This window comes from Carassius auratus, chromosome 13, assembly GCF_003368295.1.
Source record: "Carassius auratus strain Wakin chromosome 13, ASM336829v1, whole genome shotgun sequence".
In the NCBI taxonomy this organism is placed as follows: Eukaryota; Metazoa; Chordata; class Actinopteri; order Cypriniformes; family Cyprinidae; genus Carassius; species Carassius auratus.
The window spans coordinates 7,028,095-7,148,246 of record NC_039255.1 but is presented as its reverse complement, the minus strand read 5'-3'; the positions used below and the strand labels follow the sequence as shown (position 1 = coordinate 7,148,246).

At 36.5% G+C, this 120,152-nt stretch overlaps 7 protein-coding genes and 1 pseudogene across 15 annotated transcripts in view; 2 read left to right on the top strand and 6 right to left on the bottom strand.

Moving 5' to 3' along the window:
* Positions 1-6,431: 6,431 nt before the first annotated feature.
* Positions 6,432-40,636, bottom strand: LOC113112474 (mitogen-activated protein kinase kinase kinase kinase 5-like). 3 transcript variants are annotated; one of them, XM_026278078.1, is made up of 33 exons: positions 40,460-40,636; positions 39,599-39,780; positions 32,595-32,652; positions 21,081-21,171; positions 20,797-20,861; positions 20,651-20,706; positions 20,491-20,538; positions 20,340-20,382; positions 20,184-20,256; positions 18,742-18,873; positions 18,438-18,500; positions 18,221-18,302; positions 17,898-18,017; positions 17,602-17,680; positions 16,407-16,465; positions 16,132-16,199; positions 15,546-15,590; positions 15,291-15,333; positions 14,992-15,208; positions 14,472-14,557; positions 14,338-14,379; positions 14,114-14,198; positions 13,653-13,732; positions 13,500-13,560; positions 12,956-13,073; positions 12,404-12,462; positions 12,220-12,323; positions 11,906-12,083; positions 11,717-11,785; positions 11,530-11,622; positions 11,356-11,426; positions 8,901-8,956; positions 6,432-7,375 (listed from the first exon to the last, which is right to left on the bottom strand). In XM_026278078.1, exons 2-33 carry the CDS (start codon positions 39,704-39,706, stop codon positions 7,288-7,290), a joined length of 2,640 nt encoding a protein of 879 aa, XP_026133863.1. In that variant the 5' UTR covers positions 39,707-39,780; positions 40,460-40,636; the 3' UTR covers positions 6,432-7,287. The 3 variants fall into 3 exon arrangements, with proteins under 3 accessions (XP_026133863.1, XP_026133864.1, XP_026133865.1); XM_026278079.1 differs by having other exon boundaries at positions 12,956-13,070; XM_026278080.1 differs by lacking the exon at positions 15,546-15,590.
* Positions 40,637-42,616: 1,980 nt separating this feature from the next.
* Positions 42,617-51,181, top strand: LOC113112472 (atlastin-1-like). The gene is made up of 14 exons (XM_026278076.1): positions 42,617-42,801; positions 44,617-44,867; positions 44,979-45,113; positions 45,394-45,498; positions 45,577-45,627; positions 46,072-46,128; positions 46,266-46,358; positions 46,450-46,588; positions 46,704-46,831; positions 47,777-47,833; positions 47,955-48,026; positions 48,107-48,538; positions 49,657-49,671; positions 49,805-51,181. Exons 1-14 carry the CDS (start codon positions 42,768-42,770, stop codon positions 49,913-49,915), a joined length of 1,680 nt encoding a protein of 559 aa, XP_026133861.1. The 5' UTR covers positions 42,617-42,767; the 3' UTR covers positions 49,916-51,181.
* LOC113112473 (protein salvador homolog 1-like) lies at positions 51,024-59,139 on the bottom strand (annotated as a pseudogene).
* Positions 59,140-59,791: 652 nt separating this feature from the next.
* On the bottom strand, positions 59,792-83,675 carry LOC113112469 (ninein-like). Of its 6 annotated transcripts, none has more exons than XM_026278067.1 (26): positions 83,594-83,675; positions 79,306-79,497; positions 78,916-79,003; positions 77,461-77,633; positions 75,989-76,034; positions 75,744-75,916; positions 75,104-75,247; positions 74,866-75,024; positions 74,635-74,771; positions 73,479-73,619; positions 73,000-73,174; positions 72,723-72,833; positions 72,267-72,356; positions 72,062-72,188; positions 71,825-71,916; positions 70,471-71,549; positions 67,073-67,171; positions 66,944-66,995; positions 65,575-65,712; positions 65,385-65,462; positions 65,036-65,182; positions 64,659-64,829; positions 64,460-64,585; positions 63,151-63,246; positions 61,281-61,397; positions 59,792-61,195 (listed from the first exon to the last, which is right to left on the bottom strand). In XM_026278067.1, exons 1-26 carry the CDS (start codon positions 83,609-83,611, stop codon positions 60,980-60,982), a joined length of 4,185 nt encoding a protein of 1,394 aa, XP_026133852.1. In that variant the 5' UTR covers positions 83,612-83,675; the 3' UTR covers positions 59,792-60,979. The 6 variants fall into 6 exon arrangements, with proteins under 6 accessions (XP_026133852.1, XP_026133853.1, XP_026133854.1 ...); XM_026278068.1 differs by having other exon boundaries at positions 61,281-61,394; XM_026278069.1 differs by having other exon boundaries at positions 64,659-64,826.
* On the bottom strand, positions 67,195-69,966 carry LOC113112471 (ninein-like). Its single transcript, XM_026278075.1, has one exon. The coding sequence runs from the start codon at positions 69,657-69,659 to the stop codon at positions 67,431-67,433; it is 2,229 nt and encodes a 742-aa protein (XP_026133860.1). The 5' UTR covers positions 69,660-69,966; the 3' UTR covers positions 67,195-67,430.
* On the bottom strand, positions 83,475-93,056 carry LOC113112470 (glycogen phosphorylase, liver form-like). The gene is made up of 20 exons (XM_026278074.1): positions 92,767-93,056; positions 92,178-92,279; positions 92,028-92,106; positions 91,802-91,905; positions 89,824-89,958; positions 89,631-89,742; positions 89,124-89,206; positions 88,750-88,887; positions 88,481-88,573; positions 87,284-87,430; positions 86,899-87,062; positions 86,702-86,816; positions 86,508-86,609; positions 86,242-86,389; positions 85,997-86,055; positions 84,676-84,817; positions 84,384-84,591; positions 84,138-84,272; positions 83,998-84,064; positions 83,475-83,826 (listed from the first exon to the last, which is right to left on the bottom strand). Exons 1-20 carry the CDS (start codon positions 93,007-93,009, stop codon positions 83,638-83,640), a joined length of 2,565 nt encoding a protein of 854 aa, XP_026133859.1. The 5' UTR covers positions 93,010-93,056; the 3' UTR covers positions 83,475-83,637.
* Positions 93,057-94,488: 1,432 nt separating this feature from the next.
* On the bottom strand, positions 94,489-112,066 carry LOC113112468 (E3 ubiquitin-protein ligase TRIM9-like). 2 transcript variants are annotated; one of them, XM_026278065.1, is made up of 11 exons: positions 110,950-112,066; positions 107,075-107,170; positions 106,851-106,973; positions 104,324-104,434; positions 102,928-103,081; positions 102,643-102,788; positions 99,019-99,157; positions 98,263-98,301; positions 97,741-98,044; positions 96,060-96,222; positions 94,489-95,842 (listed from the first exon to the last, which is right to left on the bottom strand). In XM_026278065.1, the coding sequence occupies exons 1-11, from the start codon at positions 111,778-111,780 to the stop codon at positions 95,765-95,767; spliced, it is 2,184 nt and encodes a 727-aa protein (XP_026133850.1). In that variant the 5' UTR covers positions 111,781-112,066; the 3' UTR covers positions 94,489-95,764. The 2 variants fall into 2 exon arrangements, with proteins under 2 accessions (XP_026133850.1, XP_026133851.1); XM_026278066.1 differs by lacking the exon at positions 98,263-98,301 and having other exon boundaries at positions 110,950-112,065.
* A 6,285-nt stretch (positions 112,067-118,351) lies between these two features.
* Positions 118,352-120,152, top strand: part of LOC113112467 (thioredoxin-related transmembrane protein 1-like) — a 4,474-nt gene continuing 2,673 nt past the window's right edge. The window contains exons 1-5 of the mRNA XM_026278064.1: positions 118,352-118,571; positions 119,177-119,292; positions 119,376-119,421; positions 119,720-119,848; positions 120,075-120,120. Of these exons, the coding sequence (XP_026133849.1) occupies positions 118,399-118,571; positions 119,177-119,292; positions 119,376-119,421; positions 119,720-119,848; positions 120,075-120,120 (510 nt within the window). The 5' untranslated portion in view covers positions 118,352-118,398. The remainder of the gene's footprint in view (positions 118,572-119,176; positions 119,293-119,375; positions 119,422-119,719; positions 119,849-120,074; positions 120,121-120,152) is intronic.

Below are 120,152 nucleotides of genomic sequence, written 5' to 3'. Positions count from 1 at the left end.
TGAATCTGATCATGGGATGAGTTCACTTATCCCATTAGTTATCACACATAATTTACTCATCCTCCACTTGTTCCAAACCTGTATGAGTTTCTTTCTTCTTTTGAACACAAAAGATGCTATATATATAGTATTTTTTCTCTAGTATGGAAGTGAATGGTGCCTGCCAACTGTTGGCATACTAACATTTTTCAAAATATATTATTTTGTGTTTAACAGAAGAAAGAAACACATTCAGGTTTGGAACAAGTGGAAAGTGAGTAAATGATGCCAGAATTTTCATTCTGAAAGAGAAATGATCCTTTAATCAAATTATGCTCAAGAAAATGGTTGAGAACCAGGTGGCCAGGGCAAACCTTTTAAATAAGACAAAACAAGCATTAAAATAGGTTAAAACAACAAAAAATCTATTAATCTAAAAAAATATGGATATATGAAGTGGGTGATTACCAGACAAATATTCAAACATTGTTACAGACAAAGGAAGGCCTTGGAGTCAAAAAAAGATGAGAATCCTAATTCTACAATGAACAAATCAGAAGAGTTTTTTTTTTTTTTTATTACCCAATATCTTTCTTCAGACATGAGAGATTAGTGATCATTTAAAGACCCATCAGCAAACAAAATTTGTCATGCTTTATTTTTTAGACAGTTCTTTTCCCTCATAAATCATCAGATTTACAAATATTAACATAATAAACCTCCTAAAATCTGAATCATTTACAAAAGATACATTAGAAAAGAGCACCACAAATGTCCTTTCATTATTACACTTGCACACTACTATGAAAGTAACACTTATTCTAGTTAAGTTCTTTATACTCTAATTGGTTATGACAACATCATTTGAGTTATGTCTACGGTTGAAATATTTTCTCCAGCTCATCTGCGATCATCTCAGTGATGGCCAAGGAAAAGCTTGCAGCTAAAACCATATTAACACACATTGTAGGACCACAAAACCAGTCTTAATTATATATAATTATATTATTAATTATATTATTTATTATTATTATTGAGAAATAAAGCTGAATAAATCAGCTTTCCATTGATGTATCGTTTATTAGGATTTAAGAATATTTTGGCAGAGACACAACTATTTGGAAATCTGGAATCTGAGGGTGCAAAAGTCCTCTTTAAATTGTCCAAATGAATTCTTAGCAATGCATATTACTAATCAAAAATTAAGTTTTAATATATTTAGGGTAGAAAATTTAATTTTCCAATGATTTTTGCATAAAAGAAAAATCGATAATTTTGACCCATACAATGATTTTTGGCTATTGCTACAAATATACCCATGCAACTTAAAACTGGTTTTGTGGTCCTGGGTCACATTTAGTCAGGTGGCTATACTATTGAGTACAAGGAGTATTTTAGCATTTGATGATTGACCTCATTCACTTCCACAGTAAGTATCTCACTGTAAACTTCTCAATATTTTTTTTTTAAAGAAAACTAGGCCAAATTATTTTTTTTTAGTAGGCTAATCAACATTAAGCCAGGTGCTGTCTACTGAGATGAACTAAACCCTGAATATTTCTTTAGTGCACTCGATTCATGAGAATGTGTTAATATAAGTATACACTACCATTAAAAAGTAAGATCTGTAAGATTTTTTCATATCATTTTTTTAGCCTTGTGCATTTCTTTGAGCAAAAACACAGTTAAAATAGTAATATTGTCAAATAATAATGCACTTTAAAACAATTATTTTCTATTTTAATACATTTTCAAATAAAATTTATTCCTGTGATAGCAAAGGTGAAGTCTTCAGCATCCAATGATCTTTCAGAAATATCATGATCTGTTCAAGAAACTAAAAAAAAAAAAAAAAAAAAATCATTATCAATGTTGAAAACAGTTCTTTGATGAATGGAAAGTTTAAAAGAACAGCATTTATTTGACACATAAATCTTTTGCAAGTATTTTTACTATCACTTCTGATCAATATAATTTGTCCTTGATGAATAAAATAGCTAATTTCTTTTAAAAACATTTACTGACCCCAAACTTTTCGAACTATATATGTATAGATAGTATTTCATTGTACCTGTAGGAGACCATACTGAAAGTCACACTATAGTCGGTTGTAGTATTACATATATAACAAAATATTATCTTTAAACAAAACAAACAGTGATTAGTTGCATGTTATGATGTTCAGATGATCTCTTCCTGTCTAAATGGGCTTTTTTAAAAACAAATAATAGAAGGATTCATTAAGCAAGGATTCATTAAATTGATCAAAAATTACACTAAAGATATTATAACATTACAAAAAGTTTCTATATCTAATAAATTCTGTTCTTTTGAACTTTGTATTCATCAAAGAGTGAAAAAACTTAGCATTGATGATTAGAAGAAATGTTTGTTGAGCACCGAATCATCATATTAAAATGATTTCTGAAGGATCATGTGACACTGAAGACTGGAGTAATAATGCTGAAAAGTTAACTTTGCCATCACAGGAATATATTACATTTTAAAACATTTTATTTTATATTAAAATAGAAAACCATTGTTTTAAATTCTAAAAATATTTCACAATATTAAAATGTTTCGTGTATTTTTAATAAAATATACGCAGCATTTTGACATTATCTTCTTTTAAAACATCTTTAAAATCCTGTAGTGTATGTGAGGGCCAGTTTAACATAAACCGACATAACCAGTGAGGTTAAAACACGTTATACAAAATACAAATACATACATGATAGTCAAAATTAGGTTAATGGGTCTGTGTTTGAAACAGTAGTCAATTCACCTGAATCAGGTAAAAGCCTGATGACAGCACTTCTGCAATCTCCAAATAAATCTAACTTATGGATGGTACATGAGTGGAAAATATGAACCCTATTTTTCATTAACACACAAACAGATGTCACTCACCCTGCAGTACAGCTCTGTCTCTCGGATGGCCTTGGCGTCAATCAGATGAAGATCTTGTACATCATTCATCTGACCGTGCTCATATAGAGCTTTCATTCAGGGAATGTCCTTTCTCTCCACTGTTATTAGCTGAAGTCACACACATACACACTGGGTACTATAGAGTGGGAAGGAATACACAAAATAAATGAATAAGAAATTAAGGCGGATATGAAAAAGTATCTAGAACGCACACACACTTAACAAGTTGCTTTTCTTTCTCCAGCAGGGTAAAGGTGATGTTTGGGTGCCTGAGGATCAGGCCAGTCCAACAATCCCTCCACAATCCCTTACCCTCCACAAGTTACACATTATTGAGGTATAAAATCAGCTGATATTGGATATTCAACTCGGCACAATCATATCTCCGATTTATACATTTAGAGTACAACTGCCTTCATCTAACACTCTCTTAAAGTCACACCTAATATAACATCTCATTTAATTTTTTAATCACAAATAACGTCATATCATTGCTAAATGAAAACTTTAAAAAACTGCATAATTCATATCCCTTTTAAATACTATTCATTATAATGCTGGGATGCCTAAATTCACATTTAAAATGTCTGATTTTAGTTTAAAGTGTTTTATTTTTCATTTGGTGCCATTTTAAACTTGTTTGACTTTCCATTCTCTGTGGAACCCAGATTAAGACATTTTGATAAATGTCTCTGCCTTTTTTCTCAATACAGTAGAAATCAACATTGTTCATAATATGTCATGTCAGTGTAAGCACTCTGAATTGCATTTCTGCCCATTGCATACTTTGATGCCTGTGACAGTAAGCGTGTGCACACATATCCTGTACCTTAAGTTCCTATCATTATTCCACAAATTACGTTTTCACTTTTCCTAATATACTTACTCGTTGTAGAACTGGGGCCTGTACCATGATGGTAGCTGAACAAATTCAGAGTTACAGGATTAGTTTTGAGTTGACAAAACCAAACCTCTCCAATCTGGCTTTGTTGGTACCATGATGCTGTTCATCAACTTTTTTTGTCAACTCAGGCTTTGATCCTGAGTTTGTGGAGCGCGTGCACATGAATGTGGGACATCACCGGCGAACAGCCAATAATGAGCCTTGCAACACAAAGCAAGTTTGATTTACTTCTTGCGAGAGACCATGCGAGGTTCAAAACTAAAGGTTAAAGGTTTTGCTAAAGGTTAAGAGATTGAAAAATATGACAAAGTCATAAGAAAAATGAAGGAGGACAAATAAGATAAATAATCTTGCTCCATCAGCACATTGAAAAAGTGAAACTTGTTAACTTAGTTAAATTGCTTTGTGAAACTTTTTAACTAAGTTAAATTGCTTGTGTGTAAAACATTAATAATAATAATAATAATATGAATCACAATAATTATATAAATCATAAAATGACTCAGTAATTATCATTAAAGCCAGAGTTCTTCTATTTTTTTTATTTTTTTATTTTTAAATTAGTGACCTTTAATTTGGAGCAAGATAAACTGGAGCGACCTTGTGTCAGACATATGTCACTTCTCTAACATTTGATTGGTCCAACTTCAGTTTGCGCTCTCTAACCCAAAACATAAACTGCCAAGCCACTTACGTGAGACCCAAAACCCAGGATTGGTGTAAACTAACCTGAAATTTACCTGACCAGCCAGCTAATCTAGCTTCATGGTACAGGCCCCAGATATGGTTTAGGTTTAATCTCAGTCAGGTGAATGACTCTTCAGAATCTGTCCTTCGTAACCCCGCCACCGACGTACACTCACTGACCAATGAGAGCGAGACGTTGGGGCGTAATGCGCGCATGGATGACGCAGGATGTATTTATTTTTTATTTTTTTCTGTTGAACTCTTTTTTTTTTCTTTTTTTTTTATTGAAGTGCTAAGAGCATACAAAATCAATGCCAGGGGTAAATACAATTGCGAATACAGCTACAGGAAACATCTTTTTTAGGTAAAGCTTCACAGGATAGAAAAGATGAAGTAATTTGTAAGACACATCCTTAACCTTATTGGTTATTAAGAATTTAGATGACAAAGTCCACACTTTCTTCCATGGAATATCGACAAATTGGCCATTCCAGTACGACACAATGAGAGAGGCAATCATGACGCAGGATGTAAATAATAGACACTCCGCATATACACAACAGGACAGACCCAACCGCAGCGACAGGCTTGCAAATTTTACATTATATTATTATATAGGTTCTAGTTATGGTATGAACCGATTCTCTCGCAGCTCCACGACATTTAGAGGTTTGATAATGTACGTTGTCCTCTATATTCCATGATACGGTCACCGCGTACACGGATTATTCCGTTACTAGAAAGTGTCATTGATCTATGCTTTTTCATGCTTTGACATTTTCTTTTTCTATGTTTATCTCAGCCATAGACATTGTTCACCTGGATTTTATCCTAACATAAGCAGCCGTCAGGGGGCAGTTGTGAGTTCTGGGGGTGGAGTTTAATATTATTCTAATGTCATAATTTATTTACTTTACAAAATAGACTGTAAAGCACATAAGGCCGATTTCAATAACAAAAATGTTAGAGCCATACATATCAAGGGACTAATGTTTATAATGATTAGTCTGTTCCAGTGAGGAATCCCTACAGAGACTAAAATATGTCTGCTGATTCACAGCAACAGCTCTTATTTAGAGTCTGACCTTGAAAATAATAGCATCTAGTGTGTTGAATGTGCTTTTACTGGATATTGTTTCTTTTTAATTTCTGCAGTTCACTTGAACAGTCCTGAAGTGTGACAAATACATTTTCAAATTTCCACGTAGAACACTGCTGAAAAAAAAGTGAATAGCGGTCAACAAATATGTTTTTCATTCATCAAATACCGATGCCAAAAACACAAACGTGTTGCTACTGGCTGCTATAATATGTAAAAATACATTTAGTGCAGTTCAGTCACAACCGATAAGACCTACAGTGCCATTCAAATGTTTGAGTTTTTATTTATATTTATTTCAAAAACAAAAATACTAGTATTAAGCAATATGATGAAAAATGACAGTAAAGACATTCATACATTTTTTTTATCTTAAACTTTAATAATTTTCTGCAATATTTCTGTTTTATTTGTATTTTTGATTTAAATAATGCATCCCTGTTAAGAATAAGAAACTTAAAAAAAAAAACGCATAAAAAAAACTTCTGAATGGTAGTTTATACAAACTGAAAATGTTTACGATCCATTAAAAAAGGCAAAAAAGCAGAAATTGAATTGGTCTATCACTGATTTTAGATGGCTGCGCACCAGCCATTTCAAACCCAGCCTCCAGTATTTGGGCCACGCCTCCTAATTTGCATACAGTCCTAAATCCCCAAATGGCTAAATTACCAAATGCACAACCCTAAATACAAAATGCCTTTTGATATGCCTTTAAAATGCCTAAAATACAACCCCACTCCAATATTTGGTATATGTATGTGATTTTCATTATAATTCAGTGTATTTTTTTTTAATAGTTATGAAATAACTTCCATAAACATCCCAAAATATTAACAATTGCCTTTATTACAAATGCTGCATACATTAAACCTAAAGCAACGGAAACACTCGAGATATCACAGTAACCTCACAGTAAATCTTCCATTTTTAGTCAATTTTAAATACAAAAAAGGAACATGTACAAAAGTGCTTACATGGTGCAACTATTGAATTAAAGTTACTTTTAAAAAGAGATAACTGAAATTTTAAAAATTTTACTCAGCCGGAGAAAATAAAAGAGCTACAACAAACAAGGAGAAAATGACCTGCAGCAGAAAATATTCACTCAGTAACATGAGATGCTGTACTCGCATGACTCCGCTGAATAAATAACACTCACTCATTCTCCCAAAACTCTCCCATTTGGCTGGCATAAAAACCCAACATTTTAAATCCATATTAATACAAAACATCAGAAAGTTAGTTATGTTTAATAAAACCGTTCCCTCATATGGCACTTTTTGAGCAGCAATGCATTTTGCTCAATGTTACATCTTAACAGCTTTAATGTTGGTTTAATGTTTAGAATGATTACATTTAATAGGGTTTTAAAAAATAAGTATTTAACACAGAGCACTATTGCTTGCAATTTCTGGCGACTGCTTGCTTGATTTTCAAAAATCGTATTGGCTGCTGTAGGACTGCATGATGTTTGATTCTGAATGCCTGAAGTGCCGAGAAGTCTGGGGGTCTCTGGCGGTGGGCAGCGTTTGGCATAAAGCTGCACTGAGATTTAGCACTAAACACAGTCTGCTCAGCAGCTCAGCTGTGGTTGTCATGCGTTGGTGCCGTTCCGAAAGTAATGCATCATGTGTACTGCAATGGCTCCAGGTTCAGCTTGCCTGAACGGCTGAAGGAGGTGGAGCTAATAACTGTTCTCATGTCCAGCCAGGATGTAGAGGTTACTGAGAGCAGTAGGGTTATCTGTAGGCCGGCTCTCCAAAACAACAACCCTAGAACACACAGATGCCAACAAATATTAACACACAAATACTCTTATCAGAATCAACATGTGGAGATGAGTGTAAAAGTGTAAAAGGGTGGAAGGAAAGCCATGATTATGCAAATATATAGGGGTTGCGTGAGGCTGGTGCAAACGGGAGGCTGGTCGTGTCCCCAATAGCAGGCGACAGATGAACTTACAGCACTATGACACAAGCCTGGCACTGTCAGTGTAAATCAAATATGGAGATCTCAGAGGGAGAGTGAAAAAGAGACAGTATGTCCTAAAGAGGGTCTTGGGGTGGTGCGGGCCCAGGGGCGTCGCACCCGTGGGGGATGTGGGGGTTTTAACACCCACACTTTTCCCGGTGAGAGGGTTCGACACCCGCACATTTTCTGCAGTTTTTCCGCAGTTTTGCACAAACGCCTTACTACAGTCGTTCCTCCGTTTCTCTGACCGCTCTGTGTCTGCGCTCGCCGCGGCTGCCTCCTCCCCCCTCCCTCTCAAACATGACACCGGCTTTGAGTGTGATCGGCTGATGATTGGCTGTTCTGACTTAAGTCCCGCCTCTCTTGGAGTGTTATCGGTCAGCTCGTGCTGAGGAGGCGGGAACTTATGGTTATTTACATCTCCCTTTTCCAGGTACTTTGAATGAGTGTTTATGCTTTAGAGGTTTTTAAATAAGCTTGTTTGGGAATATGTTCTGTTAATCGTTTTGTTGACATGTTGAGTGTTTTCGGTATTATATTTCGTTTTTTAGACTAATGCTAATTGCTATTATTGGGATATTGTTTGCATACCTGTTGAAGAACTATGAAATTAAAGTGTATATTATTTTAATGTTTAAAAACAGTAAATTGTTACATTATTTATACCACCAGAGAAAAAGCTTTGTGTGGGCGTTTTTTTTCCTCCCCTTTTCTGATTTTGCGTTTTTTTCTCCCCTTTTCTGATTTTTTTTTTTTTTTAATGTAGGATTATTTTTTTTTCCCAGCCAAAAAATGCAAGCCGGAAATCCCGCACAGTGCCAGAGAATTTTAAGCCCTGCATTTTGTACCCCTCTGTCAATGTGTTCATCATTTTTATTGTTTATAAACAAACCACATCCATCCCCCACACTTTTGAAAAGCTTGCTACGCCCCTGTGCGGGCCCATTGTGTATGTGGCAATGTATGGTAACACAAATACTTTTTTGTGTTGGCAGGAAACAGTCTGAGCCAGCAGAACAAAACCCTCATCATTTAGCTTTGGTGTTAATCTGACAGACCTAATTTAACCCCGTAAATCATATAAAGCTCAGGTCCCCCCATAAACCTAACCCAGGGCTTCCTTCACTACAGAAACAAAACCAGTAGAGAAACTGTTTTCTCCCTGTTGGCTTTTTTTCCTCCTCATGTCTCTATTTCAGTCCATTGCATGTGCGACAGTAAGAAGGCTACATGCAGAGTTTCTGGGAAGACATGGAGGCAGAGAATATTGTTTCCAGGACACAAAAGAAAGAAAGAGAGACAGAAATGATTCGATCCAGTTCTAACCTGTCTGATCCCAGGAGTCTGAACACTCTGCTTGGATCCGAAATCTCCTGTGTCACCTGCAGACAAGTGGAAAAAAAATTATTTGATAAACAACTATTATTTAAATAAACTAGTTGATTTGTGAGGCTTAGGCCATACAAGGCATAGATGAGTTTCTTCATCAGAACAGATCTGGAAATATTTAGCATTACATAATTTGATCACCAATGGATCCTCTGCAGCGGATTTTGATGAGAGAGAACAACAGGGGATGGGCTTTTTATCAGAGGAAGCATTATTATGAATTAAGAACACTATGGGCTCCAGTATGTTGACAGTTTGAAGTTAAAAATGTCAACGTAGGATTTGTGTGGATTACTAGTAGATTATTGTGATGTTTTTATCAGCTGTTTGGACTCTTATTCTGACGGCACCCATTCACTGCAGAGGATCCATTGGTGAGCAAGTTATGTAATATTAAAATCTCTTTTGAGGGGTGTAGGTGCCGACTCCTTTTCATTGGAGTCAAGAGAGGAGAAAAAACAGCTGAATAATTTAATTCATTACTCATTACTGCCAGCTGGAGCTTTCATCCATCACACCCTGTCATCTATGTCTCACACACACACTCACTATCATATTTCATAAACACTGTGCTTCACCTCCAGAAGACCTTTGGCCCATTAATTGTTACACACTACCAGAGGTGCAGTGGTAAAAAAAGAGGTGGGTAAACTATAAATTCTGGGTGACCACATTGTGGTCACGGTAAGGTGGGCCACTGCCTACCGGTGTACATCTATCCTGATGACATCACTATAGGCTATCATTTGATCTTACTACCAAGGTTATCACTGGTTGATCCCTCATATAGGTCACACAATTACTATTCAATTCCTGCATTAATCTAAGTTCTTGTTAAAGAGACTCAAGAAGGAATAATAAGGTTGAAATCTATAAAGTTTACTAAATGACAAAACAGAGAGAACAATTTGTTTTAAAGAGGAATAGAGAGGGAGGCTTATATCCAGGGGTTCCAATGCGATGCACTTGTATGTAATGATTAGGGATTTTGGATTCTTTTCATAGTCGATTAATCTGTTGAATATTTTCTCAGTTAATTGGTTAGTTATTTGGTCTATAATATGTCAGAAAAATGTGGATCAGTATTTCCCCAAATGCCAAGGAATGGTCCTCAAATGGTCCTCTCGTTTTGTCCACAACTCAAAGATATTCAGTTGACTGTCACAGAGGAGAGAAGACACTATATTCACATTTAACAAGCTGGAATGAAATATTTTTTTTTACTTTTGTCTTTCATATATTTTATCAATGACACAGACAGCTTCATTGCAGAAGGACATCCTTTTGGTCACGTGGTTCACGTGAGATGATTGACAGCTTTACAACCTAATGATATCGCACTGATGTCATAGCTGACGCGAATCAATAAGAGGAGAGTAATCGCTAGCTCTGATAGCTGTTTTAGTTCTTCAGATCGCATAAATCAGTGTAAAATGAATAGAAATGTTATTCTGTATGAAGAAATATTTTACAAACATGTCAAAATTATTATCTCTTCAAATGTGCGCACCATTGGACTATAGCCCTGGCGGATGGTGGATATTGTATGTATAGAACACAAATAAAACGGAGATGAGATGAATGGCTGCTGTATGAGTGATTTCTATTCAAAATAACGAACGTTATTATTATTATTATTATTATTATTATTAATTGCCTGATATCCATTTTTGAATTTTGATGCAGTCTGTTGCGTGTCGTTCATTTTGAATGAATCTTTAATATGACTCAGGACTACCGAGTTGTCTCAGAGAATGATTCATTCATTTTGTCGGATTACACAGCATATGGGTTCTGAATCGACAGGTGAGGTCAGAGTCTTTTATTCTTCATGTCAGTTCAGAGACGGGAAGAGAAAAGATTAGTTTATTTTGCTGAACGAGACTCAAAGATCCGAGTCAGTAAAATGACCCGAACTTCCCACTACTACTGGCAACACCGCAAGCAATTGGTCAACACTGACAAGTTGCAGCGCAATATGAAAGACTTCGTCTTTAACAACAAACAACCTATGAAACTAATAATGAACAATATGGAACTAAAACGACATAAGCTTAATTTAAAATGTCATAGGAACTGTACGCTATTTAGAGGTGGATAAACTCAATTTAGAGGTGGATAAACGCACTTTGGAGGTGGGTAAACGCTATTTCCGAATTTTGGGAGGTGCGTAAACGGCGTTTACGTGTGTTTAGCCTCCACTACATCCCTGCACACTACAAAGCCAAGGAATGTGAAACAAAATCTCACACACATTATACAAATACATACCACCTCTGTCCAAACAAGATGCTTTACCAGTGTTTGTGCTAGCATCACAGGTTTGAATGCATCCACAGATAAATATATATAAATCTATACTAATAATGCAATTATGACAATCTGCGTTTACCTCATTTGATTTGAAATTTTTTCCTTGCATCCCGTGTTTCCAGAAGGCCAGAACACTGTCCTGGAGACACACTGACACACACACATATATATAAGGTTACACACACCCATCAAACACTATACAACAGAACAAAAGCATATCACAGCTGTACGAGTGCAGAAGTCAATCTCTCACCTACGGAGTCGACACAGAAATCGAAGCTCAGTTCAGACGCCAGTTTCTTATTAGACTTAAGCTTTCCCTGCAAGTTCACTATTTTTACGTTCTCTAAACACACACATGAAAAAAGAGAACATTAGAAATTTTTTATATTTTTTGTTTGTAAAATAATGATTATCAGTTTGAATGTTGTTTCACTCACTGTCCAGGCACACGAGTACAGTGTCTCTCTCTAGCTGCGTCACGTGGATGGCATCGACCTGGTTACCTCCTACACCAAGATAAACATTCACACTAACACTTTTAGGTCCATTTGACAGTAATGAAATGCATGGTACAGGATAGTATGAAAGAGCTGAATAAAGTGTGTGTGTTTGAGAGAGCGAGATACCTGAGCCAATCTCAGTGAACCAGGACGAGCAGGAATTGAGGTTGATGGTCTGGAAGCGAACCACCTGTCCCGGCTCTGTGCCCTGACTGACCGCCACACACACCAGAGGATACTCCTGCTCAGGGACCACCAGCATCTCAAACACACGCAGCGGACTGGGCAATGGGAAATCAAAGTGCTGTGAGAGAGAGAGAGAGAGAGAGAAAGAAAGATTTAAAAGCTTCATCATCTAATATGCCATTATGTTTTATTCCGTTGGGATTTCATTCCATTTCCCTTTCTGATTTGCAAATATTGCTTTCTGCATGTCTAACCTTTATAAGCATGAATCTCTGCATAGGTTCGTACCACTGCAGCAAAACAATCCCAGACTGCAAAGCACCGCAGAGATACTTGTAACCGGTGTACGGATTCCGCACTGAAAGAGAGAAAGTGAGCAGATCAAACTCAATCCAAGTGTGTGTGTTTGTATTTGCACAAAAGCGTTTAAAGCTTTACCGATGCAACACTTGTGGCATCCCTTTGTGTCGGGGATCTTGGTGGTGAGAGCAAATCTCCTGTGAAGCACACAACAGTATTGTTATTAACTAAAACAATTAAATATAACTTTCAAAAAAAATAAAATAAATTTGAAATACATTTAAATATTAATACAAGATGAAAAACTTATATTTTAATGGAAATATTAATTAATTTATGTTAAACTGAAAAGTAAAATAGAACTATAAAAAATAATAATAAAAATGACAAGTATATAACCATTGATTAAACTAAAACTAAAAATATAAAAATAAATAAAAACTACTTGAAAATACAAACAAATACTAAGTACATAGATAATACTAAAAGGTTTAACTACTAAGTCAACTAAAACCAAAGTTTTATACTATTAAATGATTTGCTCCAAGCGTAAGGACACTTTTTTTTTTTTAGAAATGGCTAACAACAATTTTTAAAGTCTTTCTTAACTTTATGTTGCTAATACAAGCATGCCAAATATACTGTGAAATGGCAAGAATGGTGTGTGTGTGTGTGTGTGTGTGTGTGTACCTGGGCAGTATCCTGTCAGGGAATCTGTGGGTGTGGAATTGCGTGGCCAGTCCAGGTTTCCTGAGCTGTTCAAACAGCCCAATCAGATTATGGGAATACAACTGAAACGTCTTCCCTTTAAACCAGAGATAACACACATCACACAGGGTATGACTACACACAGAAATTCCAATAAATGACAATTCATATCATTTGTGCTGTTGAGAATGGAAAATGATGCCCCACAGAAATGACTAGTCATTACTCCCTGCACAAAGAAAAGCTCAGTTGTGTAGTTATGCAAGTTGAATCAAAATCAGATTAAGAATGAGGCCAGAAATATGATGTGATATTAGCTGTGTGCATGTGTGCTGTAGAGGACAGAGGTTTAACAGTTTACCTTCTGATTATGGTGATTTAGGCATTAGAAGAGCCAGCAAGCAGTGAAATCAGCCGTGAACGCAGGGGGAAACGGACAGAAAGACAGACAGGGATCATACAGGTACTGCAGAGAATCTCAGAAACAGAAAGACAGAAAAGCCGCTCCCACATCACTCTCACTCACCTGATAATGACATCAGATTATTATTGATTATGTACAGCCATGTGCATCGCCGTGGAAACAACTGAAACATCAAAACGGCAGGTTATGAGTTCGTGGACCTGTCATCTATGCAAGGTCAAGGGTAAAGGTGGAAGGTCAGAGGTTGGGCTGTACCTGCTCCATGGTGGCTTCATGTAGCTCATTCAGGTTCAGAGTGTAGATACCGTCTTCAGTGCCAAATATCAGATACTGGTCTAAAAAACAAACAAACACATATTCCAATACTAAGCAGCAAAACTGCTTTCAAAACGAATTATATCAAGAATCAGCATAGGAGCAGCATATGAGCATTTTAGAAGGATTTCTGAAGGATCACGTGACTCTGAAGACTGGAGTAATAATGCTGAAAATTCAGCTTTGCATCACAGGAATAAATTAGATAATAAAACACATTAAAACACAAAATAGTTATTTTACATTTTAGTGAGATTTTGAAAGCCTTGGTGAGGATTTGAGACTTACACTATACATAGAGAAGCCCCCAAAAATGCTATACATTTTTTATTTTATTTACTTAAACAAAATAGTCTAAAATGTTATATCAGACAGACATTTATCGGTTATTGGCACTTTACCTTTAGTATCCGGGTGAATCCATGAAGTGGCACAGTTAATTTTAAGAGGACAACCATCAAAAACCTTTGAGAAACAAGCTCCCATCTGCAGACATGCAGAGAGGTAATATGTGAGCTTATGACTGTTATAAAATACAGAATTAAAATAAATGACTGAGCAAATAGCCATTGAATAGTGAGATATTAGCATTTAATCAGCATAAGTGATGCGTGATGTCACTCACCAGGACTTTGGGAGTGGGCGGCAGGCCGTTAATAGCAGATTTCTATAAAAACAGAACAGAAATATTAGTAGAGACCAACGTTCTTTTCCTGCATCACACTCGTCTCAGCAAGACATATATCCACACACACTTACAGGAAAATCTTTTCTCTCTTTCCTCTGTGGACGACCGGGAGGTGATTTTGAAACATCTCCATTTAAACTTCCGTCTGAATCTTCCTCTACGACGAGAGAAATTTGATCCAATTTGATAATTAATTAAGACTCTCTGGAAATGTGTCATTCTGATCAAGTCGGGTTAAAATTCAGTGGTCAAACATTGTTCAATATTTGCACCACATCAGAATAATAGAATGATTTCTGAAGGATCATATGACACTGAAGACTGGAGTAATGATGCTGAAAATGAAGCTTTGCCATCACAGGAATAAATCACATTTTAAAATTATATTGTAAGTGTATTATATTTAAATCCATTATTTAAACTGTATTATTTCACAATATTATGGTTTTTATTGTATTTTTAAGAGACTTTTGAACAGTAGCATCATTTACTTATTCAATATACTCTCCAAGACATCTACATGAGAGTGATACATGGACAGTAGGGGTGTATAAACATGATTTGGAGAATGAGAGTGTGTGTGTGTATTACCATGGTCTGCGGTGTGTGTGAGCAGTCCCGGGCTGCTGACGCTCACAGACATGTATTCTGAGTGGGATTGATCGGTGTTACTTCCTCTCTCAGGTGTGCTCTGTCTCCGAGCCACTGGTACAGGTCCGTTATCAGAGCCCGGGAGCCTCCGCACCGTCTGACAGCCATCGCTCAAAGCAAACTCTTCCGATTCACTGCTCAACCGAGGCTGAGAAGGCTGAGAAGAATAAGAGTTTCAAAAAACACACCGATAAAAATGTATTATAGAGATGTACACTTACACACAAACTGACAGTTACCTTAGGAGGAAGCGGTGGAGGTCTTCCCTGTTTAAGAGTTGAACTGAGAAGGAGGGAGATGAAACGGAGAGAAAAAATAGATCAAATGACTTAATTGGTCTTTGCTTGCGATTCATTTAGCAGTTTTCTCAGCACATCTTTTTTCAGTCCTGTATCATTTACAGAATATGATACTTTACAGCCCCAACTGAGCAAGACCAAGAAGAATATAAAGTCTTTAAGATAATACTTAATGTGTAAGAGTGCCACACTTACAGATCAACATCCTCAAAAGCATCTTCTAATGGAGCCAAATGCCCTCTTTCAGAGACAGAGAGGGAGAAATGGACAGAGAGAGAAAATATTCATGAACTTATTAGTTCACAGTTAAAGGAATGGATGAGTATCACATTTCTTTTACCAAACGTGATATTGTGTTCATTTTACCAGTTATAAAGCAATTATTTAGTACTAAAAGCCATTTTTGGCTCTAGGTGAGAGTTCATTTTAAACCCTGTGTTGAAGTCTCCATGGATCTGTTAAATAACAGCTACACAAACCAGTTCTTTACCGTATAAACAACTCCTCCTCAACGCTCTTCAGAAGACTCCTTCAGTGGAGGAGTGCACAAAAGGAAACAAGTAAAGGAAAATGGGGAAAAGAAAGAACACAGAACAGTCAAAGTGGAGGGAATGCAGGCAGGTCTCATGTGAGAAAGAAGGAAGTGCGTAGAATTGTGGGGACGTCAGAAAAATGTTGCAGACAGAACTGGGAAATGACTGCTTGTGGCGTTTTTTCATGCGGGTTGGCAGTAGCGGGAATGAAATCATTCACAGTCACAATGAAATCTTTTAATGATTACCTGGAGGTGATGGGGCTCTCTGTAAACGGGCTCCAGGGGGATGAGAAAACATTGTCTTTCGTCACATCCTGCAAAGAAAGAACCATATATACACACACTCTCATTGCATACCTGATCTGGGCAAACAGACAATATACCCATGCAGATATTTGCATGGAAAATGTTTGGTTTTAAGCTTATCAAACAATGAACTGCAAGTTTATTCTGTAGTGTGTGTGTGTGTGTTTAATATTAGTTATGTATTGACTATCTGGACTATGTAATGCTTCTCTCACCATCTCAGCACTTGCTTCAGTCTCCTTCGTCATCGGCTTCTTAAACTGAATCTGATCAACTGAAAAACAGTGACGAAAGTAGACTTATTACTGCACTTATTAACCTAGCATGCCACTGACAAGACAAAAACATTTCACCATCAATTATGTGCACGCAATATTTTTGACATTTGGTTCAACAATACTGGAATTATTTGCTTGTAAAAAAAAAAAAAAATGGCTTCAAAGTTCAAGCTGAAATCTAAACATGTAATACCACATCTCCAACCCCAGGGGGCTCTATCTGAACTAATGGTAACACTTCACAACAAGTTATTAACTAACATGAACTAACAATGACCAATACATATTTTACAGTATTTGTTAATCTTTGTTAATGTTAGGTAATAAAAGTACAGTTTTTCATTGTTCATGTCAGTTCACAGTGCATCAACCAATCTTAACAAATACAACTTTCATCTTTAATAATGAATTTGTAAATGTTGGAACTAACATTAAAATCAATAAATGCTGCAGAAGTGTTGTTTATGCTTAGTTCATGTTAACTAATACATTTAACTACTATTAACTAATGAACCTTATTGTAAAGTGTTACTGAATTAATAATAAAAGCTAAAACTCTTCAAGAGAAGAGTAAGACCAAGAGATTTCACTTATAATGAATATGGTCTGGTGTTTGTGGTGGTACATTACTTTCATAAATAAAGGTCAAACACATGTTCACTTAGCTATCTAAACAAGGACATATGATAGACTTCTGTAAGCCTCTAACCATAAAAGAAACATTTCAATTTTTGAAATAACAAACAAACACATTTTTTAAAATGAGGACATCCCTGAATGTCCCCAGTGTAAGGTTGTTTCAAATTTAACTCACTTTTAGGGTAGCTATCTATACAAATTATAGAAGAGCATGTATTCTATCTTAAATCTTAAACTATCACAAATTCGGTTACACAAGAGCTGTGACCAGAGACACCAGACTCCTCAGGCTACTCTGTTTTGGATTCCAAGGAGTAGCTTTTAATAAAGATAATAAGATGACCAGTATTATATATTGAAATATAAGATTTTTCCAGCCAAGAACTAATTAGAGCACACAAAATAAGTGCTGTCAACCAGTGGAACTGTTTTGGGCTTCAGTGGGGATAGGAAAGACAGTACATAATCATGCTCAGGCCTGTGATTGACGTACAGTTGATCTGTGACTTGGTTTTTTCAGCACGAGAGCTCCTGCTGTGGGTTGAGCGGATGGTGTGACGCTCAGCAAGTGGCTGCAACCAGAGAAAGAATCATAGTAAAAATGTGTTGTACAAAACACAATCGTTTGCACACGTTTACCATTTCAAAAGTCAAGTGCACTCACACTCATACACTAAAACTGAAACACACCAATACACAGAGTAGGCTCACAGACATACATACTAACTTGCCATCTCTCTTGTACATGCGCACATGCACACACATACACACAAAAGACACATGGGTTACCTCAAGGTCATCTTCATCTCCCTGGCTGAAGTGAGACTGATGATTATCTGGGTTGTTCATCTTATCGAGTAGCTCTAAAGCTAACCGTCGAGTCAAACCTGTCTGAGCCACAAATAAGTACTGCATGCAAACACAGAGACAAGTACAAGTGGCTGCTTGTGAAGTGGCCCATGTAACATTCAGACAAAAATAACAGAATAGAGGAACGTAAATCAAGTAAATAATTAATATTGACTGAATGAACACAGGTGCATTTTTCATTAAAGAACTGTACTGTGTGGAATCAGAAACATAAACATGGAGACTGAGAAGGAAATGTTTACCGAGAGCAGCTTCTCAGCTGATGGTCTCCTCTTAGGGTTTTTTGTGAGGGAAATTTTTACAAAATTGTGGAAGGCTGTAGACCTGCAGAAAAGCAAGACCATTAAGACAGAACGGGAGAGAGACAGGGATTGAAGATTGTATCTGTTAAATACTCATTCGGAGCACATAGTATAATTCTCTATAACTAAATTATACAAACAGCCCAGAGAGACTCACCATCTGGTCTTGTCTTTTAACTTGGGTGGCTGGAAGTTGCTTTTAGACATCAGAAATAAAGCCCTGCACATACACCAAAAAAAAAAGTAAGAAAGGAGGAGCTCACATAAAGATACAAATCAGAGTAAACATGTGAGGATTTGGTGGTAGTCCAGTGGTTAATTATAATTGCTTCAAACATTTTTGCACATAATTAAGTTATTAGGATTCATAACCACTTTGGGCCTGGAGCACATTTCTTGGTTAAAAACATGTCTGCTCATTGATAACAAGTGTGTATGTGTGTGTGTGTGTGTGTGTGTACCTCATGGGATGAAGGTCAAACATGGGAGGTTGTAGTTCTGCCAGTTCTATGGATGTGATTCCAACAGCCCAGATATCACACAGATGGTTATAACCTCCATTCTTCTCCACTGCCGCCACCTCTGGAGCCATCCTATAAACACAAACACAGAGCAGACGAGACTTTAAAATCCACAAACACTACTGTTCAAATGGTTTTTCTTTTTAAAAGAAATCAGTGCCTTTATTCAGCAAGGACAGGTTACAATCTGGATAATAATCAGAAATGTTTCTTGAGCACCTAATTAGCATCTTAGAATGATCACGTGACACCGTCAATCACAGGAAAAACTAGAAAACAGGATTTTAATTGCAATAATATTTCACAATATTTCTGTTTTTAACTTTAGTTTTGATGCCAACCCCTCAGAGGATCTCAGATAATGTTAACCCTGAAGCAACACACAGAACTACCAAATATTACTACTAAGTGTGATTACATCATATATACATAATATATCATATATACATAATATTTTGTATACATTTAGCAGACGCTTTTATCCAAAGTGACTTAGTTTATTCAGGCTAAAATTTTTTACCCAAAATGCATTCCCTGGGAATTGAACCCACAACTGCAATGCTCTACCACTGAGCCACAGGAACACTGTTTTTCAAGAACGCATAATTGCTGTTAATAGTATTCATCGTCTGTTTGACTACGTCTTTTATTAAATTTTCTGAAAATTTCTGCCATATGCACATAAACTGACAGTCACCACTGATAAGCTACAACTAAATATTGTAGAAACTTAATTTTCTGTAAAGTTGCTTGCAATGATTTGTATTGTAAAAAGCGCTATACAAATAAACATGAATTGAACTGAATCCAATAAATGCAGCCTTGGTGAGCCTAAGACGCTTCTTTCGATCACAACTTCAGGTCTGATAATTTGCTCAATTTTTACAGAATTTTATTGAGTTGGGGAAAACGTTTCTAGAATAATAGCAAAGCGACTGGTTCTGCCCATGTGCTCAGTTATCAAAGCTCATCATGAACAGAAATACACACAAAGTCTGATTAAGTCACAAAATGCTATTAAACTCTCCTGTTTATTGAAAGTTGTAAAGCTGCATTCTTGTCTCGTGAGCTGAACTTCACATGCACTTTGCATGTCTAGCCTCGTCTAGCCGACAGTAGGTCATAGTTCACAGAAATCTACTGACATGTTTCTTTGTTATTTTGGAAGTCATTCAGCGTTTGGTCATTTTACTGTTTGAACTGCACGTCTGCTGTTCTTATGGTAGACTTCTATTTTATAATGTGGATTATTAGATTCTACAGACGTTCACAGAGTCTTAGACATTTTATTATGATGTTTTTCCATTTTTTTCCCCTGTTGTAATACCTTTTCAGACTTTTCAAATGTACATAGAGCTCAATCATCACAGAACAGGTCTTACCAGTAGGGCGTCCCAATGAAGGATTTCCTTTTTGCCATGGTGGCCGTTATTTTAGCAGCGACTCCAAAGTCAGCTGTAAAACAGGAAGATTTTTTTAACATTCAAATTCAATGGCACACAAACACACACCCTGCAATTATTGTGTGACCATCTCACCTAATTTGACATCTCCATTGTCAGTGAGCAGAATATTCGCCCCCTATTGCACAATGAGTTGAAAGTTATTAACTAGAAGTTAGAAAGATAGTTTGAAACAGGTAGAACACCAATATAATGAATAGATATAATTATTATGAAGCAGTATTACCTTGATATCTCTGTGCATCTTCCCTTTTGAGTGCAGATAAGCCAGACCCTACACACACACAAATCATCTCAAGATGTTTAAAGGTTTAATATAATAATACATAAAGTCTCTACAGCATTAGACCATGTGGAGGATCTGAACCATGTTTGAAGGACCTTACCTGTAATGTCTCTCTGCACACATAGGCGATCTGAAGTTCAGAGAGTGGACCTGTAACTGCACGTCAACAAACACACACATATTTAGCAGTGTCATACGGGATAAAAAAAATGGAGGGTGTATATTTTCAAAACACAACCAGTTTACCATGGTAAATGTCTTGTAAGGATCCTCCACCGCAGTATTCCATACAAATCCACAATTTCTCACGGCTAGAGAGAGACAGAGAGAAATATATATATATAAATATATAAATATATATATATATATATATATATATATATATATATATATATATATATATATATATATATATATATATATATATATATATTTAAGCTTAAATGTGTTGTATTTAAATACATCTTTAATCTTTTAAATATCTGAAATCTGATAAAATGTAGAGATCTAAAATTCCAGTTATTTGTTACCAGAGGTAGCTGCCAAAGTAAGCCACAATGTTGTGATGGGCGCATTCCTTCACCATAAAAATCTCCTGCTGGATGATTGAGAAATCATCACCTAAAAGATAGAGGAATTAATATATGAGAGCTGTATAAATTAAACAGTGAAAATAAAGTGCTTGAATTAGATATAGACAGCATATCGGAACTCATGTCAGTTTCATTTACTTCTTCTGAGTGGATTTTTACTCCTAAGCTGGCACTCATTCACTCTTTGATCTCTTTACCCTCCTCATCTCTAATGCTAAATAAAGCCTGTAAGTGTGATGGGTTTCCCCGTTTCTTCCAGTAATACAGATAATTAGCTTAGCTTCCTGCTGAATCTGTGTTAATACCAACACACGTAATGACAACACTAAGGTGGTCTCTTCAAGAATGAAGGCATCTAAAAATGTGTCTTTTGAAGGCATCTTAAGTGTAATATTTATGAACGACATATTTGCCTGATGTGTTATTATTCTCATTATTATTGCTGGTTTCAGATGGAGTGTGAATATCTGACGATGCTCAATGCTTTTAAATAATTCCTGAGAAACAGTGAAATGATACAATGGAGGCGGCAGATATAGGGCCCTGTGAAATCAGTTTTCACAATTATTTTTTTTTTTTAGAAATTCTGTTTTTTTTTCAATTTCTTTCTTTTTTTTTAATGGATTCCATTTCCTTTTTCTTCTTTTTCTGGACTATTTTTAAAGCTTAAATTACTTTTATCAATCAAAAAAAAAAAAAAAAAGTGTCTAATGTCTAATTAATTAAAATCATGAAACTTACAATTTAAACATCAATTAAACAATTTAACATCAATTTATTAAAAGTTTAACAAAAACGACATGTCTAAGGCCATATGAATTTTTTTTCACCTTCTGTTTTATTGTTACCAAATTCTATTTATGCATGTCTAATTATTTTAATGCATAAAAACAATTTAATTTATTACAATTTATTTTTACAATTGCCTATTAAATATTTTATTTTCCCCTCTCAAATTCTGTTTTGCATTTAATTATTTTTCTGGTTATCAAATGAAGGCATAAAACATAAAAAAACAAAAACAAAATAGTATTAACATTAAACCATGAAAGAAATATTGTTTAATCATTAGTATTTATATAAAATAAAGTTTTAATAATTTTAGTAATAGTAGTAGTAGTAGTATTTACATTCTACTGAAGAACAACAGTAATATATTTCAGGCACAATAATTTCTTCAAGTTAAACCAAACTTTTATTTTGATAGGTTGCCATGAACAAATCACAAATTAAAAAAAAAACTAGCATCACTCTCTATGACCGATGTATGTTTATACTGTATGACACACACACACACACACACACACACACACACATACATACATACATACATATATATATACAGTGTTGGGTATAGTTACTTTGGAAAGTAGTTAGTTAGGTTACAACGTTACTAGGGCTGCAACTAACGATTATTTTGATAATCGATTAATCTGTCGATTATTTTTACGATTAATCGATTAATCGGTTTATGTACTTATATTTTAGTTTTTTCCATTTTTCCCCCAAGTAAATTATTAATAAAGGGTCTTTATCATTCAGCATAGATTTTTAAGAGATTTTAACCATTTTGCATTGTCATATCCTCATCAAAAATATACCTGGAGTTGTTTTATTATGTTAGTAATCATTTGTCGAACTCTTCTGCAATCAAAACACTGATCCATACTCTAGCAAAATTCACAAGGAGATTTCAAATATTGTTTTCACCATGGCAGTCCTTAGAGCTCCTAAAGTAGTTTAACATCCCAAACAAAGCTTAAGGAATCTTTGAGAACCTATTTTCACGAAGTATAAGGATAAAACAGAATAAAATTGCAGTGCATTGTATTTTATTATTTACTGGGAAAAAGCTTTATAGCTTATGCTGTGAAATTGTAAACAATCCTTCGAAAAAAAGTGCCAATGGCATGAAACCTGAATGGAACTCAGAATTTAAAATAAAATCCATCAGAAGGTTGTCCAGAAAAAAAAAAGGGACACACACAAAAAACCTGCTGTGTGAAAAAGAGCATTGAATACTTAGTAAAGAAGTGCATTTTAAATATACTCAAACATTTACCTCTCTCATTCAGTCATAATTAGGCTGCAAGTCTGAATTATGAACTGGTAAACGACAAACTGATCACATGACATGTTTGTAAAGCTTTAAATGTTAACTGTTAAAAAGCAATGTAATCAGCTTTTACGACTAAACATTTGCAAACAACCTTGTACTGGAGAATCTGCACAAATAAAATTCTTAGGGGCCGTTCACATATCGCACCTAAAAACGCGTGGAAAACGCTAGTCGCGCCGCTTTCTCCTTCTTTCCAAAGCGCTCGGGCAGAAGCGCCCCTGAGGCGTCTGCCTTTGCTAAGCAACCATGACGTGCTCTCTCCATGACATGCCCTCTCCATGAAGACCCGGAAATTTCAGCAAAGGATAAATGGATGCGGTGTGGACGCGCCTGGAAAAACGGGCGCATCGCACCGCGTGCGTGTCGCGACCGCGTCGCTTCCATTATGAGAGTGCATACTGCGCGCCTACATAGGAAATAACGAACTTGAGCACGCAAAAGACACGATTATGTGAACGGCCCCTTAAACAGTTCAGTAGTGCAGAGTTTACAGGTTACTCTTCATTTTAAAGGCTCAAAGTAAAGTACTCCCACTTCCCGCTGAATGCTGCAGAGACGCTGTTCGGGAAGCACGTGACATAAAACGAGGCCAGCTATTGGCTATTCGCTTCTTCACCTGCTGTACTGGCTGAGTAAAACCTCCGGTGGCTCATTACTGCCACACTTTGGTCACCGCAGATTTGAAGTATGCACGAAATGAGCCGCTTATGGCAAATAAAATTTATTTAGCGACGAATCGATTACTAAATTAGTTGACAACTATTTTAATAATCGATTTTAATCGATTAAATCGATTCGTTGTTTCAGCTCTAAACGTTACCATCAATTAAAAGTAATCAGTTATGATACAGCGTTACCTATTCATAAAAGTAACGCGTTAGAGTACTCATGCGTTACCAAAAATTAAAAGCCGTTTGCAGCGGCTCACACATGACAGACACAGCCCCCGGCCCCTTTAAATGCACCTAGAAGTCGTGACTCCCGACAATGAATAACGTCAGTCATCCGACTAAATTAACACTGCAGGATAACAATAACAGGAAAGACAGTCAGCAATCGGCTATTCCACATGGCGTTTTATTTATTTATTTATTATCACAGAACATATTATTAATCAAAATTCGCACCTAACGTTACCCAGCCGAGTAGCCTAGGCTACTGTATATTATGAGCACCACAAGATAACTCCTGATTTTTCTTTAACTTTAAATAATGCAGTTATCAAAGTACAAGTATGCTTACTTGTAAACACAACCTTAAACAGGCTTGCAGATTTAAATCCATTTAGAAATGATGAACAACCAGCCAGCCAACGATCTAACAGAAATTAACAGCTGCCTGTCAAACAAAAATGATAACAAACCGAATTAAATCCTTCACTGCCACACAGGCAAATGACAAATCGCTTAATAGCCGAACTAACTATTATTAAAGTGTCACTCACAGTCACAAGCCTAAATTCGCTTTAACACAGTCCTCTTACATTTACTCTTCAAAGTAGTGATTAAAACGTAGCGTTAAATTTGAGGTAGAATTTTTGGCGGTCGACAGAAGCTTTTCACCAAAGCAGAGTGTGCATTTTACCGTTATGTTCTTTTCTTTTTCGTTGACAAATTGAAAATAATGTGCATACTTCCATAAACCAAACGCTGTCCTCTCTGCTATCTTGCCGGGAGTTCGAAAAAAAAAAAAAAAAAAAACCCCACACACACACAGGGTCAGGCGCAGGGCACAGACACATCACAGCCATTGACTTTACGATCACAGAGCTTCGGCTCCGCTGATACATCCGCAGGTGGCACAGTAGACCTAGGACTACTGTCTGACAAAAAGCAGGCTGCAGTCGGGATTTTCCTTTCCTTAAAATAACGGATTACTTTTTTTTAAAAAATAACGAAGTTACTGATTACTTACGCACGGAACTAACGCGTTAAGTTACAAATTTCAGGAAAAAAGTAATTAGAGTACTCTAACACACAACATTGTATATATATACATATATATATAAGGACACATGAAAAATTTAAGTATTTGACTTAAGATTATATATTACAGATCATGTGAATGCATATGGATCTTCTACATTTTAGATGCTGTTGGTCACCAGGATTTTAATTATAATTTTAAAGAATATATAAAGATGCAATAAGCCAAAATGTCACACCTCAAGCTTTACAACCTGCTCTGTTAAAGGAGTGACACACACACAGTGTGCGTCAGAAAAGAGGCATCTTCACACAAGCACATGATCTGTTTATGACTTTAATGGCTGTGGTACAGTAAATACTGCATTGTTTTCTGCAGGTGGTGCTGTTTCCTATACACAGAAAGGCTCATCCTGATGCTCAGAGAATCTCTTGATCGGTTCAAGACAGCTGAAAATCTCATTACTCATGAAACTCACACAAAAATGATACAGACAAGAAAATACAACTACGATGGAGAAACGTGTCCTCCCTTAAAATACAAAAGGTGAATCATGAGTAACTAGATTTTAAAGATCACAACATTGTAAAAACTGCTTTTTAAAATGATGACAGAGGTAGTGCAGTTTCTTAAAACAGCCTTTTGATATGTTCTATAACCTCAACCCTGAAAAAGTGTAATAGATGTAAACCAGCTATAGCCACTTCTCTATTCTTCTGCCGACCTTTAACTTAGAAACTCACACACAAAACACAACCACCTCTTGTTTCACACAGACTCCATGCTAAGATATAAAAAAATAACATCGTGGTCAGAACAGTGGCAATGACTAGGAGGAACAATCAGTCCCACTTTTGCATTTTAAAACCTCATCCATGGGACATCTGCAGCATCACAGTGTATGTTTGTGTGATGAACAAGAATCAGCACAGCAATGAAGTCAAGCCTCCTAGCTCTGACCACTTCCTCTCCACTCAAGAAAAACAGGCCATGGCCAAGAGTGTGTGTCTATGAGATAATGAGAGCCTGTGTGTCAGAAACAGCAGCAGGGCCTGAGGGTTTGTCTGCTGAAAGCTGAACTCCGGCAGCTTCCTCTGAGCTTGATGCACTTCTCAGAAAACAAGCTGTTAGTATTTAGTAGTGTCAACTATAATAAATCAAGCTAGCCATAGCTAAACCCGCCCCTTTGGCTACAATCCCCCAGCTGCTCGATCGATCGGATTGGAATTCCCACACAGACTAAACTAATTACAATTTGGGAGAAGGATACATCACTCTGAGATTTTTACTGTAATTCAAAATCATTATAAAGCCATTTATATTGTACTGATGGACACTTTACAAAAATCACAAACTATGTACTGAATTCACACAGCAATGCAGATGTTTTTTTGACTCATACTTTATTATACTTTTCTAGCGAACACAGTTACCAGCAATGACAATACTAATTTCCATCGACTTAAACATCTTTACTAACGCAATTCTCCATTGCAATGTCAATTTCAAAGATGACCATCATTGTTAATCTGACAGTATTTTATTCTGAAGTGTAATATAATTCTCAGAGCTGGCATTTGAAAAACAGGGAGGAATACATAAACCAAGGTAAGTAAATTTTGAAGGATGCCACTGAAGAGGTAAACTGTTGAAAACGGAAAAACAGAAGTTTCTTCACTGCGTCATTTAATGGAACTAATAGGGATTTCTCCCAATTTATTTTATATCATGAGAAGGAACTAAATCTGGAAAAAAAGATTCATAATCGGAGGAAGTGATTGTGAGTATTGCATTTTACTCATTACCGCAGGTTTTGTGCTTATAATGCGTAAATTTACTACATACACAACAGGAAGCTCAGGACACTTGATGGAATTTATCATTTGTGCATTTTTAAGTCTTGCCAATTTAAAAATTCTTTTGATTTTAAACCATACGGTAAAAATACAGTAATATTGTAAAATATTATTACCACTTAAAATAACAGTTTTCGATCTTTTAAAATGTATAAATATATATTTTAAAAAGTAACTTACTAAATTAATAGGTAAAAAAATGAAATACTTTTAAACAAGTATCTTAAACTATAATTACAGCCTAATGTGTGGTTTGTTTTGAAAGGAGACAATTCCATTTGTTTTTCATGAAATTGTTTTTTAATCATCTTTTACACCAAAGCTGACAGACCGAGAAGAAATGTATTATTTATATGTAAATTCTACATTTTGATGTAACAATGTGAAACATTTTGATGCAACACACAATTTGGGAGAGGATACATCACTCTGTGAGATTTTTACTGTAATTCAACGTCATTATACAGTCATTTATATTGAACTGATGGACACTTTACAAACATCACAAATGTACTGAAGTCATACAGCAATGCATATTTTTTTTGACTAATACTTTGTGTAAGTTTAGCCTCCTACTTCAGTAATGAGATCATCCTACCACAGGTAAGGGAGATTGGTGTTTGTGGTCATGTTCAGCTGTGTTAATAATACTGCACTGTTATATCTAAACCTTGAAAAACTGCTGGTGGTTGCGAGACCTGAGCCTAGTGGCTAGTTCCAGGCTGATATGAGGCTACAGAGAAGGCAGCAGCAGGGTGAAATGGCAATCTACAAGTATATGTGTGGTTCTGTCTCCCATTTAAACAGAGATCAGTCTATTTTTACTAATATTTCTTATATTATATTTCTTATAATATTTCTTATATCTCCATTAATGGTTTATGCAACACACAGACAATAACAAAAAGTGGCATCAAAGCTGGCAGGAAATGGTGTTGCAGCCACTAAACTTAAAGTAATGGATGCAACAATCAAATCCACATCTGAAAACCAGATTCAGTAGCCTCCTAGTCACCTGTCTTATAAACACATGTGGATGAGAAATATTGTTAATCATTTACTAAAACGTATTTGTTCGTACAACAGGGGAGAGTGCTTCTGACACAACCAAGGCTGTCAAATGCTTCAACATTTTCAATCATGATAGCTGGCCAGAGAACCAAGAGGATTTAGTGGACCATGGTGCTGATGACCTTGTTAAATGCAATACGGTTGAAAATTTGGGTGCACCTATGAAAAAAAGTTGTGCAACTAGTGCAAAAATTTAGTCTAGAGCCCTGAAACGTTTTCTGATATTTGACCAGATTCAAGATTTTTATTCATCACATACATGATTATATAGAGCATATATAACCAGCAGTGAAATGTGAGTCAGGTTCGCTCCATGGACAGTGCAATTATTAAAGAACACAACACAGATGAAAATATATATAAATATAGCTATGAAAGAATGAAATAAAAGTAAACGATAAAAAAAGAAGAATAAAATATACAAAAGATGTATACTGTAGAATTAAATATAGAATAGAAAATAATATGCATGAACGTATACTGTAGTCTTAAATTTTGAGATCAAGTAAATATTAAAAGGAGACGTGAAGATGTAAAGAGGCTGGTTTTGAGATTAGGAGCCTGATGGCCTGGGGGAAGAAACTCTGGATCCCAAATTAAAAGTGCACCAGAGGGAAAAACATTATTTCATCTTACTCACAATTAATGACTCTATTATAATTAGTCATGCTCTGCATATTTTACAATCGGGAATCATATTTAACATTTCCACAAACAAAACTATGACCAAAAGCACCCATCTGCTCTCAGCAGTGAAATGATAGCCCAGACCTCTACAGTAAAGAAACACTCTTGACAGATGTCCCACTGGTTAGAAACAGTTGCAATGCTCTGACTGGATCATTTCTAGCTGGTGGAGTGTAAAAAAAGCCAACAAACAACAAAGAAATCTGTCCTCGACTCGCCATCAACAAGAGTGTCTCAGCGCAGTCAAAGTGTTTCGTTTTTTTTTTTTAAATCCTCCCATGCAGCAAGGTAAGAGTAAGTGCAACAAAAGTTATAGTCAGCCTTTCAGTTCTCCATGCGATACCGCTGGTGGTCATGCAAAACTCTATACAAATACACACAGATACACACAGATAGTGCAGCTGACGGGCTTCTTTTATAGGCAAACATAAAAGAACAAGTCGGCTTTCTAAAAAGGCAAACACACACAAAAGCTCACACCTGCTTTCCAGGTGGATATCCGATCAGACACTTTGTCCAGATGTTCCTCTGGTGCCTCCCTTCTCAACCTCAGATGTTTGATTTCCCATGACATTAACAAAAACAGCAAATGACACAACCAACGGAAGGAATCTGATAACAATCAGCAGGATCACGTGATCTGACACTTTCTGACAAAAACGCGCACACATCATTCAGTTCACCCTCAGAATTATAAAAGGGCAATCAGCCTCTATTGGGACCAGAGAATGTGAGTGGAGCGGCGTGATTTTGCCTGGAGCTAGGAGCAGATTTTTTGAAAGTCAGAGCAGTTTTCACTTGCTCCGAGAACCCTCTATTACTGCTCCGTCACTAGCACAATTTATGCCAACTCATGCATTAAACATAATTAGTTAGCTTGACTGATATGTGGATCACATACGAAGGTTAAAATGGTGATGGATGAGAGCAATAAGTTAAAGCATGTTGTAAGCTGTAGTTTGTTCATCTCTGCTATTAAACTAATGTGCTGCTACACTGCTACACATGGACAGGGCACACAACCTCACACCTAACGTATAGATCGAGTGCATACATTCAAAAATGAAGAAAAAAAACTGAAAAGTTACAGCACAGTCTTTCCGTTTCTGAAGTAACTTCCCATTAGCTTCGCCATAGCAGAGAGAGATGCTGTACAGCCATGTAAGCTAACCGAGTTAAGCAGTCATTTAATATGGACTTGGGCTAACTGTAGTGTTCCAATAAACAAAGATAAAACTATTCTTCTAGTATTATACATTTACTTTTCATTTAATATAATTTCTGAACAGAACTTTAATTTTTCAAGCACAGTGAAATAATTCCTAGTCAGTGGAGTGGGAAATGGTGATTTATTAGTTTAGTGGTAAGGGATGCCAAAGATTAAACTTTTTTTAGCAACTGCCCAAGCAAGTTTTAAGGGATTGAGGCAATATATGCTTGTCTTCATATCACATTTTATGGTTTTATACAAGAAGCAAAACACTTCAAAAGTCTCAAACAGGGTTGTCCAAACCTGTTCCTGGAGGGCCTGCCCTCCAGTGTTTAGCTCCAACCCTAATTAAACACACCTGAACCAGATATTCAAGGTCTATAGACTGACTAGAAACTTCCAGGCAAGTGAGCTGAAGTTGAATGAAGCTAAACTCTGTGGGAGGCTGGCACTCCAGGAGCAGGATTGGAACCCTCTGGTCTCAAAAATGTGACCCAACTGAACCATACGGTCCACCAGTCCCTTCAATAGGGGGACAAACAGGCATTCAACTGTAAAACTGGTAAAAATGAGATGAGTGATTTAAAATAGTAAATAAATAGGGATGCACAATTTGCCTATAATAATAATAAATTATTATTATCAAATATGTAAACAAAACGAATAAAATTACTATTGTACCAAATAAAAAATATTAAACAAAACAATAATAATTACATCTGTAATACTTCACTGTGAAATAAAAAGTATTCAAGATAACGATATAATAAAAACACAAATAATAATCAATTGTATACAACAGTGTCTGTTAAATTTTGTCAGAAACCATTCCCAAAATGTATGTTACAATTATCCAAATATAACATGAAGGGATGAATTTGTGTGGTCCAGCAATTACAATAAATCCAATTGGTCTGAGACAATGAAAATACCAGATTATGAGCTGCTCAAGTGAAAATTAACATAGTGCCGAACTTCACTCTGAAACATACAGCGCATATATTTATATAGAACTTATAGCCTTACTGCACTTTACATCCCTATAGCTGATCATCCTTTATTAATAAATACATTTTAACATAACAAGCACCCATTATCAATAAGGGACTGAATTAAAATATTTTGACTTTACTAGGGCTGGGACAACGCGTCGAGGTCATCGATGACATCGACGCAAAAAATATGTTGTCGCAAAATATGCGCATCGATTCATCGACCTGTTTCTATTTCTCTAAAAAACTTTTGCAAAACGTTTACCTTACGTGCACTGAATATACGCGATTGTCAGATCAACATTCTGTCAAACGTTATATAACCAATCCAGGGGTTTTTCTGCATTGCTCTTTTTTTTTTTGGCGGCTGTCAAAGCCTTATTTGATTGGTGAGTGATGTAGAATGACAGGGCGTGTACGAGAGAGGCGCGCACACTCACAGTCTTCAAACAACAGGAGTGCTTCTTGCTCTCTCTCTCTCCCTTGTGCATATTAATCAAAATCATTAAACACGATAGAAAAAGGGCGGAATGCCAAAGTTTCACGTGGAGCATTCGGAGAGGTTTTTTTTTTCTCCATGACAGGCTGCTGGCTCCCACTGTTAATTTTTTTTTATTTTTTTTTTTTTTTGAAAAGCACTCTCTGTATTAGCTTAAAGCCCTCAAGTTTACATTGGTTACTGTATTCTTTCAAACTCTAAACAAGACATTTTTTTTAATGCTAGACATCAAGTTGTTGTTATTTTCATCTGAAAGAATAGCTTTTTTTCAGTAAGCTAGGCCCTATGTGTTCAGTAAGCTTGTTTCAGTAAGCTATGTGTTTTCAAGGCTTCAATGTTTTATTGAATGCTATCTCCATACAAGTGCCAAGTAATGCATTCTTAGTCAGTCTTTTATTTAGTAATTTTAAGAGCAATAAACATATATTGCAATGTTAAGGAATTCATGTTTTTTTCATTCAGATATGTAAATCAACATGTATAAATTGTTAGTAGTCAATTAATGGGGAGATAATCGAATCGATCTGCAAAAATTTATTGTTAGATTAATCGACGCATCGCAAAAAATAATCGCTAGATTAATTGTTTAAAAAATAATCGTTTATCCCAGCCCTAGACTTTACCCATGGTGAGACCACTTTACTAAGTACTTCCAATGACAATGTTTGTTTCTCTTGATCTAGCTCTTAATGATTTTAGTCATCTCTTGGGATATTTTAAGTCAAACAAAGCCTGACAGCATGAAAACTGAACAGATTTTACACAAGAGGGAAAACTGGCAGTTTGGTCCATAATTCAGTGCTATAACTTGCATATACATTATGTTAAATATGAATGAACTGCAATCGGACATGTGCTTGAGCTATCACCAAAGACCATTTCCAAGCAAGTATATACCCTGCATAACTCTTTAAACTCGTTTAAAATTGTGGGACAGGACTCTGCTGAGAGGTGCCAGCAGAGCCTGAACAATCTTAATTTCTCCTTTCATTTTCCATTGGTAAAAACAAAACAGGATGTGTCATATGAGCTACAACACAGACTTCACATACCACACCTCCTCAAGCACAAGAGAATGGCGTCATACTCACCGGGCTCAAGTTTGATGATCTTCACTGCTGCAAGTTCTCCAGTGGAGATGTTACGAGCCTGCAGAATACAAACACAAGTAGGGAAGAGTGATTCAAAAGGGAGAGAGCGAGAAAAGTTTCCGATCAAAACAATGGAATGTGAGCGTGTAAGTGAGAGCCGTGTCTCTGATGGAAACAGTCATCTTTTCCAAATGGAAGTAGGTCGACAGCCATCAAAACACACAAGCACAGAAAAGAGACTTTCGGGCTGTCCTGGGTGAAATTACTATTTATTATCTCTATTTTAGACAACTAGTTTTTAGCCAGTGATTTTTCTTACCATTTCTATGTATGTTTTATGATTACTGGATATAGATTTTTGTGAATTTTATTAGGGATGTAACGATTCACTCAACTCACGATTCGATTCACGATTTTGATTTCACTATTCGATTACTTTTCTTTTTTTACAAAATGAGATTTAAGACAAATTATAAATTGTGTCCTTTTATTATTGCTTGGACAAAATGCTGCACGTTTCTTTGTGTAAATGAAATATAATACACCAATAATATAGCACTTGCATATTATTGCTCTTTTGTTGGTTTTGATTGTTTCCTTTGTCCTTCATTTGTAAGATGTTTTGGATAAAAACATCTGCTAAATAACCAAATTTAAATATCATGTAAATGTAAATAACAAAACCAAATTGAAATTTGAAAACAAACCCCAAATCAAATAAATAACAAAAATAAATCTCTTCATATAAACAAAATATGCTCCAAACAAATATACTGCATACATGCAACATGAGCAGTTTTGGATCTAAATTAGATTGTATTATTTCGAAATTTGAAGCAAAAACAGAATAGTTTGACTACAGCTTTGTAAAACTATACACAAAATATATCTGAATGAGAGACAGTCACTCTCTGCCAGCAGGTGGTGGTTAAAGCGTTTCCTTGGTTTCTGCAGTAAACGAAGCAGCACTGCACTTATGAACTTTAATATGCATTATACAGAGGCAAGATGAAAAGAAAAAATACCATCTAAACTTTTCTAAAGACAGCAAGTTCCCCTTAGAAATACAAACTCTTACCCCTGATTGAATCGCGATTTGTTTTGCATCTCAACTGATTTGAATCGATTTTCAACCGGCTCGCAGTTAATCGTTACATCCCTAAACTTTATAGAGACCCACAATGAGAAACTGACCACACAGATATCTATGACATCTATATGATTTTATGTATTCAAAGCATTCTCTCCAGATCTCGAAATCACCATTTTCTTAATTCCCAGACAGGATTTGTTTAATTCTCTAGCTTGCCATATAACCTGCAGGTGAGATTTAGTAGTTCATAAAAAGAGTTTATCTTAGGAAACAGGAAAAATATGATTGTGTGTAGGGATGCACGATAATATCGGCACAATATCGGTATCGGCCGATAAAAGCTTAAAATGACCATTATCGGTATCGGCCGATATGAATATTTCTGCCGATGAGCCAAACCGATATTGTCCAAGTGAAATAATTGACCTGTTTTTCAGATGTGAATGTCTGTCTACATTTGTAAAATAATAAATTTATGGTAGAATCAGTACAGAAGAGATACATGGATTTCTCTTCAGTAAAATTAAAGTTTAAATATATCAGTATATATTTGTATATATATCGATATCGGTATCGGCATCGGACAAAATTATTTTGAAAATATCGGCATATCGAATATCGGCCAAAATCCAATATCGTGCATCCCTAATTGTGTGTGTGTGTTTGTGTGAGACAACAAGAGTAACAAGACACATTCACATCTGAGGGAGAAAAGCGAGTGTCAGGGAGGAAGTTAGATGTGGCCTGAGCCTCAGTAAGAAAAACACAGCCCACCACACATAACACCAATTCCTGTCTATGCCGTCTAAAAGTGTATCAGTAGGACTGCTTTGTACTATCTTTATTGTAAACACACAGTAGCACCATGGAGGATATCAGTTATCTGGATCTTGTAACTACATTATTATTACATGCCAGATGAGATTAAAGTAACCATAGCATGAATACAGTTAACTAAAGTTAAAAGGGACATGACATATAGCAAAGTATGGTGACCCATACTCAGAATTTGTGCTCTGCGTTTAACCCATCAAAAGTGCACACACACAAACCGTGAACAAACACCCAGAGCAGTGGGCAGCCATTTATCCAGTTGGGGGTTCAGTGCCTTACTCAAGGGCACCTAAGTCGTGGTATTGCCGGACCGAGACTCAAACCCACAACCCTAGGGTTAGGAGTCAAACTCTCTTACCACTAGGCCATGATTTCCCTTGTCTTCCCTAATCTTAATACCATTTAAACTACATACTGTAATTCATTATGATTCAGAATACAATTCCTTAACTATTTTGTGAGCAGTAAACCAGCCCATTCTGATATGTAAATTAAGGCTGAACAATACATTAAATAATCACAATATATTTGCAATGGTTTTGCTGTTGAAAATAAATTAAGCAACTGTGAAAAAAGTGAATATTTTAAATAAAACTTTTATTTTGATAAATCAATTCAAGACATAAATTTTCATTTTATATATAAAAAAAAATTACTGGTGTTTTTTAGTATGTATTGTTCTATTTAGGGCTCTTTGAAATCTGTTTTATTGTTCTCTAAATTATGTTTATTTTCCCCCAAATTAAATTTTTATAATGATGTCTCTGCAGTTAAAAATAAACGAATAAGTAAATAAAATAAGCTGTTTAAAAACAAACACATAATGAGTTAATAAATATAATTAGAACAAATCATGTGAAAAGGAAACAAATATATACATTTATAATTGAGAATATAGTTTTAGGTGTATCATCCAGCCTTAAAATAAACCGTAACCTTATGACCCTAATGTAATCGGGCGGATCAATAGTGTTGAACTCTCAGATCACCCACACACCCAGCCAGGAAGTGTGTCCAGCGAACAATAACAGAAGCAGTGCATGTAATATGCAGACAGTCCTGCATCTGCTGAATGAATGGAAACTACAACATTCACCAGATTTCTAAGCACTTCCAGACCGCTGGCTACATCCAAATTCCTGGGGGACAAAATGTGTGTGTGTATGTGTTTAGTCTTCAAATAAACAAATTAAACACTCATGTTGCACTCAGACTCAAGCCAAATTGAATGTAATAAGTCTCTGATCAAACTTTCCATGAGATCAAGCAAAACATTTTTTATTGAATCTCATTCAGAACAAAAACTCACGGATGCCAAATGCCCTTTTCATTTTCTAATATTTATTTCTACTTCATTTATTAGCACAAATGGATGTACAAAACTCAAAAAGATGAATTCAGTTTTTAGCCAGAATAAACCAAGAAATAGATATGAACATTTTCTGAAGAGTTATGTTTGCATGTGTAAAAACAAATTAGACAGGTTATATGCTGAAGTTCAATATTAAGGATTATTGGTTTGTTTAAATCTATAACTTAAGTATGAGCAGAAATAATAATAATAATAATAATATTGCTGCATCACCTAAATATTTCATTTCCTAATGGTTTCTATCAGCTTTTTGCCTTTTAACTAAGACATTATTTGCTAGGTCTACTGATTTAATAAAGTTCAAACCAAACTGTTCTTTTTTTACGGAAACAACAAACCACATATGTCATTAATACACTGAAATGTTATTCTTCTCACATGAGCTGCTACTGAGACATTTTCTGACCTTATATGGCCTTTTTTTCTTGATGGATTTGGAAAGGCAGTAAATGAACTCATGCTGAGATAAGGCCCTTTCAGGAATGAGTGTCTTTACATTCAAAGCTTTAAATCTGTGCAGGACATATTCCACGTGTAGTATGACAATGCAAAAGTCAAACATTTCATGAATGTGACTTGCCACTCTTTAAAAGTTTTAGGGTTCCTAAACAGCTCAAATATAACAATATTAATAACTGAATAAATACATTATTAATTTCTCTTGCTACTGCTCATATAGATAGCCCTCTGTATGCAAATGGTGACCAAAGTGCCTAAGGCTGATGGCTCCTAGTAATATCACATAGACATATTACAACCACATAATCATATTAACAAATTGTTACTGGCTTAAATTGAAGCCTAATATTAACTATATAACATACTCCTGAAAAAAGTTTGAGATCAGTAAAATGTTTTAAAGAAGTCGTCTTCTGCTCATCAAGGCTGCATTTATTTGAAAAAAAAAAAAAAAAAAAAAACTGAAATATTGTAAAATATAATTTGAAATTACGGTTTTCTATTTTTTTTTATTTATAATTATTTGTATTTTCATCAGCCATTACTAGTGTCTTCAGCATCTCATGATCCTTCAGAAATCATTCTCATATAGCGTTGGAAACAGTTGTTTAATATTTTTTGGAATCTGTGAAACCTGTCTTTTAGGATTCTTTGATGAATAAAGTTAAAAAAGAATTTATTTAAAATGGAAATATTTTCTAACAATACTTTTTATCAATTTAACACATCCATGCAGAATAAAAGCAATAATGTCTGTAAAAAAAATTAAAAAAAAATGAGTGACCCCAAACTCCTGAACGATGTATATTGTAACAAAAGATTTATATTTTGTATAAAGGCTATTCTTTTTATTTATCAAAGAATCCTGAAAAAATTTTCACAGGTTCCAATAAAATATTAAGCAGCAAAACAGTTTACAATATTGGAATATTAGAAGGATTTCTGAAGAATCATGTGACAGTGAAGACTGAACTAATGATGCTGATGAAAATTTAACCTTGTGTTATGTTATAAATATATTTTAAAGTACATACAAATTTTAATTGCAATAATATTTTACAATATTACAGTTTTTCTGTATTTTTTATCAAATAAATGTAACATACATGAACAGAAGAGACTTCTTTAAAAAAACATTACATTACAGCAGCTTATATACACTCAGTGGTCACTTTATTAGGTTCACCTTGCTAGAACTGAGTTGGACCCCCTTTTGTCTTCAGAACTGCCTTAATACTTCATGGCATAGATTCAACAAGGTGTTGGAAACATTCCTCAGAAATTTTGATTCATATTGACATGATAGCGTCATACAGTTGCTGCAGATTTGTTGGCTGGACATCCATGATGCGAACCTCCCGTTCCATCACATCCCAAAGCTGCTCTATTAGATTGAGAGCTGGTGACTGTGGAGGCCATTTGAGTAAAGTAAACTAATTTTCATGTTCATGGAACCAGTCTGAGATGATTTGAGCTTTGTGACATGGTGCATTATCCTGCTGGAAGTAGCCATCAGAAGATGGGTATAATGTAGTCATAAAGGGATGGACATGGTCAGCAACAATACTCAGGTAGGCTGTGGTTTTTAAATGATGCTCAATTGGTACTAAGGGGCCCAAAGTGTGCCAAGAAAATATCCCCCACACCATTACACCACCACCACTAGCCTGAACCATTGAGAAAAGAAGGTTGGTTTTATGCTTTCATGTTCTTCACACCAAATTCTGACCCTACCATCTGAATGTTGCAGCAGAAATAGAGACTCATCAGACCAGGCAACATTTTCCCAGCCTTCTATTTCTCAATTTTGGTGAGCCTGTGTGAATTGTAGCCTCTTTTTCCTGTTGTTATCTGAAAGGAGCAGCACCCGGTGTGTTCTTCTGCTGCTGTAGCACATCTACATCCGGGTTCAACGTGTAGTGCATTCAGAGATGGTATTCTGCATACCTTGGTTGTAATGAGTGGTTATTTGACTTTAGCCTTTCTATCATCTTTAACTAATCTGCCCATTCTCTTCTGACATCAACAAGGCATTTTCATCCACAAAACTGATTCTCACTGAATGTTTTCTCTTTTTGGACCATTCTCTGTAAACCTTAGAGATGGTTGTGTGTGAAAATCCCCATAGATCAGCAGTTTTTGAAATACTCAGACCAGCCCGTCTGGCACCAACAACCATTCCACGTTCAAAGTCACTTAGAGCCCCTTTCTTGCCCATTCTGATGCTTGGTTTGAACTTCAAGTCTTCCAATATATATATAGTTGGACTATTGCAATGCCCTCTTGGCAGGTCTTCCAGCCAGTTCTATCAAACCTTTACAATTAATGCAGAATGCGGCAAGATTAATTTTTAATAAGCAAAAAAGAATACACGTCACACCTCTGTTTATCAATTTGCACTGGCTTCCAATAGCTGCTCGCATAAAATTCAAGGCATTGATGTTTGCCTACAAAACTACCACTGGCTCTGCACCCATTTACCTAAATGTGTTACTTCAGACTTATGTGCCCTCTAGAAGCTTGCATTCTGCAAGTGAACGTCGCTTGATTGTGCCATCCCAAAGAAGCACAAAGTCTCTTTTACAGACATTTAAATGAAATTCCCTCCTGGTGGAATGACCTCCCCAACTCAATCCGGGCAGCTGAGTCCTTAGCCATCTTCAAAAATTGGCTAAAACACATCTCTTCCATCTTTATTTGACCCTTTAACTTTAACACTCATTATTCTAATTCTATTCTTTAAAAAAAATCTAACTACCTTTCTAATCTTTTTGTATTCTATTTTCTTTTCAATTATTATGCAATTGTGTGTGTGTGTGTAAAGACCTCTAACACTAGCTTGCTCTATTCTTTTTTTATTATATCCGTTTTATTTTTATTTATCATATTATTTAAAAGCCTATGCTATGTGTACTGTGTTAACCTAACTCAGACTTTTTATAACATTTATATATCATTGCTCTTTTTGTTGTTTTTGATTGCTTCCACTGTCCTCATTTGTAAGTCGCTTTGGATAAAAGTGTCAGTTAAATGAATAAATGTAATGTAAATGTATATGTATATATATATATATATATATATATATATATATATATATATATATATATATATATATATATATATATATATATATATATATACACACACACACATACACATATATCTCCATTACCATGTTACTGTCTGCACTAAAGGAGATATATAATAGAGTTGTCTCATGACTCTATTGTATAATGGGACCAGTACCTTGTACACATCTCCATAGGTCCCGCTGCCAACTCTCTGGATCAGCTCAAAGTCATGCTGTGGGTTTCTGCGCTGAATCTCCCCTCCGGACCGGCCCAGGGGATCCATTCTGTCGGACTGGAGGATTTATAACTTTAATGACCCAGATTCAGTTTTACAACAGACCTGCAATCCACATCCCCCTGAAAAATAACAGAAACCAGAGCATAATGTGATTAATAACAAGAAACCTCAGCTTAAACTGACAGACACACAGTTAGAGAGACAGACAGACAAACAGACAGATAGACTTTTTATAAAGACTTTTTCAACAAATACATCTGTTAGCAAACTATACCTGCTTTTAATAGTGTAGTTGGTGCAGATGTTTCTACATTTTAAAAATATATATTTTTAAATACAATATTGGAGATTTTAAGCTGTAACGTTACATTCATTTGTATCACATGTTATTTGGACACGTCAAAATTATTGACGGGTGTCAGGAAGTGTTAACTGTCAAAAACAGGTGGTTTGTTTTTAAAAGTTTCGCCCTCACTGTAAGAAAGATAGTTATTTTTATGTTTTAATAATTAAAGTTCATTTTCTGTCTGAATCTCCGTGTGTAGAGCTAACTCAGCTAATTTCTGCTAACTAATCTCACATAATCACTTCAGTTAAACTTCATTTTTAAAGACAACATATAAACACACAACGATGTTCATAAAGGCATAATCCAGTTTTTACAGATATAGTAACATTTATCTGGTGATTGTTTTGAGATCCTTTGGCTCCTGTAACGTTAGATCAGCCGAAGCTAATGCTAATGCTATCGACAGCGTCAAAATCCAACACAAAATAACTTCAATTCAGAAACTTTACCATTTGTGCGATTAATCTTAGTCCTCGGAGCTCGTGAAGATTAAATTTTTTCCTAAATGCCGACGTTCATTTTGCGTCGAAATAACCATCCAAACAGGAACAGAGAGAAGCGCAAACTAACTTCAACTGAAGACAGTTGACCAGACCACACTCACTCACTCACTCACTCACGCACGCACACCCGCGCGCGCGCACACACACACAGGGAGAAGCAGAAAAGCAAACATAATATATAAAAGCAAACATAATATATAAAAGCAAACACAGTGTTAAAGGATTGCACAATATCTCTTTCACTTTAATTCACTCACTGAATTTCACTGTGCATTATGTGAGCAATAATGGCACCATTGTAGAGACAAAGTAGTATCTGGTTGGACAAAAGTTACAGTCAATAGTTAAAGTGAAAAATACATAATTAAAACAATAACTGGTGTTTGGATTTTTCATGTGTAAGCGTATGAATATTACTATTTGTAAAATAAAATATGAAACCAAACCGTTTACAGTTACTTGCAAATTCGCCGTCCGAGTGAATACAGATATTAAATAAACATAAAATCAGTATTATAAATCTTTGTATGTATTTTGGAGACATTTGTACGATTAAAAACAAATATTCTATTATCAATCTATTATTATGAATTTATCTTACATGTATATATAATTATGTTTAACTTCAGCAGAGGTCTGGATGATGATTTAATCTAAAATAATGCCACTGAGAACAATAAAAACACTGAATTGAAGTAATTCAATATAAAGTAAAAATATGACTATATTACCTGACAAATTAGAAACAAGAACGGTCTCTAAGCCACGCCCATTACAGTTGAAGGGATACTCCACCCCAAAATGAAAACTTTGTCATTAATCACTTACCCCCATGTCAAAATGTTCTCAAAAATGGCGCTATGGTGATGCGAGAGACACAGAGGAGACAAATTGATTAATAAAGTCGTAAAAAAAATTCTTCACATACATACAGACGTTTGGTCTGGGTACACCCCCGGGAACACCCGGTCACATGATGTGAATTTAGCTCGTGGGGGAAAACATTTCCTTGGCGACAATTGAAATACACGGGACAATAATGCCGAAGAGTTGCTGTGTCGTTTTCTGTACCTCCAATAAACTAACAAATTATGAATTGAAGTTCTACATCCTTCCTAATAAACATACAGAACCGTAAAGGAGGACAAAATGGCTACAAGCAATAAGTTGTGAGGATGATCAGGTGGAAGTTATGGAATCCCAAGACTAAGCATGTGTATGTGTGCAGTCAGCATTCATCACAGGCAGGCTACGTTAACATTGTGTTCATTATTAACGTTATCAAAACTGTGTAAGGTTGCTTCAGAAAGTGGCATGCATATATAATTTGCCTTATCATTCTACCTTAAGCAAAACTATGTAGCCTAGTGTCGAACCTAAACTCGCATGAAACGCGTCTGCTAAGAGGTGTAATCTATGTGATTCGCCGTTACCCACTAGAAAAGGCCAAGGATGTCCATATACCCACTTAAAAAATGTGATGATACATAACAACTTCGTTTTGTGTCAGAACTTTCACACTTTCATTCATAAATTCACCCCGTCTGTGTTTGCGAAGCGATTGAATCGTGGAATCCAAAATGGAACTGGCTACATAAAGCAGAACGTCATGGAATTTGGCTATTTTTTTATGAATACATCTACAGTAGAGCTGTACAATGAATCAAATATCGATATGGACTAGTGTATATGAATATTAAAGTTAAAAGAGACTGCAATTGTTCTACGTGTCTCTGGGAATGAGTACTCAATACGTGCATTTTTGCCATTCAAAAACACATGATGTTCGCTGTCTTTTCCCCCACGCCGACTCCACCCTCGCCACGCCCCCAGCTATAATGTTACGGAGCTATAAAGTTACGGTTGAACCACTGACTGCAGATGGACTATTCTGCTTTTCATACTTTTCTGGACCTTGACAGTGTAATTTACTTGGCATTTAATGGGACAGTCACAGGCCTTCCGGTTTCCATCCAAAAAATCTTAAATTGTGTTCCGAAGCTTTTACGAGTTTGGCGTTTAATGACAAAAATTTTCATTTTGTGGTGGAGTATCCTTTTAAGTCATTACATTATAGATGTCTACACCCGAGCGTCCCACAGCGCCACTGCGCGATCTAATGATGCGCTACACAGTCGTTTCAGATGAGAATGAGCCTCCATCGCTGGCTGCTGATTTCCAGGATCGCATTCGTCTAATGATCGCTGTTTAGAACCGAGTCGACCCGAATACAGAACGAAACACCCAGTGCGACATGGCACGAGACAAAAAGGACAGAGACAGCTGGGGTAAGTCCATATTTAATATAATAAACCATCCGGACGTGTGACAGAATACGAGACGGGTTATTGTGCGATTCTGTAAATCATGAGGATGCTGTTACATAGACACTCTTGTCTGAATCTTAAGAAACACACACAAATAAACACAAACAAAACAGTGCTTTTCCCCTGCCCAAATCAGCTGTTTTGCTCCGGACCACAGCCCTGTTCCGCCCTGTATCTGTGTGTGTGTCTGTGATGACAGCTATTTTACATTTTACTGCAGTAATAGGCTGGCTATATTTAAAAGCAGTGTAACATTTGCGCTATTGTAGGCCTAATGTCTGTGGAAACACAAATTGGTGCTCGTTTGTAAAATGCACCCACCCAAACATATATGTTTTATTGAGACTGATGTTTCAGTTGAATTTATTAGATCACACGTCACAGTTTTTCTTCATTGCAGTGGTTCAAATAAGAAGTGATCTGACTGTGTGTGAAGTGGTGTGCATTGATGCCAGTCAGTGACCCACATAAGCAGAGCTCTCTACATCTGCTACAGGCCTGCATGGAGATGCTGGTTTATATAATATACATGGTAGCCATATGAATGTTTGCTGCTCTTAACAACCCTGACCAGGTGAATATGACCTGGTAGATAGCAAGAGGGAGAGAACAGGAGAGATAGAGAGCTCTACAAGGTAATTTGAATGTAAATAATTTACAGTGTTGGGACAGTATTGGTGTTGCTTTGGTGCTAGCCAATGGCAGAAGTGTAAATGCAATGCTGTGAACAGCTTCATAACATCCTTATAAGTTGAATTAGCCCTGGCTGAAAATATCTAACGTTAGAAATGTTGTAATTCCCGTCAATATCCATTACTGTTCAGTTGCATTTAAGAAATGCTTGACAAATGCATCCGTTTGAGGGCAGATCCACCAGAGCAACCTGGTGTTTCACTAGTTCACATACTCATATCATGCTTAAAGACACATTAACCATTAGGTTACTAGCTGGTATATTGTTTGACCACCAGTTTTGTTTTAAAATTAGATCTGAGATGTACTTCATCTCTATGAGCCACATCACACTAGCCTTGATGACAGATGTTATAAGATCCTTACTAAAGCTCCATTAGGATTGTCTGCTGCATTAAGCCTTACTAAAACATGACTCCACAGTTTCTCCCAGGAGAATGCTAGATGGAGAAAAGAGAGATTTGATCTAGAATCTTTGCAACTAAAATATTTTTCCATAACATTTGTCTTATGATCACTTGTCTCTGATGTGGATTTAACCCTCATTTGATGTCAAATAGATGATTATCTTAATCATAATGTGGCATTAATGCTCCATTAATTCACACAAAAAAAATTGTTTCCCCCACACACACCCAACCAGAGTTATTATTGTTAACTGAATCTAACTATTAAAAACATTTGTGTTAGTTAAAATGTTATATTTATATTTATATATATATATTTATATTTATATTTATATTTATATATATATATATATATACACACAAAAATAAAGAATTATAAAAATGGAAATAAGTTAAAACTATTGACTGAAATCAAAATGTATGAATAATAATAAAATGTCAAAGACATATCAAAATGACCAAAAATGATATTAAAATGTAAAGCAAATTCAAAATATTAATATAAAATATTCTATAAATAATACTAAAATAACACTGGATGACAGTTGGTCATTTGATAGTGAGGTATCAGTACAACTCATACATTATGATCCATATAGAGCACTGCATTTAAAACCAGCAGATTTAAAAACATTAACAGGCCTTTACAGTACCTTTCAAATGTGGTTGTGTTCAGGGTCTTTCGTGGATAAAAACGTGTATGACTGGAGCTCAGAGGAGGAGGAGACAGACGGACGGGCACGTCCCGTGCAGGTGTTGGTGGTGAAAGACGACCACACGTTTGAGCTGGACGAGGCTGCGCTCAGTAAGATCCTGCTGGCTGAAGAGGTCAGAGACAGAGAGGTAGTGGCCATCTCTGTGGCAGGAGCCTTCCGCAAGGGCAAATCCTTCCTCATGGACTTCATGCTGCGTTACATGTACAGCCAGGTGAGATTAGCTATAATTCATAGTTGTATTATTACTCTCAAACTAGTTCCAAATCACAATCAGTTTCGTGTTTAAGTTTGTGTAATCTGTAATATGTGTGTTTGCGTTCAGGCCAGTGATGAGTGGCTGGGAGACCCGGACGAGCCACTGACGGGATTCTCATGGAGAGGAGGGTCAGAGCGGGAGACCACTGGCATTCAGATCTGGAGTGAAGTCTTCCTGGTGGACAAACCAGATGGTAGCAAGGTAACATAAAGCAGTCTCACTAAGGAAAGATGCTTATCAAGGCTGCATTGATTTAATCAAAAATATGGTAAAACAGAAATACTGTGAAATATTATTACAATTAAAAAATAACTTTCCTATTTCATATATTTTCTAATGTGATAGAAGCTTATATTCATTCTTGTTACTTGAGTGAAACTATAATCTATTTGTGTGAGACAGAGACTGTAACGCAGCCCTGAATGTGAAAATGAAACAAAGCGCCACTAAACACGAGTGTGGTTTGCCGTTTTTCCTTTAGGCGGCAGTGCTGCTGATGGATACTCAGGGGACCTTTGACAGCCAGTCCACTCTCCGTGACTCAGCTACTGTATTTGCCCTCAGTACCATGATCAGCTCTATGCAGGTAGCACACGTAAGAAAACAGTGACCATGTTTTCAGTGATATTGAATGGGAGCTTGATGTCATCTTTTCTTTTTTAAGGTGTACAACATATCTCAGAATGTTCAGGAAGATGATCTTCAGCATCTGCAGGTAAAGAGGCACTCATTTTACCACCCGCAATGCTGTTATACTGTAGTAGTTATCTTATCAGACTTTTAAATGAGTTTTATGAGATTCAATACTATTAAAATGTATTCATAAAGCACTATAAAAGTGCTTTGAGTGTACCAAAAAGTGCTGTGTAATTACAAAAAGATAATATAAACAAATAAAAGATATATTAATAAAATATGAAAGGCAATTCCAGGTTTATTCTTGTAATTAAATAAAATTGAAAAGCTTGTACGCTACGATTTTTTGAATGTTAAACAGAAAGGCAGCAGGTATGAAATTTATAAATATTTTGAAAGGACATTTATATAGAGTGCAGTTTTTTTTGTTTTTGTACTGTGAAACAGCAAAAATGGATGACTATAATAAAATGTGTTTGCGTAAAAAAACAATCTGTGCTTTTGTTTTTGTTGACCGTTATAGCTTTTCACTGAATACGGCAGACTGGCCATGGAAGAAACATTCCTCAAACCATTTCAGGTGTTAAAAAAAATTAATAAATCATTTTGCTTTTTGTAGTTTCATTCTGAAACAGACTGTTCTTCACTAAAAGTGCTCTGTCATTACATTAGTATAAATGACCATCACTACTCATGTGGTATGTGTTATTTCACTAGTCGATGATCTTTCTGGTGCGGGACTGGAGCTTTCCATATGAGTTTCCCTATGGACAGGAAGGAGGAATGAAATTTCTGGAGAAAAGATTGAAGGTCAGTAGGTTAATATAAGGAAATTTGGAAAGGCTAACATGAAAATCCTTAAGTCATTCAAATAGAACCACCTCAATGTGTTTCTGTGTAGATCTCAGAGAATCAACACGAGGAGCTGCAGAACGTGAGGAAACACATCCATTCCTGCTTCACCAACGTCTCCTGCTTCCTCATGCCACACCCGGGACTCAAGGTGGCCACAAACCCACACTTTGACGGCAGATTGAAGGGTATGTCTACAGATGTAGCTGAGCTTAAATATGTGGAAGCTCTATGTTGGTGTCCTTAGACTGTGAAGTACAAATAAAGTGTACAAAGACACCTGTTTCTGATCATGTGTTTCAGAGATTGATCAAGAGTTTATCAATAATCTACAAGTGCTTGTTCTGTGGTTACTAAGCCCCAAAAATCTGGATGTAAAGGAGATAAACGGAAGCAAAATCACCTGCCGTGGACTTCTGGAGTACTTCAAGGTATTAGTTTGTTTGTGGTAAAATCACCACTACTAGGAATAAAAAATGAATTAACCAACAAACTTATTTATTGAGAATGCACCAGCATTAAAATCTGTCTGAAAACTTTCAATTTTTTTTTATATTAATAACAGGCCTATAGTAATATTTTATATGTTTTGTATCACAACAGTGTTCATTAATTTTTTTTATTTTATAACTTATACAAGCTAACCTGTTATTACTTATGCATTAAAATTACATGGTGCATGCATAATACTAAGCTAACAACAATTAAACTGCTACCAAAAGTGAGTCGTCCAAAACTCAGAAAAGTAAGCTTTTATATCTAGTCCTGAAATGTTCTGGAATTCAGTAAGCCCTAAAATATTCCAGAATGTAAAGAAAACATGTAAAATAGTACAAAAACATATCTGTGCTAAACCAGTGTTTCATAATTAATGCAAGAGGTTCTTAAATTGACCTGACCTAAATATTTACCAAAATATAGATGCTATGTGGAAAATGAATAGGATAGAATAATTAGCATCACAGAATTACAGAAGAACCATAAAAAATTAAGGGAAGTCAATTTTTGTTACACTGTGTAATAAAAATAAAACACTAAAAACTCAAATTAATTATTTAATTATTAATTAAAACAGTATCCCTTTACTGTATAAGTATAGTACAGTTTGAAAAACTGATATTTTAAGATTTGATAAACATTATATTTAACAGTGTTAAATGAGGCAGTGGTAATCTAATTGTAAAAACTGAGGAAATATCAGATGAGATCAGTAAATCAAAAATCTTCAACCAACAACCAATATGGTAACAATATATCCAATAATAAAAATGAAAAATAAAAAAAATAAAAATCATTTAATGTAGTTTATTATTGTAACAGTACAATTTGATATTTGGAATTCTTGAAGTGAACTGAGCAGCCGTTTATGATTTTAGGCATATATCAAGATTTACCAGGGAGAGGAGCTGCCACATCCGAAATCCATGTTACAGGTATGACCTCTTGACCTTTCGCCCGCACGTTGCACATCCTTAGCCTGACTTACAGTAAATACACCCAAGAGCTAATAGCTTCATACAGTATGACCGGGTTAGGGTGTGTTTGTGTGCACAGGCCACAGCGGAAGCAAATAATCTGGCCGCAGTGGCTGCAGCTAAAGATCTTTACAACAAGAAGATGGAGGAGGTGAGTGTGACTACTATAAACAGCTGATTTCACATGGTGTAAGTGCGACTCGTCTTCGTCAATTTTGTTTTACGGCCCAGGTGAGTGGAGGAGATCGGCCTTTCCTTGCACCGAGCGAGCTACAGGCGCGTCACTTGAACATCCGTGATGAGGCGTTGACGTTGTTTCGTAGCGTGAAGAAAATGGGTGGGGAGGAGTTCAGCCGGCGTTACCTGCAGCAGCTGGAGGCGGAGATCGATGAGCTGTTTGTGCAGTACATCAAACACAATGACTCCAAGAACATCTTCCACGCGGCACGAACACCCGCGACGCTGTTCGTGGTGATCTTTGTGATGTACGTGGCCGCAGGGATCACGGGGTTCGTGGGTGTTGACATCATCGCAAGCATCTGCAACATGGTGTTGGGCTTCGCTCTCATCACTCTGTGCACCTGGGCGTACATCCGCTACTCAGGAGAATACAGAGAACTGGGCGCCGTCATTGACCAGGTGGCCGGAGCGCTGTGGGACCAGGTAAAACACAACATTTCACAATCAGAATCAGAAAGAGCTTGATTGCTAGCTAGGCATGTTTCTGGTGACAGAAGCTTCCACAGCACATACAGAATGACGGCAACAGACAATAAAAACAGAATAAATAAGAGGAAATAGCAATATACAACACATTTTTGTAGAAAAGCGTAATATACAAAATAGATAATAGATGGTATTTGTACAGGTGCAAGAAAATGTAAATAAGGAGCATGGTGTGTTAAATAAATAAATGTATACACGTTTTTTGCAAAGTTAACTGTTCTTGAGATGGATTGTCTGAGGGAAGAAACTGTTCTCATGCCTGGCCGTTGTGGTGCTCAGTGCTCTGTAGTGCTGACCAGACGGCAACAGTTCAAAGACGAAGTAAGAGGAAATAAAAACGTACTGAACTTTAAAAACAAATACGCATTAAGATGTTATGAATCACACGATCCTTCAGAAATCATTTTATAATATGCTGAATTGGTGATTAAGAGATGCTTTATATTATTATCAATATTGAAGTTGTGCTGCTTAATAGTTTTGTGTAAACCGTAAATAATATTTTTCAGGATTCTTTGAGGAATGTAAAGTTAAAACAACAATAAAAAATAGCATCTGTTTGAAATAAAATTTTGTATTTACTGTATTTAAATATTTACTGTAACTTTTCCCGCAATTTAAATGATTCATTTCTAAATAAAAGTATTAATCTCTTTAGTAAAAAATCTTACTGACCCCAAATCTTTGAATGGTAGTGTATATACATGGCATATATAATAATAATAATTTATAAAATAAATAAATTTATAAAATTATAATTTATAAAATGTATAATGGTGTGTGTGTGTGTATATATATATATATATATATATATATAAACAACTTTTTCATTTACATAAGTGTTTTAAGTGTATATTTTGATCACCATGTTTTTGTGGATTAAAATGTTTTTAGTTAAATGATGCATGAACAAACCCCTCAATACTCTGAAACTCCTCAAAATATAGATAAGAAATAAAACTGTAAAATCTTTTAAGAATTAAAAGTTCATACATACATTAGGTCACATTTTTACCACAAATCTGTTAACTGTATCCCTCATTTCTTTGTTTCAGGGAAGCACTAATGAGGTAAGATGGGCTTTACTGCACCCTGCACACACCTGAACTTGCTATTTAGACATAAACACAATTTCACAACATGTAACAAATATCAAGAGAGATCTCACGTTAACATGTCGTATCTTTCTGTTGGCTCCCTCAGGCTCTGTATAAGCTGTACAGTGTAGCGGCAAACCACAGGCAGTTGTGTAATCACGCCTTCCCTGGACACCAGACTGACCAACAGCCTGAGCAGGACAAGAAACAAAACTGACCCCCCATGGCTTCACACAGACGCACCGTGGACAGAGACAGTGGAGCGTCCAGTCAGAGCGAGAAAGAGACGAGAGACTGTTCGGCACTACAGCAGAAACATATCACTACAATCACACATCACATCAACATCCTGCACCTACAGTTCAGGCCCAGGGTCAGACAGAGAAGACGCTGGTGTGGAGACTGTGTCGCTTGCGCCTGCATTAGAAAATCACAGTATTAGTTCTGTCAGTTCACCATTTTGCCATCTTCTCACTGTAAATACTGATACTCTCTCTGACACTCACATGAAAGCAGTCTGTTCTTATTTTGTAATGGATGTTGTATGTTGAGTTCAGTGCTATTTATAAGGGAATAAAACACTAAATGTTTAAAAACACAAGTATTAGTCATTATCATAGGCCGAACCATGTGTTGCAGTGATTTCACCTTCCATCCCATCATATTTGGGTCGGTATCATTGTCCATTGTTTGTTTCAGAGGCATAAAAACTGAAACAAACTCATTGGTAATCACAGTAGAGCTCATGGGCTACTATTTGCATTTGCCAAGTGTTTCCATAACAGAAAATCACCATGAAAAAAATTTATCCAGCTAATGCTCATGATGCGGTCACATTTATAAAGACTTCTTTTGAACAATAAAGGGATATTTGTGGCGGTTCTGTTGATGGAGTTGAATCCATCGAAGACAAACTGTTATTGATGTATTTAGGAAAAAAATGTGTGCTTCTAGACAATTTATAAATCATAGCAACTTTCCAGAAACTATTGTATATTCACATTAAGAATCAATCTACATACATCTTTATAAATGAGGACCTCTGTCTTTATGGAAACCCATAGTCTATCACAATCATTAACCAAACACATTTTAGAGCTAATAAAACAAAGTTACTGGCATGAGGGCAAAAGTTAGCATGCTACAATTCATCATGGCAGTTTTTGCTTTTATGAATCTCACATTTCCCCCCTCACTTTTAATGTAGGAAGAAATCCATGGATTTTAAGAATTGAGGCCCTAGAGGATTCCTTTCGATGCTACTAAGGATTGGCTTTTTCGAACAGTAACATTTTGATAATGTCTCTCTCTCTCTCTCACACACACACAATACAAAGTCCTGGTTTATTTAGTGTTGATGCTCAAAATAGATTTTACAGTCATTATAACTGAAAAATACAGGCAAAACTAAAAACAAATGCCGTAGGCTCAAACACTTCATACAAAGGGAAATATTAACTTTTAAATATAAGCAGCAAATTCCCCCCCAAAAAAACAAGGAATCCACCTAAACCTTAAAGGATGAACCTCAAAGAAATGCCCAAGTCATATTTCACCATGCCAGAAATCACAAGAAACAAAAACATATTTTACTTGAAGAAAATAAACCACCATGTACTGTAGATTGTTGCATTACTTTCATTATAAATATAAATAATGCAAAAAAAAAACCTTTGATTTTTGCTTTTTGTTTATAATTGTCAAGTATACATCATGATTGTATTTGATGTAAAACCATCAATTTCTTTATGCAAACTACAGTATAAATTCTCTCTATATTTTTTTTTTGAAGTGAAATGTGATCTGTATAATTATTATTTATTTTTTAGATGAAATTCACCCAAAAAGCAAAACTATAATTGAAAATATGAGTCTGATTAAACATGAAAACATTGATATCTGATATTTGTGATTGTCCAAAAAAACACAATGCAGAATGAATGAATCCTGACAGTCTTGACATGCACAAAGAAACACTTTCAACATGGGCAAACACATTCATAACAGTCAAACCAAGAACAGACTCGTATTATGGCTGATCAGCTATATAGGAGTAATAATGGAAAGTTCCCAACAGGCTTTATGTGGTGTATCTCTTTGGGCTTATATTTGGAGCCGTTTGAGGAAATAAATGAGAGTCTGCAACAGCAGATAAGGCACTGATAACGATGGACTTTGGGTATGTCTTATACAAGTCACATGTTAGGAGGGAAGTTTTTGGCGGGTTGTTGGGCATACCACTGCTGCCGCTGTTTGCAAGTGTCGAGTTCGCCGAGCAGCGCTTGTCGATATGCTTCATAGGATTTAACGATGCACTCCAGCTCCTTCATGAAGAGCAGCTTCAGCATCCCCTGATACGTGTCCAGATCTATTAACTGGAAGAGTTCCCACTTCAGGATGTGGTCATACCTGAGACAAAGCACAAACACACACTAATATGACTGAAGGTTAATGACATTGGCCTTTACCAGACTCTATCATTATAGCCAGTTTACAGCCTTTGATGGCTTCCAGGAACCAGCCAATGAAAAAAAAAAACTTTCAATCAAGAAATCTTCTGGCTGATGTCCCCTCTGAAAAAAACATAGCCTAAACTGGGTGGCTAGTGTCAAAGCACTGGTCTCTTGTCCAAGGGTTTAGGGTAATTTTCAGATGTTCAGACTGGAAAAGCATCTAAACCAAGACCAAGACCAAGACCTACAATCTTAGAAGAATCTACATAATTTCATGAAAACTATCTATAAACAAAATGGATAAAATCAATTTAACAATCAAGGATACTTCACAGAGACAAAAAAACAAAAACAAAAAAAGGTAACGAATGTAAATGAAGTTTTTTTATAAATAAAAGCTAAATAGAAATGAGAAAAAATACAAAATATAAAAATAAAAGGCCATTCAAAATACTAACACTTACTATAATAATAAAAAGTATAGTAATAATACTAAAATAACACTGTATATTATGTAACTTTTCATTTATATATATAAAACTCAAAATACTAATACATAAATACATAATTAGAAGAGTTGTGTATTAAGTCCCCCCAAAATAGCTCATATACATAGCTGCACACCTGTGACTGCACATCAGCTAAATTCTATATTAATGCAAATAGTAAACTACAGTTACAACATGCCAACACTGGACACATGCAGTGTAAGTTGATGCATCAAAATGAAAGCACTCCTATTACAATCAATGAAGCTGCCTAGACTGAAGCACCCATCTGTGATGCAGACTGGAGTGTAGGTGAGAGTTTTAGAGCCTGACAGTGTGTGAAACTTACTTTAGCGGGGCTCTGGCATACACCTGCAGCCAGTCTGGGATCTCGGCTGTGTGATATGGGTTAGCTGGTACCAGTACGGGCTGGTTGCGTTCTGGTGGGCGGGGCTGGTAGGTGACTGGCGGGGGAGGGGGCTGGTCATAACGTGGAACACTGAGCAAAAGCAGAGTTGGAATGTGTATTTTAGATACAAAATGGCACCAAAAAGTCTCAGAGTGTACTGGAACGTCTCGCCACTCACCTGGGTGCGCAGGGGTGTCTGTACTGGGCACATTTGTTGATGTGGTCAACATAATACACTCCACACTCAGCTGACTCCACCCTCTCCCAGCCCGGTGGAAGCCCCTCCCTCTCCAGCGGGTGGCTCCAATGAGTGGTGTTTGTGTTGTGATCGATGAAATACTTTCTGCCTCGAATCGTCCAATCAACAGTCCAGCCAGGAGGAAGAGCCGCTTCCTCCCCACTCATGGTCGTCAGATTACGAAACCGACTTTGCTGGAACACGGCCGATTGCTAGAATATCAAAGACAGAGGGAAGCATTATAGGATCTGTATGCAGGAAATGTTTCTGTGTGTATTAGAATGAGATTTTGTATTTATTTTCAATCTGAACACATAGGACGTGGAGTGAAATGAAACAGAGAGGGGGGGAGAAAACAAGTCACAGCTGCATGGTGAACCCCAGAAGAAACACATCAGTGTAGGGTGAGGAAAAGGGCAACCAAGAAAAATCCACATTTCTTTCATTCTCACACACAATGAGAAATACTACATGAGCGTGACAGCCTAGAAAGTGTATTCGTATTGAGCAAAAGCATACATGAGAAAACAATGTACTGAGTAAGGCTGGCAAAAAAAAAACCCAAACAGAGTAACACTGTAAATATCTCATCTCTCGCTTATATTTTAAAGGGTTAGTTTACCCAAAAATTAAAATTAGCCCATAAATTGCTTGCCTTCAATGCATCCTGTGTGTATATGACTTTCTTCTTTCAGATGAAGTTATGTTAAAAATGATCTTTTATCTTTCAAGCTCTATCATTGCGTCAGTGGGTGTTGCATTCCTTCAGTCCAAAAGAAGTGAAATAAAAAGCGCCCATCCATAAAAAAAAAGTGTCTCACACAGCTCTAGGGGGTGAACAAAGGTCTTCTGTAGCGAATCGATGCATTTTTGTAAGAAAAATTTCCATATTCTAAACTTAATAATTTTTTTTTTTTTTTTGATGGGTGCCTTTTATTTCACTTCTCTTGAACTGAAGCACTGCAACACCCACTGACTGGCATTAAACAGCTTGAAATATCAAAGATAATATTTTATATAACTCATATATAGTATCTATAATATCATCTGAAAGAAGAAAGTCATATACATCTAGGATGCATTGAAGGCAATTAATTTATGGACTAATTTTCATTTTGGGATGAACTTACCCTTCAATAGCAAAATTATGTTATAGTTTGTTAGATTCATTTTACAAATCTGTTCTAATGCCTTGTTTGCATCACTCAAAAACACTTAATGAAAAAGTTGTATCATATTTAACCTTTAATATAAAAGTTTTATGCTGTTTATTATAAAAGTAGGAAGGAAAACATATCACAAATAATTTATATATATATATATATATATATATATATATATATATATATATATATATATATATATATATATATATATATATATATATAAAAAACACTGAACAGTCCTGTAGTGAGATATATATAAAGCACCACAAGTGTTTTAACATTAATAATACTGAGAAATGTTTTTGGCACCAAGCAGCTAGAAAGGCAAAGAGCGAAATTCTTCTCTGATATTATCAGTAAATATTCTCATACCACAAAAATCTTGTTCAGTACTATAAATTCAATAATTAATCCCCATAACTTCCAATAAAGCAGAACCATTTGTAAGACATAAGAGAGATTTTTGAAGATTTCATTGAAAAGATTGATTGCATTCGATGCATTAATGCTGATGTAAAATGTCTGAATAATTATCGTCCTCTCAAAATTGCATTTTCTTTAAAAAGATATGAAAAAATTTGTCCAATCAGTTACTTCCTTTTGTAAATTCGACTCTGGTATTTCAAACTTTTCAATCAGATTTTGCAACCTATCATTGCACTGAAACGGCTTTGCTAAAAGTGATGAATGATTTGCTACTTGCTGTGGACTGTGGTGAAAATGCAGTTTTGATTTTATTGGATTCGAGTGCTGCTTTAGACACAGTAGATCACGACATCCTTTTATCACGCCTTGAACATTGGGTAGTTATCAAGGATACAGCATTATCGTGGTTTAAGCATATCTTAAATCCAGGACAATTTCAGGTGCTATCGGACAGTTTTCCTCATCATCAGTTTATCTGCCTTGTGTGGTTACCTCAAGGGTCTATTCTGGGGCCATTACTTTTTAATCTGTACATGCTTCCACTTGGTAATATAATTAGGAATCTAGACATTCTTTGCAGCCTCTTATGCACTGTCTGAAGGACATTAAAATCGTGATGGTGAATAATTTCCTTCAGCTAAATAATTTAAAAACGGAGGTAATTATTTTTGATCCCTCTAAACCCAGAAACTCTATAGTTAATAATAAGTCTCAATCAAAATGTTAAGTCACATGCAAAAAAATTTTGGTATTATTTTTTACTCTGAGCTTTGCCTTAAAAAGCTAATTAGCTCAGTTGTTAAAAACAGCTATTATCAATAGAGAATCATTTCTAGACTTAAATCAACATTTTCCTTTCAAGACTTCCTTTCACATCACGATTGGACTACTGTAATTTCTTATGCCTTGGTCTTCCCCAATATTCACTGGCTCGATTATACTTTGGTCAGTGTAAGCTGAATTTAAATGTGCTCTATAAATACAATTTACTTACCAAATTAGAGCATATTAGAATGACCTCTGAAATATCACATGACACTGAAGACTGGCAATTCCCCTTTTGCTGTATTTTTGATAATAAATGCATAAGAGACTTCTCTGAAAAACAAAAAAAATTAACAGTAGTGTATAAAGATATTTATCAATACATAATTTAAGCTGTATCACTCAGCTCTAATAATGAGCATATGTTTGTGAGGGAACTGTGTCTGTTTGTGTGAGAGAGAGAGAGAGAGTCAGAGCTGGAATGTGTGATGACGTCAGTGTACAGTTTCACATCTGTTATCCTGCTCAATAGCATTAGAGATTCACCTCACTCATACACCCATTAATATACACTGGCCCCAAAAAGTATTTGAATACTTATGCTAGAATTAAAAATGTGTGAATTTTGTACATTCAAACCTTTTAAGTCTAGCTTAGTTGTGCAAATATATTGAGACCTCTGTATCTGATTAATTTAATCAGAGAACATCACGTCATATATAATCACCCATTAATATACAATTCTGTCATTCATTCCACCCAACCACATTACTGCAAAGCTGTTCATCAAACAAATGTTTAGTATACATTTATTATGCAATGAAGGATTTGGGACCAAATAAATTTCAGGGTAGGCATGATGACACTACAAAAATAGAAACCAGCAAAATGTCATGTCACTCATCATGGCTGGTTAAGCTGTTTTCAAGGCAAATGATTTCATAAAGTGTCTGTTTAAATATTTTGTGAAAAAAGGGTCTTCAATGTGAATATTTCAGGTTTGTTGTCACTTTGCTCCAGCAGTTCTGTGTTGTTTAGACACAATTCTTCTTAGTGTTTGACTGTTCCAATCATTGACATTCACTTTCGGTTTTTGGCCCACTATTCTTCTTCACCGATGAAGTCATGACAGGCAATGTGTATGCAGTCATAATCATAAAGTCTATTGATCTTAAGATTACAGACATTTCTGTTAAGTTTGCACTTTTTGGGAGCCTAACAAATCACTAGTTTTCACTCAAGGCTTGTACTAAACACTGCCGAACACAACTTATACCACACTGATATCAAACATGCAGAATACAGACAACAAAAAGATCATTAAAAAATAACTGCAATAACTGTAGCCTTCACAAATGATATTGACCTCTATAATAACGGGTGTTCATATTGTTTTGTTTCAACCCCTTTACAACTTTCAAAGCATACTATTACCTGTACTGTACAATCGAAACCAGAATTTCCCAAACTGTGGTTTGAGAAGGAAATGCAGGGCCATCACGCATTTATAGAAAGCCAATATAAATAATAATCATTTTAAAATAAAATAAAAAAATGTAATACAAAAAAAAAAAAACTAAGTTAAAAGTTTAACTCTTTCCCCACCATTGACGACTTATCTCGTCTTTTAGAAGACAATGCTTCCCCGCCAAAGACAAGTTTTTATGGCTTATATAGACCGCATATAAATGAAAACTGCATAATTTTACGGAGTAATATTTTGATCCAGGAAGTGGTATATGTCTGTGCAAGCTTTGGAGGTGTTGACGGAAGCAATTTACTTGATTTATGTTTTGATAATCGTACTGAATATTATTCAGTTTTAGTTTTTGATAAAAATTGGATTTATCTCACCTTTTTGCACAAAACTATACATTTTTATGAAACATACCTATATTGAAGTGTAAAAAAAAATGCTTTAAGCTAGAATAAAACTGTTTTTGGTTTATTGCATATTCAAATATTCATACAGCAAAATATACTGGAGGCCATCAAATTTAACTAAAAATCATCAAAATCGCTGGCGGTTGCTGGCAAATTTAAAAAACAAAATGCTGGCAGGGAGAGTTAACTGAATGTCAGGTGACCATTAACTGACATCATCCAAGAAGCATGAACATTCAAATGTGCTGTTAAATTATTTTAATCTCAGGAGGTACTTCAAAACTAAGTATTTAAGGTCAAAAGGGTTGTGTGTGAATGCACACGGGCTGATGTGTTACTCACCTGTTGGTGGGCGACTGTGTGGCTGGGGAGTCTGGGGCTGTCCTGGGTTTCGTGGGTAGTTCAGCTCATTTTGCTCATAGTACCTGTAGCTCTCATTAAAGTGGTCTGGTCTGCATGCTCGTCTGGGTTGGTTATTGTAGAATGGCTCTGGAGGGTAGAAATACGGGCCACCGTCTCCATTCTCCGTTACTGAACCAGCATCGCTCATGTAAGATGGTGAGGAAGGGGAGTAATCACGATGAAGGTGTGGTGGGGCAGACAGCCGATGACTCTCCCTGCGTGACACCTCGAGGGGGGTCCGTGGCGGTGCATTGCGCAGGAAACTCTTGGGGCCGCTCACATCCCCAACAGAGCTAGAAGAATACGGACCTGCACCAGACACCTCGGCTGGAACTGGCTCCACTAACGGGGGCTCACGCCGAAGAAATGTTGGATGCCGGATAAATGAAGGCATCAAATCTGGAACAAAACATGGGGGAGGCATTAAATATATGTACAACTTTTTATTCATGTAACTACATAATACCTTTTAAATACGTACTCTGTAATGACTGTGAAAATCCTGAAAAAAATTATTCAGGGTAAACTGTAGGACAAAATATTTACAGAATATGTAAAAAACTTTATTTTACTTTATTAATTACAGTATTAAGTAAAAAACATATGGCACAATATCTTTTTTTACGTTCTTTTAAGGATTATATTAGACGTATATTAGGTTGATAGCCTTTACATTTAATTAATAATGACACAGATACTTAAATTTGGTTAAATTTTCAAAAGATTTATAATACAAAAATTGTTAGACTGACTGAAGTTACTCACTTCTCAGAAGCGGGGACGTTTCTTTCTTCACATATTTGCCATGAACTTCTGCTGGCTTGGACGCTTCGTTTTTACTCTTCTTTCTAGAGAGCATCGTTAATCCGAATCGATTCTGGACCGATTGGATCGAGATTTGCACTGACACTCAGAACTGAGTCCATTTCGGAGCGTTTAGCAGGAAAGCTAGTTTGGAGTTATCATGGCTAACGTTACAGTCTGAAAGCATAAACACAACATAGTTCTGGCGATTAGTTTGCATTTAGCGAACGTTCCGTTGTTGCGAGTGTTTAGTTGAATATGACAAACGTTTTCGAAGATTAATTAGAGCTCCCCGCGCGCCCTGTCCAAATTACGCCCAGAGAAAAGCGCAGGAAAACTTTAACCAGCTGAATATGTCCCAACCCTCAGCTCTCACTGGATCCCTCCTCGCAACCTGACCTCAGATCGGCTGTTTGGATCCATAACCTCCCAACTGCCTGATTCTGGATCAGCTTACTTTACTTTTAGATTCAAGAAATTTTTACTAGTGTCGCAAAAAGAGTTTACATTGTCACCGCATCGCATACACAATCATGTTTATGAGATTTATTTATTCTTAAATTTTTTTGCATTACGTGGAAATCTGTTGAACCGTTCCTCCGCCTGATCCCAGATCAACTCTCTCTGGATCCCTCTTTCCATAGCGGCCTGATCCCAGATCAGACCTTTTCGTAAGCCAGGTCCTCATAGAAGCAAAGCATTGTGGGAAATATTTGACTCTCGAAAATATTTGTAAACATTTTTATGGCTTAGCAGGACAAATGTGGTTGTTCATTCAACAAATTAGGTTCGATATAAAATGTTACGAAACAGGGCCTAAACTCTTAAAAGTTTATCAACAAGTGGTCAATGAAAGGGTTAACGCTAGTTACTAAACCTTCAGAAGGTCAAACTAAATTTAATAAAATCTGTTTTGACTTAGAAATTCTGTATTTATTTTTGTGGTATTTACCAAAGTAACGAAAATAAAAAAAATAATATTGACAAATGAGTTATAAATTATGATATAAACAGAATATATATATATATATATATATATATATCTCAAATGAAAAACATTTTTTTATATAAAAAAAGAATGTTTAATGTGTTTTACATCCAAGTGTTATACAATCAAAACTTCAAGGGCCAGTTAACATCATTTTCATAAATAATGGAAAAGCATATCTTATACTTACTCTTATACTTACTTATACTTAACCTAAATCTGCTACAATACTAAAAACACAAGGACACATATTTTAAAGCAATTTCAAAATGTTAAATGCCTGCAATTCTCTGTGCATTTTTTTCCCCAAAGCATCAAAGCTTGTAAACCGTACTCCTTCAGAGACGCCTGAAATGAAACATCATAACCAGTCATTTTCCTCTCCACACACAAATTACACATTGGTTACCACAAGGCTGACATCTCCGAGCTCTGAGTTTCTTTTACTCCACATAAATATTTTAATGTACTCCGTATTATTCATATTCACAGTGCTCATAATACATGATTACAGTTCATAAATGAAAAATAGGTACACAAAATAAATACAAACTAAAGTAACATTATGGGATGTTTTCTGGCGCACATTCTCAAGTGAAAAGTGTTTATATTAACTAAACAATCACAAAGACATAATATGCACTAGAACAAACAGGAAAAAACTGTGAAGAAACACTGTTTCATTTGCCCTTTAATTTCCTTATCTGAGATGCAGGGAATCAGTGATTTTGTTTGCATTTCAATAATACTATGTAATGATAGGCGGTTGCGCGTGCATGCGTGTGTGTGAACACGGGGGCCTCAGCTGTTGGACAAGCTTCTCTAGATCTAAGGAATTTCATCATTGCTTAAGACCAACTTCCAGTTTCAGTTTGAGGTCCAGACTCACCAGTAATAGCACAGTATGGCTTATTCAAAAGAATCAGCTATAAAATGAAACCGTTAAAAGCACTCAAACATAAAGGAAACATTCACCCAGAAATGAAAATGAATGGGAATGAGATTTGGGATCTATGGCAGAGGGGAGGACTTTCAGTAGCCTAAATAAAACTTAATTTCAGTCTGTTCAGTACAAAATTATTTTGTTTGGCTTCAGAGACTTAGAATATAGTGCACAAGTCATATGGACTACTTAGGTTTTTTTTGGAGCTTGACGTTGTTTAAAAAGCAGCTCAGACATCCTGCTACCATGTTTCTCAGAGGAAAATCATACTGGAATGCCTTATATGACTAAAATCATGTGTAATACAGTTTAAAATCAGGAGCGTGTGAAGTGGTAGGGTGCAGGAGTCATTGGTGAAGGGCCGAGGTCACGGACAATCTTATTGAGGCTGGAAATTTTCTCCTCCAGGAGGAAGTTCTTCTTTTCTGCTACTTTCTGACGTTGTTCTGTCTTATCCAAGGCTTTGAGCAGCTGAGCATTCTCCACATACAGGTCTTTGATCAACACATCTGATTCGCTGTTCCTGATCGCCTGCAGAAGCAGAGAGAACAGAACTGAGAGGCTGATTTGGACACAGGGTTAAAGGGCAGGGGAGAACGTTTGTGGATTTCTGTACCTGTTCTTTCAGCTGAGAGACTTTCTCCTGTAGCAGCAGCTTAAGGTTTCTGAGCGTGAGCTCCACTTCTCTCATTCTCTCCTCCATCTGTAACAGCACCACCTCCCGCTCGTCCTGCTGGGCATACAGACCAAGGTCAGAGGTCATGACAGATTATGATGGTTAATTGGTCTGCTAGAAATACACTACCTTAGTTTATGTTAATGTTAAGTGCTCATAGAATAATGTAATTAATTTTGCATGGTTTCTGTACATTCCCTTCCCTAGAAACACAAAAATGTCTAAAATAGATTATATACATGAGCAAAACAAACAAATCTTCGAAATTAGATTATATGAGCAATTTAAAAAATGTTTTTGTAATGTAATATAAAATCAGGAACATCTAAATAAGTCACAGACAATTAAGAGAAAGCTTTTTATTATTATTATTATTAAACTTTAAATGCATTACACAAAATATTTCACCTAATCGTTTATTTGATCTGTTTTATATCTAAAAACACATTCACATCAATAAGGGACATAACACATTTAAACCAAGTAAAACATCCAACAGAATTTAGCTAATAAAATCCGGAAATTAAATCAATAAATAAACACCATTCATTAATTATAAATCAGTGATGCAAAATGTCCAATAAAACAATTTAGAGGTAGATAAAGCAATGGATTGAAGTTTAAATAAATACAATTAAACTAAATAAAAAATAAAATGAAAAAATAAAGATTTATCTCAGAACAATCATCCATTACAACCGAAGTGCAGTATCACATGTTAAAACTGTGATGGCATAACAATGCAAACTTAAAAACAAACAAATCAATACTGTTTTTTTAAATGTCTTATGATCTCAAAATCAATTCATAATCATAGATTGTACTGCCCTTAAATGGTATTGATGTCAAAATCCTATTTTACTCAATATGTGGCAGCATCTGGACCAAAGAGGAAACAACTCGCAGCCAGCATACATGCAGCATGATGCTGCCTTGTGGCAGATTCAGGTCATTACCAGCAGCAAAGCTACATTGACCCAAACAAGAACAACCAAATCTGGCAGGAGGGATTCTGTGATTGTACCACATAGACTAAAGATCAGAGTTCAAAGTGGAGGTGATCTCACAGGTCGCAATTCTTCTGTTACTGATGATGTCACAGTTCTTACACCTGTTAAAACACATACACACAGCACTATATACAGACTTCTTATATCCATATCCACACACACACACAGAGTTGTGATAGAACAGACTTACACAAACAAACCCACAACACTTTATATAGATACACCAAGAGTGTCATCCAACACCATTCACATTAACAACATAGGGGTCTCTTTAACACTGCTTCTACAAATAGAACAGGCCCAGTGCTGCCCACATGCCTCCTCAAGAGTCTGTATACGAGTGACGAAAGTGTTTTCCAGAACAGAGCAAACAAACAGAGACATCAAGCAGGCCCAATTCACCGAAGGGCAAGACAAACAGTAAATATTCCCCAGAAACTGCTGCATATATACACCATTACAGTGACCCCAAGAGAAATCTCATCCTGGTGTTCTATCGATTTGTCCTACCCTGTCAGATTTTGCTACCTCCCATTAAAACAGTGGGTAGTACAAATCAACAACATAAAAATGCTACTGTAAAGTTATGGTTTATTAACGTCTATACCTACCACAACCCTAAACCAACCCTTACAGTAATGCAGATGCATTAAATATTGTTGTTCAGCATGAGAAAAAGGACGCAATATTGATGTGTGCATGTGCAGTAAACCCTAGAGTAGGACAATCTGACAGGTAGGATAAAGTGTCAGGACACCGGCTGTGATGCTGAGTGTTTGGGTGCAAGTGTGCCTTGTTACCTGCATGTTGAAGTCTGGGCCGTCGCTATGGTACTGTCCTCTCTGTTCCCCTGGCAAATGTAGAGGAGATGAAGGCAAGACTGCAGCCAGCTGAGCCTGAAACAACAGAGTGTTATTATGAGGAAACATGTGTTTGTCAGGGTTTCTGCAGGATTTTAAAGCTCAAATTTAAGAGTTTTTAAGACCTGCTAAATTAAAATGAATACCATATAAGCAGAGAAGGGAAGTATCTATGGTAACATCAAACTGTTAAATGATTGTAAAAAGCATGATTTACAGTTCAGATACAGGTTTCAACAAAAACAAGAAATAAGTTTAATGTTATAGATTATAAAGTTTTTTTTAATAAAACTTTTTCTTTTAAAAGTTAACCCAACTTATAGTTCTCCCAGTGAATTCTGGCCATTTCAAATCACTGACACTAACCATAGTTTAACCATGGTATTTTTTTTGTAAAACTCTGGTTATACAAATGGTACAATATGCTAAAAAAAACATGGTTACTACACTTTTACTATAGTAAAACCAATGTTAATTTTCATACGGGAAAACTAACAATTATTCATGTAAACAACTAACCATCTGTAAATTAAATATATTTTATTGTCCTAATTGTTTACATTTTTATAATGCATTATCTTATTGAGAATTCACCAGTTCACATTTATAACTCTGCATGTTTGCAGCATAAAAACATGGGTTGAATTTTATATCGGTCCTGTCAACAGCAGCTCTACCAGCAGGAGGCGCTTTTGAAGCGGCAGAAATACACCGGTTTCCCCGGTAACAGCAGAACACAAACAGCACTGGACTCTGAAACATGCAGCGCTCATGTTTATTACTGCTATTAATTTATTTATTTATGTATTTTTGGAGTGTTTATTTAAATACTGACTATTTACTTACTGTTCAAGAAATAAGTAAATATGTAATTATTTATTAAAATGAATATTAAAAGAACTGTATTAAATAGTTTCATAACTTTTACTCACGTGCATTAGCCAACATTGTCAAACATGGGCTAAATCCAAAATCAAGAAACTAAATATTAGGCAAAAAAACTGTGTGTAGTATGTCCAAATTCACAGTTCCTGAATTACCTACCACTTGCATAAGTGTGCATGAGATGTGAATGGCAATAAAGTTACAACTGATGCTGACAATGACAACATATAGCTGAAAACAGATATAACTACCCAAAGAGTATGCAATTTTGAACATGGCAATGGACTAACTGCTAGGTAATGGCTTCAATCAGCATTAAAAAGCATGTAAAAAGTTTAGTTTGGGGACTTGAGGTGGGGATAACCTTATTCCTTGTGGACAGTAGCTGTACACGCAGAGCCTCCATTTGACGTTTCAAGGCTGATTTTTCTTGTTCTGCAGTTTTTACAAGTCCTCTCTGTTTCAAACTTAATGTCTCCAGCTGGCAGATCTAACAAAGAACATAAACTTCATCAAATGCTTGCATTCATCCTATGGCTGGTGTTTAGTAAACATGCTCTGACCTGCTCCTTTGACGACTGCAGCTCTGAGCTCATCTCGCTCATCTGTCGCTTGAGTTGCAGGTTCTCCTCTGTAAGTGAGGCTTGCTCCGCCTCCATCAGCTCAGAAAGCCCCACCCACACATGCCTCCCTTGTTCCTGACCAGCAGACACAACGGAAACCTCCAACAACTGCTATGAAGATAGAGAGAAGGAATGAGGAAGGAAGAGAAAGTTAGTTTCAGGGGGTGGGGGAGATAAAGATTTGCCTCAGTGTCTCCACATTAGCTGATCAAAGATGCAACACTCACTCTTTAGAGTTCAAGCTTTATTAATAAAACAATATTATATGTCTCCATATAACCAATGACAGGATCTAAGGTGCTCTACAGTATACTCACCTTCTCCTTGGCAGCTTGCAATTGTTTGTGCAAAGAAATCAGTTCCTGTTTAAGGGCATCTCTTTCTTGCTGTGTGATGCGTAGGTCAGATTTGAGATGAGCATTCTGCTGAGTGACTGTCTGTAAAGATGAATCCAGTGGCATGACCTGAAAGAAACCAAGAGACATTTGCCAAAGAAGTCTCTCAAGCTAAAAACCAAAACCAAATGAAATCAAAAAAAAAAAAAAAAAAAAAAAAAAACACCGAAACCAAACACCATACAAAACAAAAACAAACAAAACAACAACAACAAAAAAAATAGCGAGATTAGGGCGTGAGATGGTTTTTCATTGATTTTGTTTTTCATACCTTTTCTATGCACCGATTGAGTTCCGATCTAAGCAGTTCCTTTTCTGTTCTGGATACCATCTCCTCCCGATCACACAACTGTAAGCAATTGTGTATGTGTGCATAGAGAGGAACAGAGAAAAAAAAAATGAAAAAATGTCATCCCACTTAAACTTTTGGACATATTAAACTGACACATTTAAAACCATACCCCATTCTTCTCATTGGCTGAGCTGTCATGTTGACGTATCATTTCCTGGAGCGCATGTCGAAGTACATGATCTGCATTCTGCTGTAATAAAAAATGATCCTCCTCCAGCTGCTGTCCCAGGCGGCGAGGCTCAGAGAGCTGAAGAAAATGAAATAAAGAGTGTGGACGTGCAAATTATTAAAAACAAAAATTTAAACGTGTATGCAAATGTTAAATATTATTATATTATTATAGATGGCAAAAAGTTTTTTATAAAACCTTGTCCATACGGAGACGCGTTTAGCTGTATACGCTTTTAACATTTTGTATCATACAGGCATTTCGTCAAGACTGATCCAACGTTTTGGGAGAGTGAAACCGATATTTTTTAAAAACGGGTCCCAGAGTGGATGGAGCTGAAAATGCCACCCTTGCGTTTTTGTGCAGCAACCTCTCGCTCTCTCTCATGAGGCCAACACGGAAGTGACTTAAACTGTAGTTCGGCAACTGGCCACTTGAGGCTGCCTGCAAAAGGGAGTCATAGACTCCCCATGTTAAAATGCCCAACTTTACAGCAGATGTTTACGCCCATGTTTACAGCCGGGTACAAAAAAAATCATTTTGGTCTATATAGCTAATTTTGCCCTTCATGACAACTGTGAGGGGGGTGATTTTTTTTTTTTTTTTTAGAAGTCATCCGTTTAAATTATATTAAGCCTTAAAGTTCTGCATAATTAAGGGTGCAGCCACTTGAGTGACAAGTGGATTGCCGTTGCGGTCACCACCTTTGAGCTAGGTGGGCGTGGTTTCATAAACCAGCTCCCGCCTCTTTGCCCATTTTCGATTACCTGGCATTGACACATGGTGACACACTGGAAACGTGGTGACGGCTCGCTCCGCCTACTTTAGGCTTCAAAAAATCTATTCGGGAGCCTATGGGTGACGTCACGGACAATATGTCCATGTTTATAAACAGTCTATGGTCTCACCCCTAGTCAGACACCGCTACGTTACGTAACAGCAACAAAAATATGGACACACAATAACCGATTGTCTTTTTTTAACTAACATTAACAGATTAATAAATGTATTATTCCATGTTCATTTGTATAACATGCACAAGATTTATGCGCATAGTCAAAGTCTCCATTTTTAGTACACCTCTGTGACAGAATGCTAGTCTGGCATATTTACTACATCGCTTTGTGTCGGTTTCGTGGTTTCATGTGGACGAAGATATTTCTTGACAAAAGGAGAAAAAAAAATAAAGATCGGATAGGGAAAGTTTTGGCTTCATGTGGATGTAGCCTAGGTGTAAAAGGAATCCTAATTCTGAGAGTAACTCCATCGAAGAAAGTTTAACTATCTGGGTAATGGAAATAAACCTTACCTGTCTCCTAAGAGCTTGTACTGATCTCTTCCCTTGCTTGATGTGATGTAATCTGGCCAAAGACATTTGTCACATCATTTACCCGCTCTTATATAGAACAGTTAAGAACTCTCAGTGTGCCTATCTTACCGCAGGTCATCCTGGTTCTCTCTCAAGTCCTCCTCTCTTACTGTGGAGATCTTGTGCCTCAGAATGATGTTCTCTTTAGCCAGTCGACAAACTTCACTCCTAAACACAGAGTGCACTGTAAATCTACTTGGTGGTACAAAACTGCATACTTGCATTAAGGCTTGGTGTAAACAGCCCCTTAGTCTGTTAAACTTACAACATGCTCCACAGTGCACTGAACATTTTTAAGAGTTTAGACAAGGGTTGGGTCAAAACAGGTATGTCACAAAACTTGAGTAAATCTCCACCAGAAAGTAACAAGTGTGTGGGAGGGAGTGATGATGGTGGATGGGACTCTATCTCTCCAAAGAGGTTGGGTTTACGACAGGCACTCACGCAGAAGTGACGGAGCAGAAGGGACCAAGAGCTGGGATACTGATCTACTGAAGCAGGACACAGGAGACAAGGACACATGGTACCTCTGCTCTTGTATTTGTTCATAGATCCTAAGAGATTTGCCCTGCAGATCAGCAAGCGCTCGGCATAGTTCTGAGTTCTGTTTCTCAAACTCCAAGCAGAAGAATTCAAGCTCTGTCACCACAGCAATCTTCTGCTTCAGCTGGGAGTTGTGGAATGAGTTGTTTGAAGTATCTGAAGAGTCAGAGTCCCACTGCTGCACCTTATCCTGAATATCAAGTTCCTGGATAAGTACCTTCGGTTTGGAATTCTCCATTCGAACTTGTGCAGTCTCTTCTAGCACAGATGTCAGCTGTTTGTGGAGATCCTGGACTATGTGCATCTTGTCCTCCAGACTCTTGACTCTTCTCTCCAGATTTTTGTTGTGCTCTACAAGCTTCAAATTCTCTCGGATGCTTTCCTCAAAACAGATCTTTATCTCAGCAAGTTGCACATCTTTGATTTGCTTAAAGTGCTTTGGTACTTGAGTTGTGATATTCTCTTTCTCCAGATCCTGCCATTTAGGGCTCTGCAACTGAGAACTATTGCATTCTATAGCTTTGCTGGGCTGCATTACTGTTTCTTGAAGGTCAAGGATCTCCTGCATGCACACATCACTCAGATCAACCACTTTGTCCTGCTCTGTGTCAAATTTTAGGGTATAAACCTGCTTTACAAAAGCCATGATTTCATTTTTAATAATTGTAATACGAATACTGTCCTCTTGACTTTCTTCCATCTCAGGTTCAACTGGTTTGCCATTGTATTCAGCCTGGGTGTCATGTTTGCTTGGAGATTCATGGTGTTGCAAGCTCTCCTGGTTATACGAAGCTTTAGATTGTGCAAAGAAATTAACTTTTGTTTCTGTGCAATTCAAAACCTCAGTCATCTTCAGAGTGTCATCTCTTTGAGTCTCTGTGCCGTTGCTCTTATCATTCTGCTCTTCTCTCAGTTCTGGATCTTCAAAACCATCCACTCCAAGATTACTGAGATTCTCATTAGTCTTTTCATTCTCTACTTTGGGACAATCAGGGGTTTCTGTTCCACTGTTGTTAGATTCTATGTAAGCTATGTCTAATTTAACATCAGCACAACAGTTCAAAGTTATAAAATTTTTAACTCCGACCTGTTGACTTCGGAGTAGCTGTGGATTTCCAAGTTCTTGGTCAGTACCTTCAAGCAGATACTCCTCTTCATCTGCTCTGTTTAAAGAAGACTCCCCACATATGACATGCTTTGGACTGACTTCATGACTTTTTGGACTGAGTTCATCAAAGCGGTGTACTGTGGATTTTTTGCCAGTTTCTTCACTGTCATCTTCGTTGGGTTCTACAGAAATTTCTACAGTGGACTCTACGCAAGGTTTGCCAAAAGGTTCTGTAGAATGTTCTCCAGTGGCTCCTGTCAAATGCAACAAAGTTTCCTCCAACTGCACCACTCTCAATGCCAATGCATCTCTCTCTGTAAGCAGAGCCGCTCTGTTGTCCTTTAATTCCTCACAGAGAAGCTCTCCATCCTCTTGTATTCTGCATTCAAGCTCCACATTTTCAGACAATAAAATTACTTCCCTTCGTTTACTCTCCAAAGCAGACAAACTCCTTTGCAGCTCTGCTCGCTCCTGGATAAAGTCATCCACCGCTTGCTTCAACATCTCTTCTAGCTCATTGGACTTGTGCTCTGCTTGTGCCAACAGCAGGTCTTTGGCCTCCATCCTATCCTGCACATGCTTGTGCAGCTCATTGAGTTGAAGGCTCAGCTCAATTTCTTTGGATTGAGCAACACTGACGAAAGCCTCCAGCTCGGCCTGAAGCTGTAGGTTCTTGTCTGTCAGAGCTTTAATATTTTGCATGTGTGAGAGTTCAAGGCTTTGGCGCTCTTTTTTAAACTCCTCCCTCTCTAGCTCCAGCACCTCCCTCAACAGATTCCACTGTTGCTCTGCTTCCTTGGTGGCTGCCACTGACGACTCCTCCAAGTGGGCACGATCTGCAGCATGCTTTTGGGTAAGTGCTGCAATCTCATTTTGATAATGTTGCTCGAGTTTATGTAAATCCACCTGAAAACGCTCAGACATTGCCTCTTGGTCACCACAGAAACGGATTTCCACCTCTTCAATTCGCTGAGAGAATTGTTTCTCCAGCTCTCTCCTGTACATGGCCAAATCAACATCAATAACTTATAACATTACCTTATAGAAATATGCACCAACCATATTGCAGAGTGGAGACAAGAATAGCTGATAGGGGTTTCTGTATATTTTAAAATGACAAGTAAGAAGCATGACTTTGCTGCCTTTAAATCAGGATTCTTCAAATCTTGTCCTGGAGGGCCAATGCACTGCAGAGAGCTACAACCCTGATCAAACTTCCCTGCCTGTGATTTCCTAATGATCCTGGAAACACTGATTAGCATGATCAGATGAGGTTGACTGGGGTTAGAGCTAAACTCTGCAGGAAAGTGGATCTCGTGGGCCAGATTAAAAAAAGTTTTTTTAAATGATCCCCCCCCCCCCCCCCCCAAGTAAAAAAAATATTCAAGTATACTTGGTTTTATTTCAGTAAAAAAAAAAAAAACGTGCTTATACCATATAAATCTACAATATAAAATTGCCAGTGCAGTAAAATATTTGTTTGTAATTTAACACCATGGCTACCATGGCATTAAATGGGTAAAACACAATAAAATATACTGAAGATTAAAATCTATACGATACTTTTAAATGTTTGTATTATTAAAAATAAATGAATAAATAAAATTAGAACCACTACAGTAGAGTTAAATTTTCTTAATATACACAAAGATCCATTCTCTGAAAACAACTCTTCTATTCTTATACAGGTCATTTATCTTGGTTCAAGAATTCTAGATACAATTTAAATTTGCACCTACCTTAAAAGAAAATGTCTTAATTCACTTATAAAAATGCCAAAGGTTTAAAGTTAGTAATTCAAACTAGTGTGTCTTACCTCTGTTCAGCAATATCGGAGCGTAGTTTCTCCAAAAGGCTGCTGAGTCTTTCTCTCTCCTCCCTGTGTTTGGCACTCAGCTCCTGCATGGCCTCCCTGTGCGCCACCTCCATCTGACTCTGCGCCTCGTTCAGCACCTGCTGCCACCTCCTCTCCTGCTCCTCTCTCTCTCCTTGCAGTCTCTCTCTCTCCTGCTCCAAACAGGCTTGAAGTGCCCCCTCATGCTGTTTCTCCAGCTGAGCCCGCTCTCTCCCCCAATGCTCCATTATTATGCTCTCGGTCTCCTCCTGCTGTGAGCGAAGGTGTTCCCTCTCCTCCTCCAAACGCTGTAGGAGCAAAGTGTGATGTTTGTTCTCTAACGAATCCCGCTCCTCATCCCATTGTTTCCTGAGGCTCCTCTCCCTCTCCAACCTCTCCTCAAGCAAGGCCTTCAGTGCCTCCTTACTGGTCTCCTCTAGCTCCCGCCTCTCCCGCTCCCATTCCTCCTTGAGCATCCGCTCTCTCTCCTCCAGCAAAGCTTGCAATGCCTCCTTACTGTTCTCCTCTAAATCCTGCCTCTCCCACTCCCACTCCTCCCTGAGCCTCTTTTCCAGCTCAACACACTCCTGTTCTGTTTTATGCTGCATCTCCTCAAGCGGAGCACTTAGCACCTCCTCATGGCTCTTTTGCTCTTCTTTCCACTGCTCCTTGAGCCTCTTCTCTACCTTTTCCTTCTCTTCTTGCAGTCTTTCTCTCTGCTCCTGCAGATTGGCCTCCAGCACCTCCTGGTGCTTTAATTCCATCAGATTCACCTCCTCAGCTTGCACTCTGATCCGCTCCTCATAGGCAGACTGTTTTTCCTCCAAAACATTCACCTTTGCTTCCAGCTGCTCTGCATGGCTTCTAGCGTCCTGCGCCTCCTGCGTGAGAGAGTGAAGCTCCTGTTGGTGGAGAGTTTTGAGGGCAGAAATGTCCTGCTCCAATCGGTTCACGCTCTCTTGTTCTCTTGCCAGCTCTTCTCTCAAAACCTGCACCTCCTGTTGGTGCTGCAGGTAGAGATGTCTCCTCTCCTCCTCTGCGCTGCGTTTTTCTTCATAAACCTATAGAGGGGGTCAGAGAGCAACAGTAAGAGTCAACTTTTATTCTTTGAACAATCTGGCATATAATTTAATGTTTAAAGTACAGTTCACCTAAAAATGAAAATCCTTAAAGGTACAGTTCACCAAAAATGAACATTTTCATTTTTGGGTGAACTATACTTTCAAACTGATCTGAATGCAAATACACTAACCCCTTCTTTGGTTTCATTCAACTCACAAAAACAATATACTGCTATCTTTTTTTTTTTTTTAGTTTTAGTTTATGTGTGTTGTACCATTGCCCTGATGTTTTCTATCTCTCGTTGGTGCTGCTCCAGTAACATCTCGGTCTCTAGACTCATGTTTAATGGCTGCTGCTCCTGAGAACCTACAAATGCGCGCACACACACACACACACACACACACACACACACACACCAGCACAGCGGAGTTCATGTGACAGAAGATGGACTCCAACTGTAAGCATTTAGTGTTATCTATGAGTATTCAGTATGAGCAGTCATGTAGGTTACCTGGGTCTGGACTCTTGCTGGCCAGTTCATCAGACAGGCTCAGTCCGGGACGTGTTGAGGGTGTGAGGCCAGAAGTCTGATATTCCTCCAGCTGAGCTTCCAGCTCATCTATACGATCCTGCAACTCCTACAACATCCATACAGATATATGTGAATTTGAGTGGGAGACAATAGACTGAAACAAAAGGAAAGAGAGGTTCCAGACCCTGCACTGCTCCTCGTAGCTCCTGCGCAGCTGTCTCAGACGCTCCTCCTGCTGGTAAAACTCTGCACTGTCTGGATCCAAATCACCAAACTAAACACAAAAGCATTTTCCTATTGTTCATGATTTACTGGAAAAGGATTTTCAAAAATAAATAAAAACTTGGCATAACTAGAACAATGTTTATTCATAAAAATGTATAAAAGGTCTACAGATTTTTATGTTTTAATCAATTTACTTGACTTTTCCAGTCCAGAAAAAAATAAATCACAAAATAGGCTACCTTATATACCCTGATTTATGAAAACAGTATGAAACCTGGTAAATAAACAGATGTCTGTCTGTAATGATGTTAGCGGGCTTGAGGAAGTGATGTGGGAAAGTTTGGTGATGTTACTATTGACATATGCAGGTTTCTCCTGTCAGAACTGATTTCTGTGTCCATGCTAATTCCAGTACCTTCTCTTTCAAAACCCCATCCAGATTTTTTTGCACTTTGTTCAACTGGTTTTCTGCCTCCACCAGTTTCTCTGTGGTCTCAATAAGCTCTGACTCCAGACGACCATTTTCCTACACAGTACAATGTTAATAAAGACAAGCAAATACAATACATTTTGCAATTCAAATCAAAATTAAAATAACAGGTTGCCAGGAATATGATGTGAACATGTAGCAGGCAACTGATGGTGTTAAAAAAAAAAATGTAAATAAAAACTCAATGCAAAATGTGGATTACTTTAATGGTGAGAGATAGACGCTCTCGTAGGAAGGTTTCATCATCTCTCATCTTGCCAATTTCCTGTTCAAGCTCATCTCGCTGCTGATTGGCCTGCTGATGCACAAGCTCCACCTCTTTACTAAACTCTGCCCTCAGTGTGGTCATACTGTCTTTATATTGCTGCTCCAACTTCCTGTTTAAATGGCATGCATGGACATAAACACACATGCATTTGACATATGAATACACCCACATGCATCACCCAACAATGTCCACAGAACAGCCTTCTGTGTTTAAGCAGCCATTTCTACATCGATACAGCTGTGAAAACATCTCATCACAGATAATATGCAGAAAAGAGATGGGACTGGAAAATTTGAAATCTTATAAGAGCTTTCTGCTTTCTGAGGTATAAAGTAATATGGGTTCGTTCATGAACAGGGTAACAGGGGATTACGCATAAAATGAATAAAAATGCTGATTGAAGGTGAAGTTACCGGAGGTTGAGCTCGTTATTTCGCTCAATGGCAGCATGGTGGTCGTCGACTTCAGACGCCAGCTGAGATTTCAGTTTCTCTGCTTTTTCCAGATCAAAGCGAATCCTTTCCTTCTCACGCCTTTCCAGGTCAACACACTCACTGTCACAAAGAAGTAGGACATTAGAAGCAAACTGGAGTTCTGATGGTTGTAAAATGATCTTGAATAAATCCGAATAAAGAACACAAGTGTGTAAAAACAATCTGGAGTGAGTCTGAATAATGACCTGGATTGAAGCAGAATAACAAGATGTGATTCAGAATAAGAGAAAACACTAGGTTTTAGCATCCTAGTCTGTGTCATAATAGCAAGTTAGGGTGATCTGAAATGAAGTCCTTATATTAAATTAGAATATCTCAAGTATGAATAATAAGCCAACACAACTTTGAGTGCTAGAAAAGAAAGGGCAGGAATGATCTTCAGTGAGTACGAATGATGACGTGGAACAGTGGTTCTCAACATACTCAACCTCCAAAACCCCCTCCATGTTCCAAAACTATATTTGCAAAGCCCCCTACCAGACAAAACATTTTAGAGCTTGACATAGCTATAACAAATATAAATTCATTATATTAATTACCATGACTATTGAATATTTAATTAAATTTCTAACATTTTAGCCTCTTATTCATTTTATCCAAGTATTCCAAAACTTTTAGAATCCTGACTCTTAAATAAAAACTGAGTCAAGGTAACAAATTAAAATATGAAATATGTCAGTTTTCATCATGTTTTTAGCTTTATAAACTTATTCTAAAACATATTTTGTCTTATTTTAAATCATTTTGTGCCATATTGCTACCCCCTTGGAATTGTACTAAGCCAACTTAGTGGGCCCCAGCCTCTTGGTTGAGAACCACTGATCTAAGTGTGAATAACAAACTGATCTAGAGTGATGCAGAGTAGACAGCTTAAGCACTCTAGAGTGAATGAGAATGATGAACTGGTGCGAATATTAGTATATTAGTTTAACTTAATTATTATTTGGATGATCATACAAATTATAAATATGAATCATGCAGTGGTACGCTGGAGCAGTTTTAATTGTAGATCTGGCCCGTGCTTGAGTGAGCTGTGAGAGTTGGAATGAGCTAGAGTTCAGATGCATGGACTCACAGCAGATGTCTGATTTCCGCCTTAAAGCTCACTAGCGCCGCCTGGTGGATGGAGTTCTTAGTGCACAGCAGCTCATTCTCTAAAGCAACGGTCAGCTCTGACAGATTCACTTTACCTTCCACATTAAAATCCAGAGCCTACAGACAGACACACACACATATATAAAACTTGTTACAAATATCTCAGTTTAAATGCAGAATTTTGAAGACGCACAATGTCTATATATGTTACCTGTAAGATCTCTGAGCTTTTGTCCACTCCCTCTTCCATCCACCTGTAAAGCAGAGATTCCACAGGAGCGTGTCCCGATCCATCATCTAAATCTGAAAACACCCGCAGACTGATTGTACTGCTCAAAGCACATGAGATCCTACGGCCCGACTCATCAAACTTGAAAGACAGATGGAGAAGAGAGGTTTAAAACTTATATTTAGGCATGGTTTGTGTACAGTCTATTTTTGTGTACTACCTGAGTGGAATGGAGTCTCTTTAATTGTCTGTAGGGTGTAGATGCTGACGGTGTTGGTGGTTTGCTGTGATTTATTATGTATGAGATGAACTCCTGTACATCCATTGCGTTTTCATCAGCACACTGCAACTGATCCTCGCCCACCTGGGAACATTCAAACACAATATGGTACGGGAAGGGATTGTACACCCAAAAAGTAATTTTCTATTTTCATTTACTCACCCTGTTGGCCCAGACCCATATGAATTTGGTTAATCTTTGAAACAAAGATTTTTAAAATGGAACCAAAAAGATCATAAGGGGATTGTAATATGATTCCTTATGAATCAAGCTGATTAATCCAGGTCTTGTGAAGAGATATAACCATTTTAAATGATGAACAGATTTGATTTAGGCTTTTATTTAGATCTAAACAATGATCGACACATACATTCAGTGCATCACACATGCTAAACACTAGATTTTCAGCTGAGGTACAGAAACCTCTCAGGTTTCATTAAAAATATCTTAATTTGTGTTTGAAGATTAACCAAGGTCATATGGCTTTCGAACGACATGAGGGTAAACAACAGTTTTTATTTTTGGGTGAACGATCACTTTAACCACTTAATGCCCCTCAGGTTGTGATAATGGAAAATACCTCAATGCCTATGTGCTGGCAGAGTGTGTGTAGCTGTTGCAGTGTGGCCGTGCCGTTTATGGGCAGAGAGAGCTGATGGCAAGCGTTATGCAGACGCTCCTCCAGGTCACAGAGTGGCACTGCATTGCCACGTGGTGTGCTGGGTTCATCTGGGTTCCAGAGGTGGAGCTGACCTGCACACAATCCAGTATAAATGTCTTGCAAAAGGGAGTAAAAAGATTATTTTTTTAAGTATTTAAACTAACCTTCTGCTTCAAACTCTTCAGAAATGCTTATGTCAGCATTCCAGCGCTAGAAAGAAAAAAATAAAATGGGGTCGGTTTGGGGTCAGTAAGATTTATTAATTTTCTTTTTTTTTTTTTAAGAAATGAATGCTTTAAATTGATGAAAAGCGACAATAACAACATTCATAACTTTAAAAATGATTTCTATTTTCAAATAAATGCTGTTCTATTCAAAGAATCTTGAAAAAAAGTAGCACCCCATACAGAAAAATATTAAGCTATTTACATATTAAAATATGAATGTAATTAAATATTTTAAAATATCGATGATAATTCGAGATGTTTTTTGATTTTGTATCAGCATATTAGAATGATTTCTGAAGGATCATTGACACTGAAGACTGGACTAAAGATGGATGAACTACATTTTAAAATATCTTAAAAGAGAAAAAAATTATATAAAATGAATTAGTGAATAACATTTCATAGTATTACTGTTTTGCTATACTGTTGATCAAATAAATGCAGCCTTGTTAAGCATAAACTATTTTTCAAAAACACTAAAAATTGTTTTTACTGAAATACACACACAATAAATTTGTGTTTTTTACATTTACACACACACACACACACACACACACACAAACACACATATAAAAATGTAAAAAAACACATAATGTTTAAAAATGTTTATTAACCAAAATAAAAAGTAAAATAAATATACTAAAATAATAAATCTGCCATAAACCTACATCATTGAATCCAAAACTAGCCAAAGGTTGTGAAAAAAAAGCCACTCAATCAACTACTTTTCAATAGTTTGGTCAAGATCATGGTGTGCGTGTGTTCAAATATGGACAGAGTGAATTTCTGGGGGTGTAGGGAGCAGATGGAGAATACGTGCAATGGAATCCAGGGGGTGGGGAAGGGTCATTGTTAGTCAATAGAAAGCCCCCCTCCCCCGAAAAAACATCACACACCCCACACATCTGCTGTTATAGAACTGGAGGATTGTTCACACTTCGGACTCAGAGAGAGCTCTGCGCAGCAGATCAGTGTGTATTAATGTGCACCTGCTGGGAAGTGTGGCCAGAGTCACACACAAAAGCTCACAAACACAAGCCAGCATGAATTTTGATCAAATTCTTTTCAGCATGAAACGTCATTGCCTGATAGTTTGCATTAAAGTGGATGTATATTCTGAGAGTCTGAAATCTCATTAACTCAAACTAAACTGCTGTCAGAGCAGAGGGCAAAGACAGACAGACACACACACACACACACAGTCACACCACAACTAGCCCCAAAACACAGACCCAGACTATTCGTTTTGGAGCTAGTTGCGGCTGAATAATTGAGATTGTTTCTGAAGGAAAATAGCAACTTTAACCTTCAGCTTTATCTGTGTATTCAGATATGCTTGATTCCAAACGAGAAGAATGTGGCTCAACTTTTAAGCTTCACTGTTTTTCATGTTTGTGTGTGTTTGTTACCTCACGTTTCCTGGGTACAGTCCTGTCATCGCTCTCTTGAGCATCTTCATCCTTCTGCTCCTCATCTTCAGCCAGTGTGTGTGAATCAGTCTGTGTATGAATGAACTCTGGAGCAGAGCGTCGGCCATAGCGCTTACTGCCCTTTACAAATCGCGGCTGGACTTCTGGGGAATCTAGGAGAGAGATGATAGGACAATTTTATATATCAGGTCAGACAACTTTATAAATAAAGATACTGTAATTATTTTTTTAAAATTGTAAATCATTTTAAAATGTAATTATTTGAATATGCTGATTTGACTTATTATCATCAATGTTTAAAGCAGTTGTGCTGCTTAATAGATTTGTGAAAACCATGATACCTTTTTCAGGATATGCTATAAGTTAAAAAGAACAGCATTTATTTGAAATAGAAATCTTTTGTAACATTATGAATATATTTACTGTCACTTTTGTTCAATTGAATGCATCCTTATTACTATAAAGTATATATTTTCACATCAAATGTTTGAACAGTAGTGGATATGGGCACCACAGAGTGTAAACAAACTATATCATAAACTCTGCAGATTTCATTACAAAATCATTCATGGTATATAATTAACAATCAAGCCTGTGGCACATTTTGATAAGAGCGGAGGACATTTTTAGGAACAAAATCTGTGATAATGAGGCAAGCATTTAGAACACTGCAGCAACCACATAGCAATGTCCTGGCTACCATCATTAACTGTGAGATGTCATAATTAGAGAAGAGCTTGTTTTAAGACAGAATAGTCTGCATTTACACTCTCACTGTTCTCAGAATAATCCTCTTAAATCCAGATTGAACCTTACATCCTCTCTTCACTCTCTGAGCTCAGGCTCTCTGGTTTGTAATACATTCTCGATAACATCATGATTTCTAAATGCTGAGCAGAACCGTTCGATCATAACCTGTATTAAAAACTGTGTGTTCAATGTCAATTATAATAAATAGACATTTTTGTTAAATAGATGTATTTGTTTACAGCTGTTCACTATTCGGTCTGCATGATTTGACTAATGTATGAATGATCTGATATATGTATGACTGATATATATCATATATATTTTTATATATTAGTCATAAATAGATTTAAATTGATATATAGAATTAATAAATGCATATTTATTTCTAAAGGTTTGGTAACTTTTAAATAACATCACAGCATGTATAGATATTGTATTAAAAAGGGTGCCTCAATGGTAACACCAATATCTGTTTTTTTTTTTTCGATTATATTTTTTAACTTAATGAGACATTCATAAAAATGAGGATTTAACCCACTCTTTTTACACAATATTGGTTCCAGTTCCAAGCTTACATAATGCCAATAATCTAAGATGATCCATTAAGTTTAATGATCTCCGTTCATTATATGGTCTAAAATTGCAACCTTTTGGCAACCAGCCGAGATATTATAAGGATGTTACCTGGTCGTTCAAGACATTCTTCTGGATCGCTTGTGTTTGTGCTTGATAACACAAGGATCAGAGCATCCTTAAACTGTTCAAAATCAACCTGAAAAATCAGAACAGTAGCAGATAATCACTCCTCTTTTCACCAATGCTATTCAAGCCTATGCAGTCTTGTGTTTTTAATGCTCTAAAAAGTTCTTTGGTTTGGGTTTTGAACAAATGTTATTTTCTGAAATGTAAACCACACTCTCTTAACCATTAACAGCATTTAATGTCTCATCATTAAATTTAACACACCCAAATACACAAAAAATTACATTAAAATAAAATAAAACCAAAATAGAAAATGCCACTATAAAAGAAATCCAATCTAAATAACACATGTGTATCTATATTATTTCTGACCCGTGCATGGATCTGGTCCTCCAGCAGTGTGTGTAAGAGTGTGTTCAGTGTGTTCTCCTCCAGCTGAAGGGCCCGGCAGAGATCGGTCAGTTCTTCAGGACTCAGAGAGCCCAATCCACTGCCATCAAAACTCTCAAACACCTCTTTCAATCGTTCCTCATACTGGTCCCTCGCTCCATCCATCAGCCTTTCCTAAAGAGACACAGACAGCATTACAAAACCCCATCCACTGGTGTCTAGCTTAACTCCAACATCTTGTTCAAAACACAAGGATGCAAAAAGATGCATAGATAACCAGAGTGAGAGACAAAAAATGGACAAGAGCAAACAGCAAAAAAAAAAAACAACAAAAAAAAAAGATCAAGTGCTTGACACACTCCCACCGGTCAGCCACTTTTACCACGGAGGCTGTATTGTCAGCCATTTAAAGACTACAGCTTTTATAACATCAGTACAATGTTCCCACACTTAACTAACGGATTTCTATGACCTTTTCAGTTGGATAAGGAGTATATAGAAATCTTTATATATCTGGGTTTATTTCCATTTTTATGTCAGGTACCAATTTTTTTAAAATCAATAAGTATACAGAATTATGCTTATTAGGGGTGCACAAAATATCTGTACCATACACGTTATTGGGCAATATATATATATATTTTTTTCAATATATGCCACAATATGTAATTGTGCATCCTCATTTCCCTGGTTTAAAATTTATTATATTTTATTTTAATAGATAAAATTGTATAATAAATAGGAATTATTTTTTATACTTTGACAACATTTGTCAATATTTAACAAAATTTAACAATAGATTTTTAAAAAGACACCTAATTGAACAGTCAAATGTCTTTAAAAAAAAAAAAAGAATATCAATTTATACTTTTGTTCATACTAAACATTATAATGCTGAAGCTGAAAATTTGTCTTTGTGCCATTTATTTAGGTAATTTTAATAATCCGTTGTTTATCAATTGTCAGCCATAGCATCATAGTTATCAGTATATCAGTTTATAAGAGACATTCCTAATACTTGTTAATGCACAAATATCTCCAATAAAAGTGCCCATGGACAGACATGGTTAGGCTTGTTTTACTCAACGGCAATGCAAACACTAACAAACAGCAATATATAATCAAATAAATATGATATACTGTATGGCTCAGTTTCCATGACTTTAAGCCTTTAAACATTTCCCTGAACTTCGGGCTCATAGCTATCCAGAGTAAATAAGATTCAAGATGGAACATTGAAGCTTGAGCCACAAAAATGGAGAGCCCATACAGACCTAGAGCACTATTTCTGACACACACAATCCCTCCGATCAGGAAGAGAAGAGATCTGTGGGCTAAATGCAGAGCGGAGCACAGATGAGGGAGGCCAACGTCAGGACACACAAGTCATAACATCTGAGATGAACACAAACACACACACACACACACACACACACACACACACACACACACACACACACACACACTCTGCAGGCCGCAGGTGTCTTTTGTCCCAAGGAGCCCTGACCCCTCTGAAAGCCTTACAAGCATAGAAGTCTGTGCAATCATTTATTATTCTTCAGTGGTTGGTGCACACACACAAACACAAAAAAGGGGAGGAGTTTGGCATCCATCTGCTCCTTGTCAATGACATCATGACCGGCCCATTACAAGGACGTCTGAGAGTGGCCAGGTGTCCCTCTATTCAGGAAGAACAGATTCAGAGTCGCTCAGATATATGGATGAGGCAACGTGGAACTGATTCTCAGAGGAGTTTTTTTTCCCTAACCATATAAAATGTACAGAAACATCATTTATGTCAAATACTATTAAATCACAATCTAAACAAATATGACTGTAATATATAATATCAATTTTAATACAAAAGTAGCTGTTACCAGGGTAACCACACCTTTTATCCTATTTAATTATTTGTCTTTTCCATTCATTTGGGATAACCATATTACATTTTTTGCCATTAATTTAAATTTTATTCATAATTATTTTTGAGATTGGCTCAAAATTCCACTTTAAGAAATTATTTCAGACTAAGCATAACTGAATCAAATTAAACTAATTATTTAAAAATAATATATATTTTTTTTATATATTATTAAATTATTTTTTAAATTGTACTAATTTTTATGCCACATACATAAATGCAAAGTATGATATCTGGAAATCACAAGCATGTTTTCTATGACTAACTGTAAAAATGTAATGCACAAGTAATCACAATACTACAAACATACTGCTGGAATATATTTAAATATTTTTCCCCAAAATAATTTCACTACATAAAAATCATATACATGTATAAAGTCTAATTTGTTGGTTATGAGCGAGTGGCACCCATTGAAGCTCTGTTATAGCATCTGATAGCAACAGGTTAAAAACATAGGGCTAGAATAGAAAAAGAGAAATCAGAGAAATCTCTCTATAATAATTCACTCATAATAAACTTAAAGAATCATCAGCATTTCAGCAATCCAAAAAAAATAAAATAAACATCTTTTTTGATTTCCGCATCACACAAGTGTCCAGCAGGGAGACACAGACACAAAGGAGGACAATGACAGACACACACACACACACACACACACACACACACACACACACACACACACACACACACACACAGATCATCAGAGACATTTAAATGAACAGATGGTTTGAATAAATTGCAGACTCATTCCTTCACTTTAGTGCCTAATTCGGTTTCCACTTCATTTTGCATGGCTTTTAAACATTGAGTCATTATAAAAAACAGTGCCACAACCGGTAGAAAACCCAAACTGCTTCCCTCATCACATGGCTACAGTTCTGCAATCTCAGATGATCGAGGTCATCAGTCCGTGACAGAGACTCTTAGCAACATACACACACAACAACATTAAATACACAAACACAACATTAAACACGCAAAATACACACTCATGCTAAGATCAATGACACTTCCTTTTCACTTCATTTATCTCACATGTTAAGTGATTAAAGAAAATAATAAACAATCCTTCACTGTTAAATGAAAGAAAGTTCTGAACTTCAATACTGCTGCCAGTCACAAATGAATCGCCAAATCACGAAACAGACTCCAACTATATGCAGGCCACATAATATTATAGGTCAGTGCCGAAGAATGCATGAATTTATTATGAGTTAGATTACTGTGATTTATGTGCGATAAAGTCAAAGTTAAACCCATCAGAACATACCTCACAGATGCGCGCGCTCTCTCTCTCCGTTACTCGGCTATAAGTCCATTAGTTTGATCCGGAGCTCGCGCACAAACTGACCCGATCTGTGTGTGTTTGGATCTGATGCTGGAGCTGAAGCTGTGAATGTGGTGCCTCTCCGCTAAGTGCTAGGGTCAGTGTGCAACATTGTCTGTTATAATGGGGCGGTCATTGAGATTTTGAAAGGCCGTGCAGGAGGAAGAGGAGGAGACGAGCAGAAACACAGCGCGCAACATCGACCCCGGCAGGGCACCGATAAAACTACACACCTGTTCAACTTATGGCTTTTCTTTTTTACTCTTGCTCCAATTCAGTACAGCGACGATTTATTAGATTGATTTATAGCATTACCAAAGCACTGCAGATTAATAATACAACTTACGGTGCTTTTACTTTATAAAAAAAAATTAAGTAAAACAGTAACATTTACTGTTAATAGTAACAGTATAGAAAAAAAATGCAATTTACAAAAAAAAAAAAAAAACTATTATATATATATATATATATATATATATATATATATATATATATATATATATATATATATATATAAAACACTTGTTTAAAGAAAAAAATATATATAATATATTTTTGTTCCCCAAATATAAAACATTGAACGATTGTGTATGTTACATTTATTTACTTTGTGGATGCTAAGTCTAATCTGGGTGATTTGTTCAGCATTATGTTTCAATGGAATACAACCCACAATTTTGGTGTTGCAAGCCCTTGTTTTGGAAAATTTGAAATTTAATTTTCTTTTGTACTATATAAGTGCAGAATGTCTGTACTGTATGTTGACCTCTTGTTGATCCTTTTGTCCTCTGCCTCTCATCCACTCTTTATTCACTATTAGTCATTTACATTTTTTTCTAATGCATTTTCCATCAAATCTAAATATTTACTAAAGACTATATGAATAAACTGACTCAACTGTTAAATTAAAATATTAGATTTATTTGAGCTTTTTGCAAGTACATGGCACTCCTTTAGAAAGTCATGCATGAACAATTGACAAATGTAAAATTAATAATATAAGTAATTATATTAATTACTGTAACAAGTCTTCTCATGATCCCATGACACTGTGCTGACGTGTTCAGTTTTTGCGCAGGGCACGGGCGGTTTCCTCCAGAGCTTCACGGGGTTCGCTGGGTGGAGGAATCTTCAGGTCAGTGGGCTCCACTCCCCAGATCTCAGTGGCGTACTCTTTAATGGTGCGGTCACTAGAGAACTTTCCAGATGCCGCAATGTTCTTAATTACCACCCGAGTCCACTCTCTCTGATCCTGTCCAACACAGAGAAATATGGACTATTTTAATTGCACTTGTAGGCTCTCTTTGTATATTTTTGGAGCTTGACAGCCATCACTTTGAACTAGTGCTATATAGAAAAGAACCGTAACATTCTTAAGTCTCACAGTACAGTAAATTTTCAGTGGTTGTGTGATAATGTTCACCTTATACAAAGCGCTGACTCTCTCTTGACACTTCACGTAAGACTCGTAGTCTGCGAAAACTTTAAACCTGGAGGACAGATTTAGAGAGCGTGAGGGAGTTGTAGTGTAAGAACTTGAGAAAGAAAGCTTGAGTGTTTTACCGATCATGATGGAACAGCATGTTGATGATGTCACTGAACATCTCAGGCTGTCTCGGTGAGAAATAGCCACTTTTAATCTGATTTATTGCTTGTTTCAGCTCCGGAAGACTCTCATAATATTGTAATGCATCATAGCTGCACACACACACACACACACACAAAGGAATTGTTAATGTCTTCAAAGATAGCATGACATTTACTCAGCATTTATTTCCATGCATATAATCTCTTCGTCTCTTTCCCTACCCTTCTTTATCCATCTTTGCTACATCTTCCACCCTCATGCCAAAGATGAAGAGGTTTTCTTCTCCGGCTTCTTCTGCCATCTCCACATTAGCACCATCCATTGTGCCGATGGTCAGCGCCCCATTCAGCATGAACTTCATGTTTCCGGTCCCTGAAGCCTCTGTACCTGCAGTGGAGATCTGCTCTGACAGGTCTGTAGCTGGAATCACTGCACATAAAACACACATACTCAAACATGTATTCATCAATACACTCATCTCATACTGAAGTTAGCTGTGAGGGTGTATGTTACCTTTCTCTGCCAGTGACACTCTGTAGTTCTCCAGGTAAATGACCTTCAGTTTACGGCCGATCACAGGATCGTTATTCACAACATCAGCGACAGAGGTGATCAACTTAATGATCATCTTTGCCATGTGATATCCAGGAGCAGCCTGCAAAAACATATATGCAGTAAATCATACACTCTTATTCAAATGTTGAGGTTAGTAACAGTAGTAAAAATAAAAAGAATCCTGAATTTTTTTTTATAACAGTTTCCACAAATATATTAAGCAGCACAACACTGATATTAATGAGAAATGCTTCTTAAAGGGATAGTTCACCCAAAAGTGAAAAGTTGATGTTTGGCTGCTTACCCCAAGGGCATCTAAAAGGTGACGTTGTTTCTTCAGTAGAACACAAACCAAGATTTTTAGCTCAAATCGTTGAATTCTATCAGTCTTACAATGTAAGTGGATTCAGTTTTATTGTATGTATCAGACCAATAGACTGCAATGGTTTGAGCTAAAAATCTTGGTTTGTGTTCTACTGAAGAAACAAACTCACCTACATCTTGGATGCCCTGGGGGTAAGCAGACAAATATCACATTTTCACTTTTGGTTGAACTATCCCTTTAAGCACCAAACCAGCATAAGATAATGGATCATGTGACACTGAAGACTGGAGTAATGATGCTAAAAATTCAGCTTTGTCATCACAACAATAAATTACATTTTAAAATATATTAAAATAGAAATTGTGATAATATTTCACAATATTACTGTCTGTACAGCAATGTTGTTTTAAAAAAAATGCAGCCTTGGTGAGCATAAGAGACTTCCTTTAAAAGGGGGGGTGAAATGCTCGTTTAACTCATTATCCTGTTAATCTTGAGTACCTATAGAGTAGTACAGCATCCTTCATAACTCCAAAAAGTCTTTAGTTTTATTATATTCATAAGAGAAAGATAGTCTGTATCGATTTTTCCCGGAAAAACACTATACGGGAGCGCGCGCTCTTCCGGCAGAAGTGCCTTAGGACCCATATAAGGAAATTCCGCTCCATCTAACGTCACACAGAGCCATACTCGAAAAAAACTTTCCGAAACTTGTGACAAACCGGAAGTAGTATTTTTGGAACAGAAATACTCCTTCAAACGTACAACTTAATTTTTGAAACTTTGTCCATGTTTAGCATGGGAATCCAACTCTTTAACAGTGTAAAAAACTCAGTATGCATGAAATAGCATTTCACCCCCCCTTTAAAAACATTAAATCATTTTACTAACCCTAAACCTTTTGAACATGTATAAATCAGCGCAGGTGAGTGTGTTCAGATAAGGTTGTTTTACCTTTCCACCGATAATCACAGTCCGTGGTACAAACGGTTTAATGGGGCTCTTTTTGATGCCTGTGTGTGAAACAGTGGAAAGATTCTTCAGTGTCTTATTTTGTGTTGAACAGAAGATAGTCAGCTAAAGATAAGTCAATAATGACAAAATGTGCATTGTTCAGTTTAAGGAGTGTCTAAAACATTAAGTAAAATGACACAGCTAAACTAATGTGTGTGAGTCTGTGTTTGCGTTTCTGAACATACGGTTGTACATGGTGATGACGTGGAGGCAGTTGAGCAGCTGTCGTTTGTATTCATGGATTCTTTTCACATGGACATCAAACATGGATGCAGGATTTATGTCCACCTTGTACACCTTCTCTAAATACTGGGCAAACTTCAGCTTGTTATCCTACACACAAATAAATATGGCAAAAATAAGAGGAAGAAAAAACAAAGGCATAATCTTCTACTGTAGATTAATAAGACCTACAAATTTTCTGACATGAGAGGATTGTGTGATTTCTAACCTGTTTGACTTTGGCTACATCTCGGATGAAAGTGTCGTAGTCAACCAGATCATTCAGCTTCTGCAGCTGATTTAGATCTTTCACATACTCTTCACCGATAGCCTAGACGCACACAAATCAAACATATGAACATTTTATTGGGAAACTGAAAAAATATGTTATAAAAATAAAGGAAAACAGTGTGTGTGTTGGACCTCTGCGATCAGGTCAGCGAGTCCTGGGTTGCAGAGAAGCAGCCAACGTCGTGGTGTGATGCCGTTTGTTTTATTCTGAAATTTGTCCGGTTCAAGCTCGCTGAAGTCTCGGAATCTAAAGGATCAAAATGTAAAGTCAGTTTCAAAAACCATTGTAAGATTGTATGTACGTGAGAGAGCAAGAAAAAGAAGCCTACACGTCTCTTTTGATGATGTCAGAGTGAATCTCTGCAACTCCGTTGACTTTGTGTGAGCCCACTATGCAGAGATGAGCCATGTTTACTCTCCTCCCCCCTTCCTCCTCAATCAGAGACATCCTGCGGATTCGATCCAAATCATCTGGAAACAGAGATGCTACATGCTACAAAGACACACGCACAGACACACATATACATACAAAAACATTAATTTGGTTTCTGTTCTAAACTTAAGTGTTACTTAGCTACACTTTGAAGACAAATGTGTCCAAGTTAAAAGTTTACTTAAAGTGACAAATCCTTTATTTGGAACATATAGCCGTCTTCAACTGGATGATGGCTAATAAACCATTAAGTAAATGCAGTTTCCTGTAAGTGTACTTACATCCAAGTGTATTTGGTTGATCTTGTATATGATTTGCAGGTGTCGGGGTAAAAGTTTCTCCATCAGTTCGATCGGCCAGCGCTCCAGAGCTTCAGGCAGAACCGTGTGGTTTGTGTATGCAAACGTTCGTTTAGTGATATTCCAGGCCTAGACACTCACAAAGAACAACTCTTTTTGAGTAATCATGTTGCTTTGACAAAATCAACATAAGATGACTGTATCACTGACCAGTATTTTTGTTAACTACAACTAAGACGAGTACAAATAGTTTTTGAGAATTAAAATAAAGCTAGTATAAAATAATAAGATCAGAAAATAGGAAATAAGACAAACTAAATGTAATAAAACTAAAACTTAAATTAAAAATGAATCAAAAGCCACTGTAGATAGAAATAAAAAACAAATAAAAATGACAAACGCATATAACAAATTACTTAAACTAAAATTCCATTAATATTAAAACATACTTAAAATTATTAACATAAAATTACCACTGAAAACTTAAATATAAAGGCTAATACAAGCTAATATTAATTATCTTAAAGTACTTCAATTGCATAAGTATGATTTCATACTTTTCATTTATACATTTTATATAATTTTTTGTTTTCTTATTTCCTCCATCAACAAAGTAACAATACTAAACATTTAAAGGAGCATTCCGTAGGTTCTGAAATTTCTAACCGTTACTGACACCAGTGGCCGTTAGAGGAACTGCAGTCAGTCTCATGCTCGTTCTCAGTGCGCAGAGGAGCATGCTCTCTCTTTTTTTTTTTTTTTACTTCAAGGAGTGTCCGTGGGTGTCTGAATTGTGCTGGAGGCTGGTCGCTTCTTTCCATTAGCAGAGTCCATTTGAAAACACTATTGCCGCTGCTTACTATAATGGCTGGAGTGCCATACGGTTGTAAGCCCAAGTAGATGAGAACGCGCATGACGTCACATTTTGTGAATTTTCCTCAAAAACCGTGGTGGACAGTCAAGGTGTCATTCTTTTTTTTACATCATAGTTGGCTCATACATTTACAAATGAAAACTCTATCTAAAATATTTTTTTAAGTAAAAACCTCCACATAGCTCCTTTAAAATGTATGATATGAATGTTGAATCATTATTATTCTATTGTTGCAGTAAAAGTGTGTCTTTTATAGGATTACCGGTATTAAGATTAGAGAATCATGAATTATTCATAAATCTTACTGTGTCCCAGTCTAGATTCTCAATGTCCACAAATATCCTCATCAGCTCAGGGATGGCCATAGCAGGATGAGTATCATTCAACTGGATGGCAACCTGACACACACACACATGCAGAATCACACAAGTACATTACTTAAAAGTTCATTATATAACACAAAGTACTAATGTAGTAACTAGCATGGATGGTAAGTACCTGCAGAATTACAGTGTGGAATGATTGTTTCAGGACGAGTGAGATGTTTAGTGTAAAGTTTATAGCAAAAACAGACCTTATCAGGAAAGCTGTCGAATGACAACGGTTCAGAGCAGTTCCTCTTTGAAGTCTTAAAGCGCCGAATCACATCTTGTAAAGTCGCTGCCACCACAAAATATTCCTGCTTCAACCGCAGCTCCTTTCCTTCAAAGAACTACAACCCCCACAAATTCCAGTGTCAGTGTCAAACTACAAAACTGCATAATAGAGAGTGTGTTTGGGCTACAATCTCAGGTGTGAGATTAACCTTCTGATATATTTACGCTGGATAATTGGAACCTAATTTTCTATACACAATAACAGATGCAGATTTATCCAGTTAAAATGCAGAAAAGCCATTTAAACTTCAATGTGCCTGAGCACACAGAAAAAAGGGTGAAAAAAACGTACATTGTCATTTGGATAGAGTACGCGGGAAATGTTTTCTGCTAAGTTACGGTCCAAAACTGCCTGAATGTAATCACCAACATTAACTGTGAGGAGAAAACAAAACATCCCTTGATGAATTATTCCATATAAATTCCAGTGGCACTGATTTCAGGTGTCTGAAGAAATTGTGCAAATTTGATATTTAATATAATTTGATATTTAATAGTAATTTCCACTTCAAATAGTAAAAAATTGGTTAAATTGACTGTTTAATATTTGATAGTAATTTTAATGAGTTCAATTTAATAGTTAACATTAATTAGATTCCATTTTGAATTGATAAATACCGGTTAAACTGAAAAAAGATATGAAATGTTCACAATAAGACCAAGGAATGGTGTACATTTTAATTTTGAAGCTGACTTTAGTTAAAAATATATTTTCTGGTGTTTGACTTATATGTAATCACACATAAATGTCTGCAGTTAATATGGATTGGGAATCTGCTCTGTTGTGTGAATGACTCACAGTCTCGCAGATTAAAGTCTTTGGGTGCGCGTGCAGACCACAAGCGCATAGTGTTCACCGTGTTGTTCATGTATCCAGGGATTGGCGTGTCGTATGGCATGGCCAGGACCACCTATACCACAAACATGCATTACAAACCTGGCCAGGGTACTGCTATCTTGTTAGTTTGTATTTATTCATATAGCAGTGATACCTGTGTATTGACCCATTTCGGCTCCTTCCCATCATCTTCCTCCACACGGCCGTAGAAATGCACGGGCAGCATGAACTCAGGTCGGGCTTTCTCCCAGGGGTTACCATACCTCAACCAATCATCTGCCTCCTCAACCTAATACACAGTGATACAGAGATGATGAAAGAGGACACCAGTGTCGATCTCAGGGGCGGACTGGCCATCTGGAGCACCGGGACTTTTCTCACAAATATATATTTTTTTTTTTATTTGACAGAAATCATAATATTACAGCTCTTTTCTTGCATTGCGTACCTTGAAACACGCCCCCTTTCACATCATCTAATTTACAGAGAGAGAGAGGCAGATTTATCCAGTACAGCTAATTTTTCTGAGCAGCAGGCCACTGTATACATTCACGTAAAACATAACCGACTGTGTTTATGAGAATACTTGCAGAGACAATTATTTTGAGATAATTTTGTGTGTATGTGTTAATTCAAAAGTTACGATACGTGAAAGATGAATTAATTCTGCGTATGCATGTTGCCTGAAACACTGCTCTCAGCACGTGCTTTGAACAAATGCACGCAAGCGAATTGTTTAAAACGCTTGAATCGGCAAGATTTAAACAAGTGCAAACGATCAACAACGCTCTGTTTCACCCATTCAAGCGAATGAACAGCGCGAATCAAGTTAGGAATTTTACATCACTATTAAAGATAGACCGTCAGGCAGGGTGGTGATATATTGTTCCAGACAGCAAGCAGTTTCGGCCCAGATCTGGCCCACATTTGGCCTGCATGGATTTCACGCGGGCCAGATGTTCTGGGCCGAAACTGCTTGCTGTCTGGGTTGGAGCCCGACTGTAAAACACAATAGCCCCGTGACGTCGGACTAGCAAACACTGGTTTCCACACTGGTTTCGTTCAACAAAATAAATTTTTATTTTAAAAGATTGACTCATCTGAAGAATCATCTGTTCACAAATCGGATCATGAACTTCTATTAAAGATGATCTATTATTGAACATCTCGAATGAATAAAGACTTCAAGTTCATCTGTAAAGCACATAAAGCTATCGTTAGAGTTTATAAACTTCTATTTATGCATGATTCATATGATTCTGTTATCTGAAAGCGAAGTGTGAGTTCTATGAGAATGTCGTGATAAGCGTGTATCGCTCACTATGAGTTGCTAAATGAACAGCTGCTGCACACAGTTTTTTTTTAATCAGTTGCCCTATTGGATAAAATCCCCAAACTGTTTACTTAAATATAAAATTATTAAATGACATCAAAACAGTGGCGGATGCATTATGATGTGGTGGGCTGATGTGGGCCAGAAAGTCCAGGGCCACTTTTTGGTCCCAGTCCGCCCCTGGTCGATCTGCACTCAAATCTAGGGCAGGTTAAAGTTCAAATGTGTCTATTTTTTTTTTATTAGGATTTTCACTGCACAAACACACCATTATCACTATCCTTTTGCAAATAAATCGAGCTGCTGTTTCTTATCAGCCTATTACTGCTGGAACAAGATCCCTATTGGTCCAGTATTATCAGCTCTGTTACAAGCTCACATGCACCAGGCCAGTGACCACAAATGCAGTGAACTCCTGGCCCATATAGGCTACACAGATTTTTATGCAGACACTGTCCTACAAGTATTGCAAACTTCAGAGTACCCAAAATGTTGTGGAAATTTTATATATATATATATATTATATACACACAATTATTATTTTTAAACATAAAATATTAAAGTAAATAAAAAATATACAAAAAGAACAAGTAACCAAAACCACAGAAATTTATTTAAATAGGAATATTTTGGACATTATTTTGTACTCTGAAATATATTTAAAATTATATATTTTTAACTAAAAATATATTTTTGCTATACGGGTCAGAACTACTATAGTTAATTGTATTAGGACATCAGAAGTTTGCATATAGGAACTTAATGCATAAATTAAGGAAAGGTTGGTAAATTAATTCACCTGCCAGCCATCTTTGATTTTCTGGTTGAAGATTCCATACTCATATCGAATCCCATATCCATAAGCAGCCAGACCCAGAGTAGCCATGGAGTCAAGAAAACAAGCTGTGGATCGTGAACACACAGTTAATATAGCTAACTTATATTATGGTATATTATTTGTATAGAATGTGTGTGTGTGTGTGTGTGTGTGTGTGAGAGAGAGAGAGAGAGAGAGAGAGTGAGACCTGCTAATCTTCCCAGCCCTCCGTTGCCTAATCCGGCATCCTCTTCCATCTCTTCCAGATCCTCCATATCCAACCCCAGCTAAAAGGAAAAAGAGAGATTTACAGAAAGCCAGACACAGATGGATGGACATGTGTCTAGTCCTCTCTCACCTGGTAGATAGCCTCATCACAGGCGTTCTGCAGACCCAGATTAATCATGGTGTTCTGGAGCGCCCTACCCATGTAGAACTCCAGTGACAGGTAATATACACGCTGAAGCACACAGAAATATAAAGAACACAGAGAATAAATAAATAAATAAATCTAACAGAGCATTCTTGCATTATGCACTGGGTGCAAATTATGCCAAATAATTTTTTTTTTATTTCTAAAATAAAAAAAAAGGAAAAATATGCTTATGTTTTTTTTACATAAGCAGTGCATAACTAAAAAAAACTATTAAAACACCTTAATCTTATTCTTACACTTTACACGTTGAAACATAATGGTTGAAACAGCGCACGTACACCAAAAGCCTGTCAAAAAGTTATTTTTCGAGTCTGAATGAAAAATAAAACACTGTTTGTTTTATTTGTATATCATGTGTATTTGTAATGTGTATCTTTGTTCTTATTTTTTGATAACAAAGATAAAATAATGACAAAGATTTTTTTTAAATTTTTGCCCACTTTAGCCTAAATGTCTGCTATTCCTTTTTATTTGATATTTTTTTACCTTGTAATCCTTTTATTGGACTAACCTTAGGGTCGGCCTCATGGTAGAACTGCTGTGTTCGGATCCAGCGGCCCACCAGGTGATCGCGCACCGTGTGCGCGAGCGCAAAATAATAATCCCGCGGCGTCGCGACGTTTCTGTCTTTGACCAGCGTGAAGTGCAGGTGCCGGTTGAAGCCCTTCTTCAGCTCTGCCACATTCTCCACACCGACGATGCCTCTGATGCTGATCTGCTTGCGCTTCTCCTGGTCCGTTAAAGGAGTCGCCATCCTGAAGATCACCAGTTCACCGAGCGCCTGTGGTCACGAGCCCCATATTTTTATAGGAGGCACAGAGGGAGGAGCAGAAACTCTCTCTCATTGGAATTTTTTTTATCAGTCACTTACACATGAGCCACATAGATTCAGATTTTTGTTTTTACAAACATTAATATGTATTCAGAAAAAAATCTACTTATATGGCTTTGGTTCACCTGATAGACAAGGTTACCCTCGCATTTGAAAATCAAGAATTTACTTGTAGCATTTTTTTTTTTACTTATTTTTTTTTTTGACCTATAAAAACTATTGATAAAGTAAATCTTTTTTTCTTCTTTTTTTGAAAAGTTGCATAAATATGGTTTTCATGATTTTATGTATGTATATATATATAAATGTAAAAATTAATATAAAAAATTTAATATTTAAGGGTAGCTATTACAGCAAAGCAAGATTAATCTGTGGGGTTCCTCAGGGGTCTATACTTGGACCATTACTATTTCTTATTTATATAAATGACTTTGTCGAATGTTTCAAGTATTCTTACTCCAGGAATGTTTACTAACGGCACAAACTTAGTTCTCTCTCACTTAAATTTCAATTAATTGATTAAGAATGCAAATGATGGTCTAATTGCTGTCACTAATTAGTTTAATTGACACAAATTATCTTTAAATATTAAATCTAATTTAATTATTTTTAGTGGTAAAAAAGAATACCCCTTCTGAAAAATTGTCAATTGAGGTGCCTCTACAAAATTCTTAGGAGTTTTTTTTTTTAAGAGACTTTGAATATTTTGTGTGTTTTCATGTGTAAGATATATTCAAGTGAGGGTTCATTGTCACTGTCACTAATTCACAATTTTCATATTTTCATCTTCCAAAAATTCTCACTAAAGTTCAACTCTTGATAAGATTGAGGGTTAATACATTTTGGAATGGCTTATCCCATCTACTAGCAAAAAAAAAAAAAAATATTTAACATGTTATGTATTAAGATGTATAAAAGATAATTTTAGTGCTGCTTTGTAATTGTTTTTTGTTCTTTATGCATTTTATCTACCATATAAGGTTTGTTTTTGGAGTACATTATCTCTGGGTTTTAACATATGTTGAATTGAATTTGCAGTCATTCACATTTACATATTTGTTACATATTTTATTGTAATTTAGCTTCTTCCTTAATTTCTTCATTATTATTATTGTTTAGGTGGAGGCTCTACAAATAAGCCATTGCAGGTTTTCTGCATCTCCCTGCAGTATATGGACTGTACTTTTTTTGTTTAGTTTTTATTGTATATATTTAGATTTTTGTACAGATAAACTTAATAAGAAAACAACAACAACTAAACTTTAGAAGACAGAAGACAGCTTTATATTGCACCTTATCCAGTTTATTGAGCATAGAACTTTACAGATAACAACAATTCAGACACAATATGAATAATAATAATAATAATACATTTGTTATATTGGGATTAATTTATTAAAAAATACAATTTACAATGGGTGAAATTTTCCCTCACTGCACCCACACATTCAATTGCTTGTTGAGCATAAACCATCTGCTCAACAAACAGATAGAGTACAGCACCTGCTCCATATTCTAACCCCACCAGTGGGATTTTAAATATTTTTCTTAATGCAAAAGTACATCCTTTATGGTAAACTAATAGCCAATGCTTCAAGCAGCTACAATGTATGGTCTTGTTTAAAGTCGACTCTCTTTTGGATTGGCAGCTCTATTCTTTTATATTGCATTTTTTTCTCACATTGAACATAAGCAGCACCAGATATTTATTTAGCATTTGCGTTAAGCTTGTGCAGATTTGAGGCAGCAAAGGAGAAATCAAACAGAGAGAGAGAAACTAAACGTTTATTCATTCTCATCTCTCCATAAAACGACACGCAAGGCTGTGAAGATGCCTGTGTGTGTGCATGTATTTGTTTCAATTAGGGTTTTCTATTCTGTTCAACAAACAGAAAGCCATTACCTCGTCACTGACACACATTCAGCTCATTCTGGCATATGTCCCAAATGTATGTTTGATCATCCACTGTGAATGTGGTAGGAAGGCTGAAAATTTCTCATGTTGATTGAGGTGTAAAATGAGAGAATTTAGGTTTAGGGATCGGGTTTGGCTCAGGGTTTACAGTTTGAGTTTCAGGGTACGGTTTAGGATATATAACGTTAACTGAGGCATAATATACACGAGGAGCTAGTAACATTAGATATTTTACTCTAGTTTCTGTCCCCATCAGCAGTTAAAAATCACCTTTATACGCAACAGAACATGTTTATGTAATGGAAAATGCATCCTCTAAGGTCTAACACATCAGTAACTTATTTCTAAGCTTAACTTCACACAGAGGATTTTATCATGAAACAACAGACAAACATCTGTTCATAACCAGTAGTCTGGGAGATCACATCCATGAGCACCTTTTCCATAAAAACAACAATGACAACATCAATAATAATAATCATATCTAGAAAAAGTGTAAGAAAGAGAAAGGGAAATGATTCAAGAATTTCAATATCAATTTACCTCACTTACATCAGGGTCAGAGTTATGGTTTCGGGCTAAGTTAACACTAACCGTCACATAGAACACGTCCATTTACATTTCAGAGCTCTCAGACCTTGTTCAAATGAATTAATGACTGTCTGCAGCAATTCCTCCGCAAAGCACTCACAGCTGAATCCATGCGCACTTGTCTGTGCGTGTGTGTTTGTATATGTGTGTGTATCAGTTGTTAATGACTCTTCAGCAGACTGAGCCTGCAGCTTCAGATTCTCCAGGAGTATAAAAATCAGGAATAGGCAGACCAGAATGAAGAGTCACCTATGAAAAGAAACACACACAAAAATTCAGATATATTTTATTGCTCAAAAAAGCCTTTTGGTTCAAGTTAGCATATTCGTACCTCATATAGAACTTTTAGAAAGCAGATAGAAAGTGTGTTGCATCATAAACTTCTACAGATCTCATCACATCCGTTTTCACCTAAGTTTATTCTTTTATGGATCTTATTTAATTGAATTGATGAAATGAATGTTACCTGAACATTGCGGTTGAGGCTGATGGCCGGGTAGTACATGCCCTCCAGTGTGTTGAAGGCAACGGGTCCCTGTTGCTCATCATTTATCAAAAACAACAGAATCCCACGAGTGAAATCCAGCAGTACACCCACAGTCGCTCCTTTACTTATTCCTCCATCCGTACTGAGAGAGTGAGATGAGAAAATAAAAATAAATGAAAAGACAATGCATTGATTAAATAGAGTGCAAGACCTATAACAGACACTCATGTTTTTCAGTCAAACACAAAGAAAATGTAAAAGCGTCATTTTTATAGTCAACATTAAGCTGAGCATTTCCTAAAATATATTCCAGATACTGTTTAGACTGCTGTTAGCTTTGACCTCTCTCCTCTGCGTGAGAATAACATGAACCAGCAGCAGGGGGCAGTAATGCATCACGTTTTTTCCATCCACTTGAACGTGCTGCAGTTTTGCTCACCAGCCCCATCTTTCCATCATGTGCATTCTGTCTAAAACCATGCCTCCAAAAACATGATGTCAGCAAGCCTGAGCATGCACATTCATTAACACTAAGTGATATTTTTGCTATTCACAGAGCCTAGGACCTTAACTGAGATGGGTGTAATTTCCCAGGACACCTATTTCAATGATATCCCTCAGATAGTAGGGACTTAGAAATAATATTCAGATCCAACAGCTGATTCTACCACACCATCCATACACAGGTAATAACACCGAAGGTGGGAGAGTACGAAAGATAAAAAGAATGAAAATAATAAAGCATACTGTTCACTGTGACTGTGTGGGTGAATATGTTATTTCTATATTGCCAGCTGACAATACAACTGCGGTGTGATTTATGAAACTGTAACACTAGTGTTGTATTTGCAATCTCTAGAAAAAAAAAAACTATTTTTTCTTTATGTACTGTAAGTGGGTGTATTTTCTGTTTTGACAGAAAACCATGTTTGCAGGATTCTTCTGTGGTGGCACCTTGTCACAACATTGACAATAATTTTGTTGAAATTTCACAAATATATATTTTAAACATAGTTTATGAGTCATTTTTTGACTAAGGACTATTACAACAACATTTAGAGGACTATTACAACATTTTTTAATTATTAAAATTAGCTTCATTCATTGCTTCATCTAAGATTTAAATAGCATCCACTTTGTAACCAAGGGCAACAGTGAACATTTGTGATGAGGCGCTTTATCAGGAATCTTTCCAAGAATTTATTTCTATGATTTTAGAATAATATAATATAATGCATTTTTAAAAAAAATATATATATTTTTTTTCCGAAGTTGTGAATAAAGCAAAGATTTTTTGGAGAATACGGTTTCAGTTTTTCTACAAAAGTTCACATTTAATTCAGTGTGTTCCCAGCTGTATCTCTGTAACTGTTTTAAAATGTATTATCAATTTCTGAGTGATAATTCTTTCCACACCAATCGGTTTTCAGTGTATGAGAACAAGCTGGTAAGCAATTAATTGCATTAAATTGGCTTCTTTTTAAATTTTGCTAAAATTGAGAGCAACATGGCTTTTAATGGTCATGGCTTCCGAATAAGTAAAAGCTTGATGTATAGAAATGTAATTATTTAAGATTATCATGCTAATCATTTAATCCTAATTTTCATCTAAAGAAGTTCCAAAACACACATGCACACATTGCCAAACATGTTTTCATACCGATTGGTGTGCGAGTTGTTATGCATGAACCAGGAGCGGTTGTTGTCCACATACATGGCCCAGGCTTTATCATCCTTCCCCAGCATCACGTCCTTCATGACATCCGCACGGGCGATTCCAAACGCAGGGTCAGGGTGATTGTCATATCGATCAATGGTCATCTCCCAGTAATGCACGCCACGAGAGAACCCTGTGTTGCCCATGACAACACGGTCATCATAACTGTTACACGTCACCGTGAGGTTGTCGTTAGACAAGATGATGTCAGGGTGGGCCGATGCAGGGTCAAAGGTGAACCAGGCAACTGCAGAAACAACACACATACATACAGTCATGAAGGCTGGTTGAGCTTTGATTTACAGTAAGAATAAAAGTCCAGATGAGTTTAAGAACACAGAGACACTGCAAATCAAACTCGCTAACACACACTCATCTCACACACGCAAACAAACATACACAAGCAGACAAGAAATGGTCTATGAGTTTAACGATGATGATGTTCAGATATTCAGACATTCATACCTTCTGCCAGAGTTTTACTACCATATGAAGGTGGACTCACTGAAATTAAGAGAAAGAGAGAGGGGAAAAGAGCGAGAGAATGTTGGAGAGATAAAGAAAAGTGGAAAAGGCAGAGAAATGCAGAGGACAGGAAATGCAGAGGGGTGAAGGAGAGAAAAAAAAGAAAGTAACAGAATTGGGTACTGAAAGAGAGGAAGGAAAGCAGCAGATCAGGGAAGCTGGACTTACTTAGAGCTTATAAGTAATAAATGGCTAGTGATCGTTAGTACAGTTAACAGCACAGTAACAATGATATTCATTTATATTAGTAACATACAATTAGACATACAATGGTGTTCATAAAGACCTTCACAGTAGACTGTCAATGTGACGTCACTGGCAATTTCCATGAATAGGGCAGAAAAAAAGAACCAGAACTTACTTATTTTTTTTTTTATTAAGTGATCAATGGTAAATGCCCAAAATTCCAGGAATTCAAACTAAATACAGTGTTATAAGACCTGTGTGATTTTTTATTTATTTTAAATGATGATTTTGCAATGCAACAATTTGTGGTTCCATTATTTTCTAGTAATTTACAATTAACCTGTTAAGTCTATTACATTTGTTATTATAGTATTATTTTATTATTAATATTATTATATTATCATAAGATGATAGCCAGAACTAATACAATTCTGCTGTATTTTTTTGTACTGACATGCTCAAGCTTCCCTGTGTTTAAAGAGTGAGTGACAGTGAGGTAACATCTCTTACCCTCTGATGTCTGCATGACAAGCGTTTTGCTGTACTGGCCGACTCCACTGGAATTATACGCTTTAACGCGAGATTTATAAGCGCTGTTGAAGTGTAGACCATCCACAGTGCATATCATCTCTGTACCAACATACACTTCCTGCAGAGAACACACTTTAGTTATTAAATACACATGGTAAACACACTTACTGCTTACTGTATTCTGCACATTATATACTGAATACTGCCTACTATTTGTGTTAAAATGTGTTAACGTGACAGTCTAATCAAAGACTGAGTGCACTACATTGTCGAATATGTACCCAACACACAGTGCTTTGTTGTAAACTGCATTATGACTAACAAATTAAGTCTATGACTGAAATATAGCATGCCACCATACTCTATTACTATAGTAAGAGTAGTATGCTACTTCAAATTCAACTAGGCATTCCAAGGCATGCAGAAAGTATACATTCTACAAAAATAAAAAGATGTAGTATGCTATGTGTATTCTATTTCTGCAGTATGTAGTACACATACTTAGCATAGAATTCACATTTCTATATGCTGATGAATATCTTGGGAGAAACACAATGTGATACTGTTGCTAAAAATCTACCCGAAAATGGAGCAAATATGAGAACACATGAACCTGACTTTCTAAAATAAGGGCTTGGCCTGTTTAGAAGATAGTGTGTGTGTGTGTGTGTGTGTGTGTGTGAGTGTCAATGTGTAGGTGACAATATGTGTGTCTAAAAGAGAGAGTCATTCAATGCATATATGTAAGTTTGTGTGAGTGTGTGTGTGTGTGTGTGTGTGTGTGTATGTGTGTGTGTGTGTGGGGGGGGCTATTTATGGTAAAAGTATCTAAGTTTGGTCTCAGGTGATTCATTTTATGATCAGATCACTCAATTCAAATCATTATTCAAAGACTTTTTAGAAATATATATATATATATTTTATATTCAATCAGTAATATTAAAGTAACATTGAAAACTTTTATTTTGTTACAAAAGATTTATATTTCAAAAACATGCTGATCTTTTGAGCTTTCTATTCATTAAATAAAGCTGAAAGAAAATGTGTCATGGTTTGCACAAAAAATATTAAGCAGCACAAATGTTTTCAATATTGACAATGATAAGAAATATTTCTTGAGCACAAAATCAGCATTTTAGAATGATGTCAAGAATCATGTGACACTGAAGACTGGAGTAATGCAGCTTTGTTATCACAAGTATAAGTTATATTTAAATAGAAAACACAATATTATATACATTTCTCAATACTGCTGCTTTTACTACATATTTAATCAAATAAATGCAGATTTGACGAGCATAAAAGAATATATGAACCCCAAAAATGTAACTTGTATGTAACCCGAAATTAAATGACATTAAAGGTACAGGTCACTAGAGGGCGCACTACCAAAACAATAACAATCGCGTGGTTTGATGACGCTAAGAAGGAGTGTGGAATGATGAGATTTGTTGTTTCTACCCAACGGCTGACGGCCATCAATCAGACGGAAAGATAAATCATGGATTTAACGCGAGTTCAACGATTTGCGCGAGTAGATTATTTGCAAAGTCAATGCAATGATGCAATCAGACTATGGATCAGACGTGTCCTCGCGCTGGTCTAGAGACGGGATGCCCCGCGTTTGGCGTGTATGCCCCATTATACTAATCTAATATATAATAGCATATGTTTTCTGTAAAGATAATAATCAAAACAACTCACCTGTCGAGTAAAACACAAGCGAGATCGGCATCTCTTTCTAGTTGAAGTTTGTCGCGAAGCTACTTCCGCATTTGTCCACGACACTGTTGTCATGTGGTTTCTACGTCAGTAAAGGTGGTAACAAAGGGGAACTAAAGTCATTGACAGGCGACTGCACTGCCCCGTGTCACTGTTTAGAATGGGAATTTTCTCATGATTTACAAGTAGTTAAATAACATTAGAGATATTGTTAGTAATCAGCTGGACAAAATATATAACACTAGTGGCTTTTGGATATTTTACTGCAAATATCTTACAAATTGTACCTTTAAATCACAACTGGCCACTTGTGAACAGAGTATGTGAGTGGAGTGGGGCGTCAACAAATCCTTGCTCAACAAATTTGTGGCCAAAGTATTTCATTATGTTTTGAAATATCACATAGTTCTCTTCAGAACTTATATAAAACAAAAAATAAATACACAATACTAGAAGAATAGTTTTTAAAAAATAAAATAATTAAAACCTTTGTTCATCTTAGGAACATAAATTAAGTTATTTTTGATTAATAAATTTGATAAATTACTATTTTATATTATTATTTTAATATTTATATATATATATATATATATATATATATATATATATATATATATATATATATATATATATATATATATATATATAAATATTAAAATAATAATATAAAATAGTAATTTATCAAATTTATTAATCAAAAATAACTTAATTTATGTTCCTAAGATGAACAAAGGTTTTACGGGATTGAGGTAAAATGAGAGTGAGTAGTTAATGACAGAAGTTTCATTTTTGGGTGAACGATCAGGTATAAACGGGGCCAGAGAATGACAGTGGTTGTGTGTGTTCATGCAAGCATTTATGATCGTGTAAATCTGTGTGTTTGCGGGTGCAGTGGTCCTCTAATATAAATAGACTTCTGCAGTGAGAGGCATGAATCATCTTTAGACTCTTCAGGCAAATGTGAGATGAGACACAATGTTTGTGGACTTGACTTAATCTATTGGAAATGCATGCGTGTTCCTCATTTAAATGAACTTTACTCATTCTGACTGCTCAGTGGCAAATGAAAAACCCACGCTAAACAATATCACTACATTAATACAATGCACACTCACATGAGATGTGTACTTGCATGTGTATATGCATGAATAATGTTTACTCAAATGTTTGTTCCTTTAGAGCAAAACCTCTTTCTCTGACTGATCATTGAGTCAGCTGAGCAGAATCATCATGCAGTGTCCAAAAAATAATAATGTACGGTCTCTGTAGGATTCCATTTCCTTGGAATAGACATTATTATTCCAGTTGTGCTCGATGCTACTATGAAAATATCTGTACTATTCTACAATGTAGTACTTTTATCATAAATTTAATCAGTGCTGTGTATTTCCACTCATGATTTTGCACAGCTTCCGTTCAATTAGGCTCCAATTTAGAAAATATAAAGCTTTTCTAGCTCAGAAATATTTTTGGTGTGCATGCAGAAGCGACATGCCCGTTCAAGCTCAGAACTATCTGATACCTGGATCAAGAATCGAATAATTCCCATTCATCTTGATTGCAATATAATGACTTCAGAATGGCTGCCAATGCTGAAAGACGCTTCTGAGCAGCAGAATGGTAGTTAAAAGTTTGGAATAATTAAAAATTTTTTTAAACTGAAGTCTATAATGCCCACTAAGGGTGCATTTATTTGAGCACCGAATCAGCATATTAAAATGATTTCTGAAGGTCTATGTGACTGGTGTAAAGGCTGCTAAGAAAGTTAATATTTTGGTGAACTGAATTTAAAAAACCTTAATTATTCCAAACTTTTGACCGGAAATGCATTTCTAATCTAATGAAGCACTGAAGGGTCCACTATGTTCATGTGACACTCACTCTGAACTGGCCTCCATTCCCATCATCCAGTTCTAAAATGTAGCCATCCACAGCAATGTTGGAGAGAGGCGGCTGTTTCCACGACAGAGTCGCACTGTTGGTTTGAGTACAGCACTCCTCTAACTGAAGAATAGGAGCAGCTGGAACTAAACACACACACAAAGCCAAAAACAAAGACAGTCTGCGTTATTTTGGGTCCAGTTTTCTGTCTTACTGTGTCATTAAGGAAAACCATGCAAAAAAAAAAAGAAACACACCCTATCACACACTCACACACAGACTCACCCTTCATCTGGACGAAGTCTAACTGATGTATGGTCTGCAGCAGGGGTCCGCTGTCCAGCGTCAGGTCAAAGTCACTGCTCATGCGAGGGGTCAGAGAGCCCTTCCCCCACTGATTCTCCGTCATATGGACCCGTCTTATCAAAGCATCTGAGATCTACACACATACACACAAACTGTGATTCAGAATATATTACAAGGCATTAAGTCAAATTAATGAAGTGTTGCCATTATGTAAATGTATGACCTTCTGTTAATTTAATAAGAATCCTTGGAGCAAGATACATTTTGTGATGAGAAAAGTTTTAAAAGGCAAGGTGTCATTGAGCAAGAGTGCTTGTATTTGAGGAAAAGTTTTATAGGATCAAACACTTTTTAACGAATACATTTCCATGACCTTTCCATGCCCTCTCCACTCATTTATGAGTCATTTCTAGACAGTTTTCCATTTCTGTATCAGGTACCAGTCTTTTTTTAATCTCAGTGAATTGTGCTAAAGTCTTCACCAAGGTGCTCAAGAGACCAATGATGTTACACTGGCTTACAAGTTTTCCACAACACTCAAAAAGCGCAATATAATAATATCTAGTACATATATTAAAGTTCTGGCCAACAACAATAAGCCAATTATTTTCATGTTATGGTTGATAATTGAAAAAAGGTTTAATAATTTATTTAAATTATTTTAACATGTATATTAATATATATTAAATTTATTATTATTATATATAAAAACTACTACAAAACAAATATATTTAAATAAATAATTAAAAAATTAGACACTTTAATTTATTTTCAATTTTTTAAAAAATGCAAATTAATGTAGACTTCACCAAACAATAGAGTATGAAATAATGGCTGATGACTATTATTTAAATAATAATTGTATCATTTAATTGTTCATTGTATCATTTAATCATTTTTCAAATAATCTTTTTTTTTTATTAAAAATAATTTAAAAAAATAAATTTTTAGGGTTTAAATTTTTTTTTACTTAAATGAGTGTTAGATGATGGCAAATGTAATCCAAATATTATTATTTTTTAATAAAAACTGATAAAATGAACATGCGCAAATATATAAAACTGACCAATACAGAAAAATAAACAATTCAATATGGTACCAATACAAATGTTTCACCCCTAATATCTAACCAATTCAATATTTTAGACCAGAGCAAAGGTTGAAAAAGCACTTCACTGAATTTCAGAGAAGCGGTCCAGTTTTTGGAATACCAATTTGCTCTACAGAAAACTGATTTGGATCTTGGTACACCCTTAAAAAAGATCTCATGCATTCCTATCTATTAACAGTTTCATCTGATCTTTTTCTAGTGTATAATCATCCTAACTTTCTAGCAGATGAAGTTTATTAGTGTGATACTAAAAGGGTGAATGACCTGCAGGAAGCCGCTGGGGTCGTTTTCTTTGATAACTTCCAGACAGTATTCCATTAGTCCTGTGGTCTGCCTCAACTTCACCGTGCAGTGGGATATCTGATCACGAACCACCTGAGACAAAAAGCAGATAAAGAGGCAGAAAATAAGAGAAAGAATGAATTCATGATAACTGTGCTGTGGCAGGGTTGCTAGGCAACAGCGAGACCAACTGTCGGCATCCTCTCAGAGCAGCAAACACATCACTGACCTTTTACAACAAAAAAACATATTAAAATCCATTTTTCACTTCATGTCTGAATATTTCAGTGTATGAATGTATGTGTCAGCGTGCGCCTCTCCATCTTCTACTTAAACCTACCAGTTATATCTCCTTTACATGATGCACAAGTACACACTAATACGCACACGTCCTCTAAAGCTGTAGACACTCTCAGAGAGCATCTAACCACACTGAATGATTCAAACATAAAACACTTCACATGAGAGCCATTCAAATCCAAACAGTATGAGACTGAACCAGACCGAACTGAATAAATGCAGTCTCATCTCGCAGAGCCACTGGCCAAAACTAGAACCCCAACATCTTTGTAACCATGGGAACAGGCCTGAGGCAGCATGGGGACAAGGAGGGAGAATAGGCCTATATAAGATGCTAGCAAAAGCACCTAATCTCAAATACTAGACCAGGCCCAGGACAATTTTAACATTACATTTCCCTTCATAACTCAGTCACAGACAAATATATGTGTCATCTTTCAATGTAAAAAAAATAAATAAAATCTACAAGCCAAAATTAACAGTACCATTAATTGACTTGTACTGTTAAAAGCAGACCACAATTGAATCTTAACTGAAAACTATAACTGAATAATAATGCTGCACTGGAGGAGTTTTTTTCAGAGAGAAAGAGAAATCTACTTCAAATGAGTTGAGTTAATTTCATCACTCAAGCTTGTTTGTTTGTTACTAAAGAAATGAAGAGATTTTTTAAATACTTTTGTAATTTAATTTATAGATCATAGAAAAATTAAAAGAAATGATAAGCAATAAAAGCACCTCAAATATGCAAATCAACATTTACAATTGCATACATTTCAATCTGGACATCTATTTTAACTACAACTACCCCAAATCAGGGTCATGTTAGTGCTTTATAAGGTAGATGAACTGACTAGAATTCTTCAGACTGTTTAAAAGCACACTGATTTCACATTTAGTTTCTTTCAGCTGCATTTCAACCAAAGAGAACTGCAGCACACTAACTATAGAAGCAGTCTCAGTGGATCAGCCTGGGATTCAGTCTTATTCAAGGACACAATGACTCGAGGTTAAACCTAATGTCTCTGTGTTAATAGCCCAGATTTGTATCCATTAAGCTGCATTCCCCCCATGAAAGAAACCCTTTTTATATGGCATAGGAGAAGAAAACAGGCTGTTTTGACACACCAACAATGGCTGGTGCCTGAAGCATGAGTCCATTCTGAATCCAACTTTGGTAGAAAAGAGATTTAATGAATTTTTAATGGTGAAATAGAAATGATCCACAGTGCCCAGTTATCTGTTGCCCTAATACATCAATGTGTTGAGATTTCCATGCATGTTGGTTAAACACATTTTAATAAACTAAACACTAAACTAAATTCTGTCATCATTTGCTCAACTTCACGTCATTTAAAATCTGTGTAATTTACTTTCTTCTGCTAGAGTCAGACGAAGATATTTTGAAAAATGAACAAATAACAAAACAGTTTATGTTCCTATTGATTTATTTTTGTCCATACAATGGATGTCAATGAGAGCCAAAACAACTTATTTGTAAACATATTTTCTTTTGTGTCACACAGTAGCAACAAAGTCTTACAATATTCTTGGGTGGACTATGTGTTTTCAGTGTATTTATTCCTACAAAGCTGAAAGATTTAATAAAACAGAATCCTCTTGCAATTAAAAAAAAAAACTGTGTTAATCTAATTCATTCATCACTTCTATTAAAAAGCTTTAATGTGGCAGTCGCTAAACCTCCAATTAAGAAATCAAATCGACTTGTGTGGTTTGGGTAATTAGCACCAGATCCATTTTTCCCCCCAACTTTCCTTTACCTTGAAAATAGTACAGAGAGCTGTCATTCTGCTTTTGATGTTTATTAATCTACTCCTTAAAATAAGGAATTAAACCCAATAACTGAGAAGTGAATGTTGCATGTTGAGAAACATGAGAAACTCTAGAAACAGCAGGCTGGATAATTGGTTTATGCATCTTTATGCATGTTCTGTATGATAATGCGTAAAGCTCCCTGCTGCCATGTACTGTAGTTCATGTCACTATACTCAAAAAATCTCTTCTATATTGATACATCGCAGCTGTTTTACGCATATTTTTTATTAAATATTGTATTGGGTTTTAGGTTTTAAAGTAAATGTCTGTAAACTTCACAGAAAATATCCTGTCACATTTATATTATACAAGCGGCATACTATATTCATCTTAGAGATTCTTTTTTGAGGATGTTTTGTGTGGTTGTGCTTACTGAGAGTTTGTGTTCATGTTCTTTGGTGACTCTGCTGAGAAGCTGAGCTTTCCTGCGGTTGAGAGCTTCAATCAGAGCATCACACTGTGCGACCAAACAAGCCTCGAATTCAACTCCGTTCTCCTAAAACACAAGGTGAGGAAAAATCATATCAGAAAAGTTGATATGGCACTGCACAGGTGTGTGTATGAGTGCTTAAGTGTTAGTGTGTGTCACTGCTGTACCTGTATGTGTTGTACCATATTTCTGAGCTGCACCAGGAACTCTTTGGCCTCGGTGGCTCGATCAGACAGAACATTCAGTGCTTGAGAGAGCTGTCCCTGGAAATATAAAGACAGAAGGAGACAGAGATGTGAGAAGACATAGGAACTATATATAAAGAGCACTTGAACATTATTAACCTAATTTTACTAAAGATTTAGTAAATGACTTAGGTTATTATGTGTGAACCATTCTAAAGCTTTTTGGATAAACCAGTTGCAAAATCTAACAAGAGAAAGGGGAAGTGACATAATTTGCGAGAGGTTAGTCATTAAATCTGTCATTTAAAGAGTGGGTGAGAGAATAGGAAGAGGAGTGAATGTGTGTGCGTCAGGCAAAGTCAAAGAATGTTACTTTAGAGTGGGAAAAATATCCTATTATAAATGTTCTCACATTGCTATGACAACCATCCGCCAAGAGACCTCCACTTTCATTTGTGGTCTGTCTCAAACGAGGAACAAAAATGAGAGAACAAGGAATTAAACACAGTGCTCCAAATATCAAACTAAATCACAGCCATATACATTAATCACTAGAACATTACATATGACAGCCTAACACACTAAAGCCCAGCACATTACAGCATTACACGCTAATACATTAATACATAACATCCTAGACGTTCTAAAGTCCTATGATGAGAACCAAGCAGGGACTGTGTTACAGAAACATCCTATCTTATGCATTTGTTCTAACTGAGAGCTGAAATCACCATTGTTGGTAAACAGAGAAGACAGGATTCTAGAGCTTGGTTGGTTCTGCATGTAATAAGGGCCCAGTTGCTACAAACCCAATAGTTAAATAAATAGGACAAAACCCCACAGGCAGAATGCTTTTTTTTTTTCTTGCACTGGTCAGTTTAGAGATTATATCATGTCTTATTTCAGACAAGTGGAAAGAAAACATCCAAAATACACATTTAAGAGTTTATTATACTTATGTAGATTTTAATTGTAATGTATATCTTTAAAAGAGCATTTTCTCAAAACAAGTTTTTCCTTCTGCACTGAACCAGAAATCTCCACTTCAATATATACTTTGTATATGTAAACATAACACTTCACAAAACATGTAATACAAAACAATTGTCTTAATGTACTGTGATTAATCAACCTGGAATACAGGACGAGTGATGTCGATTAGTTCAAATTTATACCACGTTCTCCAGCGTTGTCTTACCATATGTCCATTTGATTGCGCAAGTGGTGCAAAATTACACACTTTGAGAGAAACTATGAAAATAATCCATCTCTGCTCTGGAACCATTTGAAATCATCATTCTGTTGCATTTGACCGTTACTACAAATCTTTAGCAATGTATGTTTTGCGATAGTAATAAACCAGTTCCAAAATCGAACTGGGAAATAAACAATTTATGTTTATAATTTAGTAAACTGTAAGTAAAATCTGTAATGTCTGAAAAATAGCTTTGCAAAATAAGTGAATTGTTAAAAAATATAAAAATATTATATATGGCATAAGCTAAAATATAAAAAATTAAATATTTCGCACTTTTGCAAAAAGAAGGAATTTGACTTTCGGAGCATCAACACATCACAGGTCCCATTTCCTGCTTGCTGTGTAAGTGTCTATGTATGTAACATGGAAAGATAGATGGAGAAATGGAGAAAAGAGAAGCATATGGCGCCCTGAGGCTACAGCAAATCTACAATCTGTTTAATGAATGACGAGCAAGTGGCTGCAGTGCGGAAAGAGGCCATTTTCCTCTGATATGAGGCCAGCTTGCCAGTGTTCAATGAAACAGCTACATATGGGACCACAGTAGAGGACACTGATCCAAGATCTGATCTGTGCGTGCATGTGTGTGTGTGTGTGTGTGTGTGTCCCAGGTGCTAAAAGGGGGAAGCCGTATTTGGGTCTGCCATGATTCTGCTGCTGTCCCAGTTCAAACTGATACTATGTAGCCACAACATCACACATGAGTGTACAGAGAGTAATGTAACTGAAGACACAAAATAATGTAGCTCAACACATGGAGTAATGCAGAACTCGAAATGAGGGGGAGGACACAGAATAGGAATGGTTTCCTCATGCTCATCTGTCTGCACCTGAAAATGTCTCCTTGGGTTGAATGTTTGTACCATACAAAAGCAGTTAAGGCAAATTACAAAATAAAATGCAACCAAATTCATGAAATGTACTATTTTTTGATTATTTTATATGATTTCTTGATTAACATGTAAGAATGTAATTTTTTCCTGTGATGGCAAAGCTGAATTTTCAGCATCATTACTACAGTCTTCAGTGTCACATGATCCTTCAGAAATCATTCTAATATGCTGATTTGGTGCTCAAAAACATTCTTTATTATTATCCATGTTAAAAACAGTTGTGCTGCTTTATATTTTGGTAGAAACTTAGAACTGCTTTATAAACATTGATAATTTTAGTATTCTTTGATGAATAGACAACTCAAAAGAATTGCATTTTTCGTCTATTACTCACATAAAGTCAATCTTTTAAGATATTTTTTTTATTTTATAATATTACTTAATTTAATAACACCATTAAAAGTAATCTTCAGCAAATATCAGAATGAATATAAATTTTCATACCTACAATGTGGGACATTAGAATTTAAAATGACTAAACTTTCAGTATATTAAAACAGAATTTTAATATTGCCCATTTATCACTTATCAGCCATAACATGACGATAATTATCAGGTTAACATATCACCCACAATATTCAATATTGGAGGATCACTAGGTAGTCTTACAGCAACAATATTTCTAATTCTAAAGTAATGTACAGGCATAACCTGTGTGAAACCATGTACTTATTGATCCATTTCCCTCCCTCTTGATTGCTCATGTTTATGAATTAAATAAAACGGTATTGCTGGTGGTTTACCACTAAATTAACTCACTCAGAATTTATTAACTTGGATAAAGCAGCATGTTAGAACTAGGAGAGAGAGCAGGGACTCTTTCCTTATTCTTCGCCTCTCCTATGGATACAGTCTTTCTCTTCTACAGACAGACATAGTAAATCAGCTCACTGCCTCATTGTATAATGTTGCTACAACAACAGGCCACGTCCACTGCATTTTACATGTTCCCTGAGGAACCCAGACACACACAGTTAACACGAGCATCCTGTACGATTGAATTCCCATCAAAAGATATTTTGAAAATTACACAACATCACAGGAGCATTAAACCTCCATAACTTTAAAACAGCACCGAATGAGAACTGCAGTTATGAACATAGATGCCTCGAAATCCATGCAAATATATAATTTCCATCAGAAGGTTTACTTTGAATACTTGGATTTGAATTACTTTGTTTTTTTCCCCTACTGAATCTGCTAGAGAGCTGGTGCGCAAGTGTTTTTCATCTGGCCTGAATCATGACTGGCTGTGTCGTGCACTGTGTTTTAATTAGACCGGTGGTGTTTCACCCGTCTTACCTCTGATACTAAAAACAGAGTGCTCAGCCCACTGAAAAGAGATTTGAGCTGGTTTTAAAATGCTTTAGGGCACTTTTCAGCTGGTCAGCCTGCACACTCTTAAAAATAAAGGTTCTTTATTGGCATTGTTGGTTGCATGAATATCATTTGCATGAACATCCATGGAATCTCTCCACTCCACAAAAGATACCTTACAGTGGAAAATGATTCTTTACAGTATTCTTTACACTAAGAAAATACGTTTTTATTGTATTTTATTTAAGAACTGTTCATTGAAGGATTCTTTGAGGAACCAATAATTACACTGTGAAAACTTTTTTTAGTTCAGCTTAACCCAGTTGGATAGGCTGAAAGTCATCAGTGAAATCTTTTAATAGTAAACAATAATCTACACCAGTCCCCACCTTGTGGAGCTTCCACATGGCCCCCAGAGCTTTGACCTCATGAGTGGAGTGTTTGCCGTCCTCCAGACACTGGTAGCACACGGGGGTCTTACACTGGACGCAGTACATACTCAGGTTCTCCAGCTCGTGCTCGGTGCAGGTGGAGATCTTCCGGGGACTCGCGCGGCGGCTGATTCTGCCTTGCGCCGGAGGTACGAGCCGGTGTTTGGCTAGTGGACCCCGGAGCGGGTGGCACCGTAGGCGGCACGGGTCGCAGTAGAACACGTCGCACTGCTCGCACATGACCGTCGCCTCGCGGGGGCTCTTCTCACACAGCTGGCACTTAAGCGCGGCCGCTTTACTCTGCTGGTACCGGTCCACAACCCCCTCCAGAACACGGTTCTTGGGGAAGCCCCGGAGCCCCCGGTCATCCAGCGTCAGGCTGCGATGACACTGCGGGCAGGTGAGGCAGGAGTTTCGCGGGACTGGCGGCAGGACGCCGGTGTGAGGCAGCAGGTGGTGTTGCGCCTGGGGCGGATGAGGCACGCTAGGGGGGAAAACGCGCACCCCGTTTGGGGACTTTTGGCAAGGGGTGGTCGGTGCGCTCACGAACCCTCCGTAAGAGCCGTATCCGCTGTCCGCCTCGCTGTACAGACTCATCTTATCCAGGTCTAAGTAATCATAATCGGAGCCTGACGCGCGGCTGCTCTGCGGGGATTCGGCGTCGGGCGTCTGCACCAGGATGTTTCTCGCGCAGGCCAGGCAGATATTATGCGAGCACGGCAGGATGATCGGCTCGCGGAAAAATGAACCGCACACCGGGCATTTTAACTCCTCTTCCATTTCATCCATCTTGTTGTTCCAGCAGGTTTCGGAGACTTCCTATAAACAAAAACGGAATATTCCCTCCGATGGCAGCTCTGTACGTACGCGTCTCCTCCGTGTTCTCCGTATGTACCGGAGGATAGAGGAGGGGGCGGTATAAATTCGGTGGGCGTAGGCTGACTTCTGCACGAGCGCTAATAGCTACTGCATAAAATCGCTGTCAGTTTACGTGATGAGCTCCAGAAATCCAATCACACTGATGATGCAAAGTATCAGAAGTGCTTGATGAATTTGAGACACAGCCAATGTTTGTGGTAGTGCACCTGCTCACAGCTATCCAACGCCGCTTAAGGTGTGTTTATGTTAACTACATCACACGTCACTCTTCAGCTCTAGTGTTTGAAGGTAAAAAAAAATTCGGAGCTAAATCTGAAACGTACTCTCTTATTGCAAGGTGGTGATAATTGCCTTAGGCTTAAGTTTCATGGTAACGAAAAAGAGAGCAGATAATACAAAAGAGAAAATGTGTCCAAACATTTTATGGTTACTGGAAGGTTGTTGAAAATGTTGTAGCTATAAATAGGCCTATTTGAAAACGTGTAGATATAATTTATGTACATAAACAGCCATCCAATATAGACACTTGTCTATATCTCGGACGTAATAAAACAAAACATAGTCCTGCTTTAATTACTTATCACATTACTATAGATTTACACATCACAGTTACAGGCAATAACTGAAATGTTTCTTTAAAAGCTTATTTAGTTCACTGTGCTAAAAAAGGTTGACCAAAAACGGTCACAGATTACAGTAAAACCTGGAAATAATGATATTATTGATGTTTGTTATGCACTGACTTTCTTGCAGGCAATAACTGACAGGAAGGTAATGCTGTGTTTTAGAATAACCTAGGTGATATTTGTCAGGTGTTTAGCAAAATTGTACAGTGCAGCTGCTATTGATTTGACCAGATTTGTGACCTCTGTGTTGTATTGTGTCATGTGTTTTAAGCACGTGTGAGCATCTGAAACGTGAGTGCCAGTAGAGGAGTGCAGGAGAGTGTGTGTGGGTGTATTGAGGTTGTTGAAGAGTTGAGTGTGTGTGTGTGTGTGTGTGTGTTATAAGGCCGTGATTGAGAGCCATGTGAATTTTGTCCATGTGCCACTCTTGTGAGTATCTGTGTGAGAGAGCCTTGGTGGGGGGAAATTAATTGCTTAATCATTTTTATTCTTATGACAGTAATTGGGTCACAGAGCAGGCTCTAAACTGGGGCCAGTATGTTATGTTATTGAGGTTCTCAGAGTAGAGAATCAGCCATATGTGCATGACAGTCTTCAAGGAGATGCTTAAATCTTGACCTTAAAAACAAATGAATCCAATAAAATCATGAGATAATGGATATGTCTATGGAAAAATTATAAAAATGTGTCCAAAGCATACTCAAATAGGACACAATGCAACCAACTTGTGTGCACTGCACACACATATTATTTCTTTAAAATATTATCTTAGACTGCATGAAACTGTATTTAGTATCGTTGATATATTCTAATAGTTTTTGTTAATATTTTGAAAGTTTAGTAATTTTGTTGTAATTTTGATAATAAAAAAAAATATGTTTGTGTATTTATTTAATATGAAATTTAGAACTGTTGCCTTGGGAACTAGCTAGAAAAAAGCTTGTTTTTATATATTCAAAATCATTCTCACAAGACGTTTTCCTGGGAAGATTAATATCTTAATTCAAGCAGCTGAGTGTTTAGCCATTTTCAAAAAAAACTCTAAGACACATCTTTTTTGCCAGCACCTGACCAATTAATACTAGCACTTACCTATTCTATTCTATTCTATTCTATTCTATTCGCTCTAATTTGTTTAAAATTAAACAAACAAACAAACAAACAAATAAAAACACCTTGCTATGTGTACTGTGCTAGACTAACGTAAACTTGTCACAGCACTTGTATTATGTTGCTGTCTTGTGGGTCTGATAGATTCTATTGTTCTTCGCATTTTTATGTCGCTTTGGATAAAAGCGTCTGCTAAATGATTAAATCTAAATTTCATTTAACGTTTATAAATGAATTCTTCTTTCACTAGATATTTGTTTTACGTTGATATAGAATTATTTATTAATAAAAGTTAATATATTTAATTCTCCAAGCTTCAGAACAAATTGGAGAAACTCGTACTATATTAAAGGCCTAAACAAAAAACATAACAAAACAAAAAAAAAAAAAACTCTAATGAACTCTGACCAAACTGTGCTTTCCCTCAAGCTACTGATCTCTTAATACTAGTAGGGAAAGTGATTGTACTCGCAGCTGCACAGTAAACATCTCTGCAACTGCTCTCTTTGGCTCTCAGCTCCAGTCTGTCCATCTGGAGCTGCTCTTGCTCAAGGAAATTATGCTGAATCTTTTGAAATATTTTAGAGACATATAATCTCCAGGCAGAAGGAGTTGTACTATAAAAATTGGACTATAAATTAGCTTGGATTCTATCCCTAGATTGCACAGTCGACATCTTGGCTGTAGAGATTTTGCATCAAATAGGAATCAATCAGACTCCTGTGTGTGGATTTAGTGTTACGTTCTTTTTTTTCTTCTGTCTGTTTGCACAAGCTGTTCATCATCCACAGTTATATAAAAGCTGTACTGCAATCTAATGAAGACAACACACATCTATAATAGCATTTTTATGAGTATGCCCGTCTATTAGCATATGTGTGTGGCAGTAGTTCACAGAATGGAATTTATTTTTGGCGGGTCTGAAAATGAACCTGCTCTTTCTATAATGCTGAGAGTAGGCAGTCCCTTGCATAACAGGTAAAATCCTTTTCCAGATTGAGGATGAGAGGGAGAGGATGAAAACTGGAGGGGAAAGTAGATTTCTCTATCCACCTACTCCTATTCATGCTGTCTCCGGCATTTTCTCTCCTCCCACATGCATCCTGTTGTGTGTGTGTGTGTGTGTGTGCACAGACGTCAGTAAGAACTGTCACTGCGTAACACTCCGTACATGGTGATAACCGGATAGAATGTTGAGATATCACTCGGACAGAGGCTCTTTTAATGACATAAAAATGTATTCTACACATTTGATTTTTTTTTTCTGCCCAGCTAAATATTTTAAGAACACTTTGCTAACCAATGTTGGGGGTAACGCAGAGCGTCTACAGATTACTTTTTTCAAGTAACGCATTACTTTTTAAATTTAGAATTAAATATCTGCGCAAAAGTAACACAATGCATTACCTTCCATAAAAAGTAACAAAGTTTACTTTTTAAGGGAGAAACGCAATATTGAAATGCATTACTTTTAAAAGTAACTTTGCACAATGTTGTTACTAACGTTACCGTTAAGTTATGGAAACGTTATTGTATTTATTGTAATGTTCTGAGAACATAATCAAAGATCAGATAGCTTTTCTTTTCTTTTCTGTCTTTTTTTCTGTATTATTTGATCAATCTCAGACCCAGATATGGTTTTTAAAAATACATCATTAAACAATAATTATTATATTTAAAAAAAAATTATAATCTAAAATATATATATATATATATATATAATATATATATATATATATATATATATATATATATATATATATATATATATATATATATATATATATATATATATATATATATATATATAGCTTACATATATTAAATTAAATTAAATTTCAATTAAATTAATGCATTTAGCAGATGCTTTTATCCAAAGCAACTTACAGTGCATTCACGCTATCATTTTTTTTTATCTATCATGTGTTCCCGGGGAATCAAACCCCCAACCTTGCACTTGATAGCACAATGCTCTACCGATTGAGCTACAGGAGCACAATTATTATGAACTTTATTAAATTATTATTTTATTTCTACCACAGTTAATATACTTGGTTACCATGGAAACAAAATTATCAGTAAAGAGCATGCTTGAGATGAGATATGAGACATGGTGAGTGAGGACACTTGACATGATGTGTGAATGGAAGATTTTTATTTCATGCCATTTCCAATGAGCTGTAATTTTGTCAAATTATGTGTGAAAAAACTGCCATTTGAGATGCATAAAATGCTAGCAATGAATCCTAAGTAGCAAAAATATATAAAATAATAATACAAAAAATTAGTCAGCTGTTTTAATATATATATATATATATATATATATATATATATATATATATATATATATATATATATATATATATATATATATATATTATAATAACATTATAATTATTATTATTATTATTTTATTTTTTCAGCCATGTCAAAATCTGTTTATTTTCAGGATCAAACAATGAGACTTGATTGAATAGCACATTAATTCCAGATTTGAACAAGAAAATGCATTTTCATCTGTGGATTCTAAGTAAACAATTCCCTAACCCCACCCCTACATAATCATAACCCTTTCCTCATTAAATCAGTTCAAACAATTACATCAAATTCACAGACACAACACATTTGATTTGATAAACTGGTCTCTCAACGCAATTGACACCATCTTCTCGACGAGAAGCCTGGGTTCGGGGGAACCTGAATGCCCTGCCGGAACGTTTGCAGCTGGCTACACGATGGACGCGTGGGCGAATTGGCGGGTCGTGTGTCTGGCGACTCTTTCCGTGGAGGACATTGAAGACATCTACCTATTCGGAACCATGATAACAGGTCTTCTGCTGATTGGATTAGGCTTTGCCCTGGGTTATCGGAAAATTAAGAAGACGGGAACAGCCGTCCAAAGCCTCACAAGGCTGCCCGTCATGATTGAAGCAGTGGGCAGAGCGGTCAGCATTGAGACTGGGACTATTAACCGCAATATGGATAACATCGTGAAGAAGCTCACGGATTTGGAAAAGAAATTGGAGAATTTGGAGACCAATGGACAATGAAAAATCATAGTGACCGTGAAAGAAATGCGGCTACTAGACCAAAACAACTGGTATCTTATCTTCTTTCGGCTCCACTACCAGCTTGGCCTTGGCTGGAAAACAAATTTCTCCTTGGAAAGCACGGCAGCGAGAGACTCTGCGTTCCTCACCCGTTTCCCCCCACACCTGTTGATTGTTGACTCTGTCTAGGACCTGACCAAGGCTGTCTCCATGGCAACTTGCTGTGACGCTGTATAATCTGCGGACTGAGGCATCTAGAGAGAGTCTCAACTCTCCAGGCCTACAAATACACAAACTCTTACACATATACAGATATGCATTCACCCTCCCAACCCCCATCCCCCGCCTTCGCCGCTTTGTTCCGCCAGTCTGGCAAGCGGGCCTGTGACCAGCGCTGTACTGGCTGTTGGACCGGATGCTGATTGCCTGGACTGGATCACCTCGACCCCCCAAATTTCCATCCCCAGTTGCTAGTCGTGTGTTTATGGTGTATTGATTATGTGCATTTGTGCTGTGGTGTTTTTACTGTTCTCAAACGGTGCTCCCATAGGAGCACAGTCTGGGTGCTGGTTTTTTTCTCCTCTCTTTCCTAATGTTTTGCTGTTATCTCTTCCCCTGTCCACTGTATTTCGTTGCCTTGTGCCCACATGTGCAATGACAATAAAGTTGAATCTGAATCTGAATCTGAATCTGAACATTTATACTTTAATATATTCACTGTGACACGGCCATTATCACATCACTGCTGTCATTAGCACTCATTTAATATCAGCAGAGAGAGAGTAATAACAACATCCTCTGAGGATGTGAATGCATGTGTTTGCATGTGTGCATTCCTGTCTAATTGTGTTTGTTTAGCAAACTGTAAAGCATTCTCTATTTTATTGATCTGTGCATGCATGCACACACACAAAATCTAAAAATCTCTTTGCATAATCATTAAAAACCTTGGCTTGACCAGGTTTCTTTAGGAACAACAAATGAACAGAGTAGACAGCTAAGGGGATACATGATGTAAGCATATATATAACAAATATAAGTACATTTTCTTTTCTTGAATAGCTTTTCATTGTAAAACACTTAATTTCCAGCTACTTTCTTCGTGATTTGTATATTCTCCTAATGGATTCATAAATTAAACTCAGGTTTCTCTCACAAAACTGTGCAGTAAAATTATTGTAGGTTAGTATTTGCTTTATACAAGAGCTCATAGCGCCACCTTGTGTTCTTTTCTTTCTTTCTTTTTTCAAGTATTTCAGTAGATAAATGTCATTTCCCCCGTCAATTTCATACAACAAGCGGACATGATATTTATTTGTTACAAATTCTGAATGCTAAATCAGAACTTGACAACTTTTAAAACTTGAAAACATTATACGTTACTCAAACACAAATTACATTAAATACATTTAAGAGTAAAACACTTATTGAAATATATACATAATATGTTTATAATTTCAAAACATGTGCTTAAGCTAGAGCAAATACCTGATAAAAATAGAAAAAAAAATAATAGTTTAATAGACTGTAATATAAATACAATGGGCATAAACAAAATACAATTAACTAATCATATGCTGTTATTATATAACCAAAAAAATAAAATAATAATAAGATCTGGCAAGAGGTGAAATAGTTTTTAAATTTTGTCAACCGTTATTGGACATGACGTCAATGAAGCGGCAATTCAGAGTCGAGGCGGAAGCGGAAGCGGAAGGGAAGCAGTCAGTGGCCGCTGAAACATGGCGTGCACATACACACGCAGAGTCAGGATGACAGCCGGCGCGTGTGTGTTGTCTGCGCTCATCGCAACATGTTTGATGCAGCTGCCCTCACCGGCCAAACCGGGCAGTTTAAGACTAATCACAGATGGAGACTGGGAGGAGATCCTGACGGGAGAATGGATGATCGAGTTGTGAGTTATTCAATTGAGTTCCTGTGTTTATTTATGTTTATCTGTGCTGATTAGTGCTGCACATCTAAATTATCTAAAATATCTAGCTTCAGATTATTAGATTATTACTTATTGCAGTGTTCTTGTGCTGCTGGGCTCAGGATAGAGGAAGTCCAGTGGTCTGACGTTAAAGGCATAAGGTTAGTTCACTCAAAAGTGGCAATGACATCATCAGTGCCTCCCCCAAATGTCGATTCAAAACCTCATGATTTTCTTTTTCTAACTCGCAACACAAAAGGAGATGTTGGAAAGAATGACAGCTTCAGTCACCATTCACTTTCATTGCTTCTGGTGACTGTCATTCAGTCTAACATCATCTCTTTTAACAGCACGACTGTGAGGTAATGCTGGCAGAATTTTCACTGTCCCTTTAATGAAATCTCTTCTAAAAATGTTTAAGTCAAAATAAACCGTTGTTTCCCCTGCACACTTCCTCCAGCTAGAGCAACCGAACAAGAGGATAAGTTAAATAGATCAGATAGAAAACCAATTAAAATCTGTCTCTTTGTGTCTCCTCTGGCTGGGATTGTGTTATTGGGTTTAAAAGTTCTGCCTGTCTGCTTCAGCTTTGCTCCGTGGTGCCCGGCCTGCCAGCAGCTCCAGCCCGTGTGGAATGAGTTTGCAGAATGGGGAGATGATTTGGGAGTGAATATTGCCAAAGTGGACGTCACTGAGCAGCCAGGTGTGCCTCTATCTGTACACATCTGGTTCCTCTGATCGCCTGTCTTTCAGAGTCTCACACTTGTCTCTCTCTCTGTGCTGCAGGTTTGAGCGGGAGGTTCGTTATCACAGCTCTCCCAACGATCTACCAGTGAGTCTTGTTCCGTTTTACACACATCTAAGCCTTTCGTTAGAAGTCAGTAAGCTCGCAGTTGGTGACAGATTTGATGAAATTACAAAAAGTTAAAATAGTTAAGTATTGAAGTCTTTCCTGTCATTTTTCATCAGTTTAATGCATATTTGCTGAATAAAAGTATTTGTTTTCGATTGTTTTGGTAGATACATGCCAGCATTTGTATTCTTTTTAGATGTCTGCACAGTCTCTGTGTGGTGTAAAGGCAGTTAGAAATGGTTAAATATAGCTGTCCTTGTGTGTGTGTGTGTCGCAGCTGTAAAGATGGTGTGTTTCGGCGATATCAAGGAGGGCGATCTAAAGATGACTTCCTGAGCTTCATTGATGAAAAGAAATGGCAGAGCATAGAGCCGGTCTCTTCCTGGTTTGGCCCCTCATCCATCTTGTGAGTACATGCAGTGTGTGTGGGTGTGTGCCGGGGCTGGTTTCAAGCTGTATAATAATGCAATGGCCCTGGGCGAGTCTGGCAATATCTCTAGAAAAGGGAGTTTAGAGACTCCACAGCATGTGGTTAATGCTGATTCGCAAGTTAGCTCCCTTTTAATGTAATACTGACAGGCTATCTTTACATTTGATTTGATTTATTTTTAGTGACTGATTTTTTATTTTAGGATGAACGCAATGTCAGCCCTCTTCAAGTTATCCATGTTCATCAGGGTGAGTATATACAATTAATTATAATAATAATT

What these genes read in the sequence shown, in the direction of transcription:
- LOC113112474 (XM_026278078.1), bottom strand. Translation starts at nt 39,706, where the DNA reads ATGGATCCCCTGGGCCGGTCCGGAGGGGAGATTCAGCGCAGAAACCCA. An exon ending in AAGAGAGAAAAGATTTTCCT is followed by an intron (nt 14,380 to 14,471) that starts GTAAGTGTGTGT and finishes CTGTTTTTATAG; the next exon opens with AAATCTGCTATTAACGGCCT. An exon ending in AGACTCCTGGGATCAGACAG is followed by an intron (nt 7,376 to 8,900) that starts GTTAGAACTGGA and finishes TGTGTGTTCTAG; the next exon opens with GGTTGTTGTTTTGGAGAGCC.
- LOC113112472 (XM_026278076.1), top strand. Translation starts at nt 42,768, where the DNA reads ATGGCACGAGACAAAAAGGACAGAGACAGCTGGG. An exon ending in AAAGGACAGAGACAGCTGGG is followed by an intron (nt 42,802 to 44,616) that starts GTAAGTCCATAT and finishes GGTTGTGTTCAG; the next exon opens with GGTCTTTCGTGGATAAAAAC. An exon ending in CCATGATCAGCTCTATGCAG is followed by an intron (nt 45,499 to 45,576) that starts GTAGCACACGTA and finishes TTCTTTTTTAAG; the next exon opens with GTGTACAACATATCTCAGAA.
- LOC113112471 (XM_026278075.1), bottom strand. Translation starts at nt 69,659, where the DNA reads ATGTACAGGAGAGAGCTGGAGAAACAATTCTCTCAGCGAATTGAAGAG.
- LOC113112469 (XM_026278067.1), bottom strand. An exon ending in TCCGATATTGCTGAACAGAG is followed by an intron (nt 67,172 to 70,470) that starts GTAAGACACACT and finishes CTCTGTGTTTAG; the next exon opens with GAGTGAAGTTTGTCGACTGG. An exon ending in TGCAGTCGTCAAAGGAGCAG is followed by an intron (nt 64,586 to 64,658) that starts GTCAGAGCATGT and finishes GTTCTTTGTTAG; the next exon opens with ATCTGCCAGCTGGAGACATT.
- LOC113112470 (XM_026278074.1), bottom strand. Translation starts at nt 93,009, where the DNA reads ATGGCGACTCCTTTAACGGACCAGGAGAAGCGCAAGCAGATCAGCATC. An exon ending in GTGATGAGGCTATCTACCAG is followed by an intron (nt 92,107 to 92,177) that starts GTGAGAGAGGAC and finishes TTTTCCTTTTAG; the next exon opens with CTGGGGTTGGATATGGAGGA. An exon ending in CGAAATGGGTCAATACACAG is followed by an intron (nt 89,743 to 89,823) that starts GTATCACTGCTA and finishes TTTGTGGTATAG; the next exon opens with GTGGTCCTGGCCATGCCATA.
- LOC113112468 (XM_026278065.1), bottom strand. Translation starts at nt 111,780, where the DNA reads ATGGATGAAATGGAAGAGGAGTTAAAATGCCCGGTGTGCGGTTCATTT. An exon ending in TGTCATGCAGACATCAGAGG is followed by an intron (nt 98,302 to 99,018) that starts GTAAGAGATGTT and finishes TCTTAATTTCAG; the next exon opens with TGAGTCCACCTTCATATGGT. An exon ending in AACAACTCGCACACCAATCG is followed by an intron (nt 96,223 to 97,740) that starts GTATGAAAACAT and finishes TCACTCTCTCAG; the next exon opens with TACGGATGGAGGAATAAGTA.